General features: G+C 39.1%; 2 protein-coding genes across 2 annotated transcripts in view; both read right to left on the bottom strand.

Annotated features, from left to right (window-relative positions):
* Window positions 1-27,794, bottom strand: part of gpr158a (G protein-coupled receptor 158a) — a 146,103-nt gene extending 118,309 nt beyond the window's left edge. Inside the window, exons 1-2 of the mRNA XM_052113439.1 lie at window positions 26,757-27,794; window positions 1,946-2,051 (exon numbers count right to left, since the gene is read on the bottom strand). Coding sequence (XP_051969399.1) covers window positions 1,946-2,051; window positions 26,757-27,601 — 951 coding nt within the window. The 5' untranslated portion in view covers window positions 27,602-27,794. The remainder of the gene's footprint in view (window positions 1-1,945; window positions 2,052-26,756) is intronic.
* A 19,763-nt stretch (window positions 27,795-47,557) lies between these two features.
* Window positions 47,558-117,478, bottom strand: LOC127634041 (rho GTPase-activating protein 21). The gene is given in 26 exon segments (XM_052113438.1): window positions 47,558-49,258; window positions 51,477-51,508; window positions 53,701-53,806; window positions 55,593-55,634; window positions 55,745-55,870; window positions 56,290-56,379; window positions 56,480-56,553; window positions 56,724-56,802; window positions 56,881-57,039; window positions 59,284-59,426; window positions 59,525-59,673; window positions 59,760-59,824; window positions 62,488-62,772; window positions 63,230-63,355; window positions 63,788-63,830; window positions 63,982-64,084; window positions 64,824-64,970; window positions 68,252-69,938; window positions 69,940-70,197; window positions 71,326-71,349; window positions 76,762-76,816; window positions 77,237-77,315; window positions 81,347-81,439; window positions 98,672-98,693; window positions 105,494-105,676; window positions 117,171-117,478. Coding segments are annotated over 26 exon segments (6,054 nt in total). The 5' UTR covers window positions 117,453-117,478; the 3' UTR covers window positions 47,558-47,656.
* Window positions 117,479-144,179: the final 26,701 nt, after the last annotated feature.

Raw genomic sequence — 144,179 nt, 5'->3', positions numbered from 1 at the left:
AAATAATTAAATTATTGTAACAACAATTAAAATACATTATAATAATTACCTATTCATAGTTATATCTTAGAGTATAATGCATTATAACACAAGCAACATTGACCACATGAATAATTCAACTGCCTTCAGGACTCCCATAGTGCAATAATGTATAAATATGTCATGTACATATGTACATTCACTCATATTTAATTCAATAACTGTACATACTCCTATCATGCACATATGTTCCTTGTGTACGTGAGAACACTTGGCAATAAAGCTCATTCTGGTTCAGATTCTGATATATGCACTCACCTATAGGATTATTAGGAACACCTGTTCAATTTCTCATTAATGCAATTATCTAATCAACCAATCACATGGCAGTTGCTTCAATGCATTTAGGGGTGTGGTCCTGGTCAAGACAATCTCCTGAACTCCAAACTGAATGTCAGAATGGGAAAGAAAGGTGATTTAAGCAATTTTGAGTGTGGCATGGTTGTTGGTGCCAGACGGGCCGGTCTGAGTATTTCACAATCTGCTCAGTTACTGGGATTTTCACGCACAACCATTTCTAGGGTTTACAAAGAATGGTGTGAAAAGGAAAAACATCCAGTATGCGGCAGTCCTGTGGGCTGAAAATGCCTTGTTGGTGCTAGAGGTCAGAGGAGAATGGGCCGACTGATTCAAGCTGATAGAAGAGCAACTTTGCCTGAAATAACCACTCGCTACAACCGAGGTATGCAGCAAAGCATTTGTGAAGCCACAACACGCACAACCTTGAGGCGGATGGGCTACAACAGCAGAAGACCCCACCGGGTACCACTCATCTCCACTACAAATAGGAAAAAGAGGCTACAATTTGCAAGAGCTCACCAAAATTGGACAGTTGAAGACTGGAAAAATGTTGCCTGGTCTGATGAGTCTCGATTTCTGTTGAGACATTCAGATGGTAGAGTCAGAATTTGGCGTAAACAGAATGAGAACATGGATCCATCATGCCTTGTTACCACTGTGCAGGCTGGTGGTGGTGGTGTAATGGTGTGGGGGATGTTTTCTTGGCACACTTTAGGCCCCTTAGTGCCAATTGGGAATCGTTTAAATGCCACGGCCTACCTGAGCATTGTTTCTGACCATGTCCATCCCTTTATGGCCACCATGTACCCATCCTCTGATGGCTACTTCCAGCAGGATAATGCACCATGTCACAAAGCTCGAATCATTTCAAATTGGTTTCTTGAACATGACAATGAGTTCACTGTACTAAAATGGCCCCCACAGTCACAGGGCTGTTAATCAGAAGGTCACAGGTTCTAACCCCACGGCCACCACCATTGTGTCCTTGAGCAAGGCACTTAACTCCAGGTTGTTTCTGGGGGGATTGTCCCTGTAATAAGTGCACTGTAAGTCGCTTTGGATAAAAGCGTCTGCCAAATGCATAAATGTAAATGTAAATAAATGTAAGTGAGTCAAGACATTACAGTGATGAATATAAACACATATCATAATGACATAATCCCTTTTAATCTCACTATAAAAGTCCATTTTTGCCAAAAAGGAATTAGTGTATTTTATCTTTTTGATTAATATACTGTATATAAGTGTATTTATGAAGCAGTTATAACAAGTACTGTAAGTTATAATGCTCACTAAGTATTGCATGAAAGTCTTTTATATTGTTAAAATGGCATATAAATGATTTATAATGCATTTGCAAATGACTAACTATTCATTAATTGACCCATTTATAAACCCTTATCAAAAGGGAACAATTATGTAAAGTTTTACCAAAGTTTTTGTGAATTATTCCTTTCATGTCAACATCTCACGGGTTCACACTGTAAACATGAATTAACATCTCACTAATGTGTGAACTGTTATCTGGATGTTTCAAAGAAGCAAATAAAATGGCATTTGTTGAAGAATCAGGCCACCGTAAGCGAGAGCTTGAAGATTAACTCACCTCCATAGTAGTGAGGTTGCACCTGTGCGTTCCTGCAAACCAGCCATCTGCAGAGCACTGATCAATATCCACATCCTGCAGACTGACATCTGCACGAACAACACCCCTATATATTAGACAGAGATTGAAAGAGAGAAAATGGAGGAGATTAATCGCTTGACAAGAAAAGAATCTGAAAGGCAAGCTAATCACTTCTAACAAAGGTCAAATATTTGTGCTAAATATATATGCACAGTAGCTCAACTGATAGAGCGTTGCACTTGGACCGAGAGCATGTGAGTCGATGCATGAGCAGAAAATATCATAGAAGCACCACAAAACAACGTGGTTGCTTCAGCAATTGTGTTTTTCATCTCACATTTGCTTTTATGATGTTATCGGTTAGGTTTAGGTTCAAGGTTTAGGATAGGGACATACGTTTTTCTGATCGAAAACTCAATATAGCATTAACCTTGTTTTTGGGAGAACATTTTACTTGCTTTTAGACACACAGAGTTCATTTCACCTTGGAACTGCGTCAATGCTTGTAAGTAACCTTGTAATATCAAATTTTGAAACAGTCACATCATTTTTATGAGATCAGATTGGCGATATTACAAGTATTCTGAAGATATACGATCGATTTATGTGAGTAACATATAGAAGTGTAAGTCATTATTCACTGATAATCTTGATTCACTGATTGTCAATGTATTGGCCCTTTTCACACTTCTGTGTTTCTCACTTCAGGGGGTGGCCATTGCAGGGTAAACTTACTTCCAGTAAGAACAATGGCCAGTCAGACAGAGGAAGATCTGCTGGAATCAAAGGCTTCATAAAAATTAAATAGAGTGTAAATGTTTAAACTGGCTTTATACTTTTTTGAAGACTCTGCTGTGCTCTAATTAAGATCTTAATTATGGCACAAGAGCATCCTGACATATGCAAAATGAGAAAGGCATAACAAGACTGAATGCCGCATATTCTCTATCTGACATTTTCGAGCTGCTACCAGCGCTTTTGGTCTTATCCTAGACTACACCGGCAATACAATAACTCGTGAATTCTGTCATTTCATTCTCTGTGTCTGTTTGGTTCACTCTGTATTATCACAAGTGAAAAGTACAGTGTGCTGTGTGTGTAGAAAATCAATGCCAGCCAGCTCCCTTTCCTCACACAAGTACAGCTCCAGAATGAGAAGCAGGTAAAATCACGTCTGATCGCTTGCACCCTGGACACTTTCATAAGCACGAACACTTCTGTCATTATTCTCTACGATATTTCATCTCATTCTCATGCTCCGGACATCTTCATAAAACTGAGTGCGGTAAAGTTAATGTTTGATAGACAGCATAATAACATACATCTATCTTTTACATAGCAGAAGGCTTAAAATAAAAAAAATAAAAAATTAACCCCATAAATAAAATAATTTAATCAAGATTTTGAAATGTTCAGAAAGAAATCCCTTTCGTCAGACAAGCCTTTTTTTCCTCATGAAATGTGTGTAGAAAATATTTTGACTCTGTAAAACTGTAATGGCTCTCATGGTTGCTTATTGTCATCTCAAAGTCTGTAAAATGCTGTAATATCTGATGTTGTTCTTACACACTTTGTACATGTTAATTAGTGCTTGACCGATCAGTCAGCTGATATTATCGGCCGATATTAGTCTTTAACCGATATATCGGTATCAGTGTATATGTTTACCAAAATGAGCAGATATGAAAACTTTTTCAGAACATATAATGCAGAAAAAAATGCATTAGACTTGGTGTCATAACGTAGTTTGTCCAGCAGATTGTGCTCCGACTCCATTGTTTACAGAGCTGACTCTGAACTGAAGGTGCAGACAGGGTGGTTTTAAGAGGTGCAGAGTTGAGTGGTGTCTTCTCGGTAAGTTGCTAACTAGTTTGTGAAATACATACTGGAAAGTTAATAAACAATGACCCCATCATTTTATATAATTAATATAATGTTAACCCTGTCCCTGACAACCATGTCACTCATGTTGATCACATCTGTTTGCTATGTTAGCCAGCTATAGTTTGTCAGTGCAGTCAGTAATGTAGCAGATTGAAAGGTAAGCATCTGAGCATCTTTTTGGAGCTCAGCAGACAACGGTGCGGTGGTGAATTGTGTCTGTTGAATGTTGATTTCACGCTACATTGTTACCTAGTTGGTGAGACGCAATGCTGGAAAGTAAATAAACAACATCCATCTTTTACTCTCTGTGACAATGAGCTTATAGTTAACATCTAACCATGCAGCTACATTCACTGCTTGTCAGCTGAGTGGAAGCTAATGTGTAAACATGTATTCACCAAACTGTTTTGTTCAGGATTCACAGTTTGCTAACCCCTTCAACCAAAAAATTCCAGTAGTTGCATTTACAAAATGTAATATTTAAAAGTCTGGTTTTCAAGATATTAAAATGCAATACGTAATAAAAGTAGATTTAATAAATAGTATATTTGCCCTGTGTTAATAATATATAGGAATTGTATCTAAAATAATTAAAGAGTTGCTAAATAAATACTAATACAACAGGCTGGAAAAACAGACATTTATTCAAAATATATTTTGAATGTGTTGAAACTTGACACCTGGCGACGCACCCTAAAAACTGCACTATTAGATCGGTTTCATATGGAATAGCCACTTAAAAGTATGTTTTTTTTTTCTCTCTCTCGTAAATGTAAAGGAGTGTAAATACCAACACCATCATATATGTCGAAAAGATTGAAGCCTGTCAATGAAAAAATTAGCTCATTGATGTCATTAAGTGAGATTGCTTTTTTATTCCATCAGTTTCTCTGGACGGAGGCTTCCGTAATTATTTAGTTTATATGTAGGGTTACCTCATAAATGTAATGGTGCAACGCTCAAATATTTAGAGTGCATAAATTTGACTTTTACGCCCCAATTAAGCTAAGTTGTAACATACATATAGCTGAGGAAACCAGCCCCTGATGTTTATTTCGCTATTAATTTTTATTTCTTCTTTATTTAAATGGTCAAAAATTAACTGATAATAAACATACAGTACTGAAGTTTTTTTAGCTATAATTTTAATTTATTCTTTATTTAAATGGTCAGAAATTGACTGATACTGAACATACAGTACTGAAGTTTATTTAGCTATTTATTGTATTTTTATTAATTCTTTATTTTCTCAGTGTTCATTTCTTGAATTTGTTGACAATGTATAATAATAATGTCAAATATTCTTTGATAAAAACTTTTGTTTAATAAAGCAGTCTTCTGAAAATCTTTGCATAGTCATATCAGTGCAAAATCAATGCACATTAAACATAGAAAAAAATCTGTTTTCATTCAATTTCAAAAATTGGCTATAACTGCCACCATATTGGTAATCAGTAAATTTTCCCCATCTGAAATTGGTATCGGTCTCAAAAATCCATTATCAGTCGGACTCTAATGTTAATATTGTTATTATTAGTATTAAATGCAGTATTTATTGCACAGTTCCTTATGTATCACTGCTGCTCTCTTACTTGGAGGGGTTAATGCTCTTTGTCTGCATATATAGAATTTGTTATGAAAATAGGGGTTAACATTTTATTTTGATGGGCCACAATAATGCAATTCTTAAGCATGAATAATACAGTAATTAATAATTAACAGAATGTATTGTTAGACTATCATAGCCATAATTTACAACATATTAAATGTCTAATTAATACTCATTTGCAGAGATCATTTCTCAAGTCTACTAAACATTATTAAGCCAGTAATGAAATGTAATTAGTATTGGCTTTACAAAGTAGTACTAGTAAATTAATAACAACTTGAAATTCTAAAGTGATTATAAAGTTATGGGTTTGTTTTACACATCTTTTAATTTCAATAAATCAAGTTTACAGCAAATACTGTAATCACCTAATAAATGTCAAACCAAATGTAAATGTTTCACTTTGATTCAAATTGTCTCCAATACAGCATTTTAGCTATTTAATAGAAACAACTTAATAAAACCAGTACAAATTAGTCATAATTACTGTTTTAATATATTTAAATAAACTTAAATACCACTTTATAAATGCAAAACAAACTTATAACTTGAACAGGTGAAAAGGGCCAGGATATCTCAGCGAGTATTGACGCTGACTAGCACCCCTGGAGTCCTGAGTTTGAATCCAGGACGTGCTGAGTGACTCCAGCCTGGTCTCCTAAGCAACCAAATTGGCCCGGTTGCTAGGGAGGGTAGAGTCACATGGGGTAACCTCCTTGTGGTCGTGATTAGTGGTTCTCGCTCTCAATGGGGTGTGTGGTGAGTTGTGTGTTGATCACAGAGAGTAGCATGAGCCTCCACAAGCTGGGAGTCTCCACGCTGTCATGCACAGCGAGTCACGTGATAAGATGCACGCATTGACTGTCTCAGAAGCCCAGGCAAATGAGACTTGTCCTCTGCCACCAGGATTGAGGTGACCACCACGAGGACCTACTAAGTAGTGGAAATTGGGCATACCAAACTGGGAGAAAAGGGGATAAAAAAAGAGTAGGTAACCGTAAACATACTGTGTGTAATCACAGACGTATAGAGTAAGTTCAGTGTAACACATTTACAGTATATACATTTTTACCTAAAATATTGATGTTGATTAAAAAAAATGTTGTGTGTAAACTATTCTTGTATTTAGAAATAATGGATATCTAGTGTTGCAAATTTTTTTACCAATCACTATTGTAATCACTCATTAATCACTTAGATATACACTCACTGAGCACTTTATTAGGAACACTATGGTCCTAATAAAGTTCCCGGCATGGTCTTCTGCTGTTGTAGATTTGACGTGTTGTGCATTCTGAGATGCTATTCTGCGCACTACAAAATGTACAGAGGGGTTATCTGAGTTACTTTCTGTCACCTCAAACCAGTCTGGCCATTCTCCATTGATCTCTCTCATAAAGGTGTTTCCATCCACAGAACTGCCGCTCACTGGATGTTTTTTCGGCACCATTCTGAATAAACTCTAGAGACTGTTGTGTGTGAAAGTCCCAGGAGATATGCAGTTACAGAAATACTCAAACTAGCCCATCTGACACCAACAATCATGCCATGGTCCAAATTACTGAGATAAAAAAAAAAAAATCCCCATTCTGGTGGTTGATGTGTACATTAACTGAAGCTGCTGACCCGTATCTGCATGATTATATGCACTGTACTGCTGCTACATGATTGACTTATTAGATAACCGCATGAATAAGGAGATGTACAGGTGTTCCTAATAAAGTTCTCAGTGAGTGTATCTGGTTTTTTTTGTTTAGTTTTTTTGTTTCTTTCTCTCTCTTTAGACAGACAGACAGAGATGTGCAGTCCTGGAAGAGCCTTTGCTTGCCTTAATTGAAGCCTTGGCTTCTTCAGTGTGCTAAATTTAGAACTGTGTTCATCAAGCGTTGGAATGGCACATCCTTCGTTCAAGGTCAGACAGGACCTGTGGCTCTGTATTGCCTTTATTAACTCACAACACTGAAAGTGGATTGGAAACAGTGCCATCATTTAGTCTTGCTGATGAAAAGCCTGGTGATTATTGTGATTAGTATAAATTGACTGTAATTACTGTGGCAGACTATGTGACATTGGATTGTATTTCAGACTTCTCTGAGATTGAAATGAGATCAGGAGTAGCTGGCGAAAGCTTTTGAGAAAAACAATTTCATGGATCTTGACCAATAACGTACAGACATAATGTACAATAAGACATGAATATTGCTAAAATGCAAATCCTAAAAGTAAATTATTCTGAGACTTATCTAAGATCAGGTTAGCTTGGTGTGCAAAAACATTATATGGTAAACAATTGGAAGACCAATGTTGTGAACAACTTGAAATCGACATGTTGCTTCCGAAAGTTCATGCACCCTGAAATCAACCCCATTCTGCTGAATTACTGACAAGCGCCATACCCCATCAGACATTCAAATGTGTTTATCTTTTCCTGTATCGATAGTGATATCGTTGTGTCAGCAGCCTTAAGGTGCGGTCACATTTACCTGTGCATGGCGAAAAGGCATGGGCGGATGTTGAGTGCGTGTGAAACCAGCAAAAAACTAATAGCCAAGCTGCCTCTTTTTAATACTGCTCTTAATAATCTGGAAGACTGATGTTGAATAGAAACTCATCACTAAAATTATATCCTTTTCCATTGAGAAAATTCAGTGTAGCTGTGTACAAAGAACCGCCCACACAGAGGTCACTGCCAAACCAAGTAACTTCTATTGGTCACTGCAGCTCATTTACCAGTCAACGCAGCTAATTTACCAGTCAAAGTTCACCAGACTTAAATTCCATGTGAGAAAAACATTTTTGCAACCAGAAATCCATTGCGTGGAATTCACAATCTTGCAGATTCATGAGATGAGTTTATTTCCCCCATGAAAAGTTAATCAGAAGTCAAACTGTCTATCCATTAAACTCTTTAAACTGCTGGCGGTTCCATATGGGGACACTATATCATGAAGTAAGTTTACACTTAAGCATCACCGGATCCATAAATCATATGTAGTATAATTTTTGTGGAGGCAGTGGCATGGCCGAACACCATGCTGTGGCGAGAGAAGCAGAGGTGATAAGTGGTGAATGATTTCCACCTGTGCTTAACACCTGTCTTGTGTTTTAGTGAGGAGTGATTGTGGCTTTTAAGGAGAGAAGACAGTGGCAGTCGAGAGAGAGCCCAGCTGAAAAGCTGTGTGTGTGTGTGTGTTGGCCTCTGCCGTTTTGCAACTTTGAGTTTAGAAGCTATACCGTTGCGCATTTAAGCAAATGTGTTTTTGTTGTCAATAAAACCTACATTCCTGAGTTGGAATTGCCGTCTCCCGCTTCCTCATTCCTTGAAACTCCTTACACATTTGAAAGCTAAGAGTCTGAACATTTCTTCACTTATGCATTTGTGTTACATAATAAAAACACAACATTGCCTGAAAACATCTGCGTCATAAATTAGCTTGGAATTCACGCTTGCGTGGATTCCCAAAGAGATGATTTTATGTCCCCCGTGAAATTTCTTTGTGCAAAGGTAAATGTGACAGTGCCTTTAGAGACATAGGTTCTGGTCCCACAGGAACCAGGAAGTAATCACATTAACACAAACAATGATGAGCGTGATTCGATGGTTGCTTTTAGGGTTAGGGTTAGATTTTGGTTTGGAGTTTAGGTTAAGGGGAAGATTTATTAAAATATGCATTCCTTTTGACTATTTTTAGTTGTACGTGCTGTAATACAACTCGCTTTTGGCGACACTGAAATTTCAAACATAAAACTGAAGCTCACACTTGCCAATACATTCAACAACATTTCCAGCTTCAGCCACTGGGGGCAGTGATTTCAATTTCAGTAAGCACAGATCGATTTCAGCTGAAGAACTCTCGGCCTACTCTCGCTGAATTCTGCATTTTTTTTCACATATTATAATACAGTGCCTATAGAAAATCATCCCCTTTGAAATAGTTACTTTATCGTTAATTTAACTTTTTGATTTGAACTCCAAGCGCTATATTTGGAGAAACCCAGACACAGCACACACCATACCTACTGTGAAGCATGGTGATGGCAACATTATCTTGTGGGGGTGTTTCTGTTCAGCGGGGACTGGGCAATTGGACAGGATTGAATGGAAAATGGATACTGCCATATAAACCCAAATTCTTGAAGAAAATATATGTCTCTCTGCTCGACAACTGAAGATGGACAGGTTTGTCACCTTTCATCACCATAAACACACCAGCAAAAAAAATCAATGCAGTGGCTCTTTGAGTGGCCAAGTCAGAGCCCTGACCTAACTCCAATAGAAAACCTGTGGATGGACTTGAAGAGAGCAGTCTGTCATCACTCACCCAACAATTTGACTGAACTAGAACAATTCTGCAAGAAAGAATGTTCCCCAATCTAGAAGCGTGAAGCAAGTAGAGACCTATCCAAACAGACTGATGGCTGCCATTAAAGCAAAAGGTAGCTCTAGTAGTATTAAATCCAGGGGTATCATTACTTTTCCTTTTTTTATTTTTTTTCATTACTTAAATGTTGTCAGGCAAAATGTTTTATGGGTTTTTATTTCAAGCTGTAAGACAAAAAAAAGTGACTATTCAAATGTGGTATGATGATTTCTAAAGGCACTCTAAATGTAATATGTTATTTTGATATTATATAAATATTCTCCAAATGTTTACCCATTTCTTTCTTCACACCCTACTCTTATCACTTTCAAGTACAAATTCAAGTTTTTTAGTCATGGTTCAGGGTTTTACCATAGCACAGTGATTGTATCAGATATCAGAATTAGCATATTAATATACACTGAAGAGCCAAAATATTATGACCACTCGTCAAGCAAATAACGTTGATCATCTCCTAACAAGGCCACATGTCAGGTCTGGGTAGATTAGATTGTAAACGAACAATCAGTTCTCGTAGTCAACATGTTGAACGCTGGAGAAATGGACAGGAGTAAAAGACCTGAGTGACTTTGAAAAGGGCCAAATTGTTACGGACAGATGACTGGGTCAGAGCATCTCTGAAAAGGCAAAGCTTGTGGGATGCTCCCAGTCAGCAGTGGTGAGTACCTACTGTCAGTGGTCTGAGGAGGGACAAACCACAAACCGTAACAGGGTATTGAGCGCCCAAGGCTCATCAGTGTGCAAGGGCAACAAAGGCTATCCCAACTGGTCCAAACCGAAGGTATATTTTGGCACAAGTCACAGAAAATTTGTGATGGTTATGGGATGAATATGTGTCACAACACACAGTACATCACACCCTGCTGCGTATGAGGCTGCGTAGCCGCAGACCAGTCAGAGTGCCCATGATGATCCCTTTTCACCATCGAAAATGCCTATAATGGGCAAGTGAGCATTTGATCTGGACCTTGGAGCAGTGGAAGAAGGTTGCCTGGTCCGATGAGTCCCATTTCCTTTTACATCACATGGATCAAGGATGGCATCAGGCATCAGGATGCACTGTGGGAGAACGACAAGCTGGTGTAGGAAGTGTGATGCTCTGGGCAATGTTCTGCTGGGAAGCCCTGGGTTTGGCCATTCATGTGGATGTCAATTTGAGATGTGCCACTACCACACTACACACATTGCTCAGGAACGGTTTGAGGAACATGATGAAGAGGTGTTGCTCTGGCCTCCATCTTCTCCAGATCTCAATCCGATTGAGCATCTGTGGGATGTGCTGGACCAACAAAACCGATCCACGGCGGTTCCACCTCGCAACTTACAGGACTTGAAAGACCTGCTGCTAATGTCTTTGTGCCAGACACCACAGGACAACTTCAAGGGTCTTGTAGAGTCCATGCCTCGGGAGTCGGCGCTGTTCTGGCGGCACGTGCAGGACCAACAGCATATTAGGCAGGTGATCATAATGTTTTGGCTCATCGGTGTATACCAGTGTATTGCACTCAAAGAATATGTATGTTTATACCTGTATGTTTATACAGTATATAGCCGTCTACACCATAAGAGTGCAATGTCTAATTGGAAAAATGAAGTTTTCAAAACATTAAAATAGATTACATTTTTAATCAACACGAACAAAACATATTCTACACAAGAGCATGAATGTCAATACTGCTACAGTAACTCCGCAAGCTCTATTTTGTGCATTATTGTGTTCCAAAATATGGCATTACATTTGCACCTGCCTCTTATCAGTATTATTAAAAGAGTTGGTGGGGAAAGATGGTAAAAAGATTAGCGACATTCAGCCACATTGAGTGATTACAGTGGTGATGAAAGTAATACCATATACCGTAACATCGGTGGTGATCTGGGAACATCTGCTGTACTAATGCCCATATCCCACTCCGCTTTTAATCCCATAATGCCCTTACATTTTTTATGTATAATCCTGTTTGTCAGAATGAAGCAAAATATCAGTGAGTGAGCCAAATAAACTACGACATGTGCTCACTGGATGGCACCCAGACGATGCAATGCTGTTAATTAGAGATCTGCTCCAAGAACTATTTTGGGCCGTGTATGTCTAAACAGATTAACAGATTCCGGGTGGAAAAGAATAATGCACCGTTTTGTTCAAAGTTGCATGGGGAATATTCATACTTCTGACTCTTGAAAAATAATGTACAAAATGCCAATGTAACGTTAGCTTTGCAGGTGATTGTTTTTCAACAATTAAGTCTCCCTACAATCAAATTGAGGAGGAGAAACTAATGCAAATTTCTGCAGGTGTACAACAACCACAAAACGGCACAATACTACATGTATTGTCTAAAAAGCATGCTGTTACCTTTTAAATAAAAGCCACTTGGTTTGATATTTTGTTATCTAATGTCATGTCCTCCAGACATTTTTAAGTGTGACTTAAGGGTCCAAATTATTTTGGGGCCACTTTATCTTATTGCACTGGCAGTTCACTTGCATTTTTACATTCAATTAAGCTTGATTAGATTAGAAGCAGTGGGCGCAGAGACAGTGTCCAGCGGTAGATGAGGTGAGGAGTTGCTCAGAGTGAAATGAGAGGGCAGAAAGAGAATGGCGTCACAGTGCTCTGTGACATTAAATATCACTGGTCTGTCTGCTTTGATAACGGCGACGGAACTATACCAAATGACCCCAGTGTCAGAGCGGAGGCCTTGAGTCACATTATACGAAACTCGTGCTGTCAAGCTAATGCCTTTCCATTACATTTCCACATTTTGCTTCCTTAAAATAGAAGCACAACATGACATTGAGATCATACTAAAACCTAATGCATCAGTGCACTTGATCTATCAAGAGGAGGCTTTTAAGACAGTCTGCTATTCAATGGACATGTGTCTTGAAGCTAGCTGTCGCTGCCTGAACAAATTTACTCAAAATATAATTTATGCTTCATACATCCATATTTAATGGAGTCCACAGTAGAATTACAGTTTGCTCTTAAGAGAGTAGAGAAGAGCAGGGATAATTGTAACTCGCAATAAGTGCAACATTGGTAGGCTTTAGAAACTTATCAATATAACAAATCCTTTATATTATAAATATATATGTAGATTTACACTTTTACTATTTTATACAGTTAATCGTGTCCCCGCAATTAATCATATCCTCGGACCATAATAAAGAATATTCCTTCCATTTAAGCAATTCAAGCATTATGGTGGAAGATAGGTGCCTCTGGTTGTTCCTTGCGGGTAACCATATGGTTAGGATTAGGGTGGGGGCAGGGTTAGGTCATCTGCTGCCTCCAAGGAAAAAACTGAGGCCCCTTTGTACAATGGGCTTCTAGCATGGAGAACCACCTGTTTTCTCCAGGGGGCAGTAAGCGAAACTCCAGCTGTATAGGCAACGTGCAGCTGTACAGACAGAAAACAAACCACACTTACCGAGAGCAGACAGCAAGAGATAAATCCGAAAGCAGGGATCTCAAGACATGTTTCAAGAAGTTTCAAACTTAGTTTATCTTGACACATCAACCTAAAAACTGAATGTTTATGATGCAACACAACCAAGACACTCCAAAAGCGTCAGTCTGAGGCAGGTGTACATTGACTCGTCCTTAAACAAGCCCTTATTTTAAATCTCAGATTGATTGACGATTTCAATTGCCGAATGAATTGCGGTGAACTGTAGGATAATGATAGGCTTATGTTCAATAATATAGAATTTAGAATTATTTAAATATAATAATTTATAATAATTTAATCATTATGTATTGAATTATTGTTATTTGAGGGGCTTTCTCAGCAAATATTTATATATGCAATTAATTCTGATAAATTTGATTAATTAATATGCATGCCATGTAATTAATTTGATTAAAATGTTTTGTCTATTGACAGCCCTAGTTTATATACACTCACCTAAAGGATTATTAGGAACACATACTAATACTGTGTTTGACCCCCTTTCGCCTTCAGAACTGCCTTAATTCTACGTGGCATTGATTCAACAAGGTGCTGAAAGCATTCTTTAGGAATGTTGGCCCATATTGATAGGATAGCATCTTGCAGTTAATGGAGATTTGTGGGATGCACATCCAGGGCACGAAGCTCCAGTTCCACCACATCCCAAAGATGCTCTATTGGGTTGAGATCTGGTGACTGTGGGGGCCATTTTAGTACAGTGAACTCATTGTCATGTTCAAGAAACCAATTTGAAATGATTCGAGCTTTGTGACATGGTGCATTATCCTGCTGGAAGTAGCCATCAGAGGATGGGTACATGGCGGCCATAAAGGGATGGACATGGTCAGAAACAATGCTCAGGTAGGCCGTGGCATTTAAACGATTCCCAATTGGCACTAAGGGGCCTAAAGTGTGCCAAGAAAACATCCCCCACACCATTACACCACCACCACCAGCCTGCACAGTGGTAACAAGGCATGATGGATCCATGTTCTCATTCTGTTTACGCCAAATTCTGACTCTACCATCTGAATGTCTCAACAGAAATCGAGACTCATCAGACCAGGCAACATTTTTCCAGTCTTCAACTGTCCAATTTTGGTGAGCTCTTGCAAATTGTAGCCTCTTTTTCCTATTTGTAGTGGAGATGAGTGGTACCCGGTGGGGTCTTCTGCTGTTGTAGCCCATCCGCCTCAAGGTTGTGCGTGTTGTGGCTTCACAAATGCTTTGCTGCATACCTCGGTTGTAACGAGTGGTTATTTCAGGCAAAGTTGCTCTTCTATCAGCTTGAATCAGTCGGACCATTCTCCTCTGACCTCTAGCATCAACAAGGCATTTTCGCCCACAGGACTGCCGCATACTGGATGTTTGTCCCTTTTCACACCATTCTTTGTAAACCCTAGAAATGGTTGCGCGTGAAAATCCCAGTAACTGAGCAGATTGTGAAATACTCAGACCGGCCCGTCTGGCACCAACAACCATGCCACGCTCAAAATTGCTTAAATCACCTTTCTTTCCCATTCTGACATTCAGTTTGGAGTTCAGGAGATTGTCTTGACCAGGACCACACCCCTAAATGCATTGAAGCAACTGCCATGTGATTGGTTGATTAGATAATTGCATTAATGAGAAATTGAACAGGTGTTCCTAATAATCCTTTAGGTGAGTGTATACAGTAGTACACTGCCAGTCAAAAGTTTTAAACACTTGACTAAAATGTTTCTCATGATCTTGAAAATCATTTGATCTGAAGGCGTATGCTTAAATGTTTGACATGAGTTTTGTTGACAAAAATACAATTGTGCCACCATATTAATTTATTTCATTATAAAACTAAAATGTAATAAATCAAACAGTTTTTGAAATGGATGCCTTGGACCAAATAATAAAGAAAAGCAGCCAATCAGTGCCCAACATAGATGGGAATTCCTTGAATACTGTTTAAACATCATCTCAGGGTGATACCTCAAGACGTTGCTTGAGAAAATGGCAAGAGTACACGTCTGCAAATTCTAGACAAAGGGTGACTACTTTGAAGATGCTAAAATATAACCCAGTTTTGATTTATTTTGAATTTTGTTTAGTCACAACATAATTCCTATTGTTCTAATTCTGTTCTGCCATAGTTTTGATGACTTTACTATTATTCTACAATGTGAAAAATAATAATAATAAAGAATGAGTGTTTCAAAAATTTGACCGGTACTATATATATATATATATATATATATATATATATATATATATATATATATATATATATATATATATTTATAAACTAATGTAATTTAATCAGATTTCAAGTTCTTGATTTTTGTAATCTGATTACGTAATCCATTTTACATGTAATCCGTTACTACCCAGCACTGCATATATATAATATATATTTTGTATTTTTGAGCCGATAAACCCACTCTACCCCTAAACATAACTTTAACTATTTCTTAATGTCAAAAATATAAATGTTCAAATTTACTAGTTAAAGTGCTATAATCCTTTGAAATGAGTTGAATACAGCACCAGAAATCACACATAAAATATGTAAACCACTGTGACAACAGCATTAAATAAACATGATGACATTGAACATTTGATCAGTTAATCTCATTGATTATAAATACAATAAAATAGACAAACTAATTTCATAAATTCAATATTCATGAATTTAATAAATATATATAAACATTTATATGTCTATAAAGTTTGTAAAATGATTTGTTTTAGATGCTGTCAATATGTCTATATTGTACTTTTCAGTGTCTATACAAACGTAAGCAAGTAAATGTGTGCTAGAACAACACTAAGTAAAAATACCTATGAATACTAATGAGATCACATTGTATAGTCTTATGTCACTATTAAAGCTAGTCCATCATAATCTTAAGATTGGTGTTATGAATATAAAATTGGTCTTTGTGTAGGCCTACTTCATGTTTAATTTTGTTTTATTATTATTAATTAAGTTATCAGTTTAAGTGACATAAGTAATGTCTACTGACATGTCAAAGATGTCTGAGGCAAAATGTTCAAGGTTTAGACTAAACATTTTCTGAATAAATGCATACAAACCAAAAATTGTTACAATTATTCTTGCTATACACTATGAACGGCGGTGTCCTATTTCATTGTGCTGGTTTTGTTGGCTAATTGAATTGTATCTAACAGTCTTCCTTTTTTTTCAGACTGCATTAGCATAACAGCACTCGTAGCGAGATTCAGCTTTGCTCTGGAGGAAATGAAGTGGCATCCGTCTCCATGCACATTCTGTTTAATGAGCTCCCCTTATAATACCAAATTCATCTCAAACAGAGCAGAACAGAAAGCGTGTTCACGCTAATTCCAACTAGCACAGGAGATGGATTGATTTCTCCCAACAGACTGAATTTCTCCAGACAAGAGGTCAGACAGAGGACGGAAGTATTGACAGAAGACATTTCTATTTCATTCATACAGAATTCACTCGGTTATTCTCTCAGTGAACGTGATATTACCTTAAAGTCCACCAGTGCTAAGAATTCAAATGCTAAGTACAATTTGGCAGTAAAGATAGTGATCAATGTTTCAGTACAATTCCATTTTGAGATAATTTAGTCACAACAACAAGATACTAGCAAAAACAGCTTTCACATACAGGTGATTGAATCTTCTGTCAGATGAAATAATCTGTGTTTTTTACATTAATTCCAATTAAAAAGTAAATTCATTTCTGCTTATTTCATCAGTTGTACAACCAACCGTGGGGACTTAATATTGTGTTTTTGCTCTGTGCTGTTCTATAATTGTTGTATCATCCATTTCAGATTAACATGCCCCTAAATACCATATAAAAACACAACACACTGTGGTTGGTCAAACAACATCTTCCTGTCTCCTTGTGCAGTTCTTAGCCAGAATAAGCTGTGTTGTTGACTTTATGCCAGTAGTCGATGCTCTGCAAGACTAGCATGACATTACAGTTGACAGAATCGCCATAGTGGCCCTATAAGACCGCCAGGTCAGCTGTAACTGGCCAATTCCCAGGGCAGCGTCCCATGGGCTCTAAAGGGCTTGTAGGACACTGTGGATTTGTGTATCCCCAGTGGACCCCAGCAGACAGAACACCTTTAATAGTGTTCACATTGCTCTCCAAACTACCCTGTCTCTCACCTGACCAGGGAGGCATTAAATAATACATGTATATGGTTACTTGAGAACAATTTAATGCATAAAATCAGCAGTTTATATGCTTTACATACTAAGGAGTAAATTCTTTACACAGCTGAGCTTTTGTGCAACTGCAATCCAGTTTAGCCAACTGCTGAAATAGCCCTGTGCTGTGGGTATTTAAATGAAATCATTGTTATTCTTTCTATCACAAACACACATACATTTATGTAAATTCAAATGATATGCCCAGTGTCACCATGTCATGTGATAATCAGAGCTTTACCAGAGAAGCAGATACCATAACATTTCAGGCTACAACAGAACTATTGTTAATCAAATGTACATTTTCTGCTTGTTATATGTTCTCACATTATTTTGCTGAAGGACTTACAGTCTTAATATTGTTTCATTTATCTGTACTCTTTGTTCCTTTTGGCATAGTGCAGGTATATTTAGTGGTAGCAAGCGTCTCTGTTATTATTGTTCATACTTATGTTTAGGAGTTTGTTCAAATCATGCGGCTTGTTGAGGACAGAGGATTCAATATTTATTGTTCACACTAACAATTTCCACATGGCAGACAATATTGCTTGATTTATTGTAAAGGAGGTAACCAAGATGTAACTTTGGGACCATAATATTGGAGGTGGGCTCTTTTTCACCTAGTAACTGCCCAGAACACCCTAGCCACCGAATAGCTACATGTTAAAAAATGCCCTAGCAGCCCATCCAGAACACCTCCACATTGAGGCAGTGAGTTTTGCACAGGCAAGCAATATGCACTCACATTATATTCAATGTAAAACTCTAGTTATATATTGAATATTGGTGTCTTTTATCATGTTGCTATTACTGCTGTTTTATCAAAGAATAATCCACTTGATTTTTCCATGATTAAGGGGTAAAATCTCTCCATCTACAGCAGGGTTTACCAAACGAGGGTTCGCAATCAAAATTTGAGAGTAACATTGAAATCACACACCTGACATTGGTCTCATGTAGTCCTGAATATCAGAGGGGCTGTTTAAGATGACTGTTAACTGCTTGAGTGTTTGAGTGTTCATTTTACTGCTGTAGCGACTGGTTGGCAGAGGCTTCTATTGGGTCTTAAAGTCGTATTCTTTTTTTTATTTATTTATTTTTTGCAGCCAGCAACTATTTCCTTGCACGGCGACAAAAACTGTTAAAATATAATGCATACTTTTCTAAAACATAAATAGTTTAAATACCCAGGTTAAAATGGTTGCGATACACTGACTTTGCGATCAGTAACCTTATAAAAGCCCTTTTATTCTACATGGAGAGGGTCCACACATGGGGGCTGCCATCTTAGAATCACATGACCAGCTGAATACTACTCTTTTAATCTCAGTAATCGTCCTGTTATTTGACACTTTCACACTCATTGATTAAAATAATCATGACGTCTGTGTACAGTGAATTTCTACAATTACATCTGAAACTGAAAACTATTGATTTGAAATGATGCTGCATCCACAACACTAGATATCAGTGTAAGTCCAAGTTGAAACAAAGACAAAAGCACCTTTAATTATTGAAAATGTAAATTTAGGCAATATTATATAAAAATATAAAATGTACATACACAAAATGGAATGGCATATGTTTATAAAATGACCAATGGAAACAAAAAGACACATATAGACCATAATGGAAATTTATTGGAAATGTACTGAAAACTTTATTTGTAGCGTAACCTCTGGTTGGGATAGAAATGCCAATGTATAAAAAATTTAATATGATTTTACAAAAATAACAATACATTTAACTAGATTGGTTAAGTTTGTCAAGACAAATTATGTTGTTGGCCATGTAAAGCCTGACATATGAAAGATTTGTCCAAAAATTTATTTTTTTTTGGCATTAAACTATTTTTGTTGCCATTAGACAAACTATAAAAAGAAAACATAAAAAAAAAAAAAAAAAAAAAATTTGCACGTTTTTATTTTATTTATGTATCATAATACCATCCATCCATCCATCCATCTTCAACCGCTTATCCGAAGTCGGGTCGCGGGGGCAGCTGCTCCAGCAGGGGGCCCCAAACTTCCCTATCCCGAGCCACATTAACCAGCACTGACTGGGCGACCCCGAGGCGTTCCCAGGCCAGTGTGGAGATGTAATCTCTCCACCTAGTCCTGGGTCTTCCCCGAGGCCTCCTCCCAGCTGGACGTGCCTGAAACACCTCCCTAGGGAGGCGGCCAGGGGCATCCTTACCAGATGCCCAAACCACCTCAACTGACTCCTTTCAACGCAAAGGAGCAGCGGCTCTACTCCGAGCTCCTCACGGATGACTGAGCTCCTCACCCTATCTCTAAGGGAGAAGCCCGCCACCCTTCTGAGGAAGCCCATTTCGGCCACTTGTACTCGCGACCTAGTTCTTTCGGTCATGACCCAACCTTCATGACCATAGGTGAGGGTAGGAAAAAAAATTGACCGGTAGATCGAGAGCTTTGCCTTTCGGCTCAGCTCCCTTTTCGTGACAACGGTGCGATAGAGCGAGTGCAATACCGCCCCTGCTGCCCTGACTCTCCGGCCAACCTCCCGCTCCATTGTCCCCTCACTCGTGAACAAGACCCCGAGGTACTTGAACTCCTTCACTTGGGGCAAAACCTCATTCCCTACCTGGAGTACGCACTCCATCGGTTTCCTGCTGAGAACCATGGCCTCAGATTTAGAGGTGCTAATCCTCATCACAGCTGCTTCACACTCGACTGCCAAGCGATCCAGTGAGAGCTGAAGGTCACGGACCGATGATGACATGAAGACAACATCATCTGCAAAAAGCAGCGATGAGATCCCCAGCCCACCGAACCGCACACCTTCCCCACCCTGACAGATTTCCACGCAGTGTTGAAGAGGCGTGTCATCCATGACACCCCCTCCACATCCAGAGCTTTCAGCATTTCTGGTCGGATCTCATCAATCCCCGGGGCTTTGCCACTGCGGAGTTGTTTGACTACCTCAGTGACCTCCCCCAGGGAAATAGAATCTGATCCCCCATCATCCTCCGGCTCTGCCTCTACCATAGAGGGCGTGTTGGGATTTAGGAGTTCTTCAAAGTGTTCCTTCCACCGCCCAATAACCTCCTCGGTTGAGGTCAACAGCGTCCCATCTTTGCTGTATACAGCTTGAATGGTTCCCCGTTTCCCCCTCCTAAGGTGGCGGACGGTTTTCCAGAAGCACTTTGGTGCGGACCGAAAGTCCTTCTCCATGGCTTCTCCGAACTTTTCCCACACCCACTGCTTTGCCTCCCTCACGGCCGAGGCCGCAGCCCTTCGGTCCTGTCGGTACCTTGCAACTGCCTCCGGAGACCTCCGGGACAACAAATCCCGGGAAGGCCTCTTTCTTCAGTCGGACGGCTTCCCTGACCACCAGTGTCCACCACGGTGTTCGAGGGTTACCACCCCTTGTGGCACCTAAAACCTTGAGGCCGCTGCTCTCCACCGCGGCTTCGGCAATGGAAGCTTTGAACATTGCCCACTTCGGTTCAATGTCCCCAACCTCCGCAGGGATGCCTGAAAAGCTCCGCCGGAGGTGTGAGTTGAAGATCTCGCGGACAGGGACCTCCTCCAAACGTTCCCAGTTCACCCGCACTACTCGCTTGGGCTTCCCAGGTCTGTCCAGAGTCTTTCCCCACCCCCTGACCCAACTCACCACCAGATGGTGATCGGTTGACAGCTCTGCCCCTCTCTTTACCCGAGTGTCCAAAACATATGGCCTCAGATCCGACGACACGATTACAAAATCGATCATCGACCTTCGGCCTAGGGTGCTCTGGTACCACGTACACTTATGAGCATCCTTATGTTCGAACATGGTGTTTGTTATAGATAATCCATGACTAGCACAGAAATCCAATAACAAACATCCACTTGAGTTCAGATCAGGGAGGCCGTTCCTCCCAATCACGCCTTTCCAGGTGTCCCTGTCATTTCCCACGTGTGCGTTGAAGTCACCCAGCATCACTATGGAGTCCCCTACTGGGGCCCTATTCAGGACTCCATTCAGGGTCTCCAAGAAGGCCGAATACTCTGAACTGCTGTTCGGTGCATATGCACAGACAACAGTGAGAGTTTTCCCCCCCACAACCCGTAGGCGTAGGGAGGCGACCCTCTCGTCCACCGGGGTAAACTCCAACGTAGTGGCGCTCAGCCGGGGACTCGTGAGTATCCCCACACCCGACCGTCGCCTCACACCCTGGGAAACTCCAGAGAAGAATAGAGTCCATCCCCTATCCAGGAGTACGGATCCAGAGCCAAAACTGTGCATTGATGTAAGCCCCACCAGATCCAACTGGTAACGCTCCACCTCCCTCACTAGTTCCGGCTCCTTCCCCCCCAGTGAGGTGACATTCCACGTCCCCAGAGCAAGCCTTTGCTGCCCGGGTCTGGTCCGTCGAGGCCCACGGCCTTCACTGCCGCCCATATGGCAGCGCACCCGACTCCTGCGGTTCCTCCAATGGGTGGTGGGCCCAAGGGATGTAGAGGGGGGTTCCACGTTGCTTCTTCGGGCTGTGCCCGGCCGGGCTCCATGACAAGCCCGGCCACCAGGCGCTCGCCGACGAGCCCTCCATCTGGGCCTGGCTCCAGACAGGGGCCCCGGGCTTCCTCCGGGCACGGTAACTCCTCCTCTTGCCGTTTTATCCATGAGTCATTTTGAACCATTCTTAGTCTGGCCCCTCACCTGAGACCACTTTGCCTTGGGAGACCCTACCAGGAGTATCATAATACATTAGGCTTTAAAAGTTGTTATCTTCCTGAGGCCCAGCTATTTATTTTTGTGTAGGACAGTTTATTTTGGAGTATTATCAGACTCCCTGGGCTTTTCAAAGATGCCAAATGTTTGAGAGTTTGGCCAGGACATCTTCCTCTCCTTTGTCTATAAATATAGATTGAAATGTATCACAGTTCAGCACATAAAATCAAATATGAATAAAGTATAATTTTTTCAAGAACATATTTTTATCACATGTATTTTATGTACCAAACACTATATTGACTATATTATACCAAACATTAGATTTAAAAAAGGAAAATTGTAAAAATGTTTCACTGGGTCTCAGGAACTAATGTTAAGATGATATCATAATAACTTGTAATGTAAAATAACGAGATCTTTAGAATGAAAGAGCAGGCTGCATATATGACATATTATATCTTGTGGTGGTGGGGATTAATGTAATGTAATGGATTGAGACACATGGGGGGGGGGGGGGGTGGTACAATAAAATATATTTCAAATTTTACCCAAACACAAGTTGCTTATATTCAGCAAATACTCATTTTTAAATATCAATGGCTCGTCAGCTTCAATATAATGTGAAACAGGAGCAGAAACAGGTGTATCATATTTGATGCACACGGCATTATAGGGTTAAATAGTTGAAATGTAAAGTTTACAGACAGACAAAAAATTGGACATAAAGAAATAGCATTACAAAGTGGTTGCTAAGGCGTTCCGGCTGGTTGCTAGTTGTTGCCAGGCTGTTTTGGCTGGTTACTAGGTGTTGCTAGGCTGTTCTAGCTTATTACTAAGGTGTTCTGGAGTGTGTTTCCAAAACAACTACGAAACCTCATTGACTGAGCTGATGTTAATTACCATTACTCAGGAGATGGAGCAATAACTTCCGCAAACGAGAAAGCTGCTGAAGCTACGAAAGCAGCATGACCTTTTTTAATGTGACAGCAGCATTGCACTGTAATAGTGGGGTTTCCCTCTACATTAGACTTCAGTGTTCCCCTGATGCATTTGAGCACGGTTTGAAATTGTTTTATTAAATGCATGTAAAAATATATATATGATATAAAATATATAGAAGTATAGAATATATTGGAACTACTTTTTTTTTAATTAATTGAACTATATTGGTAACGATGGAACTTGCGACCATAGTTGACTAACGATGCTTTTGGAAAACACACCCCTGATTGGTTGATAGGCATTGCTAGGTTGTTTTTGTTGGTCGCTAGGGTGTTCTGGCTAGTTGCTAGATATGGCTATGGTGAGTTAGTTAGTTAGTTAGTTAGTTAGTTAGTTAGTTAGTTAGTTAGTTAGTTAGTTTTAACTTCGAAATCGCAAAACATACAATGACAGAGTCTTGGCCTGTTTCCATCAATGCAACTCTATAGGCTTTTTGTGATTTCCATTCCATTACAGGAATACCATAAGTCCGATCAGTTATTAAAGACAGAACAATCTGAAGGTCTGTGCCAAGTTTGGTGGATGTAGCTTGAAAGCTCTTGGAGGAGTTACAATTGATAAATTTGGTCTAGGTTTAGGGATTTTTGACAAACCCTAAACCAAGTCTGTAGAATACTGTTGTCAAGCCAACATAATAAAGGTTCATTAAAATTGAACAAGGACTAGACAAATAAAGTACAAAGACATCAAATGTATTATATTTTGAAAGTTACTTTATGTAAATTATTTTGGTCAAAGTGGTTCAGCTGTCAAAAAAGTTTGGAAACCCCTGACCTATAGTAGCAATGCCCTCACCTTAGCAACTACAAAGTAATGTGCTAAAAAACCCTCAGAACACCTTAACAAATTAGCAATGATGTTGCAATGACACAAAACGCAATGTGGTGGCAAGGATCACTTACATTTTCTCCAGAAAATGTTCAAATCTATTTATCGTTCATCATAAGTGAAATGTACATGTCTATTAACTCACGGTACACCAAATAATGGAACTTGTCAAACTAAAGAAAGACTCAACTGATGTAATTAACTATTCAACAGATACCTAGACATTTCGGTTTCTAAATATCAGGTTGTCTGCCATAATAACAAGGTCTGAATCTGAAATTCTGACACAAAAATGTACCTAAAAACATCTCCAGATGCATGAGAGGTGCCTCTAGTTGCTGTTGTACATCTTTCATTATTTATTCATTATGGTATTGACTGTAAGGGATCCTGGGAGTGCAGGCTGGAGACACTGCATTAGAACACCTTTTCCCCCACCACCATTGCCCCTTTATATATTGGTAGGTGGCAAAAAGTGGGCCAAAACACAACAGGATGGATCTACCTTAATGTCATGGCCAGTAAGTGTTTTGGAATTCATTACCCTGGGGATATACGAGCAGTCATAAGAGGAAGCCCTGGCCAAATATCGACCTGCACAGAGAGGTTACAAATTACAGCATAACTACTGAACAAACCCAGAGAGACACCGGCTTCCTCTGAATTTCCTCGTTTAGACAATCGACTTGAAAGTTTGAAGATGACAGTGTCCAGATATAAGAATATAATTTAGCTATATAATACAAACTGAGCTCAATAACACAGTCACTGTACCATTAAAACATAAGATATTTCCCTTAATTGAGACGTGACAGTCCAACTATGCTTGACTTACTGTTACATCAATCATATCATAAATGTTACGCTTTAAAGACTTTACGGTAAAGGACCAGTTGCAGCGTGCAAAGAACAATTCCATTTGTAAAACCTGAGTCCATGGTGGGGTTACCTGTGGGGTTAATTAGTCATCATAAAACAGAAGCAGCTCTATTCCTCTTGCCTTTGCTGCACCGTTACAGGCAACTCTTAACACGTCTTTGAACAGCCTCAAGTATCATTGTTCACAACATCTCCAGCATGTTAGCCTGATCAATCCAAACATCTCCAATGACTGTAGTTGTAAATAGAGATGCAAGCTGATTGTTTGGGGGCCGAGGGGTTTTGTGCTATGCAACCATCATCCTTTTTTTTTTTTTTTTAAACACTACACCTGCAGTGATGCTTTGCCAAAGGCGACAAACCAAAAGCATACTGCGTTTAAAGAAATATTTCTGGTTCAATACAAATTAAGTTCAATCTAATGCATTTAACACGAAAAATGATTTCAAGGTTACAGTGAGGCGCTTAAAATGGCACTAATATTTATTTTTCTGTGTATTATTTGAGTGGTAAAGATGTTGAAGTCTGTGTTTTTTGGGAGTTTTTTGTTTGGTTTTTGGTCGTCATGGCAACGAAGTTGTAAAATTGAACAGAACTTTACACAGAAAATGTAAGAGATTTTTTCACACTAAAATAATGTAAACCTGTATATTGTTTACATTTCATAGCTTTACTTTTAAAACAGTGAGTGTCTTACTGATTACGGATCAGCCCCATTCACTTCCATTGAAGATGCCTCAATGTAACCTAAAAATTACAAAAAAGTACAAATGTATCTTTGTGGTAATCAACGTTATGTTGATTGAGCTTAACTTGTATTGAACACAGAACATTTCTTCAACTAAAAATGGTCTCAATAACGGTCCAAGAAGTGAAAGGATAGTAGTTGAGGGTAAAAATGCCCCCTTGTTGTAGGGGCTAAAGGCCCCTACAACATATAGTTTTAAACCATATTGTTTTTCTGAAGAGTGAGGAATAGATTTGTTATAAAGAATGTTGAAAGTGGGCTCAAATTGACTGATCCCATCACAATGGAAATGTATTTGTTTATAAAATACTTGAGATATTATAAAATGCCAAATGTGATTCAAATGAACAGGAAATGGTTAACCCTTTTATAAAGTGGTTATTTTGAATAGGCATTATCTTCATTTGTTATTCACAAAAGCATCTTGCTGTCTCAAAAGTATTTGCATAAGTTTAGCACTATAACTACTGCCTTTATAGCTGTGTTTAATCAAAACAACAATCCATTATTATTTATTTTTACAAAAATTATAATTCCATCAATATTCAATGAAAAGAAATTCTTTTTTCCAATATTGATACACTTTGCAACTAGAAAAACAAAAAACAATGTTCCTTAAGCGCTGCCTTTAGCACAGTTGTTTTGTATTATGCTAGTATGTTGCACACTGAAAAAGAATTTCACCAAACTTATTTTATGGTAGAAATATCCTTAAAACATGAAAAATTACTTGAGAAGCAGAATGACATACGATATTAAGTCTTGTTTTCAGAGAAATCAAAGAAAATTTGGTGGTGTTTATATGCTTAAAATAGACAAACAAATAAAAATTGGCCAAAGGGCTAAGATAAACAAACTTATTTTCCCTTTAAATCAAGTTGTTTTGTTTTTTAGGCAAATAGTTTTTTCTTGTTTTAAACATAAATGTTAATACAGCTTGTTAGATTTATCTGAAAATAAGACAAAACAAAGTTTATACAAAATTCTATCATTACAGCCTACTTCTCAAGTAAATGAATCTTATTTTAAGAATGTTTAGATGTTTTTACAGGAAAACAAGATATTTTTGTTTTTATTTTTGTTTTTTTGCAGTGCACTAATGAGAATCTTTTAAGGCAAATCCACATTGACATGTTACCTGAAGTCAGGACTGCGGTTGGGTTTTAGGCCATAGAAGCCAGCAGACAATGTCAAGAGCCATCTGGGAATTAAATTTCCATTTTCACATTCCAAATACGGAGCTGACCAATGAATCTGAGTTTTGTCTATAATATAACTTTCTCCACTGCGCACAGACGCGTCATAAAAGGCAAAATCTTGACTCAGCACAAGCTTTTGGAGATGGGTCTTCTTTTTGTTTTTATGCTCATGGAACCATACGGAATCTGCCGTTCTGTTTTTTAACATACGGTGGGCATTGCTGGATAAATCCTGGAGAACAATCTCTCCACCTGCCCGTGTGGCCTGGAGGTAAACAGGTTGCCCTTTAGGTACGGTCTCTGAGCCCAAAGTGACCACCGCTCGATGGATCTTTAGGTCTCCCTCCAGGATACTCCTGACCAGAGCATGGTACCACTCCATGTCACGTCTGGGGTTCTGATCCGTTGACCTGTTGGCTTGTAGGATCATGTTTAGGAAGTTCGTGGCGTGAAGGACCGTGTCCAGCACGCCGCGCATGGAGTGATGCGCGTCTCCGTGAGTCCTTCCCCGCAACAACGCCAGCTCATATCTTCTGGAGCAATTAGCGTGTTTTAAGGTGGAGGAATCCCCCGTGTGCAGAAACGCAGTCACCACTCGGGGTACCTGCTCCTCGATCTTCTGCGCTAAACCCGAATGGAGCTTCCGGAGATGCGCTTGCTTGTTATTCTGCGTATTATAAATGGGCAGCTTCGCCTTTAGGTCCCGATCGTGTTCCACATATCTATAATTTGATCCAATAACAACTCCTACTTGCAAGAGTAACGATATCCGGATTATGGCCATATCCTTCAATCCCTTTCTGTTACTTTACCAGCTTCTGTTCACCGAATCTGATGCGAGAAATCACAGCTGGAACGAATCAAATCAGCAAATCATTTTTTCACCTGTGGATATTCACGCATTTCTGCCACCTGATCCCTGTGCGTTTAGTGTATCAGTAATCCATTTCTCATCTCAGTGGTGTTGTTGGTAAGTATCCGCTCGTCAGTGATGTTGTTCGGTGTCGTATCTCCAGATAGCCTACTTGCAGGAGCAGATGTAAAGGATCTCCGACGCTCTCCTCCCAATATGATGCTGGACCACAACAGACGTGATCAAATCAGAGTGTGTGAGAGAGAGAGAGAGAGAGAGAGAGAGAGAGAGAGAGAGAGAGAGAGAGAGAGAGAGAGAGAGCGGCTCTAACGATGTCTGATTCGTCAGGGAATCGTTTGTGGAGTCGGTTCTTTTCGCGAAACGAACTGGTCCTTTCCGAGCGCTTCTAGAGTTCTCGGCTTTTTTAATCGGCTCATTGAAATGAACTGTTCGAAAGAACCGATTCGCTGAAATAAGTCGGATATCCACGCAGCACCAGCATCCCGTCTTCCTCATCACCTTATAGGGTTGAGGAAAGAGCCCTTGATTGGTGTATGGCCATTTTTGCTGTCAATCTTTCGACGGAGAGAGTGTTTGGCAGAGGAATGGAAAGAGCTGTCCGGTTCTGAATGGCAAAACATCCATAAAACGACGATAAATCACATTAAGGTCTCGGGTTTCGGTAAAAATAGACGCTCGTTGGGCAGGAATACATTTATAAAAGGTCTGCTATATAAGTTTTACATAAACGTCAACAAGGCGAGCCTGTTTACAAGAAAATCGCTCTGAGAAACATATGAAAAACAGCGCGTGAGACTAGCTACTGTCAGGGGAAATTATGAGCGCGTTAGGAGAAATAAAAGCATAAACAAAAGATAAATACAATTTGAAGTGCTATAGTTGTACATTATAATAAACAGACCGCTTCAAGTTCACACAGGAAGTGTTCTTGAGGTATTTTTTTAATTGAGGGTATAGACTACACATCCAGCAGACGGTGTCTTCGGCCCTTGCAGCAGGAGGGTCGCGTTTTAAAGACGCCGCGTCAGCCTATAGTTTTATAAACATGTCTTGAGACCCCGTCCGTTGCGCTCCGCCTGACTGTTTCTGACGCAAGAAGGCGCCCTGTGTGAACGGCCCCTAGTGCGGTTATGCTATAGGCTAATGCAAATTATATGCCGCATAAAAGCTGTGGCAGAGCCGTTTGCTTCATGGAGGACTCGAATATGCACCACATCGTTTGTCGTTCACTGGGGGAAATATACTGCAGTAAAGCGAACAGCATAAAATGAACGCATGCGACTGCACGAGCTTGCGAATCATGCTGCAATATGAGTCATCATCACCGCACGAGCGCTCAATCCAGATATGTAAACAAGGAGATATACTGAACGGACTCTGAACGCGTGCGTCAGTAACGCAAATGACTCAAGCGTCTAAATGAAGTGAAACGGCATGGAGACATCATTCTGCAGATGCGGATGTTATGAGGTTACCAGAGTATTTTATACTGCACACATGGAATTGTTTTTAAACAACGGAAATATAACATATTGTATATTCCAGTTCCAGTTTGTATTATATGTTCTTTTTTTACAGTGTCATTAAATGTTTTGTGTTTCATAAAACTGTTTTCCTGTTTATAATTAGCTAAAAAGGCAACAAATACAGTTTTATTACATTTAACCTCCTGAGACCCAAGCGTGTGACATTTTTCCTTTTTTAAAAAAAAAAAAAAAAAAAAGTAGTTTTTAGTGAAAATAGTTTTTCTAAAAAGTGATGTCCACATATGTGGACAGTGGGACTACGTTGTGTAACTGTAAATAATACCAAGCCATAGAAAGTTAAAAAAATATATATTATGTGTCGGTTATTCGTGTTTTTGAGACGCTACAGACATTACAGCTGATTTATTGTAAAGCTGATTTGGAACAATGTGTATTGGGAAATAAAAATGTGTATTGGGAAATACACAAATAAAAAACTACAAATACAATTTATTTGAATAGAATGAACCCTTGTGTTACAATGTTTTTTTCAACTTTGGCAACAAAGTCTCAATTTTCTCTATTTGCACAATCAAACAAACAAGTGATAGCCAGTGCTAAATCATTTTATCAATTAGAAATTTGCATAATTAATTCTAATTCAAAGTAATCATCAGCATCGTCCAATCATTACCAACCATGTTCAAATAAAATTTAGCAATTAAAAATTCTGAATCTATGTACTGATTATCATCTTCCCATGACTGTCTATCATGTTGAGTGGACGTTAGGGGTGCATGCTTCATAGGAAAGCTATAGGATACTCCCTTGCTCTGTTGCTCCCTACTTAGGGAAATGACTTAACCTCCAGTGTGCTGTCTGTCTGCACTGGTCTCAGAACAGTTTTAAATGCACCTTATTTTCATCCTAACTCTGTATAAAGCCTCTTAAAGCAACCCTCTGGGGTCTGAGGGTATTTTGGGCCATGGAGAAGTTTTGACATGCCTTGACCTTTGTGCTTTTTTCAGTTGCTTAAAAACATATTAATGGCTAAAGTCTGATAACACTGTATTCAGCACAAACTGGGCTACAATAATATGTGAGCAACATGTGTGTACATGTTTGTATTTTTGAGAAATTAACATTTATGCATGTTTTTTTAAAAACTTGAAATAAGGCCATATAACACATACTAATTATTTGTCCACAAGACTTTTGAGAACTAGATCTTGTAGCCTAGAGTTTTTGCTACAAAATGATGTGAAACCCATCCTGATCACTCACTCATTCATACAAAACAATATAGTAATTTAACTTTTGTAAGACAATTTTAGTATTAGGTCATATGCGAGGAGGCGTGAACTATCATGAATATTGATTGTAATTCACAGCTGGGGAGACAAAGACCCCTCACCTGGGCCTATCAATTAGGAATGTGAGAGTGAATGTGAGGAGACTTAATGATCAAAATCAAGTTTTAAGTTAAAAGAAGTAATCTGACTATATTTTTTCTTTACATAAAGACTTTACTTAATTTTAGACCTACACTACTGTTTAAAAGAAGTCTCTTCTGCTCACCAAGACTGCATTTATTTGATCCAAAATACAGTAAAAACATTGTGTGAACTCATTTTACAATTTAAAAGAACAGTTTTCTATTTGAATATATTGTAAAATGCAATTTGTGATCAAATCTGAATTTTCAGCATCATTACTGCAGTCTTCAGTGTCACATGATCCTTCAGAAATCATTATAAGATGGTGATTTTCTAATATGGTCATATTTAAAGTGTATTTTACTCATTTAACATGAACAGATATTTGCAAGCTCAAGCTTTGTTGATAATAATGAGGCAGCATAAACACTAGTTAAAATATAATCTAATTATTTTTATATCATATTACATATCATATTTATATCATACAGCATACAATTTAAATTTCAAATTTCAATACTCTGAATCCTGGCTGGCAAGTCTGGAAACAAATATATACTATAACAAATATAGTAAAATATGTACATGTTTATATAAAATAGCATGTCAACTAATGCAAGCAAAACTAAATGCCTTACTCGTCCGAAATTGTATCCTCGGCTGGATCAAGTCTCTTTTCAAAATACAAACATTCATCGGAGTCCCGCTCTTCTTCTGAGGAAAATGTTAACTCTTCCATAATATCCAGGAGCTTCATCGCCTGTGTATCATGTGATCTTCCAAACGTGCAGAAAAGTGAATGAACTAGATGTTTTTACGGCACAGTCGGGGGAGTTTACCATTTGCATTGATCGTCTCAGTACATTAGCGTATGAATGGCGCGCTCTGCTGGTGGGTGGGATCACATTAGGGATAATTAGCTGAGCCAGGAGTAATTGTACATTGCATTGTTTCATACAGATTACATTGCAGGAAAATATTTGTTTTAAATTTGAATTGTTTTATTTAAAAGTAGACATTTTAAGCTTTCTTTAGACATATGTTTCATGTTTGTGTGATAAGTATTCGTGGAGTTTAAGTTCATTTTTGTGACGTGTTTCAGAAATATGCTCGCAAACCCAGAGACTGCTGAAAGCTCACCCTTTTTATTTTCTTTATTTTACAAAAGCACAAGATTTTGTTGTTATTGTGAGTGTACACAAATAAAAGAAGACCCTTTATAGTCTCTAATGTTGTCTTACAATAATCTGTATGCATTTGGGGTCTCAGGAGGTTAATACATAAGAGTAATATGACTTTTCTTTATTCTTTTTTCTTTTCTTTTTTTTACAGATTTTGCCATAGTTCTACTGAAATAAGTATAAGCAAACAGCAGGTTCTCTTTGTGAAAACTTTGGATAGTGTGACAACATGACCCATTATAAGTTAAATGAACTGTATATTTGTTCCTGGGCAATAATAGTGTAATTTATCAATAGTTTTTTTGTAGCCAATACTTTAAGGTATGAACCTACACTCACCTAAAGGATTATTAGGAACACCTGTTCAATTTCTCATTAATGCAATTATCTAATCAACCAATCACATGGCAGTTGCTTCAATGCATTTAGGGGTGTGGTCCTGGTCAAGACAATCTCCTGAACTCCAAACTGAATGTCAGAATGGGAAAGAAAGGTGATTTAAGCAATTTTGAGCGTGGCATGGTTGTTGGTGCCAGACGGGCCGGTCTGAGTATTTCACAATCTGCTCAGTTACTGGGATTTTCACGCAAAGAATGGTGTGAAAAGGGAAAAACATCCAGTATGCGGCAGTCCTGTGGGCGAAAATGCCTTGTTGATGCTAGAGGTCAGAGGAGAATGGTCCGACTGATTCAAGCTGATAGAAGAGCAACTTTGCCTGAAATAACCACTCGTTACAACCGAGGTATGCAGCAAAGCATTTGTGAAGCCAAAACACGCACAACCTTGAGGCGGATGGGCTACAACAGCAGAAGACCCCACCGGGTACCACTCATCTCCACTACAAATAGGAAAAAGAGGCTACAATTTGCAAGAGCTCACCAAAATTGGACAGTTGAAGACTGGAAAAATGTTGCCTGGTCTGATGAGTCTCGATTTCTGTTGAGACATTCAGATGGTAGAGTCAGAATTTGGCGTAAACAGAATGAGAACATGGATCCATCATGCCTTGTTACCACTGTGCAGGCTGGTGGTGGTGGTGTAATGGTGTGGGGGATGTTTTCTTGGCACACTTTAGGCCCCTTAGTGCCAATTGGGCATCGTTTAAATGCCACGGCCTACCTGAGCATTGTTTCTGACCATGTCCATCCCTTTATGGCCACCATGTACCCATCCTCTGATGGCTCCTTCCAGCAGGATAATGCACCATGTCACAAAGCTCGAATCATTTCAAATTGGTTTCTTGAACATGACAATGAGTTCACTGTACTAAAATGGCCCCCACAGTCACCAGATCTCAACCCAATAGAGCATCTTTGGGATGTGGTGGAATGGGAGCTTCGTGCCCTGGATGTGCATCCCACAAATCTCCATCAACTGCAAGATGCTATCCTATCAATATGGGCTAACATTTCTAAAGAATGCTTTCAGCACCTTGTTGAATCAATGCCACGCAGAATTAAGGCAGTTCTGAAGGCGAAAGGGGGTCAAACACAGTATTAGTATGTGTTCCTAATAATCCTTTAGGTGAGTGTATATAGACCTTAAAAAAATAATGGAGTAAAAACTATGACATTTTGCCTCATGAACCCCTATTTAAAGCACACTTTCAGCATTAGTGCACTTATTTTAACCTGGTAGATACATCACTTAAAAAGTCAAATTTAAAAAAGTTTGCCATTCTGCCAGCTGTTTTGAGATTGTCCAGTGTTTTTTTTTTTTCTCATTACAAATATCTTGCTTCTAATATTTTGTGCATTCTAGTTGATTCTGAATGCATTAGGCCATTAGGTTCCCTTTGCTTGGACATAAAAAGATGTGCTCAACAATAACTTTCTGGCTTATATTTCTCGATGTTTGATGTGATGGGCTTGGTGTGTTACTTTATGTAAAGCTCCAGAATGTCATGCTCCAGACTGCCATGTCTCTCCAAGCCTTTAGTTAGTATTAGCCACTGATTTACTCCATAGTTTGACTGCTCATTATGTTCATTTGTATCATCTGTGTTTTACCCTATATAAGTTTGCTTGTTTCAATCAATTGTGTTCAGTTTTGTGCCTTCTTTGCCTGGGATATTCAAGCTCTGTAAAGCTAAATTCTCCTTTGCTTAGTGTTTTTACATTATACTCACCTTTTTGTTCCCTTTTATAATGGAAGCTCAGCTTTTTTCACAATTTTCGTTGTACTTTGTTATAATTTAGGCCAGTTGGAGGCAGTCACCTTCCAACAACAACGGGGGGCACAGGTGGTGCATCAGCCAGTCATCTCAGTCAGTCGACCCGTGTCACCTGCTCAGGTGCATTAGGCTCCAGTATGATACACTAGAATCATACATTCAGAAGTGTTTTGTAACAATGTACAAATACTCTACTTTAAAAAAAATATAATACTATATAAGTCAACAGAAATAATATTTCTGTTGACTTTCACTTAAGAAGAATAAATAAGAATAATGTCACATCAAATGTTAAAACCTGAAAATAGCTCTGAACATTGTTACATGTCACTAGTTTTCTGGTTAACACCTGGCGTTTGGTGTTCCAGGCATTAGATAGTCTACTATTATTATCTTAAAAATGTTTTAAAAATATAACACCTGACTACATAATAGAAAATATCTGTTTACGTCATCAAAACCTTGATTCTTAAAGTTACACGTTGAATAAAAAACCTGACACTGTTGCAAGGTGTCTATAGTTTGTGTCAGAAGTATCAGAAGCTTGTACTTCATAGGCAGTTATACATTAAAATTGTACAATCTTTCTGTCTTGTTTTAAAATAAAATAAAAGAAGGCACTAATGCAGCAAGCTCTAAATGCCTTTAAAAACATTCATCTTGATTCTAAATGATCATCTGAAGAGCACATACATTAATACACTTTATTAGAGTTTGTACTAGATCTGCCATAAAAAAAAAATAAAATAAAAATTATATATATATATATATATATATATATATATATATATATACATATATACATACAACAGTTAGTTCCGGTCCTCAAATCTGATTGGATGAGAGATGTTCCATGAGCACTGATGGTCTGACGGGATCAGCACTCAGACCTTTAACTGTGTGTATCACTCCGCTTGTGTTCGTGCCATTCTAAACTATGGCGTAAGAGCAGTGCATATCTGTTAGGTGTTACGCCCGTTTCACACATACTCCATTTGCAGTGTGAATGCGGTGCCTATGCGGTGCGTATTTTTTTCCGTACCCGTTAACAGGTTAGAGCTTTTACACTGCACGCGGATGCAGTCCGTCGATCCGTTCCAGTTGCGGTGCGTATACAGCAGTGCAGCGATGGTTTCCGCACCGAGTCTATTTTTGCTGTGCTGCACCGCACTGAATTAAAGTGGCAGCGCATTGTTCACATTAAAATAGACATAGATTGTCAAGAAACTGTAATAATTTCATCATATACGCATAATTACAGTTAATGTGTTCTACAGTTACTAAATTACAGGGTCAAGAAAAACAAAAAAGTATGATTATAGTCCCAAAACTTGCAAAATGCCATCATATATGATTTTTTTACCCTAAAAAAAGACAGAGTGAACCCAAATGCATCTCATTCTTCTCCTTCTTAGCAACAGATATAGCGCGATAGCTTTTCTTCTGTCAACAACTCGAACTACATGTAAAACAAAGAATCACAATGATTAAAATTAATTTTCATACTGTTTCAATGTCTTAAACAATGTCAAAGTTAAAATTCCTTACACATTTTTGATTTTGTGGCACACAGAAACTGCGGATCAGTTGCGCACTGCAAACGCAGCATATGTGAAAGCACTATAGTGCGTGCTGCTCCTGTACCACATACGCACCGCATACGTACCGCTTACGCACTGCACACAGAGTATGTGTGAAACGGGTGTTAGTCTTTATTTTTTGAAATTACATATGTTAGCCAGCAGGTGGTGAAAAAATAAAATTTTTGTGTGTAATATGAGCCAGTTGGGGACGTAATGTGAATCCGTTAGTCATTGTTTACATAGAACAGTGCTCTGTGATCACTCGTATTACCACTACATTACTTAAGCTAGGACATTGTTTTAAATGGCTTTAAATTAACAATTTCAGTATTAAGGCTCATTGCAGCTGATTGAAAAAAAAGACCGTAAAAAGACACATAGACACGCACACACCCATCAATCCATCCTTGTTTATCCAATAACTTGTTAGAAACAGCGCAAGCCGTGATAATATTTCTGAAGTGACATTTTTGAATTACTAACGGAGGTTTGGACGCATCATTTGTTTTGAACCAGCAACGGCAGATTCTGATCCATAGCGTAATAATGTAGTTCCATGCACAACTGTGTTTTTATGACCTTACTCGGTTTTTCCTATTTTTTATTTTTTATTTAATTGTTCATTTAACTGTTGTATATAAGCTATATCACACAAGCAAGAGTGCGATATGGCCCTACATCAGCACTGATGTAGGGCCATATCGCACTCTTGCTTGTGTGATATTACTTAATATATATATATATATTTTATTTTTATTATTATTTTTTTTCTACACATTTTAATGTTAATGTATATTTAAAGTCTTCCAAAGTACTATGATCAGCATTAACAACATTAAATCATCATGAAGACTCAAGGACACAATTAAGACCCCCATTGTGACATCATGAGGACTGCATTATGACATCGTAGATGCACCATTCCGGAATCATAGAGGCCCCATTATGACATCATATAACCCTGATTATGACATCATTAAGACCCCATTATGACATCATAAAGACACAAAGGTGCCTCTATGATGTCATACTTGGACCTCTGTTTCATAAATTGGGGGACAATTACTCATTTAATCAGTCAGAGCAGTTCAATAATCAGCTGTGAGATTATTCATGCCATTTACTTGTAGTTTCAATACGCACATTTAAAATCAGTTGCTTTAATACTGAAGTGTTTTTATCATGTGCTACTTGGATGTTTACTTAAGTCAATTTCCGTAAAACCATCTTTACTGTTACTATGACAATTGGATACTTTATGCAACACTGTCTGCATGCAAGACAGTTCAAAAATATGTACATAAAGGCTGCTTATATAGGTTACAGCTGTTGGTTTGTGCTTATGTTATATCAAAGAGCGAATAAGGAGGAGGAGACTGACCAATTGTATCATATTTAAAAATTGTAACACACAGTATGACAGCTATAAGAATGGAAGTTCCACCTCTCAGTTAAAAGAGCCAGTTGTCTTATTGGCAAAGGCAGCACCTGGTCTCAGTTAGCCCCTGCTGGTAGATGCCATAATTACACTATTACCACCATCACATATATTTAATTATATTAAGGTTAAAATTAAGATTTAATTAAGTACTATTTATTTACGCTTATAGGTTTGTTTGGACGATTAATTTCAATCAATGAACCGTTTGAGTCATTTGAGCCATCACATAACAGCCACCAAAAGTTTAGGGATTTAGCCCTGCCTAGTTCAAACATAAATCTGGCTCAATATGATACTATTGTAAACAAACTGCTAATTGCATTGTTAGCTTGGCAAGCAGATTTGAAGATTTTGGCTTTTCCTCAATCAAAGATATAGAAGTTGTATTTGTGTGCCTCCAGAGTGAACCGACTTTCCTTAAAATGACTTCGGACCATGTGTAAAAATTAGTTCAGAATATGCTCTTGCAATGACTAATAGGCCTATGCTGTGGGCAAATATTGGGTTTGTGTGTTAACAGCTCTCTGCGGTCATATTTGCAGATCAGAGCAGAGTCATATTTTTAAGGAATGAATATCCTTAACAAACAATTGTGTTATATTGCTTATCTAGAGTAGGCCTATATCTTATCACACTGCAGAGCTGCAATTTTTATGTTGTACTTTTTTTCTGTTGTTGTTAATTAGGTCATATGACATATGTTCTTGTGCACACAGTGGTTCCCTTATTGACACTGTATTAGTGTGGAAACTCCTTGTAGAATATGGAAGTTTACCCAGAATTCTTAAATATCAAATGTATCATTTCAAATTTGAGAATAACCTAAACATTGATTGAAGAGATAGGAAAGAGGTCTTACCCTGTTTTTATATGAAACAGATTTCAAATGTGATGTGGAAAGTCTACTAACATAAACTTGATGTTTAATACATTAATACTTCATAAATACATTTAAATGAATGAAAATGTAACAATAATAATAAAAAAGCACACACAAAATAAATCAATACATTTCCCTTGTATTTCATTATAGTAGTATATTAGTCATTTTCATTTTTGTCATTTTCTTTGGGTTGATGTTTAATTTTTCACGTCTTTTCATGGTTACGGTGATCTGCACGTCACTCATCGATGATGGCCATCACCATTGTGTAGTTTATGATTAATTTAATATTACCTTAATAATGTAATTTTGCGTAATTCAGCTCTCCATAGATTTATACTTAATGTTGTATATATAATACACAGTTAACATAAAATATGCAATAATGTGCATAGTTTCAGTTGTGAAAAATGTTGTATAGTGAGGATGTTTTCAATTAATCTAATTACATTTAACCTACATATTTACATATTATAAACATTTACAAAGTCAAAATAGAATAAGGACTATTTTTATGTACATAATTGAAAAAATACATTAAGTTCCTATGGACAATCAGGGTCACGGCATCAACTTGAAAGCCTCTTATTATTTGAAATGAAATATATTTGAGAACTTTGCATTTTTGCAGTTTTTCTAGGCATGGTAATTGTCTTCGATTAAAGCATAGTTATCATATTCCATGATTTATTTTCAGACCAAATGACCTTTAGAATAACATCAGGCACAGTCACTTTGTGTTGATTCAGCTGTTTACGTTTTCTTCTCAGCTGTGGCTGAACTGAAGGACATCAGTGTTAGAAAAGTCATAGGCACTTACATGCCTGTTCCGGTTGCTGCCAGCAAGCTGCATGAGTCTGTGATTGTTTGTAGCTTGCTAGCCTTCTTAGCATTGATGTACTTCTACGTACATCGTTTTATCCTTTGCCATTTAACTGCACGCTTAATTTTCTTTTTCTCTTTTCTACCATTTCAAGTACGGTAGAAAAGCACGGTAGGTAATTTTCTTTTTCTCTTTTCTACCACACACTCCCCTTTTCTTTTTTACTTATTTTTTATGCTTGTCTACACCTCGGGTTTCGACTGCATGCATTCGTTTTATCCACTGTGTTTTAAATGGATTATTGCATCAATCTCAACCACCACAACAACAGCAAAAAATTGTGTGAGGGATTCACATCAATCTCAAACCCTCGTCGCTCAAGAACAAACATAACAACAACACAACAACTAACTATTGCGGTAAGTCATGGCATCAACTCATATTATTGCTTCCTGCATTGCATGCCACATGTTTACTATAGCTTCTTTCATCAGCAGTGAAGGATTCACACATGATGATGTAAGGGATTAGTCAGGCTGATGGAGAAGGTTAATGAGTTAGAGGCACGCATCTGAACGCTAGTGGGGGTCAGTGAGAAAGAGAAGCCGGTAGATACTGTTTCGGATGTGGATAGAACAGTGAGCAACACAAACACACTTTGGTTCTGGCTGTAGAACCCCCACAGAAGGGTGTTTGGCTGATGTCTCGGTGGCATACTCGCTCAGCAAAGTGACACCACTCTCCCATTCCTGTTAGGGTTTCCAGTCGATTCCCCCCACTTAGTGATGCACCCACTGATAATCATGTTTAAAGCGCCCTTGTTATTGGCAATTCTATTGTAAGGGATGTTGACGTTGAAATAGAGACGCCAGCCACTATTGTTAAATGCAGTTAGGGGGCTCGGGTGTTTGATATCAAATCAACATATTTAACTAGAAATGTCACATTTAACTACAAAAATAAAGTGTAATAGTTTGCCCTTAAGAGATTTCATATTAAAAAAATTATAATAATTATAACACCATTTACTGTAACCACGGTACAGGAAGGAGTAATGAATGAATAGTGAGTAATGAGTAATGTCATGTGTAGTTGAAAAGCCTATTAGTTGATGTTAATGCATGGCACATTGTTGTCTTCTCTTTTCCTCATCAGTAGACCAACATAAGCAGGGGGGTTTTCCAGTAAGAAATTACATAATTCACATAAATCCATAAAACCAAACTGATTTGATTACCTCACATGCAATGCTTTACAGGATGAGTAGTTCACTCATAAAAGGTGTACTGTCTTTTGTTCAATTTTCTAATACATTATTACTTTGAAATTAATGTTCTGATTCATCTCAGATCTGCTTGGTTTTATTCAAGGATAGAATTCTCCATTAAAGAATTTTAAAAGACATTTATGGGATAAAATACTTCCAGAACCCAGACTTCTGATGGTCAGTCTTGAGGTCAGTTACATGTCCATTTCTGCTAAATATTTGCATATGAGACCCTCAGAACATTCTCAGTCAGATAGGTGTCTGATAGACAATATGTTAAACAAGAAAAATAATGAAAAATAATCCTGAACAATAATTGATATTGGTTAGATATTGGTTAATTACGTTTGAAAACATTTGAGTTGGACAGAAAAAAGAACTAGTTTTCGTTCCTTTTACTGGCACTATCAGGTCCAGAAAGCTCATCAGATTGACCCTTCATACTTTAAAATTTCAACTGAAACAGAAGCTGCCTTTTCCGGCAATATCGCCTTTTCTGGACCGTCAAAGTGCTGCCACCCATGTACTTATAACGACCTGACAGAGCTCTCTTCTTCTAAAAATCATCATTTGTGTTCTGCTGAAGAGAGTCATACACATCTGGGATGGAGTCGAGGTAAGTGAGTGATGGTGGCGTAGTGGGCTAAAGCACATAACTGTTAATCAGAAGGTTGCTGGTTCGATCCCCATGGCCACCACCATTGTGTCCTTGAGCAAGGCACTTAACTCCAGGTTGCTCCGGGGGGGATTGTCCCTGTAATAAGGGCTCTATAAGTCGCTTTGGCGTCTGCCAAATGCATAAATGTAATAATGAGAACATTTTCATTTTTGGGTGAATTATTTCATTAACACCAGCCTACAGAGATTTTTTAATTTACTGTCAAAAATTGCATCAGTTATTTAAAATAAGCATTTAATATTAAAATGTGATACATTTTTTACAATATTGTACATTATCTAATAAAAACAAATATAAATTGATATATGTAAATATTTTCCTTTGGCTTTTAGGATTCAACATTTAAATTAGACTTAAATAAATTGTAATGATTCATATATTATATATGAAATGATATTATTGTCATGACTATTACGACTGCTGTGTGAGCCCAATGATGCTGATGTAAATCTGTAGCAGCAAAAAGCGTTCTCTTTTTCTCGCTCACTGAAACATATTCCACAAACATTAAATTCCCAAAGTTCGTTAACTAACATACAGTTGAAGTTTACATACACATTAGCCAAATACATTTAACCTCAATTTTTCACAAGTCCTGACATTTAATCATAGAAAATTAGACTTGTAGATGTTCACAATTATTAATTTTTTTCTGAGGTCTTGGCTCATTTCTTTTGATTTTCCCATGATGCCAAGCAAAGAGGCAAAGATTTTGCAGGTAGGCCTTAAAATACATTCACAGGTACACCTACAATTGACTCCAATTAGCCAAATAGCCTATCAGAAGCTAATTGGCTGATTGCCTAAAGGCTTGACATTATTTTCTGGAATTCTCCAAGCTGCTTAAAGGCTCAGTTAACTTAGTGTATGTAATGTTCTAACCCACTAGAATTTTTATATAGTCAATTAAAAGTGAAACAATCTGTCTGTAAACAATTGTTGGAAAAAGTACTTGTGTCATGTACAAAATAAGTGTACTCCCAGCAAATAGGGGACATCCCCCGGACATCCACTTAGGTCCGTATTTGGTCCGCTTTGTAACGTTCGCTGGCTAAAGTTTGCTAAAGTTTGCTTTTTTAATGACTTCAACCTAAGTGTATGTAAACTTCTGACTTCAACTGATATATCTTAAAATTTACCACAGGAAAAAGTGCAATGAAAACTGTAAAAAAAAAAAAAACTGTTGTAAAACTCTGAATGTGGTCCATTGACATCAGCCATTATATGATTGGCCAGAGAAGACTCACATGATCTAAGTTGATTGTTACACTCTCTGCATTGGTAAAAACAGAGGTTGATATCTCTGCATAGAATATCTCTGGTGCAGGTTACGCACTGCTTCTGTTTCTGATGTAAATACACTCATTTGTTAACATGGATGGCGAAAAAAATATGCGCTGCTTCTTTCTTGTTTCGGCTTTTGGTGTAAAACATAGTTTTAAAACATAAGAAGTTGCTGTTGCCATGGGAACAGAAATGCGGCATGCAGAGGGTTATAAGTTTTTGCAGGATAACTGAAGGAAGGTGGTTAGATAACTACATAATGGTAGTATAAATGGGTTGCTGTTACATTAAAGCATAAAAGATAGCAGTGGTGTTTTCCGTTATATAACACACATAAACCCATGAAACCAAAATGATTTGATTACCTTGTGAGCAATACTTTACCGGATGAGTTGTTTATTCATTACATCATAAAAGCTTGTATCTTTTTCTTTTATGTTGGTTTTATGTTTATTGAAGAATTTTCTGAAATGCCAATGAAGGAAATGAACAGGACAAAATACTTCCAGAACCTAGGCCTTTTAAAAAGTGGGTGGTCACTCTTGAGCACCATGTTATTTCCCTTCCTGCTGAATGTTGACACATGAGAGTGACAGATCCATAGCCAGAAAGGGTAACACAGGGTTAAAAGAGCTCAACAAGGATTTTTTTTTGTCTTGTCTGCTGGCTAAGGGAAAGCACACACACACAAACACACAAACACACACACATTGGTGCCGATATCATTATGATATAAAGATTTTTATACTGTACAAACTATAGATTATATCCCCTAACCCTCACAAAAACTTTCTGCATTGTTACATTTTCAATAAAACATAGTTTAGTATGTTTTTTAAGCTATTTAAATTATGGGGACACTAGAAATGTCCTCATAAACCACATTTATAGCATAATACCCTTATAATTACCAGTGTGTAACCTAAAAAAGTCCTCGAAAACCACTTAAACCTTTCCACACACACACACACACACACACATGAAACGTTTTCTCTCTCCAACTGGCCCCTGGGTCATCTTTATTGATGAGACCTGATTTAGTCTAAGCATGCCTGAATTGTCTAAATGACTATGATAATAGGGAAAGAAAAAGCAAATAATCCCGAACAGTAGTTAGCAGTACTAGTTTATTATTTGCAAGCAAAGAAATGCTCAAGTTAAATACCATATTATGATTTTTTTCACCCTTATACTGGCACTCGCAGGTCACATGAGACCAGGGGCGTAGCAGTCATTTTAAAAGTGTGGGGGACACAGAAGTCAGTAGGTGGCTCGCAAAGACCCTACACTTACAGTGCAGTATTAATATACCATGATCGCTCGTATTACTAATACATTGCCAAAGCTAGCTTTAAACAGACAACTTCAGGATTAAGGCTCATCACAGATGAGAGACACAACTGATTTATTACAGAACTCAAGGTGCTTACCTTTTATCAGAGTTTCCACATTGGATACATACTGTTTAAAATGGCGGAGACATCGCTGTTTCTATAGTGAATGATTTTGCGCACCGGCTACCGTGGAATAGGGAGGAATACCCCCGCTTGGATGTCTATTTTCCACTGAGAAAGCTGACAGCATCTCTGCTTGGTTGTGGCAACAGGTGATCACACTCTCTCTCTCACAGACACACACACACACACACACACACACACACACACACACATATCCATCCGTCTATCCTTGTTTATCCAATGACTTGTTAGAAACAGCACAAGTGATACTATTTCTGAAGTGACATTTTTTAATTACTAAGAAAGGCTTGAACGCATCATTTGTTTTGAACCAGCAATGGCAGATTCTGATCCGTTGCGTAAGAAAGTGCACAAATGTGTTTTTATGACTGTAGTCGGTTTTTCCTAATTTTTTAAAATGTACTTGTTCATTGAACTGTTGTGTATAAGCAATATAACACTCGTAATATGTGTTTTGACATATCATATTCTTGCTCGTGTGATATTGCTTAAATATAATATGATATAAGTAATATATTAATATAGACACACCGATCAGCCACAACATTAAAACCACCTGCCCAATATTGTGTAGGTCCCCCTAATGATGCTAAAACAGTCTCTCATCAACAAGGGATTTCCATCCACAGAACTGCTGCTCACTGAATGTTTTTTGTTTTTGGCTCCATTCTGAGTAAATTCTAGAGACTGTTGTGTGAAAATCCCAGGAGATCAGCAGTTACAGAAATACTCAAACCAGCCTGTCTTGCACGTCATCATCCATGTGATTATCTAATCAGCCAATCGTGTGGCAGCAGTACAGTGCATAAAATCATGCAGATACTGGTTAGGAGCTTCAGTTAATGTTCACATCAACCATCAGAATGGGGAAAAATGTGATCTCAGTGATTTGGAGCATGGCATGTTTTTTGGTGCCAGTTCAGCTGGTTTGAGTATTTCTGTAACTGATGATCTCCTGGGATTTTCATGCACAACAGTCTATGGTAACTCAGATAACCACTCTGTACAATTGTAGTGAGAAGAATATTATATTCAGAATGTTATTCTGAGGTGCAGGTTGGTGTTGTTTTGGTGGCACTAGGGGGACCTACAAAATATAAGGTAGGTGGTTTTAATGTTGTGGCTGATTAGTGTATATTTTTAATATTTGCAGTGTTTTAAAGATTCAAGTATTGCAAAATTATTGTAAAATTTTGCTAAATATGCAGCAATAATAAAGGGCATCTTGTGAAGCACTTGCTTCTTCTGGTCCTGAATAAATTATTTAATCAATTACAGTAATGACGATTTAATATTTGACTCTGTGCTTGTGCATTGTGGGATTTACATTTTTCCAAGTGGCTCCAGTGTTTTCACTACGCTCACCAAAATTCATTCAGATCCATTTAATGATTCGTTCAGTGGCCATGTCTAGTGACGCCAGAACGGGTCTTGTGTGAAATAAGTTAGTCAATGAATCAATGTGTATGTCTACAGACCTGCAAAGAGACTTTAGTTGAGGTTTTAAGCATAATAAGAACAAAGCAAATCTATCATGTCTCTAACATGACTGTTATCAAAAGACAACAATAATAGTCTTATATTATTATGAGTTTCAATAACATCTGTATGTTTTCATGTATATAAAAGCATGGCTACATTATTTTTGACTTCAGTAAAATGCATAAATGTTCTAAGAACACAGCAGATCTATCTGTTTTCCTACAGTATGTAGAATGCACACCAACATAGAGGTAAAAACTGGAGATGATATTAAAAATAACTTTACATATTTAACACAGATCTAGTAACCTGCATAAATTGGCAAAAAGAACCAATCAAACTTTTTCCTCACAAACAGAATGTAAAAATCATAACTTAATGAAGACTGATATAAACTCCACTTATAATGTGTGCGTAAAAGAAGGATTGTCCTTTGTTTTTTTCTGCAGTGCATTTCATGTAATGCTGCCAATCAAGAATGATATGCCGATAAATAACATTTGTTTGTGTGTTCCTCATCTCTAGATTATTCATTTAGATCAACATCAATGCCGATAAAAATCATGGATAAATAAGCATTGTTGACAGCAACTTAAATGAACAAAGCCGCTTTGACTCTGACTGACGGCCTATTATTAAAGGGTTATTTTAGCTCATGAAACTCACCTGTGATTGGCTGGATGGTTGTTCAATCAGCCAAAAGTATCAAAACACAAAGAATACTGTATACAAAGCCACAAATTGTACTTGGTATAGGTTGAGCTTAAAAAAGTGTGGGGGACCAAATCACCTTTTTAAAGCGTGCTGGGGACGTGTCACACTGCTACACCCTTGCACGAGAGCCAGAAAATGTCAGGCAAGATGCATAAGATGCAAATGTTTCACCACACAGAAATTCTTCTTTTTGAGTCATTTATGATTGCACAATGACCTCTTCTGCTCAGAACATGAACAACATTGAGTACATAAACTACAAATTAAAACATATTTTCATTTAATGGACTGAAATCATCTTTTTCAACAAATAGTGAAAGGAGGTGGTTACCCTGCAAACAGGAAATATTGATCGCCCAATTAATGAGGTCAAACTAAATGTAATTTTATATTATATAATATAATCATTAAAATGTTTGCAACTCTGTTACCAAAATTTGGGACGTACCTGATCTGAATATAATTTAAAAACATGATTTGTTTGATATATTTTCTTGTAATAAATATATTTAAATATATAATAATATTTTATTTTCAACTGGTGTTTTAAACTGGTACTTTCTGTATTATATGAAGTATATATTACACAATAGTTTATTTATAGGCCAATGGGAATTGTGTACCATAAGAATTGTTGAAAAAAAAAATAATAATAAATCAGAACACCAATTTATACTCTGCTTATGGAAAGTGCCAGTGGAAACTGCATTAACTCTATGTAGACTCTACAATATGCAGTCTAGCAATGACACTGAGAAGAGACTGACAAAAAACATAATTTATTTCCAGTGTTTTTCTTCTTTGCAGTTGGGAGTCACACATGAGCATACATAGGTTAGATGGAATCTGCACATAGAAGGATGAGGTCATGTATACTCTCCCGCCGAAGTACTGTTCATGCTGGCTACTGCACTGGTCAGCTCAAGGTTTTGACAAAGGCACCATACAAAAAATACACACATTTAAATGACTTCCTCAATAAGAGACCAGGGTAAAGACATATCCAGTGACAGAGCACGAGATGACTTAAGACTAGATGTATAAAGCAGTGGAAGCTCTAGGTCTGCTTTTGCATCATTATGTATAAAAAATATGCTTCTCTTCTTTCTTTTTTTTTTAACGTTCATGATAAAATTCAGTCATTCACAAGACATATTCCATATTAACAAACAACAAAATCAACAAAATGGCACCTTTCCTGTTACCAGAACCAGATGAGAGGCACTTTATTGTGAGGAAACAGAATTCTTTGTGATTTGATGACTTATTTGCTGTTAGTTTTTATTTTGCATTCAAAGGGTTAACCATTACAGTAAGCCTGGTACCACTACAGATGTTCAGGCTCTGGTGCTTTCAGTTTAACACTTACTTTCACAATCCTGTAGAAATATAAAAAGATTTATATTCTTTTTTCTTCCATGTTTATATCTGGCTGTCAAGATGCACTGTAAAAGAGATTTCCACAGCACACAGCACAGAAATCAGCCCTTATCAGGGCTCACCTTCAGAATAATAAAAAAGAAGTCTTCAAGTACAGAAATTATTTACACTTCTTTCACTAATGAAAACTGCAAAAAGCAATTGTGTTAGTCAATATAATAGCAAGCATATTACATTCTTCATATGAGAAACATTAGCGAGAGTTTTTTTTGACCTTCGTAACCTTGGAAGAGATGCCTTTTCTTTTGATATTACTATACTTCAGTAACAGTTTCACAAATGCATTTCTGTCCAAGAATTGTGCTGTCGCAGCAGCGGAGGCAGTCATAAATGTGAATTTTTTACAGCCTTTAAATAACAGGCCACTTCACCGTCATACACATATGCACGTTACAAGCTTCTCAAGAGAACCAAAAGCAAGGAGTAACACAAATTGTTAAAATTACTCCATTTACTTTTCGTATTAGCCTATACATATAGATATATACAATTTATAATATATATTCATATTTATAAATACTTTGTACTTTGGGGGTCGCAAAGTAAAGGAGGATTAACCTTAGCTCTAAGTACATTCATTCTCTTAGAAATACATTATGACACATTATAACACACATGCAAATTCTTCGTTTCTTTCAAAGATATTGGTAGAATCGAGAGCGCACCACTTGGGCTTCTGAAAGTTTCTGAGGATGAGCATCAGCCCCTGGATTCAGGCTATTTCTGGATTTGCCCTTTGAAGCACCACCATTCACTTGCTCAGTGCTGGACTGAGTACATGAAGACGCAGAAGGAGTCAGCCACTCCGCATTCCCTGCTTGAGTCTCTCCTGTTTCTGCTGCCTCTGGACCAACCTGACTTTCTGGCTCCAAACTGGCCTGGGAACCCCCAGCCTGACGGTGTTCACGAGCAATCCATTCCCCGATAGATAAGTCCTGAGAGTCGCACTTGGGTCTGAGGTGCTCCACAGCAGACAGTTCAGCACCTTGGTCCACCCCGCCCTGTTCCCTCCAGTCATGAATGACATCAAGTTCAGCAAAGTCCCGCTGGCCACCCATAGTATGCCGCCGTCGGATGCCCTTTTTCTTACCACAGCTTTCCGTAGAGCGGGACTTCTGCGTGCCAACCCCAAGCATGTCATCGGCAGAGGAGCGCAGACGGACCTTGAGTCTCTCTGTGAGTTTAAGATGCCATGCTGGCTCAACACGGTCCGATTCAGTGCGGAATGAGGCACTGAGACTGCTGGTGGAACGGCCTCTTTTCATCACCTCCAGAACTCGAGACAGTCGGTTCGATTTGTTTTTGCTGACCCCTTTCATACTGCCTGCTCCTGCCTCCACAGATGAATCGCTGTCTGTCTTTGGTCGTAGGGACCGTCTGCTAGATAGAGTGTTGCAGTCCATTAGCTTATGTGAGGGTAGCAAGTGACGGCTTTCCAGTTTTGGTGTGGTGCTGCCGTAATCCACTGTGGTTGAGGTTGGGATGTCTCGGAAAATGTTGGCAGGGCTGAACATAGGGAAATCACTTTCACTGTCGGTTTCCATCGGGCGCCCCTCACTGATGAGCTCACTGCGCTCATCATCTGCTTCGTCTCCTCCTCGGCTTGCCGTCACAGATTGCACCTCTGGGCTCAACGTGATGGACTCCACACCCGTCAGAAAGGTGGTGGATGAAGTGGTTGAGTAGTCCGAGGTAATGGAGCTCACTTCTGCAGTCACTGAAGCTCCTCCAGGAGGTGGTAACAGGTCAGGGGCAGGTGATGAAGCTGTGCCCCATTTCCGAGGCCTAGTCCTGTGTACCGAGGCTCCAGAGCTCATGGTACCCAAGTCTGAGGTGGTCTCATCTAACTGTGAAGGATCAGAGAGGGACGATTTGGGAGGGCGATTGAGAACAGGTGAACATGAGAGCTTAGGTGATGTCTTCATGAATAAAGAGTTCCTGTGCTCCTTGATCTTTGGGGTAGACTCGGCACCTATGCCATTCTTCTTCTGTACAGCAGGTGATTTTTCACATGGGCTGGACCTGTCTGCCACTTCCTCCTGGCTTTGGTGGTTCTGCTTTTGAGTTGGGTTTTCTTTCTTGGTGAAGACTGAATCAAGGTCATCATCAGAACTGCTGGGTTGCAGCTTCTCCTTGTGATTCTTTCGTTTGCGGTTGGCTGCAGCAAAGATGGAGGAGACTCGAGGCTGCAGGAACTCGCGGCTGCTCTGGTCCTTCCCTGAACCCCAGGAGCCCTGCTGAATAAAGGAAGGAAAAGAGAGATAGAGATAGAGAGAGTGAAAGATTCAGGCACAGAATAAACCAAACAAACTTGTAAACCAACTAGCATATAGGCCACAAAGCATTAAGGCCTAGCAGCAAGAAAATGTGGAATAAAAAGCCTAACCGCTGCCTTTGTGGGTGGCTAACCCAGAGTACTCCACCTGCTTATCTGAAAGCAGCACAAATCAGAGGTTGAAGGACTGAACATCAGGAGGGAGAGAAATATTAGAGACAGTTACAGAGCTCCAGATCAGGCCCCTTGTTCAGAACAGCCAAAAAGCACAAGCAGAACCTGCAACACCAGCAGCACCACCACATGGAAAAGTTGCATGGGTTGAAATTCAAAACAAATCTGGAGCCAGATGAAAGAAACAGGGATGGGAATCGTAAAGAATTTAATGGTTCTGGTCTGGATTCAGATTCTGCTTAACAATTTTGGTTCCTTAATGATTCTGTTAACAATTCTTTAAGCACTTTCACACTAATGGTCTGAATGGTTTTGAGCACTGTCAGTAATGGTTCCAGTAGCATTTCCACTTGAGTATGGTTCAGTACAGTTTGATTACAAACCATTCCCCAGCCCAGATTTCTCAGCATGGTTAGCTAATCATATAAAGGAAGAAGAAGAAAAAAAGTGTTGGTGGAACGCTTGTATTGTCATTATTGGTCACTTGCCCAGTCAGTCCATTCTTATGCTGATTTTGCAGCACCACTATGTGAAAGAAAAACGTAACCATGCCAACAAGCACAGAACCGTATGGAATGGCACGATTCAGCAGCAAGAACCGTTCGGCCTGATGGTGGAAAATAACCTTTTGAGTACTTTTGAGGAAGCACCAAATAACTGATTCTATCTATATAATACATATACTATATTAAACCATTTTGTTTGTATATAATATATAACAAGACAACTAAATAAAAAAACAACACATTTAACTTTAATGACAACAAAATAATGTGTTTTGTAGGGATGGGCGTTACCACTTATTTTCTTTTAGATCTGATACAAATAATTTCAAGTCCAATCTCGTTGATATTGATACCATTACCAATGCCAGTACTTCTATTAAATTGCTTTTGTTATTATTATTATTTTTTTTTCTTGGGATAAAATGGGTCATTTAAAATATTATATTTAGTCAAAATTCAAGAACATTACAGAACATTATTAAACTTCTGTTTTGTTTACCCTTACACAAATTATCCATGGTTTAACTACAGTAACTATAGATTAACCATGGTGTTTAGCTAAACCATAGTTACCACTTAATTAATCATGGTTACTACTACAGTATTACTCTAGTACAACAATGGTTACAGCCCAAAAAAATAAATACATGTTTACCACAATATTATTTGACTTTTTCACTTTTAGATATGTTATTTTAGTGTGAATTTACTCCAGAAGCGGTTTCTCTGATTTTCTATCATTACCGCTACAAGGCACTGAACCCTCATGTTTGAATGAGCCTTGTGACGGCGCAAGAGCTTGTCTGCTTGTGTCTTTCAGCACTTATGGATATTAAGATGACGGAAGGAGAAATAGATCCCATCCTGCACAAGTATTTACTAATACAGTAAATAATCCTATTTATTTCACTTTGAAGCTTATGATTATTGTTCACATTCATGGTTTAAAAACAAAACATTCTAATCAATATTTTTGTGTGAGGATCGATATTTTTGATACAACATCAGTATCGGAAGTATCGATACTTTAGGATTGATCTGCTCATCCCTAGTGTTTTGTCAAATGAACCACCAGTCAGTCATGGTTGTACACGGATTCAATTCTCACGAATATTACATTCGGCATAACAAAGTAACGGTTCTTGGTAGATTTCAACTCAGATAAACATAACAACTTGCGGTTCTTGTGGAAATGTTAATTCAAAAATGAACTGCGAAACTGACCAGTATTTTCTAAAAAATTTAACCATTTCTCGATTCCCAACCCAAGAAAAAAAGGTTTACTGCAAAACATCTCAAATTTATGATGCTAAATGCAGCGCATGTTAAAAGCATGACATGATGGCCTCTGATCCATCTGTCTAATCTTTTCAAGATGGCCACTGGCTCTCAGGTGCTGCAATGAGAGGGGTGGAGCGCATCAACCTGGTGCAATGACTTCACTCACCCACTACACCTGACCTATCAGAGAAACGGCCACTGTCCAGGAGTCAAACTCACCTTAGATTTGGCAGAGTCACTGGTTGGTGAATCTGTTGAGCAAACAAAAGTGTTACACAGTTAGCCACTTGGACATGTCTTTTTATTGAACTCAAACACATGAATATCCAAAGAGAGGGTGATGAGAATAACAAAGGAACGAAGAAAGGTTTTGCATGATGATGAGAGAGTGGCAACACGGTAACAAAAGGAATGGAAGAGATGCATAACAGCAGGCATGCATGCAGACAGACAAATGAGCGAGCACTATTTTGTTTTTACACTCAGATACATATTCACCAGAAGGGGGTGATCTTTCATGCCTGGAACTGCCAGCAGACAGACAATATGACAACACAAGTCTTGTGAACAAGAAGTGTTTGTTGTTGCAAAAGAGAACAGATGAACTTGATGTTATTATCTGCAGGCTTGTTATGGAAGGTCCTTTTTTTGAGTGTTTTTTTAACATTTATGAAGTACTGAGTGCAACTATAATGTGTATGCAGATGACACAGGATGAGTGATTAGACACGAGATAATGAGTGTCATGCAGTCAGGGTCACTGACTTTCTTGGGTAGCATTAATTATACAGCCTATGATAACATTAAAAGCCAACATGAAATGCACAATCCATATGTGCATTTTATTCTAAATAATTTTTCTATAAAATCGTATTACACATCACTCTGGAATACTGATTGGTCAATCGCAGCATCCAGTGGCTTCATATTTCTGTATAACGATCGCCCAAGTGATATCTGGAATTGTGTCATCTTTCCTATTACTTATATAACCTCTGCAAGTGATCTCTACAAGTAAGCTTGTAAAGTTCAGGGTCCCACTCTGTTGGTTTGTACCCTTATGTAATAAATTGCTTGACATCTGAAACGACTTCACTTGTTAGCTGATGCCACAAATCACCCTTCAACCCTTTGCATCCTGAACTCAAGTATTGTGTACATCAAGTAGAAATGAAGAGGTTATAAGTCAAGAAAATGCTAATCTGCATTACCTTGAGTGATAGATTGAAGGGTTTGGATGTTTAATGACCGTGCTAGTATGGTATGTGCTGTTGTGACAACATTGAAGACGAGACACTCAAGGCATAAACCAAGGTCCGATGTGACAGGGGTCAGAGAGGGGCTAGCTACGCAGAAAAGAAGACGCTGGGAAGACAGGATGCCAGCAAAGGAAAAGCTACAGGAATAATTCACTGCTGTCTATGCTCACATTGCGTTTTCCATTACAACTACTAATCATTTTGGAGGGTTATTTCTTCTGTGTCGAGCCGAGCCCCCCTGCACACCCCTTGGTGGTGAAAAATGGTATGACCGACTGATTTTCAGAGCCAAGAAGCATTACCATGATGTCTCTCCATTTGGCCAGCGTTCAGAGAGAGAGAGAGAGAGAGGGGCGAGAGACGGCGGAGAGCTTTTGAGACAGCAGCACTGCTCAACGCCAGGTACACTCACAAACACCACACACGCCCCAACAGAACCCAACACTTCTGCTGCACTTGCTCTTTGTGCTTTTTTGTGGCCCCCATCATAAAATGCGAGGGTGTCTGCAGACTAGGCAGCTACACTGCGGGCAACAGTCCTCCCTCTTCCTACAGTTCCAGCTGCCCATCACGGACACTACTGAGTCCATCAGTGACATCAAGGTGTGATAGACTCCGCCCAGTTGGCCTGTGTCAAGATCAGTATGAGTGAATGCTGGGAAAGCCTTTTAGGACACGCGACAGAGGGGCGCTAGGGGACAGAGGGATCAGAGATTGGCAAGCATGTTCTGCGCTTTAGCTGTTTGTTTGTTCTTTCTTTGAAGAAGAAGAACATGCCGTGTTAGTGAAGCCGTTGGCAGAATTACTGGGATGGCCCAGTGGAGTTTGAACACAGAGAAAAAAAAGATGACCACGCTAAACATAAAAAAAGAGCATAACAGAAAGGAGACATTTATTGAAATAAAATCAGGTATCAAAGGATGGATACTGAAAATCAAAACTAAGCAATTCACCAAGGTGGCACCAAGCAAGCTACTGTTGGCAAAAATGTATACCAATCTTGCCTCACAAACTGCCACAGCACATACTGGGAAAACCAGTATCTGATCTCATCAATGCAAAGCATTTTTGAACATTTAAAAAAAAAAAAAAGTTTAAAAAAATTATTGTTCTGTTTTAGCTCATGTGACAAGCCGTGACATAGTAATACTTTGGAGAAGGGTGCAACCCAGGGCACATGTTACCTGACACTTCCCCAGGAGAGGTGCCAGTCCGGCCAATGTTGGTCAGCAGGTGGTCAATGTTTGGCACAGGTTGAGACTCAACAGCACTTTCTTCCTGAACCGTAGTCTGAGTGGAGGAACAGGTAGAGAATTCATTAAGCATTGCAATGATTTAGACAAAGTAATTAAGGAAGGAAAGAACAAGCTCAAAAAAGAGACCAAAACTAGATTTGTACATTTTCTAAAGCAAATGAGGTGTACTTGGTCATACAAAATTCACCATGATGCTAGGGTATTTTGGTGATTACCAAGATGTTCTGAGTTTTTTTCTATATTATTTTTTATTATTTTTATTTTTTTTAGTATAACTCTGTTACTAGTAACAATGTGGTTACTAGGGTTATTTAAGTGGTAGTCATGGTGTTCTGGCTGGTTGCCTACTGTCCTAAGTCAAAAGAGACCAACCCCAGGTCTCTATAGCCACATTTCTACTACTGGGCCAAATGAGATCATGCTAGTGCTTGCCAGGGCCAGTTGTGTTCCCACTGTAACTTCCGGGGCTTCATCATGCTTTCTCGGGCCAATGGCCAATGGTCTTTGGCCAGCGATAACCCTTGGGCCAAACAAGGCCAACCGTGGACTGAGGTGGGTTCAATGTCAAAGGCGGAGTTTCGCCGAACTTCTCAGGTTGTGTCTCCAGCGTTCAACAGTACAGGTTCGGGAAAAAAATATGCGGGCACATTACAAATCCGTTAAATCACCCAATGGACAAAGTGGTGCCCAAAGAAATTACTTTCCATGGTCTGGTGAACTTTTATAGACGGTGAACTGGGACAACATGGCAGTTACAGTCAGTGAGTTGTCAATGCTAACTTATCTTGCTGTTTACATTCTATATAAACTCTATATTCTATTTAACTATATAATAGGATATCTCAACTTCCCTCTTGTTAAATGGGCATTTTAAGGGTGTTTTTTTGGGGTTATTGGCTCGATGGTGGGAACAGAGATTGATTCTGTTCTTGCGGCTCAAGGTCTGAGGCTATTTGCCCCGGCTGGCCAGTTGATAGCTCTGGCTCGCACTGCATTTACTGCCTTCAGCAGAATGTTACCAAGTGATGAGATGATTTCAGATTTTACAGAACAGATTGTTGCAAAATAATTCATTTTTTATTTTTATCAAATACCACTAATTACCTCAAAACTCATAATGTGTATCTTTAAATACACATTTTCTAATAACTATTCAGTAATTAATCTAGTTTAAGTCTCATGACCCTTAGTACTCATATCACAGTAACAATTTGTGGTTAATTTTTTAGTCGGACATGACGAAAGACTTTTGGCTGATAAGAGTCATTCGCACTGGAGGTAGGCATTGCTATTTGTCTTGCGGTGTAGATTCAAAAGAACCGACTGATAAAGAGTCATTCCTTTGGAAGGTAGCACTGTTTTGTGATGTAGATAAAAAAAGTAGCGGTGTGGCAGTGCCACTGAATGCTTGCACAGGAAACATTGTCAGGGAATTTCAGGAGGGTGTCCCTGAAAATTGCTTGTTCGAGAACCGTTAATGGACCCAACAAGTCATGAAAGTCTTTTGGCTCCAGTATTTCAATTTTTTTTAAATGGAAACGGTTCAGAATATGACCAGGTTCTTGGTTCCCAGCCATACTCTTGGCCCTCTTTTAAAGCCTAGTCAATGGGATTGGGCCAGGATACCAGAAACCACTGGAATTTAGGGTTCCCTAACCCCAACTCAACTAGCTGCAAAATTTGAGGTATCATTCAGGTCTGTAGCATAAATGGTGCAGGATTAATTACAAGGGTTTGTTCAAATCCCTAAACCTAAAAACTCCACAAAAAAAGATAGCAAGAACAAAGAAAAGAAAGCAAGCAGCTGTGCTAATACACACCATAGGCTCATCGTTGCCCTCCTCAGTGAAGAACCAGTCATACTGTGAGAAAAGACCAGACTGCATTCAGAATCCTTAATACATTTCACCAAAGCTCACAAACAAGACAAGTTTAAGAGGTGTTTGCTCTGAAATGCGAATGTTTGACTCACATGTTGAATGAGAGTTTCCACAATCTTGTACTGGTCCGGCATGTGTGTCACCATGTGAGTCATGTTGTCTTCAGATGTCCTCACCAGTGTTGGTCCAAACACAATGGCCAGATTCCGTGGCTCCATCTGACACATTGAAAAACAAGGAGGAATGAGATGAGAAGCCAATAATAGCTAGGCATTCTCCCCTTTTATATCGTACAAACAGTGCATTCTTGTGTTCTGGCTACACTACATTTTAATTGTTGGGTCAATATAAGGTGGTCCGTGGTGATAAAAAGAGACATTTATTGAAAATCTAGTTTAAAACACGTGCCAAGTTAATCGAAATGTAATATTTGTGTCCATGTTAGCTTCATACGTATACCAAACATATTCTACTGAATATATACTGTATATATACAGTACTCTCATATATACAGTGTATATATATATATATATATATATATATATATATATATATATATATATATAAAACCGTTATGTTAATATCTCTGTCACTCGTCCTGTGTGTACAACCATAAGACTTTCTAAAAATGCTTTACCTTGTTCTTTTCCGAGTTTTCAGCTACAGTTTTGAGATGTGCAGAGAGGAACTTCAGTGTTTCGTAATGATGATCAGGCAACTCGTGAAGCTAAAAGAATTAGAGGTTTATTCAGGGCTGACATAACATTCAGTGAGATTATTAACACTGCAAAAATCAAATCTATCATATGAGGTAATCAGCTGCTTACAAGTCTCTTGAGCACTTTGAGTCTTTCCACAGGATCCTCTAGTCTGTTGGCGTCAATAAAGTCTCCATACCTCTCTACAGAGTGCCAGATAAAAGTGGACAAGTCTTTCAGCCAAGTCAGCTAGAGATATTGGGTGTCTATTTCACTCACAGCCACTAGATGGCAAACTGTACAGCCAGAGATAAATACATCAAATATGAGTCACAGAGAGCCTCAGGCAAGGGAATTCCAAGAGGACTTTTACCATCAGTGAAGAGAGGTTCTGGAAGTTTCCTGAAGAAGGATTTGAGTAAACTGCTGATCACATTTAAGTCCTTCCATTTCTGTGCAAGAACAGAGAATATGATTTTAATACTATATATATGGAGAGGAGAGAGAGAGAATACAGGAAGTGCACTTACATCGTCCTGAATATCAATGTCGCCCATGCCCTTGTTATTGAGCTCTTCCTGCATGATGGAGATGGCAGAGTTATTTCCTGGCACTCTGTAAATGCCTGTGTATTCCAGTCCTCGTTCTTCCACCAGGTTACAGCACACTTCCACTATCAGAGGAACAAACTAAAACACAAACACACATGGCTCAGTCAGCTACTTGCAAACCAATATAAAACGATCCTCATATGTTAACAAACCTGTATGACTTACTTTCTTCCAAAGGTAATTTTCAGCAGAATGCTAGCCAAAGTCACCATTCATTGCATAGATGAAAGTGAATAGTAACTCATGCTAACATTCTGCCTAAAATCTCCTTTTGTGTTCCACTTAAGAGAGAAAGTTACAGTAAATGGGTTTGAGAGGGTGAGTAAATGACAGATTGTTTTTTTCTTAACTCTACCTTTAACCATGAGGCTAAGTGAACAATTTGTATAATGTAATTCAAACAAAATGAATACACCTCTACTATGATGGGCATGATTTCAATTTTTCAACGTCATTTTGATATTTTTTCAGAAGCTTACGGTAAACAAGTCGCCTAATCATCAGGAGAAAAAAATTCTCATTAATAGCTGAAATTCTTGAAAAAATAAATGTAGGCAGAAGTACTTCGGAATAATCTTGTAGAATTATTTCTTTAAAATAAATAAGAAAAGCGATTTTGTTTACAAATATTTTTAACATTTAAAAACTTTTGTCCACCAATTCAAAGTTAGGTGGTGTAACCAAGATGCATTTATATGACAAGAAAATCTTAAAACAGACCCCTTTAGACCCACATGACTGTGTATGAAATATAAGATATTTTGACATTTTTATGAAAAGGCACATGTTGTTCAGGTTACATGTAGAAACCCTAAGAACCCCCCTTATCTTAAATATAATCTCACTGGGGACTTTATTAAGAACACCTGTACACCAACTTACATATGTGATTATCTAATCAGCCAATCATGTGGAAGCAATGCAATGCATAAAATCACGCAGATACAGGTCAGGAGCTTCAGTTAATGTTCACAACAACCATCAGAATGGGGAAAATGTGATCTCTCAGTGATTTCATAGGGGCATGATTGTTGGGGGCTGGTTTGAGTATTTCTGTAACTGTTGATCTCCTGGGATTTTCACACACAACAGTCTCTACAGTGTAAAGATAATGATGCCAAAAACAAAAATCATCCAGTGAGCAGCAGCTCTGTGCACACAAATGCCTTGTTGATGAAAGAGGTCAATAGAGAATGGCCAGACTGGTTTGAACTGACAGAAAGGCTATGGTAACTCAGATAACCGCTCTGTACAATTGTAGTGAGCAGAACAGCATCTCAGAATGCACAACATGATGAACCTTGATGAAGATGGGCTACAAGAGCAGAAGCCCACATCGGGCACTTTATTAGGACCATAGTGTTCTCAATAAAGGTCTAAGTGAGTGAATTACACACATGTAAAATATGTTAGACTTTTTTTTTTTTATAATGATTAAGTTGTTTACACTCTAATAGGGATGTCCCAATAGCCTTTTTTTGAGAACAAGTACCAATATTTTCATTTTATTACATAACTATAGAGTAGTGTTATCATTTTTTCCATTTAAATTGAGCTTTTATTTTAAAGTGAAGCCCCTTCCATTTAGGTGTGTTTTTGATGGGAGCTTCTTAACTCCAGAAAAGCAGGTTGCTATGTGAACCAATGTGATAATTAAACCGCAAAGGCTGCTGTTTGTGCCTTGTGCACACAATGTGAATTAGCGCTCCCTTTGCTGTCATCTGTTACAAACAGAGTGTGCAATGCTCATGATGGTGTTTTCCATGTATGAGCCTAGAAGCTATAATAGGTACACAACATTCACTTTGAAGCGCACAGCACATGCCAACTGTATATGTTTCTCATTAAATCACAGCCTTCATGGTTTAATAATCACACTAGAGCATAACGTGATTTTAATTTGTGCGCTGAATTTTTACGGAATGACATTCGAACGTCAGAACGTATTGCTTTTTAATATCAGAGCATTTTTACGAGCCCGAGTACAAGTACATGAGCGCATCCCTAGTATTCAAGGAGCAAAGACATTTCTTAATACTTTTTGTTTGATGACCACTTGACTTTTAAACGCATTCATTATTATTATTAAATGTATTTTGTAAATGCTATAAATGCTTTTTAAAAATTATGAAACCAACATGGACACAATGATTACATTTCTTCAAACTTGACACGTTTTAAACATTTCTAATTTTTATCATACTTTACTTGTCAATGATATTAATACTGTAAACAAACAATTATTTAAAAAGCACAAACATTTGTAAAATATCACTACTTTTTCAAGATAGAGTAAGAGAGAATGATAGTGGACATTCTTACTCTGTTGGTCTGAGCTGGAGGACAGTCATCAAGTCTTACTCCAAACGTGACTCCTTGAGATGGTTTCTTTTCAAATGGTTTTCTCATCAGTCCAGGGATGCCCTTCCTCCATGTGCCCTTTTCCTTGGGTGGACTTGTTTCATCTTCATAGAGACAACAATAATGAGAACGTGTCAATGCAAAGACACATTGATTACACACCCGACTTTCCATTGGAGCTGGTAATGTCAAGTGCTGCTACCTTTATGTATGGCTTTCCTGTCGTGGTCTTTATTTAGTGAGTGTGGACTTGAGGCTTTATTCTCCCCTTTACTGCCCATCAATGTCTGTCTGATGCTCAGGGACTGACGTGAGGCCTTTGGAGATGGTTCTGTCTTACTGCTGGTCAGACTGTAACATAAACACCAGGTCAAGATCTAGAACTAGACTAGTGGACTCAAACTGATGGGAACTCTTCCTCTCTGTTTCATGCTTACCTCATCAGAGTGTTGTACTCCTTTATTTTCCGGTTGATGAGGTCTGTGCTTGTAACAGTCGCATTCTACACAAGGAAAGAAGGAAAGAGAGTTGACACATAAAAGCTGGTGTCAGATGAGTGGACGTAATGATGTACAGGTGGAATCTCCAAACACACCAGAGGGCTTGTGTAGAACACTATCAGAAGACACAAGACACATTTATAGTCTAAATGTCATGGTTTTCCTGACAAGTTAGTGTTTCTTTTCAAGAAATGCCCTTAGGTGGTTTTCACCTATTGTAAGAAAGATCTTTAAATAGGGTCTTTTCTCCATGTGTCACAGGGAAGTCCAAAACATCCACCATATCAATGTCAGGAACTATGCCTGTAATAGACTTGCCCTTTAATATGAAAGTGAGTTTAAAAAGATTTCTATGGATAAGATCTGTGGCATGTGGTAAGTTACAACAAAAAATGATTTCTACTCAATGGGAGTAAAAATCCCCTTAATTTTCTCCATAGGGGATGATCCTGAAGAGAAACATCTACCAATCTGTGATAGGGCGGAGGGGTGGGGCCGGGTCAGGATTTTACACACCCGGTCCCTTATCAGGCTAATCAAGCCTCCGAGAGGGATAAAGGCAGACTGCGGACAGCGGTGCGACAGAGAGAGCCCGTTTACGGGCAGCTGTTCGTCCTATGTGTGTGTTTGTGTCTTTTGGTTTATTGGAGGAGCCCGGCCGCCTGGAAGCGGAGGAATGGCCGCTGACCACGAGAGGAGAAGGGGCTCCTAACCGACCACCTGGAGCAGTCAGGGCGTCCCCTACCAGTAGGAGTCCCCTACCAGCCGCTGAAACGCGGCGGGGTCTGAGAACGCTGACCGCGAGCGGGGGGGGGGAACCCCCTTCTGTTCCCCGAGAACGCAGCAGGGCGTTCCGTCCACCAGGGGCTGGAGGACTGCTTCCGATCCGGCTGTCGTCCGTTAGAGGGTGGAGGAGTGGCCGATGACCAAGCTACGGTGTATCGGAGAAGTGTTTTTTCCTTTGTTTCTCTCCCCCACTGCCGCTCCGCATTGGCCTTTTGCCTCTCTTTTAAATTGTATCGTTTTATTGTTGGGGGTACTTCACAGTTACAGGGAGTACCCCCCTATTTTTCATTATTGTTTCCCTCCCCCTGACCCCTCCCAGATTCAGGAGGGCGGAGATGACCTGCCGGCAAACGGGGCATAAGTCACGCCCTCCCCCAGGGAAAGGGGGGGGTATACATCATGCAGGGGGCTCCCCGGCCTGAGAGAACAAGGGAGGAATGTGACAGGGCGGAGGGCGGGGCCGGGACAGGATTTTACATAGAATCAGAATTTATTATTGCCAAGTATGCTTACACATACAAGAAATTTGTCTTGGTGACAGAAGCTTCCAGTGCACAACAACACAAAAACAGCAGCAAGACATAGATAATTAAAAACAAGACAAAAAAAAGAAGAAGAAAAATAAATAATTATACATATACGTACATGCACTCAGACACACACCTACATACATACCCACATGTAGTTCAAATCTAATACAAATCCATTATATAAAGAACAAAAATACAGTATATTATGTACAGTGCAATGTATGTAATGGCAGAAGTGGAAATGTTGAATAATATAAATAGACTTAACTGTGTATTGCACAAAATTATTGCTCAATGTGGCAATTTTAACTGTTCATGAGATGGATAGCCTGAGTGAGTGGGGTCCAGAGTGATTTTTACAGCCTTTTTCCTCACTTTTTACACACCACATCACGCTAATCAAGCCTCCGAGAGGGAAAAAGGCAGACTACGGACAATGGTGCGTTAGAGTGAGAACGTTTATGGGCAGCTGTCCATCATATGTGTGTGTGTGTGTGTGTGTGTGTGTGTTAGTGTCTTTTGGTTTATTTCTTCATTAAACTATAATTTATATTGTCAAGCCGGTTCTCGCCTCCTCCTTTCCACTGAACTGCTTTACACAATCGTTTCATCATTTTTAAATTCAATTACATCATTCACAATGCTTCATGGGGTTGTAGTTCAATCCCACATTAAAGACTATAAGTAAACTCTCTTGTACCTTTTATCTTTTTGCCCGATTTTCAAATATTGTTTGCTTCAAATCAAAGTTTGTAACATTGTGATTCACATCTGAGCTGGTTGGTTTGGTTCATGGCATACAACTCTTTTACGAAGGATTTAATAAAATCTCTATTGAAAAAGTGAATGGAAAAAATACTTCTGAAAACAAGAAGAAAAAAGTGGGTGGGGACTGTTGTGCTCCATTAAAATGTTTACTTCAGTGCAATGTCTTGCCCCATAGAGTTCCATTGTTTTTACAATATGAGGGATGTCTAATTCATTTTCTGTTGAAATCAACAGTATCCAACAGATGCTGTCCATACAGCTTAACTTGTTTTGAACCCACAATATTCCTCTACACTTCTGAGAGATGGTTATTTCATTTTCGGATTCAGTTAATGACCCTGCGATGGACTGGCGACCTGTCCAGGGTGTCCCCCGCCTTTCGCCCAATGTTAGCTGGGATAGGCTCCAGCCCCCCGCGACCCTGTACACAGGATAAGCGGTTGACGATGGATGGATGGATGGATTCAGTTAATGAATGAAAGGATGTATTGTACAGTATGTGTGAACATACAAAATACAAAAACTGTATTTGATGGAAAAGTGTCATTCTTGTGTGATTGTGATGATTGCTGATCATTCACCTCATCGTCTAAGTTGCTGTTCTCCTGAATGACTCTGATCCAGGACAGCATTTCCTCACGGTCTTCTGCCTGGAATAGGTACTCGCAGTCTGAGGTGGTCAGCCGTAGCACGTTCTTCCTCTTTGTGTCACTGTAGGAGATGTCAATCAAACAGGCTTTGATGCAAATGGGCAGAGGCTCATCTTCGGTTTGAGAGTTGTCCTTTTTGTCTTTATACAGGTAGAGGCAGTGGCCACGAAGCACAGCATAGATCTGCTTCCATGGTCGCATGCCACTGCCAACACGCTTGAGAAAATAGACAATAGAATTATTAAGAAGCTATTTATATACCCCATCTTGCTCATTGTACCATTAAAAAGCATACCAATTCGCACCTGTACTATACATGTTTTTGGATTAGCATTAGTGCATCACAAAGCATAATGAGTAAAAAAATTGGGGATTTCAGGGGGATTTTCGAAGTTTGCATTCATGCATGTTTTTGGACTAATTTCAGATAGGAGGAGTTTGTAACCAGGGTTGTGCAGAATTGGCTCCTATCAATTGAATTGGCCACACCCACAGGAAGTTGAATTGCAATGATAGGAAGTGGAATTTACTGAATTGCAATTCAAAGACATGTAATAGCTATTTCAGCACTATAAAGCTGTTGGCTCTGAAGACCCTTCCATTTTGAGATCCTAGAACAAGACAAACCATGAATGGCTGAAAGCGAATGTTGGTGTTTATGTTGTTGTTGTACCTTGCCCTTATCTATATGGAGTTGTTTGAAATGAAGTTGTCCCTCCTTTGTGGCATCAGTGAAGACGTCTGAAGTAGAGTCTTTTCTAGAGCTAGAGCCGGAGTCTTCAGAGGACTTATCTACAGCCTGTACACACCAAACAGAGATTATTCATTCATTCAGTAATCAGTCTGATTCATCCTGCTTGACAACTCTGACTGAAAACTCTAGGATACATGTGATCAGTTTGGTAATCTCAGCTTCAGATGGCCCATGGTCGGTTCACACTTACTGTCTGGCACATGAAGCACACAAAATTGGGCATAAGAACTATTATCAGATCTGCCGAATTTGAACAAGTTTATGGCTTTAGAGCTTTTAAAAATATTTAGCCTTTTGTTTGAGATTTTCCTTTGTGTTTTTTGTACTAATATCTGAGATGGCTGTAGAGCTGCATTTTAACTGAAGCACCAAACACCAGCTGAACAGACCTTTATCTATAATGTGTTAACTAATCATTGTGCAGTTAATGGGAGAGTTACAGTCATTTATTATCACTATGACAGCAGCCACACTCACCTTTCTTAGGCCCCTAAATCCATGGGTGTGTTTAATGGACCTGCTGTACAGACACAGTAAACATACAGAGGTTATTAGTGCCTGAGGCAGCACAATAACAATGGCAGTTCACTGGCTCTTCGACCATGTGGGCAATGTATTGCTGCTATGCATTGTATATTTTATTCTGTAGCTATAAGTGACCGGAAACATACCCTCTACCCTCTTCTCTGAAGTTATCCAAACCCTCATCGAAGGATTTAGATCGCTCCGTTTTAGCACCGGAATCTGACTCCAGAATTGTGAGTCGTAAAGAATCTATAAGAGATGATTTTAGAGTTCACAGAAAACACATTTTGTTTGATTTTACTCATATACAGGGTCAGAAATTTACCAGGGATCAGGTAAAAAATGGCTCTGAAAGTGATACAAATGCCCCACATAAATATCTTCTTGAGTGTTCTCTTATATATTTGATATATTTCATAATAGTCTATTCTATGTCAAACAAGTTATGAGTTTAGTGCCTCTGCAGACACAATAGTGACCTGTAGCTATCAGATATCTGTATTTACTGTCTCGGTAGAGTAGATTTGAATGCTGCTAATATAATGTGTATTTCAATGAAAAAACAAAATCTAATAAAATCATATTTGACAACACCAAATGTGAAGAAACCACTTCCCAATAACTCCAAAACAGAAATCTAAACACATCAAAATCTACCGTGGAAGACAATATCTAGCAGGGCTTTTTTTATGTAATGACTTCTTGGGCAGCATCTTTACAGTAACTTTGTATTTGATTTGATTTTACAGGTAACAGCCATCATTTTTCAGACTGAGATTTTATTTCAATGAATTGATTCAGCTGAAACATTTCACATAAAAGGATGACACTGTTATTTATATGGCTCAAAACTGCCCTCATTAAGGTAAAAAAAACCCTCAACATCAATCCAGGAAGCAAATATTGCTCCATTATAGAAATAGTTAATTTCCCACACTGATCATTTATTTTCAATGTAACTTATTAAGTTGGCAGAGATGTTCCTCACCCTGGTCGTGGGACAGCTGCCTGCGTATTACAGGAGTTGGCGATGTGGGACTAGGCGGGATGGTGGTAATGACGGGCATGCTGGAAATCACGGCAGATGCAGGAATGTGTGTTGTGTCATGTTCGTTACTGGAACTTGACGGCTCGTCTGATGACAACAGATATAAAATAAGCTTTTGTTGTATACAGCATAAGCAATACAGACCAAAAAAGACAAGTGCAAACAGAACCAGACAGCTAGGACGAAACATGCTTACTCATAAAGCTGGTAAGGAGTGAGCATTCATTAAACTGATAAGCTCTCCACACCTTTCTTTACACAGACAGACACACAAACCAAGAGATAAGATTAGTAGGGCAGACGGGACCACATCACAGGATAAAATAATCTGTCTAAACAGAATAAAGAGTCTGTTTTTCCAACACTAGTCTGACTTTAATCTTAATAGTTGTAGATTAAAGCTGAAGTTTGAAATTTCTGTGACACTTGGTCAACAAACGGAATTGCAAAAATAATAACTTGATAATGACATGATTTCAAACATGTTTCATGAACACTACATCCAATAAATTTTTATCTGACAAACACCCCCCTCACATCATTAGTTGGGCCAAAAAACAGCAATGTTTTAATAGAACCACACTCTTAACACTTTTCGGGGGGACCAATCTAGTTAGCTTTTAAACCAAACCAATGTACTTTATTTTAGGCTACATGAATGTTAATTCTTGCGTTCATCACTTTGAATACCTGGTTATATTGTCAACTGTAAATAAGTATAAAACACATTCTACTGTAGTAAAACTGTAGAATAAATACACTTTATGGAGTTAAAGGCACTAATTAGTTCAGTTTCTGCCATTATTAGGTGTTGGTTTTGGTTTTCATGTATGATTATGTGTGTGTGCCTGTGTCAAAGTGTAAATCCCTGGATCTGGACCACAGGGACTAGTGGTTTAGATTAATTTTAGACTTATATTAATGCCAGCAGCAGGTGTTGAGTTCAAGCCTGTTTAATGCATCATGATTATTTTATTTTATTGTGGTCAATACAGACATATCAACTTAGTTACATCATCCACCAGTAACTGTCATGAGTCATATTTAAGTTTATCTTTGCCTTAAAAAGAAGTCATGAACAAAAACCATACTACCAAATCAAACCCAGTCTACTGAACAAAACAGTCTACCAAACAATACCCAATAAAATCTATCTACAAAAAAAGAAAATAAATCTCCCAAGCTAAATATAATCTATGTAACAAAACCCGAAAAACAATCGAAAACAAAAAACAAAACGCAATCTCCCAAGAAAAGCCCACAACACAATATACTAAAGAAAACCCAATCTAGCAGACATAACCCAAAACTCAAAACAGCTAACCAAACATTACCAACAACACAAAGTCTCCTAAATAAAAGAAAACACAATCTACCAAACAAAACCCAAACACAGTTTACCAAACAAACAAAACTCAATCTACTAAATAAAACCTAAAACATGATTTCCCAATCAAAACCCAAAACAAAATTTACGAAACAAAACCCAAAACGCAATCTCCTAAACAAACCCAACCCCCCCCCCAAAAAAAAATACCAATCTACCAAGCAAAACCTAAAACATAATCTCCCAAACAAATCCCAAAATACAATCTCCCAAATAAGTCAAAACACAATATACCACACAAAACCCAACCAGTCTAACAAACAAAACCCAAAACAGTTAACCAAACAAAACCAGCAACACACAGTCTACCAAACAAAAACATAATCTACTGAACAAAACAGTCTACTAAAATAAATCCCAAAACACAATCTCCCAAGCAAAACCAAAACAGTATACCAGACAAAGCCCAAAACACAATTTACGAAAACAAAACCCAAAACAGTTTACCAAACAAACCCAAAGCACAGTCTACCAAACTAAACTCAAACCATAGTTAACCAAATCAAACACAGAACATTATTGTAAAACAACATAAAACTGATTAAAAAAAGAGGAATCTTTGTTTCCATTGGCATGTTCTGTTCCTTTACATTATATCATTTTACTGCCCTCTTGTTTGTTTGGGGTTTCTGAGCAGTGAATGAACTTGAGGGACTGTGAAAGTGTCAGAAGGGCAGTGGAAGTGGCTTCCTTAGTCCTGCTGCCTTGGGTGGAATCTGACAGTATGTCAAATGATCTGTGCCCCTGTGGACTATGATGTCATATCCTATCACTGTAATGGTGTACACTGCAGTTTGGAGATGCTCTAGGGGCTGACCTATGCACTCCACTAACACTCTTGAGCTTTAATACTGTCTGCTTCTGTACCACTCAATGTCCATAACACATTTTATATTTAAATGTGCTGCTGGTACATCTTGAGAAGCACAACCATTAACGATGCCTTTGTACAAATGTAATAGAATTTAAACACCAGCCTTTTTATAGAATTTAAACACCTTTCTTGCTGGCATCATATAGTACATGGTTTAAGGAAAGATAAAATGTGTAACTTTTGTGCCACTAGTGTAATCAAATGGAATTAAAAAAATTTTTTTTTGCTTTGGTTTCATGAACACTTTCCCCATCAGCCATTGATTGGTCAAACAAATTACACACATCATCTCAATGAGCAAAATTCTGAGGAACAGGTGACTCGAAAGACATTGCAGATTAATGCCTCTCTCTCTCTCTCTCCCTCCCTCCCGCCCTCCAGCAAGTACACACGCACACACACACACACACACACACACATATTTGTACACTCAAATTTCACATCACTTCCCTCTAACAACTTTGTTTACATTGGGGAGAGCTGTTAATCCTGCTGTTATTACCGTCATCATGTACACCACATGTGTAAACCATTTGATCTATCTATGCAAATTCTGGGTCAAGAATTAACAGAGTAGCCTTTTGTATGATATATTTGTGCAATAAAAAGCTAATTCAAAGTCCTGCCCTAGTATAGAACTGCAATGAAGCAGACAATGACTGCCTTGTGTTAAAAGTAGCACATCTAATGTTAATGTTCAGATGTTTCGTTTACTGTGAGCAATGCAGAACAGTGAATATCAAGACAACGTCTTCTTCCTTGTTCCCATCGGCTGCTTCATGTGATAAACAAAGAACCAGCAGAAGCAAACATTCTGAAAACTACTCTAGTAAATACATGAGCTACATTACAACTAGACATTACTCAAAGTAAACAAAAAAAGATGAAATTTCTCATTGCTCCCAATATGCATATGTCAAAGTCTAAGGTATGCATCAGAGATTTTAGACAAAGGCATTTCATACCAATCTAACAAAAAAAATCTATATTACACACATTCTTGCACAATCTATTAGTCTATTAAAACTCATCACCCTGTAGGTCAGACAGTGGTTGAAATAGCAACAGCATGCATGTCTATTTTATACAGTTGAAAAAGGCTCTTACCAATGAAGGGGATGGAGTCCAGCGAGTCATTAAGGTTGCTGGAGATGGAGGCTTTGCACTGGTCTCCTAGTTTCCTCTTGTGCATTTCACGCCAGGCATCGTTGGGCAACCAGCATTTGTTGGAATTGGCAGTTGGCTCTGTGTCGTTTACCGCCAGAATATATGAAGGGTGTCGGATGGGTTGAGATCCAGACTTCTCCCTCCGAACCACAACTACAGTGGCGTCTGGACCCTCAATGGAGGGCACTTCCTTCTCAATGGCTTGGGGCTGCTTAGGAACTGTGCCGTTACTGGTCAATATGGGCTTGGTTCTACCCTGCTTTGTTCTATGTGGTTTAGAGACAGCAGAGCAAGACGAAGAGCGACATCCATGAGCTACCTCTCTGACCGGTTCCTGAAGGCTGTCAGCCCGCCCCCTGGGCTGCTCAGCATTGTGTGGCAGGTGGTTGGCAATGAGAGGTGTTCTTTGGTCTTTGATGGAGCCTGTGTTGGAGCTACCACTGATGTGACCTTGTATTGAGGCCAGGGCAGAGGCTACATAAGAAGCAGCAACGGTGTAAGAGTCTGAGACGTAATTCTTAGCAGGTAGCAATGAGGGCCTATTTAAAGAAGGAGAAGCGGTGTTGCCCAGGCTTTCAGCTCTGGAGGTGAGCAAAGAACCAGTACCTCTACTGAAGAGAGGTGTTAGGGGTAACCCTGGGTAGCTGCCCCCTCGCATTTCAGGGCTGAATACCTCCCGTGTTCTGTGAGGCTGGGGCACCATGCGTAAAGAAGACTGCCTACATGCTCTTGCCTCATCCCCTCTATGTATAAGTATCCTCTCTTCTGTCTCAGTTCTGCAGCATGCCTGCCTGTCCAATATGGACCCTGCACCATCATTCTGTCTGCCCAGGTAGTCGCAAGAAGACGCTCTGGGTTTTGGGTTACCTGTGGTTGCCAACGGGAGGGCATCCTGGGAAGCACTGCGAGGCCAGTTCCGTGCTAGGTCAGTTCGTTCTGCACCACCAAGTCTCTCCTGAGAGGCACTACGCAGTGGGAGCAAGCTAGATCCAAGATAACTCCGATCATGTGAGGCACTCCTCTGTCTCAACTGTGATCCAGAATAGCCCCGCGTGGGCGTAGCGGTTGTAGAAGTGCTTTTCGGCTTGCTGTATTCTCCTGTACTGGAGGGGGTTGTGGCTCGCAGACTGTCTAGACGTTCTTGAATAGTCCGACAGCCATACATGTAAAGCCGTTTGTTGTCAATGTACTCTTTGTAGGTGGTGTAGTTTCTCCAGTCTATATTTTGGTGGGGGGAGCAGGGGGAAGGTGTGGATGGTGGAGGAGATGGTGTGTAAGGGGTGGGAGAGTTGGCTGATGGGAAAGTTTCTGCTGTTGTGGTCAGGGTATGTCTTTGGGAAGCTGTAGGGTTGGTGTCCACGCAAGTCTGTGTAGTTCTAGGGGTACTGCTGGAGAACCCAGTAGACTCTGCAGTGATGTTGGCTATGTGAAATTGTGCTGCCCCAGTTGGAGATGAAGTGGCATGGGTTCTGAACCTGTTAAAGGCTGGTTCACTAGAAACTGAAAACATGTTCTCTTCCATCATGTGGCTGGGACCAGCCTTGGCCACATGTGAAGTTCGATCTGTAGATTCGGTTGACTCTACCATTGTCCTCACACTCTCGTTAAATACATGCACAACAGTTTGGCGTCTTGGGGATCTCAGAGGTTTGGGGTGGGGTAGGGGTGGATATAGGGATATCCATGCAATAGACTTTGTCAGGCTTGGAGCATTGATTTGCCCCTTGTCCGGTTCCGCATGACACCTCGGCAAAGTGTGAAGGCTCCAGCACCTTCGCCATGGCATTGGGCTCTAGTGGGTAACATATTGTTGGCGGCTCAGGGATATTCTGGGCATTTCCACTATATGCCTCATTTGCTTTGAGGTATGCATCTTGAGAATAGGCCTGTAAAGAAGGGATGATTTATAAGTTAAAATGAAAGAATGAATACTGCAATGAAAAATTATTTACTGGCATGGCTAATTGTTTGTCAACCATTTGAAGAATGGAAGCTGTTACCATCTTGTAGCAATTTACTAACAACATACATTGGGTCAGGTCAGTTGACCCCCACTTCTTTCTCTAAGTTAAAAAAGCAACAAATCTCAGGGAAATTGTGAGAGGGGAAAAGGTCAAGTAGCCAGGCTCAACTGCCTTTAACCTAAAGGAGGGATTAGGTATTAGCAGCTTACCTACCTTTACCTGCAGAGAGAGAGGAGTGCCCAGACAAGAGGAGAGAACAAGAGGAGGACAGCCTTTCACCGAGCAACCAACAGACACTAGCGGCAGCTCTGTTATCATCTTACACTGTCAATAACCGACTAGTTCCCTCATGGTCTTAATGCTAAATTCCACACAGATATTCACTCCCATTTAGTACTTTCCCAACACAGGATACTATATAAAGTTATTGTCCGCCCCAGCTGTCCCAATATGCACACTACAGAGCCAAGGCACAAATGAGAGTGTAAACGTGATAGCTGGTCTTAAGGCTCTACACCTGAGGTGTCAAGTTACTGTAGCACACCTCTGCTCACGCTAGCAGACCTGCCTCTCCCTTTCTAGCTCTCTATCTCACTGTCTGCTCCACCACTCCTCTGAAAATAAATATGACTCAGAAGGCTACAATAAATAATTGAGCAAATACACAAGGAAGTATTTCTTTAAAGGGGTAGTTCTTTTTGAGTTAATATTGAGTAAGAGAAGTGTTCATTTAATTACAACAATTTTGTGTATTATTTGCTGTCATTATATATAAAAGACAATTTACCATCGATCAGGATAAGTCATCCTGATCGATATTGGTATTGGCATGTGCCAATGAATAACTCATATTAGTCATTTCTATACAATCATTTTGACCTAATTTCTATAAAATGTATCATTGTTTCGTTTAACATTTGACAGCTTGGAAAAGCTACAAAGGGAGAAGTTATAGACATGCACTTCCATGCAAAGAATGAACACCACACACAGCACAACATTACATAACAGTCAGACTGGGAGCAGTTTACGGGTTTAGCTCCTGCTTACCAGTGCTGTGATATCCCTGGAAAACTGCAGCCGGAAGGTTAGTTGCATTGACAGGCAGGGAAAGCAGAGGGAGAGAAGAAAGAGAGAGTACTGGTGAGAGATGACAAGAGCTCTACAGGTAGAGCAAGATAAATCAGCCCCTACTCTAGACACATTGCTGCAGCTTTCAGCTTCTGTCGTCACATCTCAGTCCTTCTGCATGTCACTTCCTTGCCTACACACAATGACCAATTGCATAATACCTGTCGACTGTCTCTTTTCAGATGGCTTCTTCAGTAAGCTCTTCTTGTACTTGTTTTGAAGCTTTTTTTCACTCAAGTCACTGTGCAGCTGCAGTGTTTCACAGTCAAATCACAGGGCGCTGCTGTGGATCTGATCAGCTGACTGCTTTGCATAAATGCTTGGTGGCCTTCACTGATGTCCATGAATATATTACTTATCTGCTGCAAATATCCAAGCACTCATGTGCTGCATTCTCAATTCACATACTTCTAGTATGCACTAAATGTATATAATTCTCTGGTGATGGGTAAGTACATACTTTTGAGTAAGTGGCAAGACACTTTTAAGTACAGTATGTATTGTTGTAAGACAATATGCCAGCATTGGGACACACTACCACTCATAAGCTTCTGTTCTAATACCACAGACTCCTTTGTGATATCTGGTTAAATTAACTATATTACATTACTTAATTCATTTATAGTTATGTTAGCTTTCTTAGAAAAACCAACTAAATTTCACAGACCGCATCTCAAAGACAGCATGATCATGTAGATTTACACTCTACAATATTGAGAAGACCCTTCCTCTCTGAACATACCACACAATTTCTTGTTCAGTCACTTGTCATAACTAGACTGGACTACTGTAACTCTCTCATCGCAGGCCTCCCTGCATGTGCAAGGGAGACCTCTGCAAATGATCCAGAATGCAGCAGCAAGTCTGGACTTTAATGAACCAGAGAGCACATGTTACACCCCTCTTTGTCTCTCTCCACTGGCTGCCGGTTGATGCACGTATCAAATTCAAGGCTCTGATGCTGGCATACAGAACAGTCAATGGATCTGCTCCAGCTTACCTAAAATCATTTCTGCAGAGCTACATTCCCACCAGAAGCCTGCGGTCGGCTAATGAGCGGCGCCTTGTTGTACCAACAATAAGAGGCACCAAAACACTTTCCCAGACTTCCGGTACTGCACCTAGTGGTGGAATGACCTTCCCAACACCATCCGTGAAGCAGACTCACTCTCTGTCTTAAAAAAAACAGCTAAAAACAGCTAAAACACATATTCCATGAGTATAGTTCATTATATATATATACACTCACCTAAAGGATTATTAGGAACACCATACTAATATTGTGTTTGACCCCCTTTCGCCTTCAGAACTGCCTTAATTCTACGTGGCATTGATTCAACAAGGTGCTGAAAGCATTCTTTAGAAATGTTGGCCCATATTGATAGGATAGCATCTTGCAGTTGATGGAGATTTGTGGGATGCACATCCAGGGCACGAATCTCCCGTTCCACCACATCCCAAAGATGCTCTATTGGGTTGAGATCTGGTGACTGTGGGGGCCATTTTAGTACAGTGAACTCATTGTCATGTTCAAGAAACCAATTTGAAATTATTCGAACTTTGTGACATGGTGCATTATCCTGCTGGAAGTAGCCATCAGAGGATGGGTACATTGTGGCCATAAAGGGATGGACATGGTCAGAAACAAGGCTCAGGTAGGCCGTGGCATTTAAATGATGCCCAATTGGCACTAAGGGGCCTAAAGTGTGCCAAGAAAACATCCCCCACACCATTACACCACCACCACCAGCCTGCACAGTGGTAACAAGGCATGATGGATCCATGTTCTCATTCTGTTTATGCCAAATTCTGACTCTACCATCTGAATGTCTCAACAGAAATCGAGACTCATCAGACCAGGCAACATTTTTCCAGTCTTCAACTGTCCAATTTTGGTGAGCTCTTGCAAACTGTAGCCTCTTTTTCCTATTTGTAGTGGAGATGAGTGGTACCCGGTGGGGTCTTCTGCTGTTGTAGCCCATCCGCCTCAAGGTTGTGCGTGTTTTGGCTTCACAAATGCTTTGCTGCATACCTTGGTTGTAACGAGTGGTTATTTCAGGCAAAGTTGCTCTTCTATCAGCTTGAATCAGTCGGCCCATTCTCCTCTGACCTCTAGCATCAACAAGGCATTTTCAGCCCACAGGACTGCCGCATACTGGATGTTTTTCCTTTTCACACCATTCTTTGTAAACCCTAGAAATGGTTGTGCGTGAAAATCCCAGTAACTGAGCAGATTGTGAAATACTCAGACTGGCCCGTCTGGCACCAACAACCATGCCACGCTCAAAATTGCTTAAATCACCTTTATTTCCCATTCTGACATTCAATTTGGAGTTCAGGAGATTGTCTTGACCAGGACCACACCCCTAAATGCATTGAAGCAACTGCCATGTGATTGGTTGATTAGATAATTACATTAATGAGAAATTGAACAGGTGTTCCTAATAATCCTTTAGGTGAGTGTATATATATATATATATATATATATATATATATATATATTATTCTAATTGCAATCTAATCTGTCTTAAATACTACAATTCTTATGCTAGTGAAATGTACTACTGTCTCCTTCAGATTAATTGCTTATTATGTATTATTCCTCTTTTGTAAGATCCTCTTTTGGACATTATTAGCAGACAAATTTAATAAACTAGTAGGAATGTGAAAAATGTTTTAACGAGACTTTCTAGAATTCCATAGTGCTAAAAGAGCCCGAAGTTGAAAAAACACCCATATACTGTAGGTACACCACTGCTAATGCTAGTTGGACTTTAGAAATGTATTTATTTATTATTCTTTTAATGCCATTTCAGCATCAATGGCTATTTTCATGGCAAGATCCAAGTAGCTTAAAAAATTCAAAAGGAAAAAATGGAAGCATCTTTCATTTATAACAGGTTTGACCTCATATAGTTTGTTATGGACGCACTTATCCCATTCCACTTGCCACTTTTTTGAGGTATATGAGTTCATTATAGGTTTGAGATCTGATGGTGGAATTTGTCATTCTGTAATTTCCAATTGTAGGGCTTCTTTAGCAGCAGTGTCTGCCTGTTCGTTACCTGGCTGTCCAATATGGCCTGTTACCCAACAGAAAATTATGTTAAAATTTGGTCTCTGTAAAAATCCAATTTAGCTGTTATGCTGACAATTATGATGTGTTCCATTTTTAGAGATCTGAGCGCTTGAAGGACTGGTAGTTAATTAGCATGTCCATAAATTGACTACATTAAAGCAAATCTGACAAACAGTTTAAACTTTCCCATTTGTGAGGTCTTAAATGTTGGTTCCACATTGTACATAGAGCTGCCTCCAGTTGGCTAAAATAACAAGCATGAGTGTCATTCCTAAGTTTTAAACTAGGCACTGGATGAACTCATGAATGTCATGTCAGAAATGCCCTCAGGGCTCCAGCAAGTGGAATCAAGAGTTTGTGAGGCTGGCATGTAACAGCCTGAGATCTGAAGTTGTGCCTGAAATGTGCTCAGGTATGGTAATGGCATTACAGCCTGAGATCTGGGCAAACCTCATTATAGCTGAATCAAAATAAGCACACACACTCACACAGGCGCCATCACGCTTCTCTGCTCGGCTGCATCACTGAACTCTGGCGAAAAGAGCAGAGACTTTGCTCTCTTTCCCACAATTCCTTTTTGTTGAGTAATTTCATTTTCCCCGTTCACTGCAGTTTATCCATTTTCCATCTGGAAACTTCAAACTGCTTCATATCTTAAAGAATATCAACAACAATCACACATACACAAACACACACCACTCACTCAGCATTCTACACTTGATAGTCATTCCCGCCTACAAATTACTTTCATCAAAGAAGAATTCAAATAACTTTAACAGGTCAAGGTTAACCCTTAAATGCATGAGTGTTTCACCAACCATTATTACAAACCTCAGGTCTATAGCGACAGGCATGCATATATATTAGAGCTGTCAGAATTAACCCGTGAATTAGCATGTGATTAATTATAAAGTTAAAAAAGTTCATTTTTCTTAATCACGATTAAAACATTTACCACTACAATAGCATAAACCAGCCAAAACACTTGATGGGAGGATGGAACCTTTGCGATGTGTCCGGCGGAGTCATTGCACTGATGCACACTTCACAACACACACACAACAGCGCTTCCCTGTCAGTGATGACATTACGAATTAGTAAGGACATCTAAGTGCTATTTGATGTACAAAACAAGCCCAAATGGGACCTGTGACAGCAATCAAGTATTTTCAGCCTATGTAAAGTGCATCTTAACTACCACAGAAGCACACCGTCTTCAACTATAACCAAAATGCAGAATGAGGCGTTTTTGTATGCAAGCGCTTTTCATGTGGAGATCAAAGTGAAACTTGTCGCTGGCGTTGACACTCTGAGCAATCTTTATGATTGCTGTAACAAGCGGATAGCCACAGTCCTCCGGCAGATTAATATTGTGGAGGATGAGAGTTTAAGAGATGTAATGCTCATTGCAATGAATATGCAACCTATGTGGTTGCATATTAAATAGTTCTTTCAAATGGAGTGGTGGTGGTGTAGTGGTCTAATCACATAACTTGTAATCTGATAATCAGAAGGACACTGGTTCAAGCCCCACAGCCACCACCACTGTGTCCTTGAGCAAGGCACTTAACTCCAGGTTGCTCCGGGGGGATTGTCCCTGTAATAAGTGCTCTGTAAGTCGCTTTGGATAAAAGCGTCTGCCAAATGCATAAATGTAAATGTAAATTAGTCAAACTCTCACTTAGACTTTGGGAAACGTTTAATGTTACTTAAACACAAAACACATAAGTTAAACAAATTGCTTTTTTCAAGCATGGTTCATGGGAGTGGAAATATATATTGCGACACGATTACCCTAATGGCCCAATACACTATTTGTATTAAGTATTACAAATATTTTTGCCTTTTTTATTGTTACACAATTCATAAGAGAAAGGTTAAGACATTTTTAAAAGGTGGGGCATATTTCCAAATAAAAAGCATGAGGTAAAAGGGGTGGAATGAGGTGCTGGGTAACTAAAGACCAGAGGTATGCATTTAAGGGTTAGCAACACTCTCCACGAAACCTGCTGGATGTTCACTTCAAGTGAACTGAGTTTAGAGAACAGATTTCACACCAGCAAAACCAACTGATTTCTGAAAAATCAATCTACGAAAACATTCCTTATTGTTATCTAACCAAGTTAAGCAGGGAAAGTATTTTAACATGGAAAAAATGACAAACTTCACTTTAATAATACAATTCTGAAGATGAATCCGTCATGTAAGTTGTTGGCAGCGCTAGAAGTTATTATCAGTTTTGTGTGACAAGTAAACTCATGAGAACTAAAACCTACCAGCTGTAAAATGTCTTCATCTTTTGGCATCACGCAGAGCTCCAGAGATTTGTCACTGAAAACAAGTTTTTAAAAAGGTCAAACCAAAAACGTTTCAAATGATTTTCTAATTTCTCAAAGTCCTGCTAATACATTGTACTTCAAATGCAGTGTATACAGTATCTGGTTATAAAATATAAGAACAAGGAAGAATTGTTACTTGTCAAATAAAATTGCACAATAAAGCATGTATCTGTAAAACTTCCTCAAGGACTGAGACCTTTATTCTAGAACACTTTAGGAATAGATGAAGGGATAAATAAAAGATAAATAGTCCCTAGTCCATGAGGAAAACAGTAAGATATCATTCCAGTTTAAGTATAACATACCATTCAAATCAAACTTTAGTTTGTAGGGTTTGAACCCTACAGACTCGCCAGAGTTTTAACCACAAGGCTCCACCAGGCTCAAACTAACAGTGCAAAAGTCTGCTTACCTATTCTGGATAAGGGCGATAACTTGGGAATATGTCTTTCCGATGATGCTTTCTCCATTGACTTTTACGATGCGATCCCCTGAGGAAGGAGAAACAGGAAAAGGAGAAGATGCTAGTAGTTCAGTTATAGTATGATAACGTACAAAGATGTTTCATAAAATGTGTTGGAAAACACAGATTGTCGGATTGATTCAGTAAATTGTTTGATCCAGTTCACAAAACCGTTTGAAGGATTTGCTCAAAAACTGGACTTATCTGGTTCTCAATTTCAGCACAAGTTTGGCTTTATGATCAGGTCTGTTCCTCAAAAAAGCAATCATATAACTCCAGAAGACTTAGAATACAGAACAAAGTTAAATTAACCTCCTTTATAATTATTTTATGGTGCTTTTTGCAGTTTGACAGCCCCAGTGCCAAAAGAATGGCACGGATATTTAGCAGAAATTCACCTTTTGTGTTCAATAGAAAATTACAGCAGAATTTTCACTTTTGGGTGAACTATTCATTTAAAGAATTGAGGAACTTAGAACCATGGAATAATTATGTTTGTTCAGATAAGATGAGCGATTTGTGCTGAAGATTTTCAGGAAGAAGAAGGTCAGCAGTAAGAGATGGTGGATAATTGTAGGAAAGCATGTGTTCCAGAGGCTACCAAACATCTGTACATAGAGACCAAGGAAGTTGTTACAACTTCCCAATGTGTCTTTCAGTCCACACTGATCACACTTACGTAACACTTCAGCTGCTTATGACGAAGTCCTACCGATTAATTTTGAATATTGGCTGGGGGTACGAGCTCTTGTCTGGTTCATCTCCAGCTGTTTAGTGGAGACTGCTATCCTGCATCAGTGAGCTCAGAGACTTAAAGCTGAAGTGTGTAACTTTTTTCAATGTTAAAAGTACTTTTTTGTATGCCAGCTTCATGAAGAGAAAATTACAAGTAAGCCATTCGTAGGTTGATTTGATTGAAAACTGTAAATTCAGTGACTCTGTGGCGCTATACATTTTTCTCTGTTTGTTTGAGCTTCTCGACCGCCCGACACAGCAACATTGACTCAGCCAGTGGCGTGAGTTTGAGGTGGGACTATCTGTTTGTTCGATTAATGGCAGATGTGGGGAGTACACAGGAAATCTGATTGAAAACAATGTTTATTTTTGCAATTCCATTTGTTGATGCTAGTGGCACAAAAATTGCACACTTAAGCTTTAACCTCCTGAGACCCAGGCATGATTGCTGTGTGCATTTTCCATTTCCCTTTATGATTTGTAATGAATAGCACCTAATAACCATGCAAACAAAGCAATTTCTTAGTACAGCAAACAGTTTTCCTTAAAATTCATGTCCTCATATGGGGACAGCAGGTCTATGTTTTGGAACAATACCAAGCTATATGAAGTCAGCTTTGGGTATCAAATTCTTTCATACAATGTTTTCTCAACTTTGGCAACAAAATATCAATGCTCTCTCTCTCCATTGTCAAATAAACAAGTGGTAGCCAGTAGGAGTTTAAAAATGCATCTGACAAAGAAATTTCAAAGCATTGATAATGGAAATTAAGAATCTCTTATCATTTTTATATTAATATCCAATGTGATACAGATGCCGTCGCAGATTACACAAGCTATTGGAGCATGCACTATTGAAGGGAAAAAAGCGATCATTGAAAGTAAGAAAGTTCATGCTAACGAGTTCTGCATTGCATGCTTTGAAAACTGTTTATGCCCACTACACCAAAGTAAGTTCACCTATAGATAAACTATATATTTAACAAACAGATAGACCCTACTTGGTTTAAACATGGATCCTATCTGCCTGCATATATTGACATTTTTCATTCGTAATTATTGGTGCAATAAATGTTAACGTTACATAATAAAATCTATTATGCTTATTCCACGGTTCACATACATTCCACGGTTTACATGCTGCCTGTTTGTGTTTGTGTTTGTTTGCATCAGACATTATGTTATCCTAGTTGTTCACATCGGATATCTATAATGGATGTAACATATCTAAATGTAACATACACTGATGAGACAAAACATTATAACCTCTCACAGGTGAAACGAATAACGTTGATCATCTCCTTAAAAGGTCAGAGTGTCAGAGTCTGGGTACATTAGATGGTTCTCGTAGTCAACATGTTGAATGCAGGAGAAATGGGCAGAAGTAAAGACCTGAGTGACTTTGACAAGTGCCAAATTGTTATGGCCAGATCATCTCTGAAAAGACAAGGCTTGTGGGGTGCTCCCGGTCAGCAGAGGCGAGTACCTACCGAAAGTGGTCAGAGAAGGGACAAACCACAAACCGCAACAGGGTGTTGGACGCCCAAGGCTATCCCGTCTGGTCCGAACTGACAGTCCACCATCGAAATCGTCTACAATGGTCATGCAAGCGATGGAACTGGACCTTGGAGCAGTGGAAGAAGGTCACCTGGTCTGATGAGTACTGTTTTCTTTTACATTTTGTGGACAGCCATGTACGTGTGAGCGACTTACCTGGGGAAGTGGTGGCACAAGGATGCACTGTGGGAAGACGACAAGCCTGTGGAAGGAGTGTGATGCTCTGGGCAATGTTCTGTGTTTGTGGGTGGCTGTGGCTCAGTTGGTAGAGCGGGTCGGCCACTAATCGCAGGGTTGGTGGTTTGAATCCCGGCCCGCATGACTCCACATGCCAAACGACTCCAAAGTGTCCTTGGGCAAGACACTGAACCCCACGTTGCTCCCAATGGCAGGCTAGCACCTTACATAGCAGCTCTGCTGCCATTGGTGTATGAATGTGTGTGTGAATGGGTGAATGAGTCAGTGTAAAGTGCTTTGAATACCGTTAAGGTTAAAAAGGCGCTATATACCATTTACCATTCTGAAACTCTAGGTGTGGATGTCAATTTGACACGTGCCCCCTACCTAAACATTGTTGCAGAATGGTTTAGAATGTTGGGAATGGTTTAAAGAACATGATGAAGAGTTCAAGGTGTTGCCCAAATTCGATTGAGCATCAGTGGGATGTGCTGGACCAACAAGTCCGATCCATGGTGGCTCCACTTCACAAATTACAGGACTTGAAGGATCTGCTGCTAATAATGGGTCAGTAGATTCCATGCCTCGGTGGTTCGGCTCTGATTTGGCGGCAGGCAAAGTACCAACAGCATATTAAGCAGGTGGTCATAATGTTTTGGTCATCAGTGTATATTTCATATCTATAATGCATGTAAAATGTTTGTTTATATATGCAGCAACACATTTAAGCCAAGTCTGGTGCATGTCTGTGGTGTCTAAATTAAGCATGGTTAGCAAAAAAATATATATATTTTTTGCATATTTCAAAAAAAATATTACGAATCATTACAAAATAATAGAATCGGATTGATATGTTATCAAATTTGAGATTTCACGATGCATCATAATTGTTAGGTAAAGAATCATAACTGAATCAAATCGTTGTCGGAGCAAATGTTTACACCCCTAGCAGCCAGTGCTGTCAAACTAATGGTCAACATAGTCAAATGGCTGTTAACCAATTTGAAATCAAAACTATTTTGATTAATTCTGAATCTATAAACTGTTCAACAGGCCAATCATTTCAATCGGTGCAAAACCTGGTAATCTGCAGCCTGGAACTGAGCTCCTAAACTAATGTGAATGCACTTGACAGCAGAGTAAAGCTACAGGCAGCTGTACTGCTGCCTTTCTGCCTAATCATTTAATAGCTTAAGCTACAGCGTTTTGTAGGACTGCACTGATATCAGTTTGAAAGGCACCTTATTTCTTTATCCTACCTCCGTATATAGCCTCCAAAGGAAGAATTTTCCAGCTTTCAGATGCAGCCATTGATTCCCAAAGGTGATCACATCTACTGGGTACTGGGCTTTTCATAAATAAAGTGTCTGTGCTATTGTTATTAATTGGCTGAATTGAATTTTTTCTCTGATGGACATTTAATTGGTTCCTCTGATTTTTCAGCATCTCACAACATGAGTGTATAGCTAAACATAGTTCAAATTTTGTTGTGCAGCATTGTATATCAATGTCAGTTTTAAAACAATGGACCCTGTGTTTGAGAACCCTGTCTTCTATTCCATTGTGCTAGGATGTCTCCTGTGTCAGTACCTGTGCAGAGTCCAGCTCTGTGGGCGGGGCCTCCATCCTTCACCTGCTTGACAAAGATGGTGTCCATCGGCTCCAGTCTGTTTCGAGGTCTCCCTGAAGAACACACACAGCACCATGTCACTCAAGCGTCACACAGTATCAAAACACACAGTCAAGCAAGAATTGATGTGAATATGCATGACCATAAAATATTTTTTATCCATGTTAGATTTTTAGAAAAGAAAACGGAAAAACATTTGTAATATGTACAAATTTGTTTTATAATGATTTATATAAAAATAAAAATAAAATAAAAAAAGGGCGATAACAAGGTTGTAAAACTATGTTGTATGAATACATAATTTTTTATATATATTTCACATTGCAGTAATGAGAACTGGGGGTAAAATGAGTGTGACTGTCATGAACATATTATCACAAAAAATGTTCTTGATTTTATATACGCTAAATATAATTTCTTTTTTGTTTCTTTTTATTATGGAGTAAAATAGAACCAGTACAGGCTTCATTATTTGTATTTTTTAATATTAGTAATATATATTATTTATAATCCGAAGGTCTTCGGTTCGATAGATATATATACTGTATATAGTCATAGATATTTCGCCTATTAATTTGTTTAATATAAGTTACTATAGAAGGACTGTGCATTCATGGACTCTGTTAAAGCTATTTTTTAAATGTTGGTCTATATGTTGGTCTTTGGGTGACACTTCTCGAAATCCTTTGTGCTTCAGTCCAGCTGTTTTTGAATGCAAGAACACGTCTTGAGGTACAAACACATGTGAACGGACATGAATGTAAATCAGCCAAATAACAGGACATCCCTAAGACATGCTTGTTGACTAATGGTTCAGACAACCCACTGACAAGTCGATTAAGAAATATATAGTTTTTGCGCATCCCTAATTGTTCTGTGTTAAGTAGTTTGGGCAACACCAGGACAACATTGCAGCCTAGAAAACAGACACGTCCACAAAACACAGAAAATCACTGACATACACATATATCCTGCACACTGCTTGCACTGGTACACACACACGTTTCCATGCAGCATAAGCAGTCTTGCTGTGCTTGTGATTTGTGGTTTATGACTCCCCCTATAGGCACCCGAGGTGTGCACAGATTTGCAGCCTGCATTACATGATGTAGTACTTCAAATTACACTGACCCTATCAGATACTGGGCATGCTCTGTTTCTGACATACATCTGACCATATGCATAATGTGCATTCATTTCTGTGTGGCTTCATTGCATGCTTTGAAAAACTAAAAGACTTCAGTGGCCCCAAAAAGTATTTGAATGCTTCATTCACACTTAAAAATGCATAGATATCAAAATATTAAACCAACTGTATGTACAGTATTTGAGTGTGCCAGTACTGTTTACAGGCTATACAGTATTGATCTTCCATCCTTGTCCTGTATAGGTCAGTGACTCATATGATCAATTGATGACATCAAACTAATAGGACACCATCAATACAGTGGGGTTATTATTTAATTCTGTTAAATTTGAATTGATTCAATCTGTTCAGTATTGGCAGCTCATGAGAGGCTCTGGCTAATGATAGGGCTCATCCTTGTCTATCCAATCAGACTGCCAGGTTGAGGGTTTATAATGGCTATTCCTCACTGAGAGGCAAAAACAGTTGGATACACCTATGGGGACAGCCCATTAATAGATTTACTAAAAGATTTAACTAAAAGGCAGTGGATGACAAAATCTTTGTCTAATGGTCAATTCGGCCATTTTTTACTCACCCTTGCGTCCAGCAAACACATATGATTTCTAATGTTCTATTGAATTTTTGCAATTGCATATATTCAAATATGGCACGAAAATACACTGTAAGCCAGGTTTGATGTCATTAGTTTTTGCTTGTCTCGCAACAATCGGAACAAGCCAAGCTACAGGGGATGTAAAGATTGTCAGTAAGTAACAACTTGGAATACATATCCTACTTTATATATTTATTCTTTATTATTCTGGAATACTTGAATATTTCAGAAAGGATGGATTAAAGTTGCAGTTTAGAAATGCTCGGCACATGCAGTGGCGCATCCGGGTCCTTTTGACACCACAAAAAAGAATCGAACAAAAAAAAAATGAGCGCTTCTTTTAAATTAAGCAGAAAAAGCCCCAGAAGGGCCATCCATGAAATTGAAGTGGGCTTCTTTAGATTTCCATCAGGATCGGTGGATCAGGGCAAACTCAGGATTTGAATTTTAAGGCATGATTTTCAATTAAATTAAACAATTTGCAAAATATCACAAAATACCCCAAATACCACAATACTAAAAAACGTAAAAATTATTTCCAACAGCTCATCACTAACCATGTTTTATTTAGAAGAAAAACCTTGTTGAATAAATCTTGTCAAATGATTCACGCATAGTATTTTGAGGATTGCAGAGCTAAAGAGACGAACACTGATAAACTGAAGCACTAATTGGGTTAATCACCTTTTTTCAAACACGTCCTATATGACATTGATCAGCTATATCAACAACATCAAATTAATATTACATCTTACATCTGCATAGACAATGAAGCAAATGCAGAGCTGGACTTGAACATGTTGCGCTAGATGAGTAACTTGCGTTGTGAATGAGCCGTAACAATGCGTTATGTAGCCTCAAAGTCGCTCTAAAAATTGGAAAATTAATACTATTAAGAATCAACAACACAGCAACTAAGGATCCATTACTTCACTATACTCATATGCTATTATTTCATTCATTTAAGATTTTCGCATGGTCTTATAAATTGATACATTTATGTGCACATAACCGCAGATGGCACTTCACCACCATGATGATCCTAACAGACCTATTGACTTGACATTTTTATGATTGCCATCATTATCTCCCATTTGAATACCCATTTGCTCCACAGTGGCTGTTGCTAGATTTGACATTTTCACGGAGGAATCGCACAAACTCTGATCGCAAATGGCTGGATTTTCATTTCCAAGAGCAACCGCTGTGACAGCTATGATTCCAAATATGATCAAACAATGATCTTTTATAAACAAGACCACCACATAAGATCTAGCAGGACAAACCGGATCCGGTCTTGCCTCCACTACAGTGCATACTGATTGTTTTTGAAACAGCTATTTGCTAATAAAAATAATGTAGCTACTACATCTTCTACAATATGTCTTTGAATTTATTTTGAATCGGCTGTTATTAAGTTTGGCAGTAATGCATATAGCATTTCTGATGGTAGTTTTAATTTTTATATGCCACATTTCTCAGGTTTTAGAAGTATGTGAAGCATTTGAGGATGTGTATTCATCAACCTGTGACATGTCCGACAACATCATATAAACACGAAATGGTACTTTTTGTCATGTTTGGAACTTGACAGTTCCCTTTCAAATGAATTAAACCCTTAAACTTTTTCTCCAATTCCTCAAGGTTTAAATACATATCTTAAATACAAAGAATAAAACTTCTCTTTACAGTTCAGAGACTAATAGCTGTAACTCTGAATGTGTCCACATAAGTGGACTGCTCTGCATTCTAATTGGTTGTTTAAAGCAATGATGTTTCACAGTAGCTGGTATGCCAAATTCTCTGCTGTCCGTTGGGTGACTCTTTCAAACATGCCTTTCTTGAACACATTAACAGAGAGCTGAGAAGGGCACACTGAACACTGGCTCTGTGTGGGATAGGTTTCTCTAACCTCCCGCAGTCTGAAATCTCTTTTGTAACACTGTGTGTGTGGTTGGGCTTGTGGACAAGAAACAATGCCCACAAAACAAACACAGCTTTCATTAGCCATGATTTGCCTTATCACAACCAAAAAAAAAAAAGAAAAAAAGAAATCATCTCTGCCAAACTGCAGATCACATCCCAGTGTTCTCTTCTCCAGAGCTCTGTTGTCTTTAAATGTGAGGTGTATAAATGACTGATGTTTCACATGTAAAAGCAGCCTGGACCACATTGACCCTCAAATCCAGCCAGTGTCAACACAAAATATTTGGTTTATTGTGGGAAATCTAGCCTTGTTCTGCTGTAGGCAATCTCCACCTGCACCGTACGCTACTCACCCAGGCAAGATATGTTGAATGAGTGTCAGACAGTTATTAGGAACACATGTCTTCTGGGATTTGTGGGGCAAATGAGTTCAACACACGAGCAGGTAGAGTGGGAACTGGATGAACTATTGGCCTGTTCTTGCATGCCAGCAGACTGTAAATGGACTGGCTATGTATATTGAACACAAACATATCAAATTCCAAAAGTCTCGATTTGATTGGCATTAATTTACAGATTTCCACATTACCAGAATTCCCAGAAGACATGGTGCACTGGTTTGAATCAGTCAGCCAGGAAATCAATGTCATGTTAAGGGCTGCAGCAACTAATCAATAAAATCGATCATTATCGATACTGGAAATCATCGAAAACGACTTTCATTATCGATTAGTAGGATATTTGCAGTTAGCACGGAGAAGCTCCGTCAGTGATGTCACTTCACAGCCCAGTGAAAAATGTGTTGCATGGTAAAACTTGTTTGAAAAACAACAGGGATAAGTTGTAGTGGAAAAAAATGACCCAAGTTGTCCAGCACACGAGCGCACTTTATAAACACTTCTAAAAAGATCATGATAAGCATACAGATTAATGCGGACTGGTTGCGGCGTCAGGTGCATAATGTATAATAATGCTAACCTTCCTGATAATGCCACATCATGTAATGTCTGATTTCACTAGTAAATTTATACAATGGCAAACATTATATTACTGGATAAACTTACACAATTGTTTTTGGAAAGAATAGTTTAGAGACATGTAATCAGTGACAATACAATTTTAAAAACTATAATATTAAAATACTTACATTTATTTAATCAGTGACAGCTTACAAGCATACTGTATGTATCGAACATAATTATTTATTTTTCAGTTGGGCAGAATTATTAACATTTCTGTTCTCAAGTCACTATTGCACTCTACTGGGCTGACCTTTTGTCCAACTCCATGCCCTATATATCATGTTACACTTTAATAATGACAATTTTTTTTAATATTTTACAAGTTAAGCAACTGTTTTGCATATGTCCTGTAAGTAATAATAATCTTTACTTTTTATGATTCAGGCTTTATTCAAAGTTTTGTGAGAGTATAGAATCGTTAATTCAGTAATGTAAATCAAACCAAATCCTTACGCCCTTTATCATTTATATTTTCTCCCCTTTTCTCCCCAATTTGGAATGCCCAATTCCCAATGCGCTCTAAGTCCTCGTGGTGGTGTAGTGACACACCTCAATCTGGGGTGCAGAGGATGAATCTTTGTTGCCTCTGTGTCTGAGACATCAAGCCACACATCTTATCATGTGCCTTGTTGAGCACGTTACCGGGTAGACAGCACGTGTGGAGGCTTCACACTATTCTTTGGTTGCTTGGGAGACCTGGCTGGAGACACTCGGCATGCCCTGGTTCGAACTCGCGACTCCAGGGGTGGTAGTCAGCGTCTTTACTCGCTAAACTACCCAGGCCCCCCCGAAAAATCATTTTTTAATAAAATACAGGAAATAACATGCCATTTGAAATGTCATTTTTATCAGATTAATTGATTAATCATAGAAATAAGTGTACAATGAGTCTCATGTCAACTTTGCTAATGTGAAATGTCGTACAAGCGAATTGCCGTGGATGCGTTTTCAAGAGCCTGCGCACAAAAAGAGAGCGGCAGAAACAGATGCTATCAATAAAACGGCAAGATGTTATTCTGCCCTCAAATTCTGTAAGAATGTTGTTGATTCCAATAAAATGAGCTTAAACGGTTGCATGCTTCTGAGATTCAGAGAAACACCACAGTGGGATGTGTTCCTCTAATAAGCTTTTCAGGGTAGTGGCCAATGGATACGGGTTTTCAGTGGTTTATAGTAGGTTAACAATATTTTTTAGAAATTTCAGTAAGGTTTTGAAGAAAATCTCAGTACAAAAATAAATTTTTGCTTCAATTCATGCACCTCTAGCGGTACTGATGCGTGAGCATTTTCAGAGACATAGGTTCTAGTCCGGTGAGTACTTTCTGGTTCGTAGTGAATACGAGTAGTAGGTTGCATTTTAGCTTTCAACATTTAATTTTTTACATCATTGACAGCTAGGTTTAGGTTAATAACATATGCATTCCTGTTGACTGTGTCATTTACAAACACATCTCGCTTTTGGTGCCACTCTGTGGACATTTGACCTCAACAACACTTCCAGCTTCGGCCACTGTGGGCAGTGATTTGAATTTCGGTTAGCACAGCGCTATTTTAGCTAAAGAACTTTCGACCTCCTGTCACTGAATTCACAGTCTGTTAAAAGATATTCAAATCTTTTTAGGTTGTAAGTAAATGAGAATATCCTTGAGCACGACTTTATTCTCGCTTGTTCTTAGAGTTATGTCAACTTCAGATAAACTCACCCCTTAACGTCACGTAAGAAACGCAATCTGTTTGGTCATTTTACAAGTCAACCAGATGGTCTCTTCTGGTCTACAGTAAGTGGGGTTCTTGGCCAGAATAAGCTGGACCAGACTACATTGATACTATTCTGTAGTACTCAGTTTTCATACTGGCATAATTCTGTTATCAGCTCTACTCTACTTTGACCACTCTAATACAAGCTCTGTCCGACTAGCATTTTACTATAGTCTTCACTCTTCTCTCAAATATTTCTCCTGTTCTTTTTCTCCTCTTATTTTGGCTGAAGTCTCTCCTGCACAGCTGGCCCTCCTGTTGTTTTGTGTTGGATAATGTTGTTTGGCAGTGGCTGAGAGGACGCCCATTCCCTTATTCCACTGAACATTACACAGCAGGACCAAATTCCTGCAAAACGCAGCCCCCTGAATCTCTCACTCTCTTGCCACACTCTTAGACATGGAGAAGAGACAGAGGGAATAAATGAGAAACTGGACTTGGTATGCTTTATTTAATGTGTAAAATGCAGAAATTAATTTCTAGCTTTTCCAAAACCAGAAGCCCTCATATGAAAGTATATTAATAACAAATGTCTTGAAAAAAAATAAATATATTGCATGAACTGTGCTTGCATTTTTGGTGGATGCAATTTCATATGGCTGTATATTTAAGCTTTGAACATTTTGTTAAAAATACCATCATTCAAAATTACATGATAAATATTCACCTTCCAAAGTTAAGTTCCAAAATATTCATTTTTTTTTATAAATTGGAAAATAAGTGGACTGTCTAATGTGAGTGAACATCAGTTTAAACTACTTCTAAAAAGTGTTATTCATGTATTTTTGTAAAACTTAGCAATTAGCAAAACATTACTGAGAGCACCTTTAAGCATAATGCAGCTATAGACACCATGACATTTCCATCTTTCTTTTTCTTTCTTTTTTTACACATTTTTTTATTTACACTGCTTTAAAATCAGATGAGGACAAACAAATTCAAACTCAGACTGCTATTTATCTTGCTATATCCATTTGGTTGCCAGCGAATGCTTACCCAATAATTTCACTCAACAGCAATTCCGATTTGATGATTAAACCAAAGTATTTTTTAGTAAAATTAAAGTTTCTTGGCTGGAAATATTGCTTTAATTGATTTAAGCAAAAATAAGTTGCTTTTCTCTCTAGATAAAGCAAGAAACAGTTGCTTTAAAGCAGACACTGAAGAAATTTTATTAACTTTATTGTCAAGTTCAATTAAGTTAGTTAAATTGATTTATAAAACTGATACTAATCAGAGCACAATGTAATGACACACAGGTTGCGATAAAGGTTTATTTGGTGTTGTTGCTCTTGGTTTCATTAGCAAAAGTCTGCACCACCTAGTGGTGAAGAATAGTAGTAGCAAGTGAAGATTGTGCATCTGCACTCTACTGCTTTCCCTGCAATGACAGGATGTAGAGGTGAAATTGCAAAGCGAAATAAATTGGACAGAATATTACCTGTCAAATAAAGATGAAATAAATAAAATACAAAATTTGAATTTTTTTAATGATGAAAACCAAAATGTTTTCAATTGAAAAGTTTACAGCTTAAATATAAAAACATGAAAATATATCTTTAAACATACAAGCAATGTAAATACAATGTAAGGTTTTATTTGGTCAATTAGTGCAATTTATCCTGCTTTTTTTCAAAGACATTTGTCATTAACATATTTCATACCACTGAGCATGACATCATATCCTGAACATTACAGAGCTTCAAATAATTAAGCATCTTCAGAGCCTAGTGTGACCACGGCTATACACTGTGTCCTAACCAGGCAAATTGCTAAATTTCACTGCAAGCAAAATATTGCATGAAGCGACAAAATCAAAGCATTCAGAACATTTTAGATGTTCAAAATACCGCTATATGGAGCTATACAGGCATACGACAAGGCAACATTTTTTAAACAGTGGCCAGCAAAATAATTTGTCATGTGATGCTTGTTCTGTGGCCTGCTAGGACAAAAACTCAGATTAACATGGAAGACATTCCATCTGAAAGGTTGTAGTTTTTATCTATAACACACATGTCAGTTGAATGAATGCTTGAACACCACCGACATTTTAACATTGTGGGTGGAATTTTTAGTCTGTCCGTTTGTAGGTTAGGCAATAAAGAATATCAGAACATTTTCTCTGCAGCTACAACAAGCGTGGACTGTTTTTAGTACAATGTTTTATTCTTGTTTGATATGTTCTATGCACTTGAACCTATTTGTGAAAATGATATCTTTGTAAGATTGTAGTCTTCAGAGTGTGCAGGTAGGAGAAACAGAATATCCAACGAATATTGAACCTAAAAATAAGTTTATTGCGCTCTGGAAGCATTAGTGGCAGTTTCAGCATTAGACAGCCCCTGCTTCAGTTCTACTTAATGTGTGTTCTACATGCTGGTTTGGGAGTTGGTCAAACCAGTGGCAACCTGGCCTGAAGCCAGGGGAGGAGTGTGACAAGGAGGAGGGCTGAATCAGCTGATCAGCGGGACAGTGAGATAAAGGGGAACCGGAGGTGCCAGTTCGAGAGAGAGACGCACATGGCCGCGTTGCATGTGCGCCTGTGTTTGCTTAATGCTTGTTTTATGTTGTTAAACTTGATGTTTATTGTTCAGCCAGGTCCCACTGCCTCATTACCCATCCTTTATCTGTTACAAACAGCCTTTTCTCATTTTTGTATAATTATTATGCATGCAGCATTTATGGCCATATAGTAATTCAAATGCTACATGGAATATTATTTGTACATTTAAATCATTTGTTATAATGCAGGACCATTTAATTAAACAATTAAAAATGTGCTTAAAAGAAATGTCGTCCATTTACTACACCTGTACATGTTCCTTATACTTTATGTTCCTTACAATGTTGATTTGTAATTTATTTTACTTTTTCATTCTGAAGAACAACAAAGCAACATGGCTTACAATTTGTGGGCAAACCCCAAATGTTGTAGTGTATTGACAACAACATTTGTAATGAGCCTTTTCGTTCAGAAATTTTCATCATAATTTAAAAAAAATTTTGCTTGGTACTTTATTGTCTATAGCATCATGTTAGAAAATATAAAAATTATGTTTTATACTTGCACAGAGGTCATTTAAAGTTGTTCAATTTCCCCCTACCCCTTTCTAGAGTCCATGTCTGGAGCGCATCCAATCTGCGCCTGGACTCTGCACGTAAGGTGGGGTTTTACTGGTCCTCCAAGAATCATGTGGAATTCTATATTGCTCCATCCCTGTCCACATGGCCAAAATAAAACGAAATATCTCTGGCATGCATTTTCACAGAAAAGGAAAACAAATAGTTGAACAGATGCTGATTTTTTTTCTTTTACTTCTGTGTCTCAAATTGAAGCAACAATTTAATGTATAAACACAGTTGGGGGAATTCACCATAGCGAATTGCGCCAGTTGATAGCACTGTTTATTAGCATAAGCTATTGTAATGAAGATCCTTATGTGAGTGAAAGTTGCAAACCAAATGGAGAGTTTTTATTAGAAAAACGTAATAAACAAGACCAAAACATAAAACACAAATGAAACAAGACCAAGAACTCACCAAATGAACCAACTACAGCAAACAATGCTAGACAAAGACAGCGAGAACATAAGAGCTAGAGAACATGGGGAACAAGTCCGCTTGAGAAAAATCAGGAAAGGGAATAAGACAAAGAACCTAAAGTTTCAAACTAAAAGTCACAACCCCCTAGTGACCTCTGCTGGCTGCTAGGCGAAGATCTCATGCATTACAGAGACACCCCACCCCCCAGAAGGGCCTATGTCGCAGTGACCTCTGACGAGGGAACCTTTGGGACAACCAGAGCAGGAATCAGAGTAATGCAGGGACCTCAAAATCCATCAGAGCAGGGAACGTGTGGGGCCTCTGATGGGGGGGACAACCGGGACCATCGGAGCAGGAAGATCTCAGGGACAGCAATTGTGAAGAGAGGAGAAGGCCTGCCTGCCATCCCGACAAGAGCTGATTCAAGAGCCTTACTTTCCCTCCTCCTCCACCTTGATCTCAAGAGCTTGACCTCCGGCGAGAGAACGGTAGGTGCCACCTCCAGCAAAAGCGGCTGCTCAATTTATAAAGTGCTAGAACTGCTTGAGCAGCAAACTCTACCTAACAAAACTCTATCACAGTCCAATGGCACCAGTCCTCTGATACACTTTTTCAACCCTAGCTCAAACATAGTCCTTATTGGTCATTCTGACACACCAGTGTGAGAGGCCAGTCTCCAAAATCAGCCACCATCATGGATCTCTGGACAAAAAAACACAATTTGCTCTGCTGGCTTCATTTTCAGGTCTAGCATTCTGTAACGAAGATTCTCGTAACAAAGTTGTGAACCCAAATGCAGAATTTTTATTTAAAAAAAGAAAACGTCATAAACAAGTGCATAACGTTAAACACAAATGAAATAAGAACTCTCTAAAAGAACCAGCTAACAGTGCTAGACATAGCAAGACACAAATAGAGAACAATCAAGAAATGGAAACAGGAATAGAGACAAAACAAGAACCTATAACTTCAAACTAAAAGTCACAACCTCCTATCAATCTCCACTGGCCGCTAGGGGAAGGTGCCATGCATTATTGCTATAAATAAGCAGTCTGCATAGTTTTTAGCACCTGATTTACTAAAGGACTTATGCAAATCAGATAATGCCACAAACACACCAACAAAATTAGTGCTGATATCAATTTGCACAGGCCCTTAACACGAAAGAGTACACAGTGCAATTTTCAGATCAGAAACTTGGAAGTTCTTGTCCATCTACAGTTACTCCTGCCATTATTATTAGATGCACAAAAACATCCCATTTAAATAAACATGCTTATTTACTGCCAAATTTCCACGGCGATAATCAGTGTGCTGTTTCAATGACGGTTGCTCAGCTTTTTCACAACAGTATAGCTTTTCCAGTAACAAGCTACGATTTCCAACAAGTAGTGCTGTAGCATCGCAAAACGCTACAGTAACTGAAGCATCAGCTCTTTCATATGGTTCAGGTAAATGAACTAGAACACATAAATGATTCACTGATTCACTTAAGCCCCAAGCAGCCTTAAAGGGTCTTTGCCTTCTTTTCTGAAGCAAGATATATTGTACATTTTGATTCAGTTATATAAAGTAGTTTTTTTCTAGTATTATTAGTGTAGAGTAAACATAAATGATCAATGTAATGTTGTCACACTATTTGTTTATTTCCTTACAAAAATGAACCATGGTTTTATTATAGTAATATTGCAGTAACTATGACTGTAGTAACCATGGTTAATTTTGTGGTTACTATGGATTTACTGAAAAATACCATGGTTAAACTATAAATACTGTAGAAAAAACAGTCCATTGCTGCATTCAGTGTTACAATTTCCAAAGGATTAAATGAAGGTTTAACAAAAAAAGAGTTCTGCTGATCTTTCATGAATGAGGCTCAATGACTTATTTTGAATATGCATGGCACAACACTACATCAGGGCATATAACGCCTGGTTAAGTTGGACTTTGGGTGGTAAGATGCAGGGTTTTGTGCTGAAATACTGCATACTACAGTGGACTAACTGTTTAGCAAATTCACCCATTACACATCTTAAAAGAGGGAGTGGAATGTGAGGGTAACTGGAAGACATGGCGCTGAGTAAAATATTTTCAGAGCTGTACGACATTAAAGCAAACGTCAACAAACACACACATTCCGTCATTCTTTCAAACAAATTTAAAGGCAGAAAGAGGCCTGATCTCATAAAGCTGTTTACACACAGCTCACATGGAGGACATCCAAACCCTCCACCCAGATTGACTGCACGTGGAGAGCAGATCTTCATCCATACAAGCAAATATCTATTGCTATGCAACAATAAGAACCAAAGCAGAAAGAAAAAGGCAACATGCTAGTTTTACATGTTTGGTATCAATGGTGTGTTATAGGAAAATGTTATTGCTCAGAGGTTGCTCTTCCATTATTCAGGAAGACTTCATGGACATTTCAGTTATTTTTTCAATTAAGTATCAACTTATATATTATAGACAAATAGTTCTACAAAAAAAATGCAAAACCCACTGGCATGATGCTCAGGTGTTCTAGGCGGTTGCTTACTTGCCAAGTCAGAGCCTACCCCCAAGTCTCTATGACAATCTGGTCTCTAGATATGGCTCAGTTCCTGCTTCAATTTAATGAGAAATGTTTGAGTTCATTTTGAAAGCTCTGAGGTTTGATTGCAGACTTCTGTGCACAGTTTGATATATTGTTGAGTTTGTTCTAACCCTAAATATTAAGTCAAATTCTTAACTCGTCCCACACCTTTTGTGCTACAGACATGAACGAAATCTCAAAATGATGAAATGTTGCTTGTAGAGAAGAGGTGTGCTTTTACCTTCCTAAGCGACCAGACTTTTCGCATGGCGGACGATAAAACAATTGAAAAATCCCATTGGCTGTAAAAAGGGGTTAAGATGGGCAAGGAGGAGGCGAGAACCAGCTTGACGATAAAAATGATCTTTTAATTATAATCTTAACCAAAAAGACCAACACACACACACAGGTGTCGGATAGCTATCCGTAAATCTCTCTCTCTCTCTCTCTCTCTCTCTGCCATCTTCAGTCGGCTCTTATCCCTCTCGAGGGCTAATTAGCCTGATTAGGGGCAGGGTGTGCGGAATCACGACCTGGCCCCGCCCTCCGCCCTGCCACACTTACATTAAAGGAGGATACCGAGCCATATCTAAGAGACCAGAATATCATAGAGACTTGGAGGTGGGCTCTCTGAAGGTAGCATACGGGCAGCATTTCCTTAAAAATACAATAAATCTCTGTGTGTGCGTGACACACGACTCTCTAGAATGCACCATTTAGGGATGGTTACGAGACATTTCTGCAGCTTAATTTCCTGTAGGAAAACCCCTTTAAAAAGGCTGACACTGGCAGGGTGATTGGTTCACTACAGCCATCCAATAGATTTTCATCTAGCCATCCAATTTTATATGATACAGTTTGCAGAGCCTGAAATTCAGCACGGGATTGCAGGTATTGTGCAAAAATTGTAATCATTCCCGCAAGTTCCACGTTCATAATATGGGAAATTCTTGCACACTTTTATTCACTTTACAGTGCAGCTGTGAATTAGTAAAGCAATAGATACAGATGAACAAATCAATGCAGCACATTTGCAAGAAAGGCAGAAATAGCTAAATGTCTTTGTGTAATGTACCAGCTGTAGGCCTATGGTGAAGAGAGAGACACTTAAACACCTCTTACATCTCTCATCTCCATCTCTAGTTCCATCCAGGGTTGGACATTTTTTGCTCTGGTTTTTGATGAACATTATTTGTTTCGTGCCGTCCGTTGTGCAGATGTTGAAGAGTCAATGGCGGATGCTCGCGCAATAAACGTGCACAGATGGTTTCTCCAATTCTCATGCTGCGCACCAGTTTAGTGTTGTGCTCACGTGCTAAAATTGTCAAATGCTACAATGTAGTTAATAAGAATATTAATAAAGATAATATATGGATGTGTTAAATTGCCTTGATATTACTAATGATACAATAATCATTTAACATTAACCACATTTGGTCTGACTAATGTTCATTGTTAAATGTTTATTTTTGGATTGTTTTATTCAATTGGCATGAAGGAATAGTATTTTTAGAAAAGTATTTTTTGTAAGCTCTTCATTCCAAATCTGATAAAATGCTGTCATCTACTCCACTGTGCCAGTGCATTAGTTTTGTAGGCTATGTTAATTTAATAGCAACATATTTGGAAATATGTGAATGAGAAAAAAAAGTTTTGTTTCAGTAACAATGCACATTATGCAATGTAGAGATCATTCAACTTTGTAATTATTGAAACATGCCAATTTAAAATTGAATTCATTGTTTAAATTAAAGTATTTGACTCAAAATTATGACAAAAGTACCTTTGTATAGGTAAAAAATGCCCCCTATATGCATTCCTCCCCAATCCCCCATTTTCACAAATGAATTTCAGGCCCTGCGTTTGTTATAATGCAACATTTACTTTCGGCCCACGGCACTCAATCAAGTTTTATTTTTGGGCCTTCGCAGGAAAAAGTGTGCGTGTGTGTGTGTGTGTGTGTGTGTGCGTGCGTGCGAGAACCAGCTCTGTGACCATGAGCTAAGGGACTTTTCAATGCAGAAATAATGCAAAACCAACTAGATGTTTTGCATAAGAGTGACAAACAACACTTGAAAATGTGTTATGCTTGACAAAAGTTTTACAGGTATATCATTATATCAATGGATGCTCTAAATCCTGTAAAGCACACAAAACATTCTGACCAATAAAGGGACACAGGTTTGGTCCGTTTTGAAATGTTGCCATGTAAAACGAACCAAGAGGAAAGTGCCCCTGTCTCAGACACAAACCTTCTTGCAACAGAAGATTACAGATTATTAAAGGTGGCAATTTAATGAAATATATATACAGTCTGCATGTTCTGTGCGCTTTAAAGTAAAAGTGTGAAGCCAGGCGCTCATACACTGAAAACACCGCAACATGAGCATCACGCATGCTCTTGCAGTGTTTCTTATTAATTACCTGGACTGTTTTGTGCCATTGCTTCAGCAAATCATCTGTCACTCTCAGTCAGCCAGTCATGCCCCCCCCCACACACACAATGGAACCAATTATCTAATGTTAACGTTATTATCAGCGTCTCTGGCACAAAACTATTTTTAGCATCTGAGGAGCAAGTTCAACACAGGTAAACATTCTTGCTTCATTTCTTTGATGGCTTACAGGGCTCGACATTAATGCTTTTTGAAGAGGCAAGTGAAAGAGAATTTTAACAGGCTGACTGGACAAGCAGACTGATTAAAATGTAATGCAAAATGCAAAAAATAACCAGTATTTGTGATAAAATACCTATATTTGTGATAGTCTAGGCATGTGTCACTTATTAGAAAGTTAATATTCTGCTGTTGAAAGTAATCAAGAGCATGTCATTTTATAATTCTCCAGTGATTTAGAAACAGCTGCTCCATGTTTGATTGTCAGGAGGAGTATGTGTGTGTGCTAATGCACACCAGAACAAATAGAAATGATTGAGAATCATACAATTTCACTGCAGACTACTGAAATTGTGGTTTTGTGATAATGTTTAGCCTTTAATGTACATGGTAGATCTTGCTGCAATAATAATGAAAGAGTAGATTCTATAGAAGTCTGAGTGCACCTGCTGTTAATGATGGTGATTGAGGCTTTCCTTTAATTGACTATCATATGTGACATAAAATAATTATCATATGACAATAGCCTCCTCCCCTACCTAGTGCAGTTTGCATTTCTGTCTCGGAGAACTGAGTTCGACGATGCTTAATGTCGAGCCCTGACTCAAATGTATTCTCTAGTTGTGTTTTGACCATTTGTGAACTGCGCTAAACTCTGTCTCATTTATGCTTTGAGCGTGTGACTTTTTTTGCTGCGTCATCACCCTTCATATCTACATTTATGCATTTTGCAGATGCTTTTATCCAAAGCGACTTACAGTGCACTTATTACAGGGACAATTCCCCCGGAGCAACCTGTCTTGCTCAAGGACACAATGGTGGTGACTGTGGGGATCAAACCAGCAACCTTCTGATTACCAGTTATGTGCTTTAGCCCACAACGGCACCACCACTACTAGAACACAAAATTGTTTACAAGAGCACAAAGTTCTTCATAGATCTAGCCTCTTAATTTTGTTCTGCAAGTTCCCCAGATTGAAGCATTTAACTTTAAAATGTACAAAATTACCCCTAGAGGGTCCGAGGTCCACACACCACAGTCTCACAAAATCCTGTGGGAAACACAGCTCTTGTGTGAAGTAGATGACAGAGAGCAGAGTGCTCATTCACCTTGAAGCATGCAGTATGTACAGACTACATATTTATTTAATTAAATCACAGCCTTTAGCAGTTTAGCAGTCACACTAGGTCATGTAGCGACCAGTTTTTTCGGAGGAGTAAAAGCGTTGGTTTTCCACCAACATAAAAGTTCAATTTCAATGGAAAACAATGTCACTGAAATATATAACATATATATAGTTATGTAATATTCTCTGTAATTCTACTACTAAAAATAATAATAATAAATCATGAATAATTGTATTATATTTAAGTCAAATCTCACATTTGTGATGATCTGTTGTGCAGCACTTTATTTGACAAAAAAATAACACTGTTGTATTTTGGATTGTGCTGTATAAATGTATCTTATAATTTTTATATTATTTAGAGTTATTTTAACATGTCTTTGTTCTTTTTTAATTTGATTTAAGTTTTCATTAATTAATTTAAGTAATTATGTATTTATGTTCAAATGAAACCTATGCCACTGCAATCTAATCTACAGCACTGACAGCATCATCAGAGGTGAGCACACAATAATGCTTCTATTAGTTCTATATCAGGCGCCTGAATCTCAGGATACCCTCAAACACCTGCTGTTCCACAGTCAGAGAACTCCTCTGCTGTAACTAAACACCAGCCCACAGCTGATCAACTGCCAGAGAGCCCGCTACTGTACACTGCCAGCTGGGAGATTTCCTGCCCCGGGCACGAGCATCAAAGTTTTCAGATGGTATAATGTCAAAAACAAGTCACTGAATATTACACCTTGCTCAAAAGTTCATGGCATACACTACAACTTCCTACACGTAATTATTATGAAGCATGAATACATCCAAGACATGAATACATCCAATCTCTCATAGATAGGAAGCTTTGTTCACTATGAATGAGTCTATGATCAGTGCAGCCAGTTAAAGCCACAGTTGTGTTCACTGTCTCGAAGGAAAGCCTTAAACAAACACAATGTGAATTTGGATCACAGACTGGTAGAACTCACCTCTGCTGCTATTGTCTTCATCCTGAAAGAGAGAGAAGATGAAAGACTGTTATTAACTCTGTCATTTCAAAAACTTCTTACAATGAAATCAAGAGGCTTGTGGGACCGGAATTACATCCATTTAAAGTGTTATCCCAGTGGTTGTGTTCACACACACACACAGAGAGAGAGAGAGAGAGAGAGAGAGAGAGAGAGAGAGAGAGAGAGAGAGAGAGAGAGAGAGAGAGAGAGAGAGGGAGGGAGAGAGTCTGCATCTAATATCTATATAAAAATCTTGATAACTTGAATAACTGAAGAGCCACATGTGTTGCTTATCCTTAATATTATTGTATTTTTGAACTCCCAAAAATCAAGATTTTGACATTACTTTCATTTCAATAAATAAACTTACATTTCTAGTTTTAACTGAATTTGTACTTCAGATCTTTGCTTTTACATCAGACAAGAAAAACTAGCTTCCTACTATGTGACCCACATTTGGTTTTCGATAAATGAAAATGGGTACAATTTAAAAATGTGTGAATTGAGTCACATTGAGAGCTCTATATCTCTGGGATTTAACCATATACAGCCTTAAAAATAAAGATAGAAAAAGGTCTGTTCTGAACCAGAATCTTAAAGATATTAAGATATATTTAATTCTTCTGGAGTTATAGGTACTCCAACTTTGGAAACTCAACACAAAAAAAGTGTTTTTCCCCATTTTTGGAATCTTAACATTGGCATTTAATACAACAAGAGTTGTTGAAGTCAACTGATTTTAGTAATAGACCTACTATCTCTGTAAAAATAAAATAATATGCTGCCACCTTTCTAAGGTAATTTGTTTACCAGTAATTTTGCTCTAAAATCATGGGCAAAAATTTTCATTTTGACCCCCATCCCCAACTCAGTAATATATATATATATGTGTGTGTATATACACAGTTGAAGTCAGAAGTTTACATACACCTTAGCCAAATACATTTAAACTCCATAAAAAAGTTTTTCACAATTCCTGACATTTAATCTTAGAAAACATTCCCTGTCTTAGGACAGTTAGGATCACTACTTTATTTTAAGAAAGTGAAATGTCAGAATAATAGTAGAGAGAATTATTTATTTCAGCTTTTATTTCTTTCATCATATTCCCAGTGTGTCAGGAGTTTACATACACTTTGTTAGTATTTGGTAGCATTGCCTTTAAATTGTTTAACTTGGGTCAAACATTTTGGGTAGCCTTCCACAAGCTTCTCAAAACAAGTTGCTGGAATTTTGACACATTTGAGACAGAACTGGTGTAACAGAGTCATTAGTGTAACACACATACAATTAGTGTAATTAGACCAGAGGACATTTCTGCCTTTACACTTTGATGTGAAGTATCTCAGACTGGGACTTGTTAGAGATGTGATTTACATTGATTGTCCCAGACACAAACGCTATCCATCTATCAATCAGTCAGTCCATCCATACATCCGTCAATCAATCAGTCCATCCATCCATCCATCCATCCATCCATCCATCCATTCATCCATCCATCAATCAATCAATCAGTCCATCCATCCATCCATCATGATACATCCATCCATGATCCATCCATCCATAATGTATGTTAACCGATCTAAGCACTTATATTTGTAAATCATCATCTTGGAATAAGTCTCAAAAGTTATTAAAGTGTAAAAATCATTAACATATTTTTGATACAGAGGACATGGCTTGGCATTTATTTGCATATTAATATACAGAACTAAATTACAAGTGTGAGTAATGTTTTGTGTGTTTACATTCTGTTACAAGCAATTGTGAGAATCTATGATGCTGTTAACTGCATTATTAAATAAAACTGAGTGACTGGATCAGTTCGCTCCCCCTTCTCCCATCACTCCGCCACTGATCACGCCTACTTTGAGTGCACCTTTTAAAAATATGGTGAGAGCTCAACTGTGCTGAAACAGGGGGGTGTTGTAATACTTGTTTATATACTGTTTATATGATGATAGTGACAATTTACTTTTGGAGGGTATAATTCACAAAAATTATTCTATAATTATTATTCTAATTGGGTATGTGTGTGTGTGTGTGTGTGTGTGTGTGTGTGTGTTATCACTTTGTGGGGAACAAATGTCCCCATATGGCTAGTAAAACCCGAAAATTTTGACCTTGTGGGGACATTTTGTTGGTCCCCATGAGGAAAACAGCTTCCCCTTCTGTCACTCACTCAACGTTGTGTCGAATGAAGTGACACAAGGTCATCTTGGGATGCCAATCGTACCTCTGAACCTGAGAAAAGGCCAATGTCAAGTTGGCAGACAGAATTTGCATGCCCCGCCCCGGACATACGGGTATAAAGAGAAGCGGGGCAGCGAGTGCCAGTCAGAATTTTTCTTCGGAGCTGAAAGTTTGTGCAACAGCAAGCTGAGTTCACCACTGTTTCACTCACCTCTACTGGCGATAAGCACTGCTGTTGGATATACTGCTCGTTTCCAGCTGGCGTTCTCTCTCTGCACGCTGTGCAGTCTACGCCCCTGAGCGCTTCGACAGTGCTTTCATTGCCTGAAAGAGTGTTTCTCCTCCTAAAAAGAGTTTATTTCCTCTAAAAGAGTTTGTGTTCCCACTCATAAAAGAGCAAAACACAGCAGGTGTTGAACGTCTTTTTCAGGACGAGTCTTTTTAAAGGTGTCTTTCCACCTCTGTGTAGTTCCTGGATGCGGTTGATTTCTCTCCACTTCTGACGGTCATAAAAGCTGCCTCGCGTGCCTGGGTTATGATCACACACAGGCAGCATTTTATGAATGGTTCATGTTCTCATGAGGACGACCCGGCTGGCGATGAATGCGATTTGGGGATAATGACAGGCTCAGTTTCGCCGGGTAAATCCCCACGAACCACCAGCCCCCCAGCATGCTTGCTTTTTTCCGTCCAAGCTCAGGATGTGTGCGGCTCGCCTCGCGGCCAGCCGGCATTCTCCCTTGAGCCCCCGGAATTGGATGACGACATTGCCACTGTATCGGAGAGCGTCACAGCAGCGTCTGATGCTGATGACTCATCTGGCTGCCAACTTCGGGTCTGCTCGCCCAGTCTGAGGCTGACGAGCAGATGTTCACTATGCTTACCCAGGCTGCCGTGATCGCGAGGCTAGACTGGAAACCTCCGTCCCCCCCCTCAAGGCTACTCGATCGGTTCCTCGGGTCAGGGCGGCGGTCATAGCCATGCCCCCCAGTTCCGTTCTTCACGGAAGTGCATGACGAGCTGACACTGTTGTGGAGGGCACCTTTTACTGCCCGGAACCGACCCCTCCGCTCATCCGCTCTCACTACCCTAGATGGTGGGGCGGCCCACAGGTACAAGGAGATCCCCCAGGTGGACAGAGCGGTTGCGATCCACTTGTGTCCCGAGAACGCCGCCACCTGGAGGGACCACCCGGTACTCTCCTCCATAGCCTGTAGAATGACGTCATCACTGACATCGAATGTCTACAGCGCCACCAGACATGCCGCCTCTGCCCTGCATGCAATGGCTCTCCTGCAAGTTCACCAAGCCAAGGCACTCAAACATCTGCACCTGGGTATTTCCGACCCTGACATGCTGCAGGAACTGCGCTCTGCCACCGACATCGCTCTCAGAGCCACGAAGGTCACAGCACAGGCACTCGGGCAGGTGATGGCCACCCTCGTGGTTCAGGAGCCTCACCCCAGGCTGAACATGGTTGAGATGCGCAACGTTGACAAGGCACGCTTTCTCAACGCCCCCATCTCCTAGCTTGGCCTCTTTGGCGACACCGTTGTCGACTTCGCCCAGCAGTTTTCGGCAGTGAAGAAACAGATCAACAGGTAGTTCCGCCTCGACCTGGTCCCAGCTCTCAGCCCCAGCATCGAGCACCTCGCAGGCGGCGAACGAGAATCCTTGTTTCATTTGCCGCATCGCCTTCGGGTTGCGGCACCCACATTCTCAATAAAGAGCGATTTCCTCACTTCCTGGTCATCCAGCCGGTGTGCGCTATTCTCACGGCACCCCGGAGCAAGGTAAGAAAAGTGAGTCTTTTCTCAGCACCCAAGCCTCGGGACACTCTTCTGCCTCCCGACGCGCTATTACCTTAAATTTGGGTGCCAGACAGGTTTAGGCCCATCAAAATTAAAACCTTGTCCCAGATAGCTCTAAAAGCCACCAATTACATGCAATAAAACAATAACAAAATAAGAGTGTATCAACTTTCAAAGCATAAGTGTATTATTCAAATATCATAAAGAAAACAGTAAACAAAGGCAAGGAGTTAAAGACTCAAACAAAATACCAACAATAATCAAATACATAAATCCCAACAGAACAAAACGTCCAAAAATAATTATTCAAGTGTTTGTGTGCGTGTGTGTGTGTAAATGTATGATAGAGAGTTCAGGCAGTAGGAGGGTTTGTGAATGGTGCACGCTGGTTCATGAGGAGTTAGCAATATACCTGAACGATGACTGTGGGCAATACTGCAGGACACAGAGTGAGAGTCCAACAAACGGGAATAAAAGTTAGGTCAGAAGAATCAAGGAATCACATGGCGCTTCCACTTTAGACCTTTAATTTTACCGTTACACCTTGACCATGGAGCTCTTCGGCAGTTGCTGTTCCTACGAACCCATGCCACTCCACTTCACTCAAGAAGTGCAATCAACGGCAATGAAAATATCCAGGTCTCACTCTCTGGTGATAAGCACTGTCAGATTTGTCCCTTTGTGGTTTCTTCCTCTCTTCTCCGATCGTGTTCCTAATCCACATCACCGTACACAAAGCCGCAAACTTTCTCCTTACACAGCATGGCACACCACAACTTCACCTCACTCCTGTCTCAAATCTCTCTTCTTTCTCTTTTTTTGACATTAACAACCATCTTCCTGGTTACCTTTATAGTTGCTTTTATTGTTGACACCTGGTACGCTAACAAGCAGCCATTTTAGTTGGTGGTGGATCCTTAAAGGGGCAGTGTATATAAAACATACAGTTCTGCTCCGCCACAACGTCTTGATCTGTTCAGACAGCACCGCGACGTTAGCGTACATAAATCGCCAAGGCAGCGTGCACTCTCACAACTCACCCGCCATCTCCTTCTTTGGAGTCAGCCGTGACTCAGGTCACTGCGTGCCACTCACATCCCTGGCAAACGCGCGGATGCGCTGTCTTGGCAAGTTTCTCCCAGCAGAGAATGGAGGCTCCACCCCCAAGGTTCAAGATTCCTACGACCCCCTTCATGGACCAGGTTGTGAGCCTGCAAGCAAGCTGCCCCGGGAGGAGGCAGACCCAGCCTTCTTGTTGCTGTGTCCGGTACGTGCTTTGCGTATCTATTTGGACCACACGCAGAGCTCTAGATGTTCTGAGCAGCTCTTTGTCTGCTTTGGCGGATGGCGGAAAGGGAACGCCGTCTCCAAACAGAGGTTAGCTCACTGGGTCGTTGATGCTATTTCCTTAGCTTAACACACCCAGGCCATGCCCGCCCCCTTGCGGGTTCAAGCACACCCTACGAGAAGTGTGGCCTCCTCGTGGGCACTGGCCCATGGCACCTCCTTAGCAGACATCTGCAGTGCAGTGGGCTGGGTAACACCCAATGCCTTTGCCAGATTTTACAATCTCAGGGTTGAGTCGGTGTTTTGTCAGGTCCGAGCCGGTAGAACTCCGGCTCGGCACAATGCGGCACAACCGACTGGGTGCTCCGCTTGCACACAGCGCCCTTCACCAAGTTGATTAAGTGCGCCTTCTATCCCAGGTTAGCCACTAAACGTCGCTCCCTGGATGTTCTCCTCCCTAGCCTTCTGGCCGGCAAATTCAGTGGAGCAATTCGCGGCCAGACCCACTACGGGTCACAATTGCTCTGTACTTGGGTCGGGCTCCACGTCTACGAACAGCCGACGCAGGTGCCTCTAGCACGCGGTAGCCTGCTTGCACATGTCTCTACAGTTCACGTAACACGGTCAGTGCGTGGCGTTTTTAGATGGGATCCCTTGTGTCACTTCATTTGACACAACGTCGAGTGAGTGACAGAAGAGGAACGTCATGGTTAAAGTTTTAACCTCCGAGGGAAGGAACGAGACGTTGTGTCCCTCCGGCCACAGCACTAGACCACGTACCTTATAGCACTGTAAACGGCCGTACCTTATTTTCGGCTCCTCGTGCAAAATCCTGACTGGCACTCACTGCCCCGCTTCCCTGTATACCCGTATGTCTGGGGCGGGGCATGCAAATTCTGTCTGCCAACTTTACATTGGCCTTTTCTTAGGTTCATAGGTACGTTTGGCATCCCAGGAAGACCCCTTGTGTCACTTCATTCGACACAACATCTCGTTCCTTCCCTTGGGGAATAGAGGTAACAACAATGACCATGATGTTATATATCATACTAAATTATGTTTTTTGAAAATGTAAAAATGCAGAAAGTTTTTTGTGAGGGTTAGGGGATATAATCTATAGTTCATACAGTATAAAAATCATTATGTCTATGGAGAGTCCTCGTAAAGACAGCCGCACCAACATTTCCGTGTGTGTGTTTGTGTGTGTGTGTGTGTGTGTGTGTGTGTGTTTGTTTGTTTTCCGAGGAATGTTTTTAGGTTACAAACAAGGGTATTATGCTATAAATGTGGTTTATGAGGACAAATCTAGTGTCCCCATAATTCAAATCGCTTAAACAATATAAATAATGTTTTATTGAAAATGTCAAAATGCGGAAAGTTTTTTGTGAGGGTTAGGGAATATAATCTATAGTTCATACAGTATAAAAATCATTATGTCTATGGAGAGTCCTCATAAAGATAGCCGCACCAACATTTCCATGTGTGTGTGTGTGTGTGTGTGAATACCGACCTTAAAAGAGGACTGTATGGCAGACTCTGGCGGGTAAACAATAAAATGCCTCAGTGTGAAGCCGAAGCCATGCGAGGTGCGCCGCAGATGCAGTGTTTTAGGCCCTGGCCATGAGAAGGGCTCCTCTTCAGCAGCCGGAGACAGAGCTGATGCCTCACTGCACTCCCAACCATCCTTCTTGGCCTGCAAGAGAGAAACAATCTTACTAACTGGTCATGAAGCAGATTCTTTTACCAAATCAACTTAAATTTATCACAGAGGTAGTCCGCCCTGAGTCACTTTAGGGTCACAGAGAGGAGAAATATTAAGTGTTGTATATAACAGAAAAACTGTCTCATAAATCAACACAGAGTTTTTGTAAATCTCTGGTCATTTCTTATGATATATGACGAGTACGAGCACTTTTTATAACTTATGAATAGCCTTTAATTTATTTATTTTGTTGTATACATAATATTATTTTTATTTGCTGTGTTGGCAAAGCATTTAAAAAAAACTTTTTAAAAACTTGGAATAATACGTATGCAGGGTTTTGGTGGGGTTTTTGCTATTTTATTGAAAGAGACAGTGAGAAAGCATACAGCAAACCGCTGAGAGAAGAGGATCAAATGATTGAGAAATTACACAATCCAGATTTAAGGAAATATTCTCGGTTCAATACAAGTTAAGCTCAACTGACAGCATCTGTTGGATAAAGTGTATTACCACAAAATGAGGTTGGCCCATATGACTCTACCCTCCCTAGCAACCGGGCCAATTTGGTTGCTTAGGAGACCTGGCTGGAGTCAGCAAGCCCTGGATTCAAACTCGTGACTCCAGGTGTGGTAGTTATCTGATGTAACATCACCATTGACAATAACTAGAAGTTAATCCGCCTAGAACAGTAGTCTGCTGCAAAACAATGATTTAAACAGCTTTACGGCTCAAAAAATACACAAGTTTTAACACAATAATTAGTTAATTAATTAATCCCTCAATCCTGCTAAATGCTTTTACAAAAGTATAAGCTTCACATTTCTGCCTTTAAACACTCAAAAAAATTAGCCCCATTCACATCAATTGCAAGAATCTCACTGCAACCTCGATTTTTACTATTTACACTGTGTTTTTGTACCATGTTGAGCATTGTAACCAATTCCATACATGTCAGTTGCTCACTTTCTCATGTGTAATTTTTTTCAAAATGTGAATAACCATTTTGTTTTCAATATTGCTAAGGGTTTATGGTTTACAGATGTAAGTTGTTTAAGATACTATAAAGTAATTCAGGTACAGTAGCTTAAACAAAAAAAATCATATTTTAAAGTGAATTGTATCAATTGAAATTAATTGCAATTACAATATCAAGGGAAATAATCGACAGTTATGATTTTTTTCATAATCATGCAGCCCTAGAGGCATTGCACTGAATTGGTTATGCAAATTATACTGTACGGTTTCCATGATAAATAATGACTTGCCCATGAGACTCATTGAAAACAATTAACTCCACAATAAAGCAATTTCTCTCATGCAATATTGTTTTTATAAAACAGTCCTTTAAACAAAAAGCTAATTTAAAGTAACTGACATTTTAGACACAATATGGCCAATTATTTTACTTGTGCTCCTTCAATAAAAATTCTTCCAAAAGAAGCAAAAAAGTCAAGCATTTGAATTGTTTAAAGCGAACACAGAGTGAAAAAAACAGCGTCCCAGTGCTATTATACTAAATATCAGCACACCTAAGACACCACTTATCCAATCAGATAACAGAATCTAAAGCAGCTCCTATAAACTAGATCCTAAACCTAAGGCCACTGTGATGAAACATATCGTCATATAAAAGATGTTAAACATAAACCTGGTAACTCGCAAAATTACTCATGTTTCTCTGCCCTCAGTGTCATGGCTTTCATTCCTATGGTATCTATAAAGAACAATGGATGTCTCTAAAGGGCAGAAGGTATTGAAACAGACTATCCTGTGAGAGTTTATAAAGCATCACTGACACGAATTGACATATATCATATATCTGCCATGACAATGACTGTGACACAGAAAACTGAATCAACAAATTGTTTTTCTTCATACGAACATGCACATGCCACACACACACACACACACACACACACACACACACACACACACACACACACATACACTACCAGTCAAACGTTTTGACACACATGACTGAATTTATGTTTCTCATTATCTTAAATACCTTTTCATCTAAATGCTTAAACTTAAATTATTGAAATTCATTTGTAGACAAAAAACTATTTTGCCTATTTAAAATCTGTTTAAAATGTGTGACTAGTAGTGTACATTTCAACACACGAATTCCATCCAACCATTTTTATGCAAATTTTACATTTGCACTTAAGAAAACCTGAATGAAAACGCTTGAGATGTGCATGGACTCTCAAAATTTGCTTAAAAGTTTATAGGTTGGCAAATGCACATTTTAATTCAAAATGCGCATTTAACAGTTTATTCGCAAAATAATTTTTGGTGTTTTGACCGTTTGTGCCATAGACGGTAAAAAAAGATGGACGACGCCCCTTCACTCTTTTCCATTGGTGAGAACTGAAGCCGCCAGTGTCCCGATATGGCGCTGACATCTTGTGCTGCGCAGTTGCGATTTCGGGACCAGACCTGCGCAGTAGTGAGCAGGAAGTAAAGCCGCGAAATCAAGGACCCGCCCTCACTCTCGCTGAATCAATCGCAAGCACACGCCCCTGCACTTTTGACTTATGACAGTGTGAAATAATTAATTATAGAAATTTAGATATTAAATTTAAAGCTCCAATCCCCTCAGTCCTCCGACGATCCCGAAAAAAAGTCCTTTGGTGCTTCAGTGACTACTTCGCTCAGAGAACCTGTCAAGCACAGCTGTCAATCATGATGTCACAGCACCGTTTTTATAGCATCAAATAACTAAAAACAAACTTATTTTGAAAACAAACACTTGAAATGACATCAACGTGATAGAAACTACAGTAAATGACAGAAACTATCTTTGGAAAAATATATGTGAAGTGTAATTTAATTGTTTAGTTGGTCTCATGTCCCGTTGAATAACATGGGGAGGCGGGGTTTATGACCTATACAAGGACCAGTCACCGGGGGGCGATCGAGACGTTTTGGCTTCACTTTTGAGGGCTTGTGCGGCACACTTGGTTTGTGCATGTGTTATGGTTGTGCAAAATTTTATGTGTTTGGCCCTACAAAAGGTCCGACCTTGGCACACAATAATTTGAACAATGCCCTTGACATTCGAAAGTGTTAAAACCCACAGCTGGACATTAAAGTGGGCCCTCACAATTCAGATTTGTGCTCTCCCAGGTAAGTGGGCAGCATATTCGCAAAGCAACTGTGGGGGAACAACCCGCCCCTCCCTTACGTCATCGTTGCCCTGCCTCTTTTGAGGGTCGTCCTTGAGCCATGCTCACAACAGGAGTGGGCAGGAGAGAGGCACAATTTAATAAGCCTTTGATGATGAGTACAAGAAGTACTTAATTATCGCTGCCTTTTAAATGTAGCACAGGCCTCTCCTCTGGAGGTCAGCCTGTATCTTTAAGTGCTTGCATGCTGTCGTCCTCGAAGTTCCAGGAGTAGAGCAGGGAGGGATGCAGCCGAATTAGATGCGTCACTGGACCCGCTCCCCTGGGACCCCGGTGAGGATGATATGAGCCACCGGGGATTTAAACATGCCTTACAGCCAACGGGCCAGGATGCCGGGCTGCGATTCCCCTTGATACTGCAGCCCAGAGAAACAAGTGCAGCTTGTAAAGAAGGCGTGGCCCACCGCGGCCCGGACCTATGATGGGAGCATGTGTGACCGCAGGACCCCACCCATGTCCTGGACCATTCCTTTGGAAACTCCCCAACCTACACAGTGCACCGTTGCACCCCGAGGATGCCAGAATCACACATTTTGTGGGATATTTTTTCCCCATGGACACTTTCATTTCCCTTTTTGAACACATGAGATATTACACTCATTCTGTGGCATCTCCTATAAAATGATGTACAATTGCTCCACAACCACTAATACAACTTTCTCCCAAGCAAGGAGGTCGTTAAGCCTCCATCATGACTTGGTGGGTCCCTGAAGATAATGCGCATGATGTAGTGGATGGAAACTCGCAATGATTCACGTTTTCTAAAGACAAATGTTTTTTAAATTTGCTTGAAAAATGCTAAACATTTGGATGGAAACCCATCTACAGGCTGTATTCAATGTTTCCCTTATCACAGAAATTCTTTGGGTGGTGAGAGGTGGTGTTTCACACTGGGGCATCTGGCTCAGGCAACGTCAGTCTCACAGGAAACTAGTGTCATTTACATGATGAAATAATGGCAGTAACATCCCAGTCCACCACAGGGTGTGTGTCTGTGGTCTACTCTCACAACACCACATTGAGTTTAGGTCATTCGGCCTGCCAAACAGCCCAGACTGTGGTCTCTCTCTGCTGGAGATGAATGGATTTAGAGGGAATGGATGTGTTTAAGCTTATGGCATGGCTCAGGTACACACAGCTGTGGACGTCTCTAGTGTCTGGGCTGGGCTTCTACATAATCAAGCCAGAAAATGACATCACCTGAGTGAATTTCATCATCTACTGTACATTCAGTTCTGGGCGCAATTAACCGCAAGAACTCAAGAGAGAGAGAGAGAGAGAGAGAGAGAGAGAGAGAGAGAGAGAGAGAGAGAGAGAGAGACATAACTGAAGTCACAGAAGAAAGAAAGACTGCGCTATTTCTGCAGTATGTACTGTATACTGTGCGCACATACGTTTTCAGAATTATCTACATAATTTGCCGAAATGTGCAGTATACAACAGAGCATATAGTGTGGAATACTGGATACCAATGCAATGTGATCGACTGACCCTGCATTTCCACTGTGATGAATGAACTCGACCACGATTTAAAACATCTCTTTCTTGACACATTATTTGACCGTGCTGCCAAAAATTATGTCATTTTTACACAACATTGGTTTCAAATAGCAAAATAACTGTTATTTGCAAGAAAACACCACTTGCTGAATTAAAGATGGCAAAAATAGTGAGGTGACAAAGCATACTACTGAAACATTTATCAATGCAGATTGCATGTTTTACAAACTGTTTGTAAATAGTGTGCAGTATACAGTGCTGGGTGGATTACTTGTGAATTGTAATCGGGTACCAATTGCAAATTACATGACAAAAAAGTAATCAGTAATGTAATCACATAGATTATATTTTGGGGTAATCTGATTATTTTGGATTACTTTCAACCTAATTCTATTTTATGTCACATGCATTTGAGTAGAATAATCATTTTAACATAAAAGTACAGAGGAAGTACATGTATTCTATTCATTATTACACACAAAAAGAGCGTAATAAAAAGAGCTCATGACATTTTTAAAAAGTGCATTAAGCATTACATGAATGAAATAAACATTAAATCTAACAGCAATGACAGTGCATGGCCAAAGATTATCATTAAAAACACTGAGACATCAAGTTCATTTTAAGTGCATAAAACAATAGCAGCATTACGAACATTAATGACCATAAAATCACCATAAAACAATCATAAAATGAACAAAACTTAATGACCATAAAATCAACAGCAACGACGTTGCCTAAGTCAAAGCTTTCATCTAAAAACACTGAAATACTTTTAACCCTTACTTTTTACTGACAGTCCATCGCCAATTCCAAAGCTGAGGTGCAAGATATCATCTTGTGAACCGCAAGAATATTCTAAAAGAGCAGAATATCTGAAAACAGCTCTCAGTTCCTCAAAGTCACACAAGGAACAATTGTGTCAAGTTTTCTGTCAGGTTTCATGTAGTGGACTCCACTGCATCAGCAGCAACAGTAGAGTGATGGGCTTGGTTCCATATTGCTGCACATTTTGCAGTTAAACTATTGTGTACCCTGCGGGCAGGACCCTTGGAGATGGCATCTACTAGATCCTTTGAAGCAATTAACTTCAGTGTGAGCTGCACACCATTGGTGACATAGTAAGAAATAATAAAACCTTTTTAAAAGAATATCTATGCTCGAAATATTCATCTGTGAGACTATTGTTCTTCGGGTTAAGGATATGATGATATTGATATGAAAATTATCAATAAATGATTAACAATTTACTGGTGTTGCCTTGTTAATATGTAATCTATATAAAAGTATCTGTAGTCCAATTACAAGTATTTTAAAATGTAATTTTGTGAAATAATTTTCCACACTCTCATTTGTGTTTTTTTGTTTGTTTTGTTTTTGTCTAGGAATAATGTTCAACAGTGTATGTATATGTATCACAGGAGAAAATGATGAAACTTCCAACCTCAGAAATGTTGCTAAATTAGGACAAATGTGCTCTGTTTCTGAAGCCAAAAAGCTAATGCATCCATTCATGACCTCAAAACTAGAAATTATAATCCACTACTGGATGGATATCCTGCAGGTTTAATAAATAAGCTTCAATTAGTTCAAAATGCAGCAGCTAGAGTGCTGACTAGAACTAAGAAATACAGTATGATCATATCAGCCCAATTTTATCATCACTCAATTGGCTACCTGTTCAATTTTATATACATTTTAAAATGTTGCTAATTTCTAACTAAGCTTTGAATGATCTAGCGTCTCAGTATTTAAGCAACTTTCTATCGTACTATAATCCATCACACTCACTACGATTGCAAAATTCTGGCCTGCTGATAGTACTTAGAATAACAAAGTCAACAAAAGGAGGAAGATCCTTTTCCTATATGTAATTGTCTTCCTAGCAAATTCGGGACTCAGACATACTCTCTCAGTTTAAGTCTAGACTAAAGACTCATCTATTCAGACAGGCATACACCTAATTTATCCATCAACTCATAGCTATGCCGCTTTATTCAAGTCTACCGGAACCAGAAACACTTCTCATATTCTATAACTCTGCTTTAATGTGAACAGCATTTATGCTAATATGAATCAATTTGTTTCCCTGTCTCATCCTCGGGATACATATCCCAAAATTACCAGAGCTTGCGAGATCCAGCTCAACTCCAGTCCCATGTACCACTATTTGTCACTGAGCGATGACTATTAACTGCAGCCTGTGCCAGCAAGACAGTGACGGGCACTTTGATGATCACTGTCTGCCTCCCTTCAATCAATTACGATGGACTTCACAGAGGATGAACTGCTGCCAACTCCAGACGTACAACAAGGGGTACTTCACAGGCAACTGCCTGCATCTTGGACTTAGAATGTACTCCATTGGAAATGAACTGCCTAAGGATGGACTACACTATCTTAAAATGGAATACATAGACTATACATTAATTCTAACTATAACCTTCATCAGTTAAATAATAAAAGACACTGTATCTATGTGCACTTCCACAGTCAATTTGGGATGGACTTTAAAGACACATAATCATCAACTTTACAGTTCAGTCAATATCTTTAACTATAGATATTGTCCACAAACATCTATTCAAATACTATATTACTTTTAATACACATAGATAACTAATATTGGCATTACATTCATTCTCTATTGCCAGATTGGAACTATGTCCTATGTATTCATCTTTCTCCATGTTTATTTGTGTCTCTCACTTTCAGTCATATGTACATACCAAGATATAGATGTTAAAGAAGAATCTCTACCAGTTCACACTTTCTACTATCGCAAAGACATACAGTATATCACCATACCAACCAGCCTTACACACTACTGTTTGAAACTTCTATCACTGCATAATGCATTCTATTTCACACTACAAAAAGTTGGCAGTATACTGGGTCCCACTTTATATTAAGTGTACTTAACTACTATGTGCTAAGATTAAAATACATACAGTATAATGAACTTATTGTGTAACTACATGTTGTTCTGTAAAATTCTCACAAGATTCACATTTGCTGCTACTGAGGTTGAGGTACAGGTAGGTTAAGGGGTAGGGTTAGGGTTTAGATTAGAGTTAGGGTTTAGGGTAAATTTCGGTTTAGGATTAGGTTAACAGTGTAACTACAGACGTATGTTGTAGTTTAAATACAGGTACAATGCAACAACACGTATGTACATAATAAGTACATTGTATAAAATGCTTAAAGTACATAGTAGTTAAAGACGCCTAATAAAAATGGGGTCTGTATACTGAACACCCTACGCAGTATGCAGCAAGCAGTCTTTCATTTATTTATTTAACTTCACCTGGTAATGCTACCTTGATTCATACACATGGTTTTCCAAACTCTTTCCAAAAACAACCACTATAACGTCACAACTTTCCTATGTCTTTCATTTTTAATTTCTCAGTCATTACCCAATCCTGTTTTCTGTGGCGGGCATGCAAGCCTGTTTCCAATGCTAAATTTAACCTGTTAAATTATACAGCAGGAAAAAGCACTCATCTGAACGTCTGAAAGTCCAGCAGAAGAGAATGACTGCTCTGTTTGAGACTCTCCACACCAGAAACACAATCATACAAACCATCCAGTCCAGCAAAGAGCATGAATAACACACCCAATCCCATTGGTCACATTTAAGAACCAATGACATGTTCTGATTTCACCCCCACATGCAAAGCAAAGCTCTTATGTTTATTTTCTTGAAAACTGTAAACACTGTGCATCTGTGGCACTATGAAAATTCTGCAATTGGTTTTGAGCAACCTTTCTCATGAGAAACAATGAAATAACTCAATGGCATGAGTTGGGGGCGGGACTGTATGTTTGTTTGACTGGCAAACGGGAGGCATAATGAGGAAGCTGTTTTAAAAACAATGTTTATTTTTGCAATTCCGTGTGGTAGCGCTAGTGGCACAGAAATTACATACATCTGCTTTACTGTTGCTATGATGAAATGCATGAATCTGTGCAGCAGTTCAGTAATGGCAGGTATGAGTCACTTTGGAGCCACATTGGAGCTCTCAAACAAACACTTTCCTAAACATAAAAACACAGCAACGCAACTCAACCACTTTAAAGAACACTTTCACAACTCTAGATGAAACAACCTCTCAGATCTTCCACTTGGCATTTGCATAAAAGATGCAAGCAGTTACCCATCAAAAATCACAGTTGAATCATGAGGTTTCTCTTTTGGGATCATTGCTTATATAGGAACAATAACTGAAACGTGAAACCAAGGCACGTACACCCATAGTTGTCTCTTTGTGAAATATATACTAGATGTTGGGTCAATGTAAGAGACTCAAGCAACCACCCTGGACATTAATGACGCACAAAGCATTCCTGAGAGCTGTCTCCTCGCCCCCCTCAGCCCTGTGTAACTCAATACAGCACCAGGAGCGCCTGCCAAAGAGCGGAAAACATCCATCCCATTGCAGAATGGCTGCCTTTGCACTGTCACAACAAACGCATCTCCTTCTATTTAGTTCTTCTGCTCTAAAAGGAATGTTCCATGTTAATATAGGTTAAGCTGTATTGACAGTGTTTGAGTCATAATGTCTGTTACCACAGAAAATAATTTCAAATAGTCCCCCAGTAAAAAACAAAAACAAAGGAAGTTCAGGAGGCCGGACAATAGAAATTACACTGTTTTGAGAACAGGTATCAGAACTTTTATTTTTTTTAAATACAGAAGAATGCATTTTCAATAACGCTTAACAGAACCAAAAGTCATAAAATCTTTTGGCTCCTTTAACTCTACTTAAACTTGCATTCTTTTGCCGTTGCGGACGGAGCACCATGCAAAAATACTCTGATAGTGTTTCCTGCACTACCATTCTCCGGCACTGCAACAAAACAGCTAAAGCAGCAGCGTAAACCCACCTCAAATAATACATGAGTTTTATCACATAATTCATGCAATTTTGTAAACAAAACTTGCATTTCTGTTTTTAATCTCCCGGATTGCTGGCCTTTCCATTTAAAGTGTGTTCGTGCAACCACAATTTTTGAGGAGCGAGTCAAATTGTAGTCTGTAATAATCAACATTATGCCACAAAAGAACTTATCTTGTAAAGAACAAGGACATTTTTTTTTATCTATAGTACGGCTTGGTGGTATATCAACTTTTTAAGATATATTGATATATTTTCAAATGAGATATAAGATGAGACAATACTGTTTACATTGATATAGTGTTACATAACCGTTTCTTCTTCCGTTAAGCCGCTCAGTGTTTGCATCTCTTCTCTCTCACACTCTCCGTGCAACCCCGCCCCCACTCTCCCTCTGCGTCTCCGTGCAACCCCGCCCCCACTCTCCCTCTGTGTCTCCGTGCAACCCCGCCCCCACTCGCTCGCAAGCACAGCGCAGGTTCACACTGCCGAAGACTTGGTTAGTAAAAAGAATAACAATGGTTAAATTACTTGGAGACGGTTTGGATTTAAAAGATCAGATGAGCAGCAAAACCACTGTTTGACTGACAGGTGGCTTGTGTGTGTGCGGCACGCTTTATACGTGTGTGCTCCGAGAACGCTCGCGCCTCAACTGTCAAATGCATTACAAAATGTCTTAATGAGGTGTTCACGTAAAAACAGAGAGTTTTGTTTAAAGTGAACATAAATATCGGGGAAAAGCTCATTTGTATCGAAATGTATGACTTTTAAATGTAAGCTAATAGACCTGCCGTGGTCTAGTGTATCCTTAATGTTAGTCAAACAACAACATCTAGTATAAAAGTATTCAAGTATTGTTCATACAGGGAAGATCAGTAGTGATTTTATGTCAAATTCAATCTGAATATTTAATTGAATATTTGATACTGTTAATTTTTTTAAAAGCTGTTAAAAAGCAGTTTTTTAATTTTTTTAATATTCATTAATTGTTTTTTTGTTATTTTATTACTGACTGTTTACTACTCTTGCATAATAACCTGAGAACTTAATTATTTTATAATTAACAAATCAGTTAGTGTTAGGCTATTATTTGTTGTGGTACTGAAGCTGGTATCAAAAATCATCACATTTCACTAAAGACTACTGAAATGTTGGTATTGTGATAAATGTATATATTGTGTATGTTAGATCTCGCTGCAATAACATGATGGAAAAGTAGATCTTATTCCTTAGATGTGTGAGCACACCTGCTGTAAATGATGGTGAAGGAGGCTTTCCTTTATTTGACTGCCATGCATACATGTAACATACAATAACATCCTCTACCCAGAGCAGTTTACATTTCTGTCCCAGATAATCGAATTGATTGCATAGGTATAATACTATTAGGTTGGCCATGTCGTACATTTACAAAACATAGAACAGAAGCTCTGACCTGTTACTTGAGCTTGCAACCAATACAGGTCCTTTTTCTCAATTACCAATTCACCTGTCCGAAGGACAAGCACATCACAATGCTTAATGTCGAGCCCTGCATCTCATCTGTAGCGAATGCCATAAACAGGTTGCATCCAAAAGTTGAAGCACTTCAAATCTCTTCCACAACAGCGACATAAACAGCAGTACCGTATGTGTTAAAATTTGTGCTGCTGCTGCAACCCGACTGGAAAGCCTTCGCAACCCAAAAAGTCTTCTGCCCTGAAACACAGTGCGTTGCAAGCTTCATTTACCATCTCACTTGTGGCTTTGACTTACAACTGAACATTTAGTCCACTTTGTAGAAAATACCGAGATATATATAGTGTACCGCCATTCAGCCTAAAAATACCAGATATGATTTTTGGTCCATTTTGCCCAGCCCTCACCTATAGCACATCCGTATCTCCTTACCAATGATCGCATGTAATTCCTCTGAGACATCTTCCTCGGTCTATGCCAGGAGACGCCCTTGTGGGCCTCCCGGAGCCCCAGTTCCACATCACCCCAGTATGCCCTGGCCAGAAGCTGGAACCAAAGGCACGATGTGTCCGATAAACAACCGTCCACTCCTGTTAGACAATCCCAGGAACAGTTTCCTATCGCACAGGTACAGTCCTCCACCTCCACCTGATCAGAGCAGTCCTTATTGGGCAGGACGCAGCGGGCACACGCCCCATTCTTCTGAGTGAGCATGACAAATCCTGCTGCTCCCGGCTCCGTCTCCGTTCCTCTGCTGATCTTCTGCTGATGTGACTCTCTCTCCTTGTCCAAGCTCCCTCCCTCTCTTGCTCTCTCTTCCAGAGTGGGACGGCAGAGCGCACACATGCATGAGGTTTTCATTGAGAAACGGAGAACATCAGGGAGAGAGTGAAGAAGGGAAAGAGACCATCACAGAGCAAACCAGCAGACCGCACACATCTGCCTGTGCTGTGCAGGGTGGCTTAAATGTTTGTCTTTTCTTTCTGTTCCTCTATACTGTATACATCTCCTTTCTTTCATCATATCATGAAATACAGTACCAGCCTGATCTCATGAGAATAACGTGACTGTGGCGACATGTTTGCTAAATTATATAGATGGTTAATTATATATCATCGGAGATCTGTCCACTGAGTTGCGCTAAAAGTGAGTTAAATGTTCTACACAACAGATAAGGTTTTTAAAGGTTATGCTAATTGAGTTTTAAATCAACAAAGCCGACCTCCCTACCCTAAACATTAAACCTAAACCATAGTGTCATTAGTGATAGTGTCATGAAAGCTAATTTTATATGATAAATACACTTTCGGCTCATATGTTGTCTTATGTGGTTTTCAGGGCTTGTACCCTGGTTCTTTACATCACAAGTTCAATTCTTTATAAGCTGACCTACTGCACAAATCAATTGCATTTGAACAAGCTTGTAAAGGTAGTTGGTTATGTAATGCAATCGTTAAAATGTATCGCCTTATAAGTCATGCGCTGTAGTAAAAGTGTTTATATGTCATAAGATAGCATTGAGTGAGAAACAGGGCAAAAGGGTTTATGAACTGATAATCTGCCATTTATTTGTGATTCGTGTGATAAAGAACAAAAGTCATTGTTGTTTTAGCACCTCTAGTGTTCATTTCAGCAAGAACACTTCCACGATAAGTACAAGTGATGTAAAAATCATGTTGCAAAACAAAAAAAGGCATAGCAACATGATTCTATAAGACCAGGTTGGGGGATTCTTTTATTAAGTCAAATAATTCAAAGAATTATGTAGAGAATGTATACCCAAAATACATTCTAACAAGTATGCAAATGCAGACTGAGTGCTTGGCCAACGCAAACCTCTGTACTTAAGGGAGCAATAGAGTTACTTTTAAATGTCTGCTCAATTAAACTAGATGTGTCATTATTCAGGTAGCTATATAGAAACAGTGAGTGTGTGCTATTGTATTTACTAAACTGTTGATCTGCCAAAACCTTAAAAAGAAAATCAACTGTAGAAGAAGACAGTTTACGCTAATGCCCACAATAGTGGCCTTTGTGATAATCCTGAGATTGCACTGTATAGCATACTTGCATTATGAATTGCACTCGGACACATTTCTTAACAATGCAAGAAATCAAGCTTATATAGCTAAAAGTGTTTGCCTTCACATATGTGTATGTTTGTGGCCTTTGACGTTCCCAATGCAAAGCTACCTCCACCGTCCTTGCATACCAATTATAGAAACGTCTTATTCAGAATGTTCATGCTTATTAGGGATGTGCAAGAGATAAACTATTTTTCACTTGACATAGCATCTCAAAGACGCCACGCACAAAAAATAAATAAATAGATACGTGCAAAGACTGAATGTTTATGGCTGTAACAGTGGTGTTATAAAGTGGATGCATTTAACTTTTCACAACTTTTCTGAGAGGGGTTAACCATGCTAATTTCTACAGTACAGCACACTATCAGCACACCTAACATAACTAAAGAGAACTCACTGAGCACTTTATTAGGAACACTTTGGTCCTAATAAATTGCCTGACCTTGTCTTCTGCTGTTGTAACCCATCCGCCTCAAGTTCTGCTCACCACAATTGTACAGAGTTACTGTAGACTTTCTGTCAGCTCCAACCAGTCTGACCATTCTCTTTTGACCTCTCTCATCATCAAGGAGTTTCCATCCACAGAACTGACGCTCACTGAATGTTTTTTGTTTTTGGCACCATTCTGAGTAAATTCTAGAGACTGTTGTGTGTGAAAATCCCAGGACATCAGCAGTTACAGAAATACTCAAACCAGCCCATCTGGCACCAACAATCGCACGGTCAAAATCACTGAGATCACATTTTTTCCACATTGTGATAGTTGATGTGAACATTAACGGAAGCTCCTGACCCGTATCTGCATGGTTTTACGCATTACACCGCTGCCACACAATTGGCTGATTAGATAATCTCATGAATAAATAGGTGTACAGGTATTTCTAATAAAGTGATCAGTGAGTGTACATAATAAAGTATCGAAATAAATTCATTAAGTTAACTAATTGATTATATACTAATATGGATATCATGAAGTATCGATTTATCGATTATTGATCGGCACGTTATTATATCGATATGTTTTTGATGCATCAATATATTAAAATTAGCCTACATTCAAATCAGAAGCCCAATTGCCGTGCTTTCCAATTCACTCAGTTGACCTCTGTTTAACAGTCTGGCGTAATAGCGCTGGGAGACCACAAGAGGGCAATATATAATTTACTGAAGCCAGTCGTGGTCACGATCACACACAAGACAAGCTGAAGTGGTGCAGATGGCAATACATAAAAATAAAGGTTTTTGTACTTCAATAATGAACAAAGTGAAGGTTAGTGAAACTGGTGTAACTACGTGATGTTTATTATGCAATTTCTCTGAATGTAGTCATGAATATGTATTTAATTCAAGCTGTCAATCCACAAAAAGACATTGAAAACACATTGTGTATACTGTATGAAAGATAGTCACATAAATAATCTTTGTCCTTTGATAATGACTGAAAAGTGTTATGGAAATCAAGTTGCGTTCCTTGGCACTTCAGAATGTTGATGAGCGTTGGCGGTGTGTGTGTACCTTTGTAGAAAATAAATAATTGTTTCAAATTTTAAAACACGCCATGTTGTCTGTCAGACGTGCCTGATGTGTGACCCCCTTTAATATACCCTACCACTCACACTTTACCAAAGTAAGAGGAGACTCAGGCCCTGTTTCCACCTGGTATTAACATGCATTCCGGGTGATCCGATCATGTGGTCAGGTGAGACACATGGCTGTTTACAGCTGGTCAATTAAATGCATCACCAGTGACCACTTGAGTTCGGATTTGGAGGGGAATGTCTCCGTTTCATGACGACAAACATCAATCACTATGCCAATGCATTGCTGTTACTTTCAAAGTCAGAAAGGAAACAGTGCGCTGTTTCTCCAAAATGCAGTTGAAATTTAATCTAAGCACAAACGCAACATGTCAAGCAGACATGTTTTTTTAGCGGATTACCTGTATTAAAGGAGCTTCAGGTGTTCATGGTTCTCATCTGTGTTGATATCAGACACTCTAAAGACGATCTTTGAAGATCTTGTGTGTGTGTGTGTGTATCCGCTTTTTAACATTTCCGATCGACGGTTATTTCTTTTTGAAACCACTCACAAACGGCAAATTTTAAAGTCACGTTTTAGCGCAGCGGTTGATTGACAGGTGAGGGTAGGTGATTCACTGCTGCCAGGTTGCATACTGGACGGATTAGCACTTAAACCTCAAATGTGATGTGGACACATGTGTTTTTGACGTCCAGTTTAGATCTGTATTTGGGGCTGACCACATGTGATTGGATCACCTGAAACACATTTTAATACGAGGTGGAAATGGGGCCAAAGACTGTGCAACGAGCAGCCCTATTTATAACTGGAAAAAAAATTAAATACAGTATATCTCTAATCATTGGGAAAATCTTCCATTATCGATGCATGAAAAAGGCATTGATCCCAAGCCTAAAATCTACCCAAATGTAGTTTATTTAAAACATCTTACAATGCAAGAAAATCACATTTACATGAGAATTGAAATTATCTGAAAATTCGATGCTTGTGAAGTCAAAACAAAACAGTCATGCACACAACACTTGCTCACATTGGATAGGCCGGTATTTACACGCAATTCAAAATCAGGGTAATGAGAAAAAGCTAACCGTGTTGATGGGTTTATGTTTAAACAGTTTATGACCTGACACTAATAATGGCAACAGGTTTAAGGGATTGACATGACCACATTCATTGTCGGCTTATTAAAGCTGCACTATGTAACTTTGTGCTCTCTAGCAGCATCTGTGGTTGAAAGTTAAAATTGCAAGCAATTAGCGGAAGAACACATTAAGGTGGATGAATCTCATGATTTGAGCTTACCTTGACATGATCATGACTGGGACATATTCAGAGCCGGATTCATAATGTGCTATTTTCAGACATTTAAAACTGAAATACGACTTGCTTTGATGAGAAAGAAAGATCAACGCTCTTATTTACATATTTTGAATTAATGAATTTTACACTTATGTTGCTTATATTGTTTTACACTCAAAGCGATGTTACATAGAGAACAGGGGACTCAATCACCTCAATCATTACATCAGTATATTTTATTATGATTATTCAAGTGTTTTATCTACTATTAATGTTTGTATTGTACTACACTCACCAATTTAAGAGGTGAAACTCGTGATATGGCTGATACGAATCAATGGAAGCCTTTATATTATTATATTATATTGTAAAGCCTCAGCTGATAATGCAAGTTAACTGTAATACTACAATAGTATGTCTATGCAATGCACACAATAACAACGTAAACTAAAATATGAGGAATCAATAATGGAGATCAAATATGCTTTATTCAACATGAAAATAATATGCTTAAATATGTAATATAACAATTACAAAAAAGTCAATTTCAGAAGTCAGAAATATTAATAAACATGTTACAGTCAATTCACCAGACAACATATATACATCACGATCGGTAAGCACACGAGTAATGTTAGATTCATACAAGCATGACAAGCAATATTAGCATCAACAACCCTACCAGACAACATATCTAAGCATTATAGCAGGTAAACAACTACCAAATGGATAACATATACATCCATCCAGACAGCAGCGATGCTGTCCTGAATTGTGTGAGTGTGACTGAACTGAACTGAACAGCATACTTTCTCCAGCTGGAACATGAACCAGCAGGTACTTCTCTCCTGTGTGTGCGGACATGAAGTAATGACATAAGGATGAACAACATAAACCAGCGATTTTGCACCAAATATGACCCGACTGAAGGTACAGTTGCATAAACAGTCTAATTCTAAGGGTCAAAAAAAGCAGACTGATCATTTAAAACAAACTGACAATAAGATTTTTGGAGTAAGAAACTTTGACTAACAGTATAAGTGAACTTCAGATTAATAAATATATATATAAAATGCTAAAAAGTGTAGGATGTGAACAATTTAATCTAAAAAACCCCTTCCCCATCATTCATTTTCAAAGAATAATGATTTGTGTTTGTCGCACAAAGCTATTGAATGCTTCAGAATCCAGTGCTCGAGTTTTTGGCCTACTTTTATGATTTTTGTCCTTTTTGGAGCTTGACAGACCCTGGTGTTCTTTCATTGTTTGGAAAAGAGCGGTGTGAAAATTCTTAATAACATCTACTTTTATGTTATATGGATGGATTATTTGTTTATTTATTTTTCCATTTTAGGTTAAAAAAAATCTTTCTCAGCTACAGACCACAGTGTCACTGTCACATCTAATGCAGTAGTGGAGCAGTTCCTCTGCTCCTGCAGTGTTATGTAAGGTGAGCACTCAGTGCCAAGAGATCTGATCATGTGATCACCAGCATACCGACCCAGAGTAGACCCTCAAGCGCAGCTTTATTTTAAGACGCGCTTCCCACAGTGTCCAAACCACTAAGACAAGCGCATTAATGAATTCAAACAACATTCCAGCATGAAGACCCGCTTCATTACCAAAAACACATATAGCATGGGCAAAACACATCTATATAAAGCTGCACTTCCTCTGAGCATCAATAATTCACTCTATAAATTCCATTCTAAAAAAATGTAACATATGTTACATATTTCACAAGCATGTTCTGGTCTATTTTTTGCGAGATACACAGAAAGCTTTCAGAATCGTAAAAACAGGAAACCGACTATGGCATGTTCATTTTCATTCCTCTACACTGGCATGGCATCTCATTACCGCATACACATTCCTTCAGACATCAACCACTCACTCACACTATTGTGTATGGAAATATATGACTAAAATAACCCATGAAGTTATGCAAGCCATCCTTGTTTGTGAGGATCAGGGCAAGAGTGCTCAAAAGGGGCAATGTGTGATCCCCGCTAATGTACCAGCCCAAGAAATAGAAGCCACACTGTGGAATTGGTTTGGGCTCATCGTAAAGTCCTTGTTGTTTATTACACATCATAAGAAATCCACATAAATAAAAATATACTCCAGCAGGACAGCGTCACTGTCTGTATCCAAGAAGACTATTTTATATAGCATATTTCAAGCTGCTACCATGGTAACAAACAGCACAATCACAGGACATCATGGTGCTGTCATGAACTCAGTTTCCCAGCAAGCAACGCAAACTCCAAACATGGCCACCCCAGACTCCAATTCCCACAACACAATTCTCTCAATCACGGATTTCTGATTACACACACTTGCAGGAAATTTCAGACCCTTTATAAGAGACTTTCAGCCACAGTCACATTGCGAAGTATACGCTCTATTCCTTGTGTCTTAGACGTTACCAAGCCTTCATAGTCTGCCTGATCTCTGGTTAAAGTACCTTTGCCTGTTTTGACCACGAGTTTGTCTCTAGCCCTGTTACCTCTGTTTGCCAGTCGCCTGACCTTCTGCCTGTATTTCCTGTCATCTTTATGTGTGTGTGTGTATATACATATATGTGTGTGTGTGTGTGTGTGTGTGTGTGTGTGTGTGTGTGTGTGTGTGTGTGTATACCCTCTGTTGAAGTCAGAAATTTACACACACCTTAGCCAAATATATTTTTCACAATTTTCAGTTTTTCATAATTCACATTCCCAATGGGTCAGGAGTTTACATACACTTTGTTAGTATTTGGTAGCATTACCTTTAAATTGTTTAACTTGGGTCAAACATTTTGGGTAGTTTCCACAAGCTTCTCACAATAAGTTGTTGGAATTTTGGCCCATTCCTCCAGATAGAAATGAGTCAGGTTTGTAGGCCTCCTTGCTCGCAGTTTCAAATTTTCTTTCGGATTGAGGTCAGGGCTTTGTGATGGCTACTCCAATACCTTGACTTTGTTGTCCTTTTTGCCACAACTTTTGAGTTATGCTTGGGGTCATTGTCCGTTTAGAAGTAATTTAGACATTGAGAATGTCTTGAGATTTTGCTTCAATATTTCCACATAATTTTCCTTCCTGATGATGCCATCTATTTTGTGAATTGCACCAGTCCCTCCTGCAGCAAAGCACCCCCACAATGTGATGCTGCCACCCCCATGCTTCCAAGTTGGGTTGGTGTTCTTCAGCTAGCAAGCCTTACCCTTTTGCCTTCAAACATAACCATGGTCATTATGGCAAAAGAGTTAAATTTTTGTTTCATCAGACCAGAGGACATTTCTCCAAAAAGTAATATCTTTGTCCCCATGTGCACTTGCAAACTTTAGTCTGGCTTTTATGCTGGTTTTGGAGCAGTGGCTTCTTCCTAGCTGAGCAGCCTTTCAGGTTATGTTGATATATTACTTGTTTTACTGTTGATATAGATACTTGTCAACCTGTTTCCTCCAGCATCTACACAAGGTCCTTTGCTGTTGTTCTGGGATTGATTTGCACATTTTGCACCAAAAATACGTTCATCTCTAGGAGACAGAATGCATCTCCTTCATGAGTGGTATGATGGCTGCATGGTCCCATGGTGTATATTTGCGAACTATTGTTTGTACAGATGAACATGGTAGGTTCAGGCGTTTCCCAAGGATGAACCAGACTTGTGGAGGTACACAATTATTTTTCTGAGGTCTTGGCTGATTTATTTTGATTTTCCCATGATGTCAAGAAAAGAGGCACTGAGTTTGAAGGTAGGCCTTAAAATACATCCACAGGTACACCTCCAGTACATGCCCTAAACGACCTACCAAAACTATAGTTTTCTAATATGAAATCTGTGTAGTGGTTAAAAAATTGGCTTTAATGACTGCAACCTAAGTGTATGTAAACCTCTGACTTTAACTGTGAGTGTGTATGTATGTATATATATATATATATATATATATATATATATATATATATATATATATATATATATATATATATTAGTTAATAATAAATATCAAGTACACTTTTCAATAGGCATGAGGTGATATGGAATTTGTAGGCCGATACTGATAATCTACAGCTCATTGTGGTTGATACCAATATGGAGATATACATTTGAAACAAAGATAACCACTACACTTTTCAATAGGGTGGTAAGATTGCAAGACAGCAGTGTCTGTTGTGTTCTTCACACTACGATGAAACAGAAAATGTCATTTTAATTAATTACAGAAATGACATCCAAAACAGTTTTTTTTTTGACAACGGACGACTGTGGCGTAATCCCTAGGGATTTGCCTGAAGCCGAATACCTTATTTGGAAAGGCGCGAATAATGGCTTCAAAACTAATAATGAATTCATCTGAATAATAGAAAAAATATTTGGAAGACTGATCATCCAATGAACACAGGCATAAAGTGATATTTTAAATAAACATAGAAAATTACAAAGCATGTTGTACAAAGCAATGTTGAGTCTATGAAGCCAATATAAATTCAGAGTGGATGACCACATTTTCGACTCCATTTGCAGTGTTCGTTGATTGTGCGTGTCTTAGGAATCTTAGCTTGCTAAGAGTATTAACTCTATCATACACTTTTTCCACTTCCTGAAATGTCTGTTTGAAATGTTTGGATGGATTTATAAACCAACCTGAGCGCAGTGTTTAATTCCTGACCAAAGAAGTGATGATTTTATACTGAATCTCGACTGTAAATTGACCACATTTATATTTGGTTAATCCTTTATTCCAAAAAATGTTAAAGGCTCTATAGAGGTTTAAATACTTCCTAGAGTGCAAATCTATTCAGAATGTTCCTTCACATGGAGGAATTGGCAATTTGTCAATTGCTTGACAACTCGTGCCTCCAGGTTAACATCACTACTTGCACACTGCAGACATAAACAAAAATGATGTTTCAGCAGATATTTGTGTCTGAAATGTGTTTCATGATGACATCAATCCCTATGTCAGTGTGTTAAAAGCGTGATATTAAAGTGCATCGAAGACAGAAAAGACAAAGCGCAACAAAAACAGTGCACTGTTTCTCCCAGATGCAATTAAAATTTAATCTAAGCACAAATGCAATATGTCAAGCAGAACTATCCGTTACCTTCGTGGATTACCTGTATTAAAGGAGCTTCAGGTGTTCGTGCTTCTCATATGAGTTGATATCAGACACATTAAAGAAGATCCGTGAAGCTCTCGTGATTGTGTATGTATTCGCATTTTAAAATGTTCAGATTAGACGTAGTGTAAAAGGATATTTCCTTTTAAAGCCACTCATAAACGGCAAAGTTTCAACTCTTGTTTTAGCGCAGAGGGTTGATTGACAGGTGAGGTGCGGTGCTTCACTGCTGCCAGGACACATACAGGACGTAGTAGCATTAACACCTCAAATATGATGTGGACACATGTGTTTTTGACCACATTCGTATGTGGTTTTGGTGATCTGATAATTTATGGCAAATTAACATTTGGCCACTTCATGCATTTTTACTGATCAGATAGCTATCCGATCATGAAAAGACCAGGTGTAAATGCCCTCCTAAACGCATTTGAGACTGCAATCCGATCACTCAAACCACCACCTGGCACATTCCAGACAAAACTGATCAAGTCTAAATGCATCTGGCTGTTCAAGTCACATATTTAAACTTTATAACACACAAACAGCGCTATTTCAGCATAGGAAAAATTTGAAACATAACAACTGTCACCGAATACTTGCATATGGCTTACGTCACGCAGTAAATAAAAACAAAGAAAGAAATAAAAGCATGTTGTATGAGGGACAGAAAATATTTCTCATTTATTTGATGCAGATCTCTCATGAAATTGTAACTAAACACTGATATGAGTGCAGCTAATGCGCATGATGAGTCTTACCTACGAAAAGCCCAAAGGGGAAAAACACACAGAGTGCCCATACACAGAAACACGCGTGCTGGGCAAATTCACTTGGAATCGTAAAGTAAAGGACACCTTTTAAACTCTTTTATTAGTATAAATACGGAAGTGAACTCTGGAATTGAAGATCGGATTTATATCAGTTTGGCGGAGACACATTGATGTGGCCAAGTGTAAATACAATGAGCTTTTTCCAAGCAGATAGTAATCCGTTCAGTAAAAATGCATGAGGTGGCCAAGTGAAAATAGGCTCAAAACATTTTAGACCCCATTTGGACCTGTATATCGGGCTGACCACATGTGATCAGATCACCTGAAATACATCTTACTACCAGGTGGAAACGGTGTCTAAGTGTCCATATACTTTTTGCTGGCCACTGTATTATGTCATTCCATAATTTGGGTAGAGAAAGTCAAATTCCAAATGCAACCAAATTACTTTTTTTAATTTGTTTGAAATGAGCCTTAGTGCAGTAGTGTTGATAGCTCAACTGAGGCCACCAGACGAAACTAGGCATGGAGTCAATAATTTCTGATGTCAACAATTAAAAGGATAAAAAGGCATGTTTGCACATTATTTCAAAGGCTCATGTGAGTGTACTTCAAAAGAAGCCACAATAAACAGAGTGTATTTTGAAAGCTGGTGTGTGAAAGCCCTGTGGCACCACAGGTGCGTCACTTCAATCATCTGATAACCTTTCAACATACTGACTGACATATTAATAGACAAACATTTAATCAATGGCCATGTGCTCTTTTAAGTGGATCAGGCATCTGATTCTGCTGTTTAAAAGAAGAGTTCACCCAAAAAAGAAAATTAGCTCATTATTTACACACCTTCATATTTGGTTCCAAACCTGTATTACCTTTTTCTTCTGTAGTAATTTTGGGTGAACAATTCTTTTAATTTAGTTTTTATTGGAAATAAAAGCTTTGGTTACTGATATTTTGTTTTACAGATCTGGCCTAGATCAAGAAACAGCTGTCTTCACTGTTAACTCTTCATGTAGTATGTAATAAATGCAAGTAGCATGAAACTGATCCAGTCTGAAAGTAAAGCAGCAAAATCATCTACAGACAGCAGTGTTTCATTAAAGCTCTTCCCATAGCAGGTGAATATACTAACCGCAAAATCACTGCCTGTAAAATTAGAAGCCGTTTAAACCTCCCTGCTAGGTATTGTTGGCCTTAATAATCCAGTAGCACAGACTCTTTTTCAAAATCATTCTGTACACACAGAACAAAAGACAGCAGTTTAACAAAACAAACTAAACTAGATATTTGTGGGTGGTTCTTTCCCATGCTATTTATTTTTTAGTATGTTGCTATGCAGTTGCTAAGGTGTTCCTAGTGGCTTATAACATGTTGCTATGCCAAGTCAAGTCAAGTCAAGTCAAGTGGTTTTTATTGTCGTTTCAACCATATACAGTTAGTACAGTACACAGCAAAACGAGACAACGTTCCTCCAGGACCATGGTGCTACATAAAAACAACAAAGGACCAACATAGGACCACATGAGACTACACAACGAAATAAAATACCTATATAAACTACCTATATATACCTATATAAAGTGCACGTGCAAACATGTGCAAAAAGTACAGGACAGTACAACAAATTACTGACAATGAACAGGACAATAGACCAGTACTCAGTAGTGCAAAAAGATGACAGTTTCTAAAAATGTAAACATAACATACTATGAGATAATGTTCTATGCACATAGCAGTTATTGAGGTAGCAGACAGTTATAAAGTGACAGTAATTAAAGTGCAACTCAGGACACGTGTGTGTCAAACCAGTCTCTGAGTATTGAGAAGTCTGATGGCTTGGGGGACGAGCAGCCTTCCAGCAGCCTTCCGTGGGTTGACTCTACGTAGAGTTTTCCTCACATCTGCCGTGGTAAGACAGAGCACCTGGTCGAGGGAGGAGGGGTGGACTTCCTCGCCATCACGTCGTTCTGCATTTCAAACCGAGCGTAGAAGTCGTTCAGCGCATCTGGAAGGGAGGCATCTTTGTCACACGCAACTGATGTTGTCCTGTAGTTGGTGATGGCCTGGATGCCCTGCCACATGCGCCGCGTGTCACCGCTGTCCTGGAAGTGACTGTGGATTCTCTGGGCGTGCGCGCTTTGCCTCTCTGATTGCCCGTGACAGTTTGGCCCTAGCTGTTCTTAGGGCTGCCTTATCGCCTGCTCTGAAGGCGGAGTCTCGGGACCTCAGCAGCGTGCGCACCTCCGCAGTCATCCACGGCTTCTGGTTGGAGCATGTGGTGATGGTCTTGGAGAAAGTGACATCATCAATGCACTTGCTGATGTAGCTGGTCACTGATGCTGTGTATTCCTCCAAGTTGGTAGAATCGCCATATGTTGCAGCCTCCCTGAACATGTGCCAGTCAGTACACTCAAAACAGTCCTGAAGAGCAGAGATGGCTCCTGCTGGCCAGGTTTTCACCTGCTTCTGAAGCGGATTTGTGCGTCTGACGAGCGGTCTGTATGCTGGAATTAACATAACAGAGATGTGGTCTGAGTAGCCGAGGTGGGGGCGGGGCTCCGCCCGGTACGCGCTTGGGATGTTTGTGTAAACAAGATCAAGCGCGTTAGCCCTCTCGTTGCAAAGTCCACATACTGATGGAATTTAGGGAGCACTGTCTTGAGATTTGCATGGTTGAAATCTCCGGCGACAATAAACAGTCCGTCGGGGTGAGCGTTCTGCAGTTCAGCTCATAGCCTCATACAGTTCACAGAGCGCTTCCTTAGCGTTAGCGCTGGGGAATGTAAACTCCAGTTATGCAAACAGTGGTGAATTCCCGTGGTAGATAAAAGGTCTGCATCTAACAGTCACAAGCTCCAACAGTGATGAACAGTAACTAGAGACTAGCATAGAGTTCTTGCACCATTCCGTGTTGATGTAAACACACAAGCCACCACCGCAAGTCTTACCGCAGAGAGCTGTATTTCTGTCGGCACGAAACGAGGCGAGCCCGTCTAGCTGAATGGCGGCATCCGGAACTCTGTCGCTGAGCCACGTCTCCGTGAAAACAAAGACGCAGCAGTCTCTAAACTCACGCTGCGTAGCCTGCTGGAGTCGGATATAGTCCAGTTTATTGTCCAGGGAGCAAACATTTGAGAGCAGGATAGGCGGAGAGCCGGCCGGCTAGGGTTTGTTTTTAGCCTAGCATGGACCCCGCCCTCTTTCCGCGCTTCCGCTTTCTCGCACACCGCTTACGACGTCCTCTCCCCCGGCCACCGGCATCAGGCGACGCCGAGGGCTGGAGGCCTGGTCTCCGCAGCAAGCCGAGTACGTGCCGCGCCTCCTGCAGGTCATCATGCAGCTTGGTTTTTGCATGAGTCTTATATTTCAGTAGTGTTTGGCGATGGTAGACACGAACACTGGTTGCTCCGATGTCCATGTGTTGCAAAAGTCGGGCTTTTTTAACAAAAATAGCACCATTGTGGTGCCTTTGCACCATGCGGTTGCAAAGGTGTTCCAAGTGGTTCCTCCTGAGGGTTACTCCATCCGTCCAAGTATCAAAAAGTATCAAAGAGCACCATGGTATTACCATGTTTTTAATACCCAAACTAATCGTACTGTGAATTCGATGACAGTAAGTTGAAAGATCTTCAGCTGAAATTGGCCTGTGCTTACAGAAATTAGAATCACTGCCCCCAGTGGGTGGAGTTGAAAGTGTTTGTTGAAGTGAAATGTCTACAGAGTGGTGCGCAAAAGCGAATAGTATTTTTTTTTTGTAAATAATGTAATAATATCAGCAGTAATTCATATTTTATTAACACTACCCCCTAACCCAAACCCCAGTGGTACACCTAACAGTCTGTGGAGTAAAATTTTAGAAAACAAATGCAACCTGAAATACTATGGAGAGTCATGCAAATACAATAGAATATGAATATGATATACTGTATATATAAAAGTAAAATAAAAGCCAATACTATCTGATAGCAACACTGTACCATGATATAGCCACATCTGATTTGTGGTCTCCTCACACCACACATCACCCTCATATCACAGTTCAGAGAAATTCTGAGCTGCTCTGCCAGTGGATTGTGGCTCAATTACTTCAGGCCAAGTGAAATATTCTGTAACCATGGCAGGGTAAGACCACTGGAGTTGTTATTTGCAGTATTGATGTTTTTTCCTCATTTAATTGCTTGGTAAACTAAAACTAAATTAGTGGTGAAGACTTAGCCAGCTTGTGGATTTGGACATTGCTGACTATGCCGACAAAGAGCCAAACACAATCACACAGCTACTGTTACTTTTAGTGATTTCAGTTAAGCAATGAACTTGTCAACAAGTGTAAGGGTGAATCTTGCAAAAACTGTCAAGAACATGCCCAAGTCAAATTACAAATGGAAGGGACAGCACTTCACACAGTTCTGGGAGCACTATGAGTGTGCGTTCCTCCTTCCTTTTGTCTTTGTCGTGCGGATCAATAATTTAATTTTCAAAACTGTCAATAAATCTGCTCTTCAGCACAGTTCAAGTTTGTATTAGACTTATATGATCTGCAAACTCCATGCAGGATTCTGATTTTCAGGACACCATTATTTCAGGATGACCAGAGCAACATTTTAGATGCAATGATTGTTCCTCTAGTTAGGCCAGTTATATTTTTTGATGCACACCTTATATAATAAATTCAACGGGAGTTTATTTGGTAAATGTGTTTCCGTCACAGTTTTTGCTCATTTATTATTATCGAGTAAAACAATACAGTAATCCAGTTTTTATGCAATATCCCAAAATGTGCATAAAAATACCCAGCTAATGTGTCTATTAGTGGTGAAACGGTTCATTACCCAGCTAATGTGTCTATTATTTCTCACGGTTCGGATTGTATCACAGTTTTAGGGTCAAAGTTTCGGTACGGTTCAGTATTTGATTTATTCAGAAAAAATATATATTACTGCCAAATACAAAGAATAATCTATTTAATAAACACCTCAACAGGTTTGCCCTAAATATTAATCATTGTTTTACAACAGTAACCATAGTTTAACTGTGACATTTGTAGTAAAATCATAGAAACAACAATATAAACATGGTTACAATATATAGTAAAATAATGGTTAATATATATAGAAACTTAAGTATTACTGTTATAAACCATGGTTAATTGTATCAAAACCATGATTTCTGTTTAGAAAACCATAGTTAAATCAGAATCCGCTTTATTGCCACGTATGCTTACACATACAAGGAATTTGTCTTGGTAACAGGCGCTTCCAGTGTACAACAATACAAAAACAGCAGCAAGACATAGATAATTATAAACAAAATAAAAAAAAAAAATAATAAATATAAATAATTATACATATAAGTACATACACTCACCTTCATACTTACCCACATACACACACGTAGTGTAAAACTATTACAAATCCGTTAAAGACCGAAAATACAGTATATTATGTACAGTGCAATGTATGTAATGGCAGAAGTGGATATGTTGAATAATATAAATAGACTTATCTGTGTATTGCACATAATTATTGCTCAATGGAGAAATTTAACTGTTCATGAGAAGGATAGCCTGAGGGAAAAAAACTGTTCCTGTGCCTGACGGTTCTGGTGTTCAGTGCTCTGAAGCGTCGGCCAGAAGGCAACAGTTCAAAAAGGTAGTGGGCTGGGTGAGAGAGGTCCAGAGTGATTTTACCAGCCTTTTTCCTCACTCTGGAAGTGTATAGTTCTTGAAGGGAGGGCAGGGGGCAACCAACAATCCTCTCAGCAGTCCGAACTGTCCTCTGTAGTCTTCTGATGTCTGATTTCGTAGCTGCACCAAACCAGACAGTTATTGAAGTGCAGAGGACAGACTCAATGACTGCTGTGTAGAACTGAATCAGCAGCCCCTGTGGCAGGTTGAACTTCCTCTGCTGGTGAAGGATGTACAACATCTGCTGGGCCTTTTTCACAATGGAGTCAATATGTGTCTCCCACTTCAGGTCCTGTGAGATGGTAGTGCCCAGGAACCTGAATGACTTCACTCAGCCAGGTTTCTGTGAAGCACAGTGCAGCAGAGTTTGAGAAGTCCTTATTAGTACGTGTGAGGAGATGTAGTTCATCAGTTTTGTTGGGAAGAGAGCGGAGATTTGCTAGATGAATGCTCGGCAGTGCTGTTTGTACGCTGCGCTGATGGAGTTTAACCAGCGCGCTGGCTCGTGTCCCTCGCCTGTCTCGTCTCATAGCGCGTTTAAACAACACAGCTGCGCCTCCGACTAAAATGTCCAGCAAAACGTCTGAATATTCAAAAACCTGGAAAATATTATATGGTATGTGCTGCCGAATGTTCAGCAGTTCGTCCCTGGTAAAACTGACTGGAAAAAGATTATTAAACACAGGACAAACAAGCAAAAACAACAAAAGAATTTGAGAGCTCCACACCGAGCCGGCCAACTGCGGCGCCATCGTATACATCTTTAAAGCAGCCATGGTTACTACAATATTACTAAATCATTGTTAATTTTCTTCAGGGTCCTAACTAAAAAAACATTTTCTCTTATTACTAAATCAACATTTTAACTTAATACCTGCACTAATAAGCTACATGCATCAAAATAAAGTGCAATTCAAATTAATCTCAACATATATTCAATATTCGGAAGATGTATATCACTATAATAGGAATAACCTTGCTAATAAAATGCATACGAGAGGGATGTTGTGATAATGCTGCTCAAGTATTTTAATCATACATAAAAGTCCCACATGAACAACCTAAATGCTTTAGTTATTGTTTCATGTCTGTCCGAATTAACACTGGAAAGGAGTGAAAATTTTCCCAGAAAGGAGAAATGCAGGGGGCTTCTCTATCAGCGGCTCGTTTTCTCCACTTGCCATTTTCAACTACACACAGAGCAGTGATGTCATCAAGTTGACCTACATGAAACACAGGCAGGGAGTATCATCTATAAATCCATTCAGGTGCATTTTTGAGGTGCTAGTTTGAGAAATAGATGTCTCACATGTCCTCAGCTGACAGCTTCTTTGAATTCTACCTGCTCAACACCAGTTTCATGTACAACAGTAAAGAGAAGACTCAGGGGTGCAGGTCTTATGGAAAGAATAGCAAAGAAAAAGACACTTTTGAAAAACAAAAAGAAATGGTTAGAATGGACAAAGAAACACAGACATTAAACAACAGATAATTGGAAAAGTTCATTAAAAGTCTTGAATCCATTGAGCTTTTGTCGGATCAGTTAGACTGTAAGGTGAGTGAGAAGTGCCCGACAAGACAGTCACATCTATGGCAATTGCTACAGGAAGTGTGGGGTAAAATGTCACCTGAGTATCTGGACAAACTGACAGCTAGAATGTCAAGGATCTGCAAAGTTGTCATTGCTGCATGATGGAGGATTTTTTTGATGAAAACCCTTTGAAGTAATTTAAGAAGTTCTGACATTTTTTTTCAAATTGAAATAATAATTTTTCACATTATTAATGTCCTGACATTGTGATCAGTTGAATGCCACTTTGGTGAAAAGTACCAATTTCTTTCCATAAGAGCAAAATCTGTACATTATTCCAAACTATATATATATATATATGACCCAGTAATATCTTTTCTGAGATTCACCTCTAAAACACCTGTAAAAATCTAAAGGTTTAAGATTTTGTCCCCCCAAATTTACAGCTTTCTGTGGTCAAACAATGTAAATCTTTGTTAAGCATTGAGGTTTACTCGCTGGTGCTTCAGATTTATTGGTCGATTATTAAGGTGGATTTGTGGTACAAAAGGAACAAGGGTGATGCTCAGAGACAAAGGGGATGGAGTGGATCGGCGGAGAGAGATTAGAGCCACAAGACGACCACAAAGGAGCCTGAGGAGCCCTGAGCATTCATACAAGAGACAGGCAAAGGAAAGATTAGCATCTATTCACAAGCCCAAAGACTCACAGAGAGGCCAAATTTAATCTGAGCACACTGCATCTGGACTCACTGAGGTATGTCTTACAGTAACAAAAGCAGCCTGAATAAAGCCTATGGGCAGAAACCACACTAAGACCTCTCATTTAATCTCATAGCCATAACAGGTGGAAATCAGCAGGGACCTGGTGATAAAATATTATAATAAAAACTGGGTTATGCTATGATAGTATTATGATTCTTTAAGTCATGCATAACTTTTATATATTATGATCTTCATTGAACTGTTGTGCTTTGCGTGAACTTCCTGCTGTACTTCATTGTAGAGTCAAAGAAGAAGCGTAATACAAAGGTATTTTTGCGGAAACTGAAATAATTGCATGTTCGTTGAACTAATGTCGAAGTACAACATACGAACACACTTGTACTGAGTCAATCTCTTTGCCCCCAAAATAATTAAATTAATTAAATTCTTGGAAATAGCGATTTCTCCACCATCTCTACAATACGAATTTGTTAGTTCATACAACCCCTGCCTCCTTACCTGGTGCAAATAGCACACTCCAGTACACAACATGGGGAGCAAGATAGCATGAACAGACTGGCCATTATGTGTAATAGCAACTCGTATTACTGATTTCCTTAAAGTGGGGCAGTAGTGGCAAAGTCATACCAAAGGGAAGAGTGATATTTTGGCATTTTTGGTCATGAGGGAAGCTGCTCAGAGTGTCTGAAATGTGTGTAACCTGCTTAGGTGAGCATTTGATAAGTACTGCATAGTGTTGAGCATGACTGTTCTAAAAAGTTTTAAAAAGATAATTAAAGTATTTAATAATATTTAAATCCTAAAATCTTCATCTACTGGCCAAACATCAACACAATTCACAGAGAAGTCAATGAGTCATGCCTTTTAGATGTTTTTTGGGCAAAAACATGTGGAAATTTTGGCAACTGTTTAACCCAACACAACATACACTATGGTGAATGTAATCTAAAATGTACTCTTTATGAACTGCAAATGTAAGTCACACACCAACCAAACTTCAATTCAGTTCAAACACAAGGCTATACATTGAAGGAATATTCCTGATTGTAACAACTTAGGAATTGTCAGCTCCGGGTTTAATACAAGTTAAAAATGTGTACAGTTTTGCACTTGCTTTATCACACCAGTCTAAAATCATGCTAACATGTATAAGTATTGTGGCTATACTTTTAAAACAGTGCAACATACAGTATTGATTATTTAAATCCTGTATAATTCGTTAAGGTGCTCAATAGTTCCTCTATAGAATTATATTGTAAGTTCATAGAATAGAATAGTGTAACTGCATTTTTTATTTGATTTTGTGTTAATCATTTCTGTAGACTTGTAAATAACCCAGAGTATTCCTGTAAAGCAAGACTAAAGCTGCAGGAATGGAGGAGATTCCTAGTTCCTCTAAAGAGATTACTAACAAAGGGTCCAATGGTGGGGGGGTTTGGGGTGTGAGGTCTGGTAGCTATTGCTCAGTGGAGAGCCCAGCCATTGTCCAGTGGGTCCCCAGACACATACAGACAAATACTGCTGTCAATCACTCACCCTTCCATTATAAACAGCAGCTGCTTGCATCCAGAAACAAAGGGAAAATATGTTTGTGACAAAGGAAGAGAGTGCTGATCATTTGAATATTTGCATCCAGACAGATTGTGCCTGAGGGACTGTACCAAATCTGGCAAACAAATGAAAGGGCTATTAGTGAAAATCACGAAAGAGAAAATAACATAAAAAGTTTATATAGTGTAGCACTCCTTATCATGCATATATGCTGCAAAATATGGCAAAAGTCAGCAATGTTCAATAAATAATTACACTTATTAATAATGATATTTACAATGAATAATTACAATTGCTATACATCATTAGCCTAACTGTGGGCTGTTTACAGTTGTTAGGCAATTTAACAGTCAAAGAAAATTGCAGCATCAATACAGCATTCAACTGATGTGCATTCACAAAAGTGCTTACATAGCATATGTTATCCATTTGATAAAACATGGATTTAGAGCAATAGAGCGCAACAGAACCAAACCAACCCATTAAGCATTGTAAATTTTTGGATGCAGTGTCAAGTTAAAGAGTCCAATGGGCATTTTTAACTGTTAAAAATGTGTCTCGAGAAACCTTATGATCCTGCAGGCACCCATGACAACTTATGCTTTAAAAAAGCTCATCAGCTATGATTCATTCTTTAATGCTTGACCTTGATTAGTTTGACCATACATATCAAAGCTGTTTTACTCATGATTTGTGTGAAAGTGAATAAAAGTAATTGTTTTAGCACCTCTAGTGTTCATTTCAACAGGAAACTGCCACGATACTATGTAAAATGAGCCACATCAAAAATCCTTTTGAAAAAATTTAGGTATAATAATGTAATTCTATAAGACCAGTGTAGCAATTCCCAAAAGCATTGTAAGCCTAAGTAGATTGTAGAAACCATTGGCGCCAATGGTCTCTACGATCAACTTAAGCTTGCAATGTTTTTGAGAAACGCAGACCTGGTTGGATCATTTGACACAGATAATGAACAACATAGCTCAAACCCTTCACAGGTGTTTCGGAAACACAGATCCTCCATATACTTTTGAAATTGCCATTAAAATATATATATTTCCCATTTGACTGTTTGAACTTTATTTTCAGAAGCTGTAACGCAGCACTTGGTTGGAGCATTCTAAGACACTATTACACACCGTGAACAACCGTAGCTAAGAAATTTCATGCATGTTATCAACTGCATCTGCCATGTCTATTTCTGTGCCTGGTGAAATATTTACAACTTGGATACAAAATTCATCAGTGCTTTGAGAGTCTATAACCCTGCTTACACGTGAAAGATTCACATCAATAGGACTCCTGTGAGCATCCAGCATGAGTGAACAGATTGATCCTTCTGTCTGCTGATAAGTCTCAAAGTTGACATTCAAGCTGCGTTCACACTGCCAGCGACACGCAGCGACAAAACAACCTCGTCTCATTCATTTTCAATGAGAGCTGGCAACACGAGTGACGGCGACCTTTGGCGACCGGATGTGGGCATGTCCGGCAAAGCGACAAGGTTGACAAATGTTTACATTTATGCAAATTAAGAGCGACTTTCGGGAGTGACAGCCAATACGAGAGAAGATAGTAGAGCTCACGTGATCCTAATATTTTAATAATAATATTAATTGTAAAGAAAGTCTGTTTAGACTCTCCATACACACCTCTAGTTGCCTAACCATCAGCCACTGGCGACATGCAGCGACAAAGTAGCTGGCCGTGTGAATGCATCTTAAGGTTTGTATAGAAACAGTTCCACTGCGAAAGAGCCGAGATGCTGTGATTAGGCTAGACATGCTTAGTTTGTTTGAGCATCCCAACCAGCCCAACACAGCAACATTGACTCAACCAATGGACATGAGTTTTGAGCAGAAATTACTAAGTTCAGGCATGCAACTCTGAATTGAGCAAGCTGATAGGTTATTTGAATTTGCTATCAGTTAGCCAATCACCAGTGTGCGCCAGAACACCCATCACACACCAACTATTGGTGATGTAGCCAATTTATATACACATAGTGGATTATTTGGAAGCTATGAAAGATAGAGTCCAATGGGCAAATTTGGCCAGGACACCGGGGTTAGCGTCCCTGTCACTATACTGGGGCATTAGGACCCACACAGTCCACAAGGTGAACACCCCCTGCTGGCCTCACTAACATCTCTTGCAGCAGCAACCTTAGTTTTCCCCAGGAGGTTTTCCATCCAGGTACAAGCTAGCCTCAACCTTACTTGGCTTCAGTGGTTAACCAGGTGAGAGCTGCAGGCTAATATGCTGCTGCCAATCATTGCATACTCTCTCTTTTCCTAACATTTAAATTTGCTAAGTTTGCAAGTAAGCTGGTTTCACTGCACTGTATTTCTGAAACCCTCCACCTTCCCAGCTCCACCTGTCCAGATCTGCTACAAGGGGAAAGTATTTGTCTAATTTTGCAGCAGCATGTCCACCTGCTTAAGTCAGTATGCCAGTGTATGTTCTAGCATTAGCAAGTCTCCGTACTTGCTCTTCAGCAGCAGCAGCTCTCCGCCCAGACCAATGTCATACCCACAACAACATGCCAAATCTCTACAAGAATTGTCATGACTAAACTATCTGTTTGCTACCAATAGCAGATGGGGGGTTAAGGAAATATTATTTTTCACTTTTTTTTTTGCACTTTTATTTGGTGACAGTAGGAGTGGTGTAGAAATGACACAGTTCACCTTTAATAATTAAATGCATGGGTTCAACATTACATACATCGGGCCTTTAGCGACAAGGCACATTTATCTATCCACAAATGGATCTACAAAATGGTCAGATTGTGTAAAATGTTCAAAGCATTTTCAAGAAAATTATAAAATAATGGAATAGAATATATTCTGTTAATTTTAATGTTTTATACCCTGTATTTCATAACAATATCCTACACATAAGCCACACATCTGTATTTTCTCAGCCACTTCTGAATCTAAATAGTACAACTTACAGAATTTCAGTAGTACACCAAAATTGCAATAGCCTTATCATACTGTTCATGTGTTGTACTTGCTATAGTTCACTTCCACATTGCTTTTTTGTCAGTCTTAAATCTCATTTGTCTTTTGATAAACAAAGAAATATACTGTTTATCCTGTGATAGTAAACTTAAATAGATATTAAAAAATCATAAAAATATGATTTATAGATGCACAAATATATATAGTGACACTATTACATGTCTAGGTCACTAACTAACAACTGGCAATTAGAAAAAATATATTTGTTGCAAATCTGTCATTTTTTATTGTTGCACTATTCATGAGAGAATGTTTGAGGAATATTTAAGAGGTGGGGGAATAACTTAAAAAAAAATTATGAGGTACAGGAAGTGGAATGAGGTCCCGGGTCACACTAAACACTATACATTTAAGGGTTAAAGTGCAGTTGTTGTGGGCTTTAGTTTAATTTACAACACTGGACTGCTGAAACAGGATCTTTTAAAGATCACTGGAGCTGTTAGTGTGACAGAAGCGGCCCACACCCTTAGAGCAGCACCCAGAGTCGTAAACTAGAAGGGGAGTTTCATACAGGGAAAGAAAAAAAGAAGAAAATCTAATGATCACATAAATTGAGCATCTGAGAGTGAAATTAGCATGCTTAGAATCTGCACTGGTGTTTTTCCCATGTAAACAGGCCCTAAGCCCTGACAAATGGAATAACACTGTGTCTCGACCTCCATCAGCCCATGGGTGTGCACCGTTCTTCTCTCTCACACTGCTAATGTTGCACAGCTCAGGCCAACCTGCCATTCATGGGTCATTCTGTGCTTTTAAAAGAACGGTTCACCTAAAAATCTAAATTCTGGCATTGTTTACTTACCCTCATGTTCATGAAATGCAACTTTCTTATGTTGAACACAAAAGCAAATGTTTAGCAGAATGTTCAAAAAGTGCCTGACAAAAAAAGTGCCATCAAAGAGTCATAAAAGTAGTCCATACAACCTGTGTGCTATATTCCAAGTCTTCTGCAGCCATAAGATAGCTTTAATTGAGCAATCTTCCCCTTTGTTGAAGCTCTCAAATTCATGCTTCCACATATTCAAAATAGTATGGTTCCGGAAGTAAAAATACAATACATTTTCTCCATAGGGGAATTATTTTCAATGATAGCTTATTTTTTTAAAGACAGATCTACCGTCTGTTGAAGCCATCAGTCAGGGTTATTTTCGGAAATTAAAAAACAAAACAAAATCATGTTTAATAGTATAGGCTAATTCCTGGTGAAGTACTACACTACCCATGATCCTGAAGAGGAAAGATACACCAATCATAATCACAGCAAACAAACATGCCAAAAGAGCTCTGCAGTGACCGCCCACCCCCATGATGCACTGTAAATGATGCAACCGGGTCCTTAAATCAACTTTAAATAATTTTATGTTTTTCCATCTGTAATAATTTGGGATTGCTTTATATGATTGATAATTATGATATTAAAGACATTACATACACAGTCTTGTACCTTCATCTTTTTCTATGTATCTATATATTTTTCAATTTTTTTTTTTGCTCAAATCAAAGTTTGCAATGTAGTAGGTTGGTTTGCTTTATGGTTTTTATGAAGAATTTCATGAAATATAGGAAAAAAATGATGGGAAAAATTCTTCCAGAACCAAGATGGCAGTATAGTTGATGTGCAGCATTGCGAGCAATTGGCACAACACCAACAAGAACCAATGGCATTTGCTGTCATTTACATCAGACCACAATGGCGTGAGATCTAAAACATCAGGATTTTTGGAGGACATCTCCAAGCAAAATCGTCTGTCCTGACACTGGCCTTACATGCTGTTTGTCTAGCTGTCTTCTCTGAGGCATTCCTCCAGAGTTGAGTAAAGAGATCCCGAGCCGGATTTGCTTTGATTTACTGTCTGCTGTGCGCTGCTGTAATCAGTTGTTTTGCGTAATGTCTGTGCTCAGATGAAGTCCTGCTGTAGAGCCAGAGACTGGAGTTTACTGTGAGGATGGGGTTACGGTCAGGTCAGGTGATTCAAGAGAGGTGGGGAGAGCGAGAAGACATAAGCCTGGAAAAATGGACCTTACGCCCGTTTCACACATACTCTGTGTGCAGTGCGTAAGCGGTACGTATGCGGTGCGTATGTGGTACAGGAGCAGCACGCACTATAGTGCTTTCACATATGCTGCGTTTGCAGTGCGCAACTGATCCGCAGTTTCTGTGTGCCACAAAATCAAAAATGTGTAAGGAATTTTGATTTTAAATCCAAACATTAACTTTGACATTGTTTAAGACATTGAAACAGTATGAAAATAAATTTTAATCATTGTGATTCTTTGTTTTACATGTAGTTCGAGTTGTTGACAGAAGAAAAGCTATCGCGCTATATCTGTTGCTAAGAAGGAGAAGAATGAGATGCATTTGGGTTCACTCTGTCTTTTTTAGGGTAAAAAATCATATATGATGGCATTTTGCAACTTTTGGGACTATAATCATACTTTTTGTTTTTCTTGACCCTGTAATTTAGTAACTGTAGAACACATTAACTGTAATTATGCGTATATGATGAAATTATTACAGTTTCTTGACAATCTATGTCTATTTTAATGTGAACAACGCGCTGCCACTTTAATTCAGTGCGGTGCAGCACAGCAAAAATAGACTCGGTGCGGAAACCATCGCTGCACTGCTGTATACGCACCGCAACTGGAACGGATCGACGGACTGCATCCGCGTGCAGTGTAAAAGCTCTAACCTGTTAACATGGGTACGGAAAAAAATACGCACCACATAGGCACCGCATTCACACTGCAAACGGAGTATGTGTGAAACGGGCATTAAGGTGGAGTTGTTTCTAAATTACACCATAAACGTTAGGATATTAAATTACAATAATGATGGATCCATGCTAATGTCTTGATGGTTGATAAAGATGATGACAACTCCAGTAAAATGCAATATATACAAGAGAGTGGCAGACATCAGATCAAATATTTCTCTAGTAATGCTAAAAGAATTTAGCTCTTAGAATTTAAGAATGTTTAATTTAGGCTGCCGAGGATGCATTACTCAATAAAAATTCACAGTTTACCCAATTTTGCCTGTGGCATTTCAGCGCAAAAAAGTTGCGTCCACCTGCAATCTAGTTTAAGCAGGCTGAAACTGTGACTGTCTTCAGTATTTAATTTAAGTCTCTGTCATTCCTTTCTGCGTGCACATACCTGTTTTCAAAGTAAATTGGGCTCATTATAGTAAGAGCTTAATTTACAAAAATTGCCTGTTGCAATTTACATTGCGCTGTCACAGTCAGGTGAAAGCAGGGGGTAAAAATAATTTTATTTTAGAAGAGATGTTTGTGTATATTTTCTATCGATCATATCATCAGTAATTCATTAAATAATGTTTAATGATGGAGAAGAGCATTGTAACCTGGCATATATCCAGATACCGGATATATTCAGGTATCTGGATCACATTGCTGAAGTGATGCTGTACAGTCCCGGTTGAGTGAGCTAGATCGAGTTGGTCTGCTGCATCCTCCACTATGTATATAGGGCTATGAATCAGCTAACAATATTGGAGATTGCACATGCAAATAGTGAAAATTCAGTTTAGCGCATATTTGTGGGTGCGTTTGAACCATTGCCTAATTGGTGTAATTCCTAAGTGCTTTTACTGAACACAATACATGCCCCCTTAATTGGGCAAAAGAAAACTGAAAATGAAAGATGAAAGTGACCGGGGACTGATTTTTAATCAGAGTTGGCGATTTGAGGCAACAGGAGTAAGTAACAGAGACTGTTGGCGATGCAACAAAGTTGAGCAGTATATCATTTAATGCAAATACACAGTGATGTCATGCAGTGGGTTGTCTCTTTTGAAGTTGTAAAATAAGGGCACTTAAATGGGTGGTGGATCACGGACCCTAACCACATCCTCCGCAGTTTTAGCAATAAATGATTTTACCTTATGTATACATTTCGGTTAGTTTATACAAATTTTTTTATATATATAATATTTTATTTATTTATTCCTTCACCTGTACTTGTCTTTATGACATAGTTTGATCTTATTGAAAATGTATATGGAAAAAATCCAGTTTTAACACCACTTGTGGACTTTTCAGATGGTCCTTTACCACACCCTCCACAATATTAACATGTTTTAGCACAATGTGTGGA

The sequence above is a fragment of the Xyrauchen texanus genome, chromosome 41 (assembly GCF_025860055.1).
Source record: "Xyrauchen texanus isolate HMW12.3.18 chromosome 41, RBS_HiC_50CHRs, whole genome shotgun sequence".
Classification (NCBI taxonomy): Eukaryota; Metazoa; Chordata; class Actinopteri; order Cypriniformes; family Catostomidae; genus Xyrauchen; species Xyrauchen texanus.
The sequence above is the reverse complement of the archived record's forward strand: the minus strand, read 5'-3'. Positions and strand labels throughout refer to the sequence as shown.